This window comes from Cibotium barometz, chromosome 3 (assembly GCF_041138505.1).
Source record: "Cibotium barometz isolate CiBa-2024 chromosome 3, ASM4113850v1, whole genome shotgun sequence".
In the NCBI taxonomy this organism is placed as follows: Eukaryota; Viridiplantae; Streptophyta; class Polypodiopsida; order Cyatheales; family Cibotiaceae; genus Cibotium; species Cibotium barometz.
This window is the reverse complement of record NC_141048.1, coordinates 812459-956637: the sequence shown is the minus strand read 5'-3', so window position 1 is coordinate 956637 and position 144179 is coordinate 812459. Positions and strand designations below refer to the sequence as shown.

At 45.0% G+C, this 144179-nt stretch overlaps 1 protein-coding gene across 2 annotated transcripts; it reads right to left on the bottom strand.

Moving 5' to 3' along the window:
* Positions 1–37553: 37553 nt before the first annotated feature.
* On the bottom strand, positions 37554–126894 carry LOC147639579 (uncharacterized). Of its 2 annotated transcripts, none has more exons than XM_086825552.1 (6): positions 126613–126894; positions 126150–126451; positions 97656–97790; positions 74035–74091; positions 73743–73877; positions 37554–37779 (listed from the first exon to the last, which is right to left on the bottom strand). In XM_086825552.1, exons 2-6 carry the CDS (start codon positions 126429–126431, stop codon positions 37714–37716), a joined length of 675 nt encoding a protein of 224 aa, XP_086681678.1. In that variant the 5' UTR covers positions 126432–126451; positions 126613–126894; the 3' UTR covers positions 37554–37713. The 2 variants fall into 2 exon arrangements, with proteins under 2 accessions (XP_086681678.1, XP_086681667.1); XM_086825541.1 differs by having other exon boundaries at positions 126726–126893.
* Positions 126895–144179: the final 17285 nt, after the last annotated feature.

Here is a 144179-nt window from a genome sequence, read left to right as displayed (position 1 = left end):
AGTGAGAGAGTGAGAGAGGCAATTACACCAGTGTCTGTAATACACACTAAAGGCTTAATTATACAAGGTGAGTGGTGGAAGTTCAGCTGAGTAAAATGGCTCAAATTATACCACCCCAGAATCACGTCATGATGATGAGTGCGACCCTTGCCAAGTTGGCCCAGCTGCACAAGGTAATTAGGACCTCACCACTGTCCTGATTTATTTTATTAAGGTATCACACCAACAAGGTTGCCATATTCTTGAGAGAACTGACTATCAACAGTAGAGTGTGAGTACCCAGTGATCAACATACAGTAATAAACGCTTAATTACAGTCCACACAAGTATTGTTAAAGACAGGCATCATGTGTTTAATTAACTTAGCATTGATCAGTAAACCGAGGAGTGATGCTGCCTTCTTATTATGCAGGTGGAGGCGATCACAGGGGATGTGGAGGAGGAGGGCTTTTGTATGAGTAGGCGTATGGAGGGTGGTGGGGTTTGGCCATCAAAGGTGGTGCAGGTGAGTGACGGTTGTTGGGGGGAGGGTAATTGTTGATGTGGGTTTCGGGTGGTGGAGGTGGGGACTTGGTTTCAGAAGGAGGTGGAAAAAGCTTGTGTACACTAGGAGGGGGTGGTGGTAAATTGGGCTTGTGAAGAGGTGGTGGGGATTGTGGTTTGTGGAAGAATGGGGGAGGCGCCATTTTCCTAAAAAGTGGAGGGTGTGTAGGCTCACATGGATGCGTTGAAGGGGTAGGATGAGGTGTCGAACGCACTTTTTTGTGAGTTGCAGGTGGAGGAGGTGGCTTATGAGAAGGGCGTGGAGGAGAGTGAGATGTGTAAGGCTGACTGGGAGGGGGGTAAAGCTTGAAATGGTGGCTCAAACCTGGTGGAGGGGAATGATAGGAGTAGGAGTGGTGAGAAGCGGGTGATGGTGTAGTTTTGCTATTATGAACTGGAGGAGGGGGTGGCCTGGCCCAAGCATGGTGGTGAGGAGTTGGAAAGGACGTGTGAGAAGGGGAAGGGGGGTAGAGGTAGCAAGGGGGACGTCCATGGAGAGGAGAGGAGGAGGAGTGGAGGTGTGGTGGAGGTGGAGGGGGAGGAGAGGGAGAAGAGTGATAAGGAGGAGGTGGTGAAAAGTATTTGTGTGGATTGTAAGGAGGAGGAGAAGTCTTACGATATGGGGGGTGGGAAACATGCAAGGGAGGAGGGCTTGTTTTGTGAGGGTATAATGGTGGTGGTGGGTAAGAAGGATGTGGAGGAGGATGGGAGGAGTGGAGGTTGGATGGAGGGGAAAGGAGAGGGGGAGAGGGAGAGGGAGAGGGAGAGGGAGGGGGGCTGTACATTGGGGGGTGAGAGACATGATGTGTGGGAGGGGGCACATGACCATAAGGTGGGTGTGCAATATGAGGGGGAGGGAAGTGAGAAATGTATGGAGTTGATGGTGGAGGGGGAGGGGGAGGGAGAGGGGAGTGAGAAATGTACGGAGTTGATGGTGGAGGGGGAGGGGGAGGGGAGTGAGAAATGTATGGAGTTGATGGTGGAGGGGGTGATTCGGGAGAAAAATACAAGGGTGGAGAATGGCGATGGGGAGGTGATTTTGGAGCATAGGGAGGATGGGACAACTGAGGAGGAGGAGGAGGATCAAATGGTTTATGCAAAGGAGGGTATATGGCGTGATAAGGTGGGTGGGGAGTTGATGCATTCCAAGCAAAGGCAAGAGAGTTGAAGCTCATGAGAAAGCAAGCCAACATTACAAAGCAAAGCTCCTGAAAATTTTGTGCTGCCATGGCAACAAGCTCTTTGTGTGTGCCAAGTCTTCACGTACAAGAAGTTACTACCAAAATTACATGGTGTGCCTGGCCCTTTATAGTGTGGGAGCTGCTTCTAAGTGGCCCACCATGGTCCATGACCCTCAGTCTCCTGTTTCTAGCTCATCTTGTCACGCTCACCTTGTGGAACACAAAGCCTCTTTTGCACCGCTTTCCAGAAGAATCCCTCCTTTTCACACTCACCCAAAAAAAGGGGAAAAAAAAAAGCTTGTTTTCTCAAATCCCACCTTTGTTCATAGACATCATCATATGAGGCGTTCATAGGTATGTGTTTTTAAGGCCACCTCTTCTTGCATTTTGTGCCCACCCTGCGCCGCTTAAGATCCTCGAATCTCATGAAGACACGCCCCTACACACACGCGCGCCAACTACATTACAAGCAATTCAAGAGCCATGCTGCGCTTCAACCGAACACACTCATGAAAATTCCTGAGAATGTGTCACTTTGGTATACAATCAAACATCCCACTGTCCACACTCTAAAGTGGCCAAACTGATGGGAAGGTCCTTTTCATACTGTTTCAAGGGATAGAAGGCGGACTCTGTAAGTGCTTTATTTTTGTTTTTGTGAAGGGTCCTCCTATTGCTTAAGTAATGCTGTTACACCTACTATGATGTGCATCGCTCAAATACGTGTGTCACTCAATGCCTAGAATCAATACCTTTGAAGTTTGCATTGTAATCAATTGAGATAGTTGAAAGAAAGACTAAACCTACTTACATTTCTTAGAGTTTGCACGTACCTTACTTTTAATGAAAAAGTCTCCTATAAATGATGGTCGCCAAAGCTAAAGAGGTGCATCTGCAAAAAAAACGAGACCAACACAAATACAAAATATAACTCGAGAGTGGCAAATGAAGGTGACAAGGCTACTCCCAATGGGGAACTCTAGTTCTCAATGGAGGTTAATTAATTTCTTTCCCCAAGAATACATTTGTTGTTTTTTTTAGTAAAAGAAACATCTTGAGAGCATATTACAACCCTTTGTGGAGGTAAAATGTACAATAATTACGGTAGAATTCCTTCCATATGGCTAGTAACCGCTCTTAAAGGTTGACTATAGTTATGAGAGAGGAGCGGGGAGCCACACTTGGGGCTATAGTGTCAAGGAGTACCGTCGTCACCTTATGATAATTAAGGATCTTAGGGCCCAAGTGTAGAGGAAAGCTGTACAACGCTTTTGCATAAGCTTGAAATTACACTTTAGGCGTTTCCATCAACCCAAAAAGGTGTTAATGGTGTTTGTCGAGAGACGAAATGGATGGTCTTCACACGGGGTTAACCATGCTCAATAGCCTTGCTGCACAACACACTTGCCAAATATGCTAGGTTGTAATGATATTGATGAGCTCACAATGCTAGTCCATGGGGGTCATTGGGGTCCATGAAGCTACCAAAACATCACTAGTGAGGATGGCGATGGCATGATAATGACATCCTTAGTGCCAACAAATGCCATCCACCTTGTAGAAAATTGTCAATCGGGCCTCCATGACCTAGGCAATGGTGGTCCAAGTACGAAGTGGATCACCAATTTGTCCATCATGAAGAGGCAAAGTTTATGTAACTCGACCTCCTGCACCTTTAGGCTGCACCTTTAGGCAATCCCCAAGGCACTAGCGTTGGAACTTCTAGGGAGCAACGCATTTGAAGTTATTTGCAAGCCACGTGCCTCTAGAGATTTGATCCACCACCAACAACAAAGAGATAGTCAATGTGTACAATGAAGGAGAGGGGCCACAATTGTGGCTTGATCTCTCTAATATGTGAAGAGTTGAAGATGTCATATGTGGTGATTTTAACATGTGTGTTAAAAGATCTGATAAATGTGAGTGAGGAAAAACACCCATTATAAGAGACAAAGGAAGGCTTTCTTGGAAGGAGTTTCTCATGCATTTGGATTAACTGGAGACAAAGAATCACCATAATTCTCATAAGTAGAGTGATGTTCAAGATGCATCAACCATCATTAGAGGAAAAGAAAGGCTTTTTTGGAACGAGTTTCTTCTACACTTGGATCTAGTGGAGACAAAGGAATCACCACAATTCTCATACATGTTGTAATGGTTAAGATGCATCAATATTTGCAAGATTGCAAGATTGGACACAATTTATATTTTATGCTATGAGTGAGCTGTAAAGGCAAAGATCCACTACTTCCAAGATTGAATATAATTTATGTTTAATGCTATGAGTGAAATGCAAAGGCAATGATCCACTACTTAAGAAGAATATAGCCACAAGACATCATTTTTTGCTTGCCATTGCAATCATGAATAGACCCCTTAATGAGGAATTTATCGACATGTGGACTGAACTCTCTAGTCTCACTTATACAAAAAAAAAAAAAGACAAAGAAATGAAGGGGATGTGATCTCTTGTTGATGAGCTTGGAAAAAGCTAAGTGGAGAGAGAACGAGGACTTGGAAGAGAATGATTTTTTTTAAATGTCTTAAGGATAAACACTTGAGGGAAGACATTTGTTCCATCATGTAAGAAGGGATTGGAATTTTAGATTAGAAAATATCATGAACAAATTTCATATATCATGAACACATTTCACATTGTAGGGATTTATTTTCTATGCCAACAAGGTTTTCACAATGTACATAAGTGATGCTTGCATGTTGTGTGTGGATGAGGGTTGCTAGCCTATCATGACTTCATAAATAATGCATGTGGGATTGTTATCTTGAATATAACATATGCTTGCACAATGATATGTTTGTAAGGATATGGTCGCTAAGAGACACTTATGATTTGCCAAGGTCATCCTCTCTTGACTGCACAAGGCAAACCATTCAAAATAATGGGTATCTGAATTGATACAAGGATGTAGCTTTAATAATGGCTAAAACAAGTGTTGCTTACGATGTGTGTGAACGAGCTCTTAGAAGGGGTTTTTTGGGTAAATATAAAAGTGTGGACTCGAAATGAAGATAGCTAATCAAAGGCTTTCAAAGGCATGGAGTGAATTAGTAGAAAACACATGAAGGTGGTGTGCTTTCTAAAAGAGGGGCATGCATAGCCCACGGCTTACAATGATAGTAGAGACACAACAAAAAAAAGAGAGAGAAGGAAAAGGGGGATTCCTTACCGGGAACTAAAGGCTTACTGCTTGGTGGAGGGCTCTGGTTGTGAGGTCAAGGGAGTAGTGGAGGGAAGAAGGATCATGGATCTAAGGGGTATTCAGCTAGGGTGACCTGCCATTGCTAAGAGAGAAAGTTGAGGGGAGGGAGTTGCCATCAATCATAGGCTCAAATGTATTAAGATCAAGTTTGAACACAAAATAAAAGGCAATGTGTTGTAGAAGACAGGCCATGCTGGAGTAGTTAGTGTAGGAAGATGACCATGATGAGCATGTGGCAACAAGCTAGAATCAAGGCTCAGTGAATTAGCTTTACACATGTAATGTGAGATTAAGCATTGTACAAAGGCAATAGGCCACTTATGAGCCTTAGGTGCTTGAAATAATCTAGAATCAAGTCTTAGTGAATGAACTTCACACATGTAAATATGAGATTAAGTATTGTACAAGAAATAGGCCGCTTATGAGATTTAGGTGCCCGACTGGGTGCCCGACTGGCCATAATTTAAGTGTGTGAACACTTATAGCTTTGTATATAAGTTACTTTCTCTCATAATGCAATATACTCTCCAATTGTGAAACTAATTCTTGCTCTTTTGCTAATCCTTTCTCTAATCTTATTCTCTAATGCATGCTAGTGAGCTTGTATGAGTGTTGTGAGGTGAGAGGAGAGACGAGGATCCGTAGTCCAACATGACGGTGTGACAACGATTGAAAGAGATGGTGACATAAACTGCTATTCAAGTAGGTGTGGAGCTTAAAGACCTTGAGGGTTATGAGGTGAGAGGAGAGACGAGGATCCGTAGTCCAACATGACGGTGTGACAACGATTGAAAGAGATGGTGACATAAACTGCTATTCAAGGAGGTGTGGAGCTTAAAGACCTTGAGGGTTATGAGTTTAACCTTTGGAAAGATCCCCATGATGGTTGTAGCTTGCTAAGGTTCTCTCTTGTGAATGTGTTTCTAGGAGAGGCCGAAGCGGGCAATAACAATTTTGGTGCTGCTATTGGGGAGCGTTCCATCTTTTGCTCTCTAAATCTACACATACCCCATTGCCCATACTCTCTAGTAGTGGATTTCTACAAAAGAGTGTTGGTTGTATGGAGATTTGTGGTGATTTTGGTTGCTTTTTGCTCTCTTTTTCATTTTGAAAAGAATATGTTTTAGATTCTTCCTCTTTTTTTTTGGCTTACCTTGTGTTTAGATTGATTTAAATGGTTCATTTAGTATCCATATAGATTGATCTAGGCTTAGAATGCATCATTTGCATTACATTAAAGCATTAGGAAGCATTTTAGTGAAAGTTTTGCTCTCTTTTGTATTTTTTTTCATAGAAAAAAGAGGTAATTTTATTCATGAAAAATTCTCAAATAAAAAGTTTTTTAAATACCCCTTGAATGCACATGGTGGTACCTAGGGTTTCTTGGTAGTGCACCCAAACAATTAGTACTGCACCCCAAACAATTAATGCATTCTTGCATTTCTGTGCAAGGAAGGGCATTGATGATGGCGGTTACTTTTTCTATGCGAAGGATCAAGGATCCTTTTCCTGATATGATGTCCACTCGAAATCAATCGCAACATGGCTAATTTTGTTGTATAGAGATCAGTTGCTGAGAATGGGAGGTTGGCGACAACAAGAACTCGATACCCAGTGTGGATATTGGGGATGAAGAAGGCAGTTCAATATCTCTTGTGATGAAGTTGGCGATTGGTGATCCCTGGTGATTGTACCTGGCAATCAGCCCTATTCGCAGCAGCGTCTGTCTCTCTGGTGGTGATTGTGGATTTGCTGGGTGATGTTGAGATGACGTTCATGGCAGCATGTTGAACCAACAACGGTGGATTAACCCACGAGTGGATGGCTTGTGGTCGACTCTAAATCAGATGTGTTAATGTTGGAAGCTCGTCATCACCAATGACTGGTGGGCGATGCAATCATTATGGGATGATGTTATTTGCAAACATATTACACTGGTGAGTCCTATCGGCCACCACTGACTGTTGGCGCGGTGATGTAGTACGAGCCAGACTTGCACATCGTGGAGGATGGCAGTTAGGAATATCCAGTCGGATATCCGAATAGCATCATGCAGATGTGATCCAGATCTGGTGGTTATGTCATCCGGCTTGTGTCGTTGCGCCTGATTTGTGAGAGAAGGGATATTGGGTGAGGCCACGAAGGAGCGAAGTTTAGTCTGGATTCCAGAGTCAAGTGCCATTCGTTTGTCGGAGGTCGGCAGAGCAGGTCTGTCCGAGTCAGAGATCCAATCGAGATCTACTATTGGATCCCTGATCCCGTTTGGTGTCCGGTGCCCCAGAAGCAACACCAAGGTGTAAAGTCTAGTCCGGACTGTAATCAACGGTGTGATCCGTAGTTGGATGTGTAGTGGCCATGCATTTGTTGAGTCTCGGTGAGAAAATCATAGTGTTGATCATCCTGATCGTGACGAGGTCGCCAAAACTGGCATGTGCCCAACCGAGGTCGGAGGAGCCAACAAGTCGTTGGAGTCGCTGCTGCTCCTAATCTTGTGTGGGTGATCGGGCCTGGAACCTGATTTGAGCCACCTTTACAGTTGAAGGAGTCGGAGTTCTAAGTTCTAGGCAAGACCAGTTCGAGTCCGAGCAGCCGAGCCGAGCTGGTCATCCCACGTCGAGTCAGAGTCCGAGCCATGATGCAAGCATTATTTCCTAGGTTAAAAATAACTTTTTCTTCAAAGGCTTACTCACATAACGGACTGTTTCTATGGTGCACATACATTTATGATATTATGATGTTGAAGTCACGAGGAGATAATTAATAGTACAACTATTAATGCCTACTTATTTGGTTATGATTATGAGAGGTGGAAACCTTGTTGTGTGCTTGGCATTGATCTTGGCATATAGCACCAAGCTCTCCTTGTTGTGTCCATGCATGGTCTTGTGTCAGTGTGGTGCGTTGATGTAAGCACCTTGCCTCTCATTTTTGTGCTCGATGGGGGAAACAAAGAAGAAAAATAAATGCTCCTATTGTGGGGAGAGAGGGCATGACAAACCTAAGTGTCCTCTTCGTCCATGTTCATCATGTGCAAGGACGTTGGGCATAGAAGCAAATATTGTACACCTACATTGGTGGAGAAGTTTGATGATCTTGCACATGCCGTATCACACAGATCATTGCATAGGGCTAAAGTCAACTTCAAAGCTTATTATGCATCTTTTGATAGAGCACATTAATGGTTTCATATGCATGACCCAAGAGCGGAGAGCACACATTATCACTTATGCTGCTTGGAGGCATTGCAGTCAAAGATGGATGGGTTGTATGACATCTTGGGAAGGAGAAAGCTTATGAAGAAGCTAGTGCACATATGCCGGGATTTAGTGGACAATGAGGATGATAATAGTGATGATGAGAGTGATTTTGACCTTGTTAGCTAGAATATTGGGATGGATATGATGATAGTTGAGAGTGCATGAGAGAACTAGGAAGGCTCGAAGTGCCAGGAGGAGTTCTTGGATGTCTCTAGCTTTGCATCAGATGGATCCCAAGGTTTGGCAGATGGTCAGGATGATAGATATGCCAATGTGCATAGTTCCAACTCACATGTTTGTGTTGATATCATATTGCCTCATAATTTCGAGCATTGATAATGTGGTAGAGGATGGATGCCACGATGATATGGAGTATGTTGTCCATGATCTATGGTTCCAGATTAGCCATATGTTCCAAATAGAGAGTGTTCTACTGATGATCTTGTGGATATGCAGATCTTTGATCCAGTTTCTGGTGGTGATGTAGTCGATAATACTCTCTCACTAATTCTTGATGATGATTCAGAGGAGCTAGCTTTGGCTAGTATTGATATTGATGCAAATATGATGAGTATCTTTCACTCTATTTACGGCGTTCCAGTTCTTCATGTTGGTTCACATGATATTGATCTTCATGCCGATCATGTTGATGATGTAGTGATTATGCAGTTTTTTCTTTATCTTGATCATCATGCTGATGATGTTTCCCATGATGATGTTGATTGTCATGATATTCTTGATGATGATATTCATGATATTTTTATGCATGATGGGATCCATGTTGATGGATTTTCCCATGCGATGGAGGGTTTATTCCATTATTTTGTAAAGCATGATGGGGCTGATTTGCCTATCCATGCAAAAGTGGGTTTACAAATATTCATAGGAGATATATTCATCTTGTTGCCTATGATGGATAACAAGTCATGCAGTTATTCATGGAGATTTTTCTATGCTCTTTCACATGATGGTTATTCAAGCATATGTTTATGTATTATATGTTGCAGCAGGAGAGTATGGATTTTCCTATGCTATTAGCATGTAGATATCATACATTTATGGTCCTATGTGTTCATTTTCTTTGATGAGGATGATCTCATATTTCGAGCAGATATGTTTCTTGAGGGTACTCCTTGTGCTATGCAATGCATAGGGAGGAAGGAGTATTTTTATGATATCATCTTGATTGGTGACATACTTCAGGATATTTATGTGGATCGTGGTCATGATGATCATTCTTTTGATGATGTTATCTATTATGATGCGGTGTCCGAGTTAGAGTATTCTTATGCCCTAGATGATATTTTAGTGGAGGAGTATACTCTTGATCTAGTACTTTGGTGGATCATTTTGATGTGATGGTATTCTCTTTGGAGGATGATCCGACCATCCATGCTTTCTTGATGCAGTTGTTGTTGAGATCCTATTAATATGGCATGGTTTTATGGTGACGATCTTTCACCATGTGCTTTATCGACTTATTCTTTTGGTGGTATGCCTTTCTTGGCATTGTTATACGTCTAGTTGTTGGAGGTTCTTCATCGACATATCTCTATGGTGATAGGCTATTTTTAGCCTATAATGTAGATGTTGGAGCTTCATGCAGATTCTTATGTAGCCTTTTTACATGGTCCACTCCATTCTCTTGGAGTGTGGATCTCAATTATTCATGGTTCCATATATTCATATTGTATGATATAGCATGGTATTGCATTTACCTCATGGGATTTCATTTCCAGCATACATCTATCATCTATGTGGGTTTGATCTTCGGATTGGGAGCACTCACTCTTATTTTAGAGCAATTTCACACTTGTGATGTGGGTTGTGCCCTCTCGGGTCACAACCACCCTCACACCCTTCACTTGTATTGTATGTTGATGATCATGGATATGAATATTATTATTTGTTGTTGCAACATCTCTTGCATATCCTTGTGTGTGTATTTCTCTCTTACATTGAGGGATTCCTCCCTCAACATAAAGTGTTGACTTTTGCCTCTCCCACTTGCCTTTTTTTTTGGGAAAAACCTCTTACACCCCCTAATTTGAAATTCAAAACCACTACCTCCACATAAACCGAAGTGGTCCACATAAGCTTGTGGACCATATTCGGACTACAGTTGGAGAGACCAAACGAAAGAATTTTAATAGGGTAAAGGGAACTAAGTTATAGTATTCCAAAAATACTACAACTCTCTCATAGAACTTATTCCCAAATTCTTTATGTAACACATTCAAAAAAGGGCTTCAAAACTTGAAAAAGCAATTTTAACTTTCCTCCAAAAAATGCATGATTTGACCCTTTTCTACCATTTGGACACTACTCACGTGCACACTTTTTGGAAGAATATTTCTTAGGGGATGTTCACATGCTCTTCACATGCCCTAATGCCTAAGAGGAAACCCATGCAACGGACCCTTGTTTGAGCCTAGGAGGATAGACCATGCATACAAAGATTGTTTTGAGCTACAAAAAAAAAAGGAAAAACACAAAGGAGAATGGTGATCGTAATGGCTAACCTAGGGAGGTTAAACATGCCAACATTAAAACTAAATCCAATGGCTGAAACCTACCAATCCTTATGGCCCATGCCTTAAGAATAACCCCCAATCACATCTGGCATGCATTGGACAATTCTTATGCATGCTACCAAGTTTTAAACCCTTGGTGACACCGATTCCCATGGTGATGATTGGTCCTATGCCAAATACAACAAGTGGTTCTACTTTATTGGTGGGATACAACAAGTTAGTATCCCACCAACCATGCAACCCCTAGATGCCCAAACTCAAGCTATATTGAATAATCTCGGAAGGCAGGTTACACAAGGATTACATGCTACATTTACCAAAGAAGGAACTACACATGACCCAAAGGAATCGTCTAAAATGATGTCCATAGAAATTTCCAAGCTCATTGGAAAATATGATGGATATATTGATCTTTTTCAATTCATGCAATGTTTGAGCAGTGATGTAAATACAACAAGTGGTTCTACTTTATTGTAAATGCTCAGAGTTGGTATCCCACCAACCATGCAACCCCTAGATGCCCAAACTTAAGCTATATTGAATAATCTAGGAAGGCAGGTTACACAAGAATTACATGTTGTCTTTACCAAAAGAAGGACCTACACATGACCGAAACCAGTCGTCTAGAATGATGGCCATAGAAATTTCTAAGCTCATTGAAAAATATGAGGATATATTGATCTTTTTCAATTCATGCAATGTTTGAGCAGTGATGTGAAGCATTTGGAAATCCGGATTAACCCACCAAGCTGTGTGCATTGAATTTATGTTTAGTGTGGGCAAGGCCAGTAGATGGTTCGTCACGTTCATGCCTACAATTAAGGCAACTTTAAAAACTTTGAAGACTCCCATTATCTATGGATTCTCTTTGAGACAAGGCCCTAGGTGGATACAACAATAGAACTGTTAACCTATGGCGAACATTGAGACGTATTACTTTTTACGTCATGTAATTAATTTAAGTATTCTGAGTCATGGGCCGGGCTTGTCGGCACCACATGTAAAGGATAAAGGGATTGGGTGATCATCGATGAGAGGCACACCTCGAATGTTATCAGGATAAGGGTTAGGATCGGCCGGCCATGTGTGGACACCCATGTGTGAACGGCTAGGTCACATATAAGAGTCAAATGTAACCCTAAAACCTCTCATTCTCAATGTGTTGAATACAAGGAGTGCTCTTGCCTTATCTTCTCCATCCCATTCTCCTGCGTGTGTGTAAGAGAGAGAGAGAGAGAGAGAGAGATAGCGAGATCGAGCGCGGCACGGCGGTGGCGACGAGGCGGTAGAGTGGCGGCGGCGGCTCCTTCTTCACTATGGCGCGAGAATCCTTCACGACGGTGGTCTGAGCAGTGAGTGACACACCTTTGCTCCCTGTTTGAGCTTGCTAGTTTCTAGTTGTGTGCTTGCAGCCATTCGTGGGTCGCATACGGTGCCTGCTGCTGGTGGCAAGTCCCCAGCTCCGACACGTACGGCAAAAGCGCACATTTTTGGCACCACTGCCGGGGAATATGTCCTGCACCAAGCTCCAGATGTAGCTCGAGCTGCTGTTTGAAGTCAAATTTATGCTGTAGGAAAGGCAAAGAGAGGCTTGATTGTGTGTATGCTGTTGATTTCCATTCGGTTTTCATTTCTGTATTACCCGACCAGTTTTGAGGTTTCGCGCTATGTGCATGTGTGCTCTGTTCTCTGCGCTGTGTGCGCGAAAACGGACGAACTGTTGTTGCTTTGCACGCCGCGTGCGTGCGAGCACATGAACAGGAAGGGCAAAACAGTAGCAGCAAAACAAGGAGCTGCGGCCAACCCTAAAACAGTAAACAGGCCAAAACTTTTTTTTTTTTTTTAAGAAGAGAGAAAAAAGAAAAAATATTTTTTTTTAATTTATAAAAAAAATCCCAAAAAAAAAACGAAATTCGCGTGGAGCGAAAAGAATTTTTTAAAAGAAAAAACCCCCAATTAGCCTCGGCCTCGGTCTTTTGATATATATATATAGGACAGTGAGCCTCCATAGCTTCCTTTCAAGTGAAAGCCTAAGGGGAGTGGAGCTCTATATGCAGTCTACCCCCCAAGGAGTGGAGTCGCCATGTGGGATTAAGCCTTCACCTTTCCCCCACAAGCAAATAGAGTGTTCTAAGGACCACGAGAGCTCCGGATAGGCAAACACTATGCTGTAAAGCACGCTAAGACCCCTTGGACGATACGCTTGTCTTGAGCTATCACATGCCCTAGTCCAGGTTCGACCATAAGTAAGGGGGTAAAAAACGGGTTGAAAACAAGACGAAAACAAGTAAAAACGGGGTACGAAACACCTAAGAAACCACTTGTGTGGGCTTCAAGGGTAGTTACCAACGCCCGTAGGGTACCCACGTCACATGCATCTACGCTCTGGTGTGCTTCACACCATCCCTCCACGTTAGCATCTTGGCCTTCAGTTGGAACCTAAGGAAGTGCAACCCAAGATCCACGAATAGCAGCTAGTGACTCGTCCTTTGACTCTGAAGTCATGGAAGGGCACCCTACCAAGAACTCTAAGGAAGCAAGCCAAAACAGGCCAGTTTGGGTCCCACAACCCGGATCTAGCATGTTTAGTCGTCTAATAGAGACCTTTAGTAGAGCTACACGCTCTGACAAGTGAAGTAAACGAAGGAGGAGGGGAAGTAGATTCGCCATTCACATCTCATGTAGACCCTGCCCTCCCAAAGAGTATCCATGTGGATATTCTACCCGCTTCATTTAATGAAGGCCCTACTGAGCTACCACCTTCTGACACTCTTCCTAAAGTAGAGGTCCCTAGAAGTCAATCCATAAGAAGTGACATTGCGTCCACTTCAAGAGAACCTCTTGGCACGCCAAGTTTAGATGGGATATTTCTCAATGAAAATTGGGAGTAAGACCTACACACGGAGACTCTGACTAACCTATACACGGGTTACACATACCATGTAGGTTGGTTAGAAGTTGTACGATCTACATCTAGTGCCACCAATCTAGATGAACAACAACAAATGATATGTGAGGTTATCCATAGAATTATCCAATTCGAGAGGCAGAATAGGGGAGTGAATCTAGTTTCCACTGGCCCTATGTGATTTTTGGATACGGGCAAGGCTAAACAACCAACCCTGTCACAATTGGAGACTCCCTCGGCAAGTCCCGTAGATCCTTCGTATGTTGTTTCTCCTGGAGTCTCAATGCAGGTTGAGTCCACGAGCAATAACTTTAGCTTTCTAACTTTGGCTCAACTTTCTATTAGGGAATCCACAATGCCTACTCCGATGATGAGCATGATGGAAAGCGCACCCGTTACCACTGTAGTTAGTACAACACTGCTACCTAGTGGTATAGTACCTACGACAGTGCGTACCAGTGCATATCCACCATATGTACCTATCGCTACTCATGCTCGTGTAGCTCCTACGCCTCCTGTGAATAAAGAAGAAATAGTGGGGCAAGAATGATATGGGGCCCTCACATGAATTGATACTGTATCCCATTTTTCGAGGAGACAGAGAAAAATTCACTGGAATCCGACCCGCCTCTAAGATACCCAATTGAGCTACAGAATCCTTATGTGGCAGGGAGGTGCTGTATAATTCATTATTGGATACAGGAGCTCAACACAATTTGCTATCATATGGAGTGTGGTGTCAACTTGGAAAACCACCTTTATCCAAGAGTGCTATCCAAGTTAAGGGTATCAATAAGAAGAAAACCCCTGTCTCAGGAATTCTGCACAGTCCTGTTGCCTATAAACAAGGGGACCGTAATTCAAAGCTTTTTAGTTATGCCTGCTGGTACCATGGAGGAGACTGTAAACTTAGGGCACAAATGGATGTTAGCCACCAAGTGCAATATTGATTGGGCAACCAGGCGAGTTACAACGCAAGAACCAGCTCTCAATCTGACCGCTCAACTTTAGACAAAACGCTAGATAACGAAAAATCACAAAGTCAAGTGGCAACACCATCTTTGATTGTTTGCCACCCCTCTAACACTTTAACGCCAAGAGTGGAAACAGGCAGATGGTCTCAAAGGCTCCACTTACTTTACCAAAGAGTACATACAAATGGGTCCCAAAAGCTTCATTAACGGCTACCTCCACTGCTCAATCTCATTCAGACAAAAAGCCTCGTAGTAGTAGAAAAGCAGCTACCCGCCCGACAAAAGGCAACGTAACATCACGTTGGATTCCTAAAAAATTATTAGCAGCCCAACGGTATTACGAAGGGAATGACCAAATTTGGGTCCCTAAACATAAGCTGAATCCCTCTACATCGCCTGTAAAACCTTGCAAACCAAATATTGCCACCCCAACGACAATTCAAGACCGTGGTAAAGGGAAAGGTAACGGAGTGCTCTTCTTCTAGAGCTAGTTTGGATTCCCAAATGATATCGATCAATACCACCTAGCTCAGGAAGGGGGGAGCCACATGAAGCTTCTAGCTCCTCATGCCAGGCACACGTTGATATGGAAATTTCTATATGCTCTACACCTACCCTTGTCAATACCCACCAAGTAACCAATGAGTCTACGTCTCCCCTTGTAAAAGTATCGTTGGAAACCATTTTCTCCGTTCATTCATGGGAGCGTGCACTACCATCTCTGCAATTTGATGTAGTCACAAGGGTCATAAAAAGCTATCTGTCCACATCACCACCTATAACCCACTGGACAAATTGGTTCCAAAAGGCTACAACATCATTGCAACAAATATGACCTACCCAAGGAAGGGGGGAGAATGTACTCACGTTCGACATCCTATTGCTTCCTCCCTAACCTTCTCCTGACCATGTAATTCCCAAATTCGCGGAGATGTATATATATAGCTTCATACATAAAAAAGAAAAGAAAAGAAAAATAAAAAATAGTAAAAAAAGCAAGAGCACATTAATAGGAGAAATATCCGCATACAACCTATCTTCATAAACCTACTGATGTTATATCTGTGTTTGCAGATATAGCAAATGCAAGAGTATCACACACTTCATCCACTCCCACTTTTGGTGAGAGGTATCATCTGTACCTTTCTCAAATATTTCACATGTGCTATCATGTAATTAAAACCGAATTGGATCATATAGAGGTACTAGCTAGAGAGCAAAATGTTGAGGAATTAGAATGGCTAATTCGCCTGTTGACCATGACTGACCCCTACTCCGTAGAAGATGTATCCCCGATAGCCCAAGACTTTCCTTTTCCACAGGATGACTATCCTCGCACAGTTACATTCTTGACGGGTTTATGTAGATGGGAAAACGAAGAAGATATATCTGACAATGAACGGACGGATGAAACTCATGGCACTACCGAGGCTGACTTTATTTATTTGGATGACGCGGATAGAGGCTTAGCCTTAGGGCTAGAGCCAGGACTCTACAACATCCTCTTACCTTGATCCTCAGTATTAGTGTGGTGATGACTGGTAGGTAGGTTAGTGTTTTCAAGTTGTTCCTAGTCTTGTGTCCTTAAACGAGTGCTTATTTTTTCCCACTAATGTGCCTCTCGAGGTATAGTGCTTGTTAGTTAATTGTCCAAGTTAAAAAGTTTGAGGCGGGTTCGCTTTCAAGTCCTAAGACTGCCGCAATGTTCATACATAAATATCTACATCAAATTGCAGGCATTTCTCATTGAATCAAGGAGATCTCCAAAATACAGGTGTAATTCTTCCATACCCACTCTCTTTCGTTTTTACTGTTTAACTAATTGCATAAACTATAATGCATGACCACATGGAATTTATCAAAGCACTACTTAGTTTTTGAAGTTGCATAACGTGTTAGTGTATATCATTAATGAGTTTAACCATGGAATTTATCAAAGCACTACTTAGTTTTTGAAGTTGCATAACGTGTTAGTGTATATCATTAATGAGTTTAACCTTATTTGAGTTATTTATGGGAATGCATGAAGTCTTTAGTTAACCTTGGAATATGGTTGTCTTAAGTCTAGGGTCAAAACCATCTTAATGTTTGACACCTGGCCATGTGTGTGTTGACCTCTAAGACATAGCTTTTACCCCTTTGTCGAAAGGATGTAAGAACACATTATAGTTCAGGAGCAAAAATCTAAAGAGATAAATAAAATAATTTTTTTTAAAAGCCTACAAAAAATGGCAATGTAAGTCTATTATGTGCTTTAATGTCGGACTATTGGCACTTTTGGTAAGCGAGGAGTATTCTATTCCAGACCGATGCCCTGGTTGGTAGGAGGTAGCCTTGCCTAAGGTGAGCTAATAGATTCCTGGAGAATGCCTTGTGTTAAATATGGCACCAAGATCGATGCTAGTTTTGCCTTAGGGAGGTCGCCATTGTGTGTAAAAATTGTCACGTGCATAAAGAAATAAAGGCAAAAGGCTCCTATAACTGTGATGTTTCTTGTGTCCCTAGGCTCTTGGGATTAGCTTGTTCTTAGAATAGACACATTGTGGTCATCTGTTCTTTATTAAGCTTGGTAATTTTCCTTGACTTAGGCCAGTTAGACGTTGATTAACCTTCGACACCTTGCTAACTCTTGAATTACTTTCAATAATTTTCAACTCCTGTTGATTTGCTACGCTAGCTCATTCATGTGACCCCTTAAACTAAGTTCTCATGGCAAACTTCTATTGTGGTCTAACATGCTTGATTTTATTACACTCTATATCATTTGAATTCTAGCATACTTTCACTCTACTTCCATGTTTTGCAGACAGTCTACCACAACAAACCCTATCGAGTTTACCATACCATAGCTTCTGAGGACGGAATCTACATCAAGAAAGGGGGTATGTTAACCTATGGCGGACATTGAGACGTATTACTTTTTACGTCATGTAATTAATTTAAATATTCTGAGTCATGGGCCGGGCTTGTCGGCACCACATGTAAAGGATAAAGGGATTGGGTGATTGCCGATGAGAGGCGCACCTCGAATGTCATCAGGATAAGGGTTAGGATCGACCGGCCATGTGTGAACGGCTAGGTCACATATAAGAGTCAAATGTAACCCTAAAACCTCTCATTCTCAATGTGTTGAATACAGACGTGCTCTTTCCTTATCTTCTCCATCCCATTCTCCTCCTGCGTGTGTGTAAGAGAGAGAGAGAGAGAGAGAGAGAGAGAGAGAGAGAGAGAGAGAGAGAGAGAGAGATAGCGATCGAGCAGTGCGTGGCGGCATAGCGGTGGCGAGGCGGTAGAGCGACGGTGGCGGTTCTTTCTTCACTGCAGCGTGAGAATCCTTCACGACGATGGTCTGAGCGGTGAGTGACACACCTTTGCTCCCTGTTTGAGCTCGCTAGTTTTTGGTTGTGTGCTTGCCCATTCGTGGCTCGCATACGGTGCCTGGCAAGTCCCCAGGCCCGACACATGCGGCAAAAGCGCACAAGAACTCTACAGGATAGAGTGGAGACTTAAGGAAACCATATGGGATTAAATCTCACTCATGAAAACCCTAACCTCACAATGTGAGGACTTGGAGAAACTCAATGATATACAAATGAAGCACTGTTTCTTCATGGAATTAAATAAAAGCACTTTGCATAATTTGATCGTAGTATCACATCAAGATTCTTTTTCGCAAGGGTATTATGATGTTAATTCCACCATCTAGGTGTCCAAGGACATGAAAGGAAGAATAGCCTCACCATTAATGTCTGCGCCAAGAAAAAGCACACCCATGTCACAAATGGTGTGGCGGCCACAGCGACGGTAAGCAAACCACAAGAACTCTCTCTCTCCAAAACAAAGAAGGCCACAAGAATCTGTTTGTATTATTGTGAGAAATAAGGAGATGCAACAAGTCACATCATTAAATGCATCAACATCTAAAGAGCTCCCAGCCAAAGCTTCAACTTCAACAAACTACTCTAGCCACAATGGAATCAGTTGAACGATTAATGGCACAATTCAAACTATTTGCCAACCCACTTTGAGAGTCACTACCAGAGGTCCTTGAAGCTCCGCAGAGCAGCAGGTATAAGAAAGGTCCCTAACGCCATGAAAGGCAAGACGAACAATACATGTGGGAATGTATACATGCAACTTTTCTCTAGATAGTCACATCGCAAATATCTTATGTTTTTCATTGCAAATATCTTATGTTTTTCATCATTGCGAATATCTTGTTTTTCACACCCAAAACTTTCACTAAAAAAGGATCATAAATCTTGTTCTAAAAGCAATGAAAATCATATCCAACCTTTCTAACAACTTACTTGAGCCACAAGATAACCTCAAAAGGGATCATAAATCTTGTTCTAAAAGCAATCAAAATCATACCCAGCCTTTCTAATAGATTACTTGAACCACAAGATAACCTCAAAAGAAGACAACTCAAAAGTTTAGTTAACGTGAAAAACCAGTAAAAGTTCATGATGACTATAAGTATCTTGAGTTTTTCATGTCCAAAAAATGTGGTTCAAAGGTAGCATAAATCATATAAAGGTCTTCACAGCAATTAGGTACTTCAAAAAATCAACTTAGAGACATGAAATTCAAATGTTTTTTCAATGGGAAAAACCGGTTGTTCACAACCATGAATATCTCAAGTTTTTCACGCCTTAAAAAGTGCTTCAATTCTATCAATTGAGGTTATCACAATCATAAATTGGAAATTTTTTTTTGACGTGAATATCTGAAGATATTCACATTGGCATCTATGGGTAGCAGGGTTGAAATTTGCAGTCTTCTGTGCTAGTATTTTTCTCATTTCTAGTATGGTTTTTTAAAACACAAAAAAGGTTCCATAATAATACTTTTCACATGGATCAAATCTTCTTTTGCATAAGTAAATCATTCTAGCATAGTTGTCTCTCAAGATGATAATATTTTTCAAATGTGAATATCTAAAGATACTCACGGCCGTAAAACCAGTCTAGTTTTTTACTACAGGTAACCGTTCTAGCTCATTATGTAGGCTTGATCATTTCATTGCACTATTTTTTTTAAGAGGAGAGAAAAACAACTACTTGAGATTGACCTCTACCAGCCATGCTTCTTCACTCATATCTCCAAGTCACACACTAAAGAGAATTTCACAAGTTACTGCCATACTTGGATGCAAGGTCAAGTATTGTCATCAATAGCCAATCACAACAATAATGGGTAAGCTCATTGTCTTACTGTTCTTCCTTCAATTGACTGACTATTGTTACAGTAGCTCAATGAGTAAACACAATACACCCACTGGTGAAAATGCAAGATTGTATGCACCATAGCCTCATCATCGATAACCTTCCAGGTACATCTCTAGATGGGGAGGTCATGGTGGGAAAGCCTGGTCAACGGTCGACCCATTGACCAGGCTTTCCCACCATGGCCTCCCCATCCCCAAAGATGCCCTGGAAGGCTATCAATGTGACAAGGCTATGGTGCATACAAACTTACCTTTTTCACTAGTGGTGGGTGAGTAATGTGTGTAAGTTTGTATACACCATATCCTTGTCCTCGATAGCCTTCTAGGTACATCTCTTTATGGGGAGGCCATGGTGGGAAAGTCTGTCAATGGTATGGCCTATCGCCTAGATTTCTCTTTAAAGGTACAAACAAAATAGGTTGTCCTCCTCAAGTGACACCCATTCTAAGCTCACTAGCAACAAACCTCTTTAGAAATAATCTCTTCACCATAAACTTCCCCACTTCTCTCACAAAGGTGAAGAACTTTTTGAACTCTCGAGTCTTTTACCTCCACACACGACAAAAACATCCATGTCAAAAGGACAAGCATATACGACTATCTTTCCTTCTCTCACCTCACAATACTCAAATAAGCTCATAGCATGCATTAAAGAAGAAGATTAGAGAGGATTAGCATAAGAGTAAGACTTAATTGCATAATGGGAGAGTATATTTCATTATGAGAGAAAGTGACTTATGCGACGCGGTGCCAACGCTTGCTACTACGGGAGACGGTGGCCCAAGGAGGGGTGGAGCTTGGAGACCTTGAGGGTTACGAAGAACTAGACCATTAAAAATATCCCCATGATGGTTGTATCTTGCTAAGGTATTCTCTTATCGATATGTTTCTAGGAGAGGTCGAAGTGGATAATAACACCCAAAGCCATCAAACCATAGCAAAGACACAGTAAGAGATGCAAAAAAGAAAGAGAAGGTGAAGGGGGAGTCCTTGTTATGGGGGGATGAGGGCTTTTGCTGTTTGTAGAGGGATCTTTCTTACCTGCATGAGGTCAAAGGGATGTAACGAAGTAGTGGAGGGGAGAAGGATCCTGGATCTTAGGGGTGTTCGACTAGGGTAACCTGCCATTGTCAAGAGAGGAAGTTGAGGAGGGAAGGGAGTTGGCATCGATGATCACATGCTCAAAGGTGTTAAGATCAAGGGATATAGAAGCTGGAACACAAAACAAAAGGTAGAGCTCATAGAAGGAGGATGGCCAAGTTGGTGTAGTTAGCGTAGAGAGAGAATTAGTAGGAAAACTTGTGCTCAAGGGTAAAGGAGCTGTCACAACTCCTAAGCACTAAAACCAAAGATTTTGAAGGGAAATGGGCTGTAGAAAAGTCATCGATAGAAAGTTGAGAAAGTCGTAATATGGCCAATAAGGAGCAAGGTGCATGAGAGAGTGATTTAGTACAGAGTTACACATCATATCAGGAGCTTAGAAAGCTTGGAGGTGGACAACTATCATATTGTAGGATTGTTAGCAAGGACATAAGTTAGATGTTAACCACATTGGCTAAAACATTGCTCTAAACATGTGGCAACATCTTGAAACCACATTTTTGTACCACCCAATACGCTGTAAAATGATTATGGGGAATCTTCGAGCTTACGACTTGTGTAATGCTTGAAGATAGTTACACACCAAGCTTATAACTTGTATATGCCGATAATGTACATAGGAAATTAGCCTAGACTAACTTATTGGGTCCTCGAACATTATTTGGGAAAATGGGCATTGTACAAATGAGTCTTATATATATAAGACATTTTGACTAATGAGAAAACACATAATCCCATTCTCACAATCAAGTTTGAGTCTTCTTACTCTTGTAATGGAAGTTGCTTGTATGTTTTCTCTTTTCTTTTTTGCATGCATACTTAGGGATTGTGTGGGTGAGAGATGTATATTATCTTCTTCCTCTCTCTTTCCCTAGTCTACTCTCTCATGTTCTCACTCACTATGGCATTAAAGTAGAGGTTGAGCTTTCCATAGCTCTCTCTCTCTCTCCTTGCTCCCCAACCATTTGTAAAGCTCCTTTGTGATAAACAACGAAGGAGAAAAGGTTGTGGACCTAGCTCTCCACAAAAGAGAGCTACTCTACTTAGTGTGGCTTGAGATGCAAACTTGTAAGACCCTTACATTCTCCTCTCCTTCTCTTGACATTGCAAGGCTCAAGTGTTCTCAATTGTTGAACAGAGGAGACTCGCTAATTTGCAGGTGAAGGGAGCAATGATTACGTGTGCAACCATGAACGAAGGTCAAGTTGGAGAGAATAGCCAGGTGACAACTATGAAAGAATTAAGCTCTACAATGGGGAAAAGATACCATAGAGAAGCATGCACATGGTGTGGAGCTACGTACTATAGTAGGGTCTACCAAAAGGTGGCGGCATAAATAAAGAGAAGGAAGATAACCACCATGAGAACATGCAGAAGGTGAGTGGCAAGGATGTGCATGCGAAGACACTAAGTGTGGTTAACTAGCTATTATGTGCTACCGAGAAGCCTATGCACCATAGAGAAGGAAGAGAACCACCATGAGAACATGCAGAAGGTGAGTGGCATGGATGTGCATGCGAAGACACTAAGTGTGGTTAACTAGCTATTATGTGCTACTGAGAAGCCTATGCACCATAGAGAAGTGTGCACATGATGTGGAGCTATGTACTATAGTAGGGTCTACCAAAAGGTGGCGGCATAATTATAGAGAAGGAAGAGAATCACCATGAGAACATGAAGAATGTGAGTGGCATGGATGTGCATGCAAACACACTAAGTGTGGTTAACTAGCTATTATGTGCTGTCGAGAAGCCTATGGACACTGAATAGAGTTAGTATTGTGAGGATGACATTTGTTGATCAATGGTCTATGCAAGAAAGAGCACTATTATGTGTGGCCTTATAGAAAGTGTGCGGGATTTGATGTAGACATGTTTACAAGAGAATAGCCCAATGGGAGACTCTATGTGAGGGAAAAGAAGAGCCACCATGGTAATATTGTGAGAAAAACAGAGAGAGTTTGGACATGACATTATGTGTGTGCCATCAAGGACATGGTTATGTTGTTGCTATTCAAAAAGTTAGTTACACGAATGTTGCTATGCGGGCTTGACCATTTACCTTCTTTTGAGGGATGACGTATTGTTGTTATAATAAAGTTCAATCCAAGAAGAATTATTATGTGTGGTAAGCTAAGTTCTTTAGATGATTGATGCAATGGTAAATAATGAGGTGCTCAAATAACATGTTGTATATACAAATAAATATATTTGACAAAAGAGGTGGAGATGTATGAATGTTGTGGATATGGATGGTTCTTAGATGGTGTGTGTGTGTGAAGTGGGGCTTAGGAGTGTTATGATTTTTATTTTGTTTTCCTCTCTTTCAATTAAAGCGACAAAATTCACATAAGACAACCAGCTAGGTTTAACACCCCTTTTATAAATGGATGTGTAGCTCTTCACATATGTATATACCTTTTTCCCCGCACATCCATTTTTTTAAGGTTTCAAGGATGAAACTTGATTGCTATGCTGATGTTCAAGTGTTCTTTTGGTAATGAGGATGGTTATGTAGGTTGGTGATGGTATAGTATGGGTGTTTACAAGGCATGACACATGTTAGGTTGTAGGTTTGTCAAGGATGCTGGTGTTGGTATATATTATGGGTGTTTACAAGGCATGGCACATGTTAGGTTGTAGATTTGTCAATGATATTAGACAACGAGGAGCTTTACCCCTCGTTGCCTAACAGGGAGCTAAATGTGGGGTTTATTTACTATTACATGTTTGGAGCTTACGTGTGGATGAGGTTTGGTGATGCTGGTTCATTTTTTGTTAGTGAATGTACAAAGTTCAAAAAGCAGACACACAGGAAGATACACATGCATAATAGGACTAATTGAGCCAACCAACACTAGATTTGGGATTTTGAAAAGTAAGATATGTCAATTATACTTTTTGGCATGGAACTAAGCTCTTGACAAGGGGGAGTCATTAGTCTCATTTAACAGACTCTTTTTAAGTGGACAATATTAGGGAGTTTAGGAAATTCCCATTTCCAACTTTACAAAGATTTACAAATGGGGAGCATTTTTTAAATTGACCCTAATTTTGTTAGACCCCCTTACGTTTGGAGGTAAGAATCATTAAATCCCTAAAAACATCATTGCATTTTAAAAATTGACCCTAATTTTATTACGAACCATTCGGATCTCTATAAACATCATTGCAGCGCTTTGGAAGCTACTTAATCATTTTTACAATCTTTATGGTTTATGTGTTGATTTACATTTCCCTTAACACACCCAGTCAAGCCACTCAACATGTTGCCTTTAAAGAGTAGACTATGATACTTAATTAACATTCTTAATCAATTATTAACAAAGATGATATGACCTAGATTAAGAAAAGACAATTCTATTTACTCACACATTCCAATCCTCCTTGTTAAAGAAGAAATAAAATCTATCTTTAATCCTCTCCGCTCTCACGAAACCCCTAAATCTCTCATATTACAAGAGAGGGAAACCATAGCTTGAGCTATGCCCTAATAATACACATACAACCCATCCTCTCTCTTTCCCAAATCACAATTATACATAACCATTTCATTACATAAAAGAGACAAAATCCTAACCCTAATTAACCATTCAATTCTCTAAACATAGCACAATAAAACCATAATTACAATAGAAGCTTCTCTACTCTATTTGGGAGATTACAAAAGGTAGTTAATCTTTAATTCTCTTAAAAATCATAAAAGAGATGCTTAATTTAATTGAAAACTAAGAAAACATAGAGAAAAGAAGACTTCCTACAAGAAACATTTTCACAAAACAACCTATGTCTAGCGAGGAATAGATTAGAGAATAGCCTAATCACGCAATTGTATTTCTCTACTTTCTCTAATCATTAAACTTGATAACTAATTAGAATTAATGGAATTCCAAAACTTAACTTCATCAGAAAGAGCTCTCTAATTGTAGAAATGAGAGCAAATGAGAGAGAAAGAAGTGGAGAACTCCAAAAAAGGTCCTCTCGGGACACTATATGGAACTCCATATCACATTAGCAACGTAATTAAGTAATAAGAAAAGATTGATTAATGTTAATTGCTAAAAAATTTAAAAAAATAAAATTACTTACAAAGTGCTTGGCTTGACTTTGGGAGAGCAAGAATCAACCTTCTAGCTCCAGAAACTTCTCCAATATGACCCAAGAGAGGAGAGGGTACTAGGAAGCACCACACAACAAAAGGGAGAGAAAATCATGGTAAAAATGAACTCCAAAACCCCTCTAAAGTAGCCGCATTTTTTAGCATGAGATTAAGAAAAAGGAATATGATTATGGCATGGGTGGATACACAAGGAAAGGGAACGGTGAGGGGCATGGTGAGAAGCATCCAATCTCTTCTGAAACGAGGTAAGGTGGACACATGGTAGGGGAATAGGCAAGCAAGCCCCTTGAGCAGTTTAACCCCTTATAATTAAGGTCAAATTAATTAAGGTTACAATGTAGACATCCTTTTTATCTTTTTCAAAAATTAATAAAATATTTTATTTCTAATTTTCTTTTGATATTTTATTTTGATTTATTACTAATGCACCATGCCTAGCTCAAAATCGAGATTTATTAGTTAATAAGCTGTAGAATTTTTCTAGCTTTTCTACTAGTAAAAGTTCTCTCATCTAATATTTACCATACCATTTTCCAGTAAAAATTAAATAATATCAATTATTATCTATCTTGGTATTTTAGCAATGAGTTGTTTATCATTAGCTTCCTCCTAGGCCAAACTTTTAGCTCTTCCTCTCCCCACGTGGCTTCCATCTAGCTCCAACTCGAAGGCATGCGTTAGACAAAGCAAAGCTTGGCCAAACCTTGATCTTGATGGTGTGAAGGATCCATTGTGCTTGCTGGCTAAAGTAAATTCTATTTAGCCTAGATAATGATTTTGGATACTGTAAGCTAAAGTATGCCCAGGTTCAGACCCCCAACCCAAGTTCTCTACCATCCACTAGCCCCAACTATCCCCATCAAAATTGTACTCCCTCCCTTTCTGTCTATGTTCCTTTCCACCATATTATAGTCCCCTACAATAATGCAAGGACATTGACAGATTTAGCAACTTATCCATTTCCACATCCTCTCATCTTATGATTGTGAGCCCCATAGACATTAATTACCCACATGTTCTCTTTCTCTATCCGGACTTCTAACATTAGGATCCTACCATCAGAGCGGTTAGCTATGATGGTAGACTTTAATTCTTATTTACCATAGACATTACTCATCTGAATCCACTCAACACTTCCCCATAGAAAACTTCCCACTTCCTAAACCCGCTCTTCCTCAACCATTTTGGACCAAAGACATTATGTTCCTGAATAGCCATGAAGTGAGGATTCCATTCATTTACTAGGCTCCAGAAAATCATCACTACCCTCTTCCCTAAGTACTCCAAAAGAATTAAAAGAGAAAAGAGAGCTGTAAGATCGATTGTTGATTCTCGCATCTAGATGGAATTCTCCAAAGGCTAGCTTACTCAAACATGTAATACCCCCGGCCTCTCCCTTTACTTGCTTAATATTTTTAGTGTTTTTCCCCTCATCTTTGACCACCTTAGTCCAGCTATCCATTTCTCTTTAGCCTCATCGATAACCGTGTTTTCTCCTATCCCTTCCTCTTTTTTCTTTCTCCTCTCTCTCTTCCTTTTTCACGGACTCCTATCATTATTTTCTTTAGAAATCAAACGGTTCCTTACCATGTGACCAAATCTCCCGCATCTATAGCACACCCTCGAAAAACCCCCCAAAGATCAACTTAATCTGCAGCATCCCCAACTCCCTCATATTGATTTCTAGCACCTGTGGTGTTTCTTTTAGTGTATTCCAGACTTAATTAGAAGACCTCAACCGGGTATTATCGAATGCAACAAATAGCATCTCGATCCAATCAAAAACTTGCTAGGCTTCGCATAATAGTGGGCCTCCTCAGCCAAGCAGGCAAGCCCTGTTACTGAGTGTGACCAAAAAAGTCATATGTTCTTCTTCATATACAAAAACTTAAAACGAGCGTGTCTTTAATTAATTAAAGTTCTAATACCGCGTGGAGACACTCGCTCCCATTCCCATTCTTTTATTTCCATTTACACAACCCTGTAGCGAGCGAGCCCGGCCCTACAGCCGTGTTGTTGGAAGCCAACCCCCTCCTACCATGCTCCCCCCACAACTCTACTCGTGTCTTGCTTTGTAACTACATGAACAACCACTGGTTGGCTTCTGCATGCTGCTCGCTAGCAAGGCCTGTGGGTCGGCCTCCCTACCAGACCTTCAGGACTCCGTTGATGAACGCAGAGCGAAGCAGCGAGCAGCGCAGGCCGGCAGGACTATATTGAACGGGCCCATGAGGAGCACAAGCAGAGTATGGTAGGTCTGTGTTCAACGTGAACTCGAGCAGGGCAAAGCAGGACTCCTGAACGTGAAGAAATTACAAAACGGTGGAGGGGAAAATAAAGAGATGCTTCTTGCTAGCAAATTGGGGAGAGAGAGAAAGAGACAGAATCCTGAAGGTGCTTGATACCACAGAAATGTGGAAGCACTACTACCTAGATATATAAGATATTATTAGAAGATTTTGAGACCTTTGACTATGTCCCCCGCGCCCCCCCACCACCACCCCCCCAAAAAAAAAGCCCTGGGGTGGGAATGTTTCTTAGACGGGTCCTATTCACAACACTAGAAACTGCAGGTTTTTCTTGCATCACTCAGCTGTGCGTTAGGGTTTCTCTCTCCTTTGTAGGGCTAGCTCACTAAACCTAAAAGACAGAAAGAATAAAGATATATTAACGTCTCCTAAAGGCCGAAATGGCCCATGAGACCAAAACAAGGTACAGCTGATGATGATGATTTCTCATCATAACAAATCTGAAAGAAAGAATGAAAATAGTAACATCCTAAGAGAGCTAAGAGCTGAAAGCTGAACCGCTGAATTGTCGCGGTAAACTCCTCCGGTGGCGGGCAATAATGGCTCGAATCTGCCGATGGTGAGCAGGGAAAATTTATAGTTGGCTGGGTAAGTCTAGCAATAGGCATGCTGAATTTTCAAAGCTTTTTAAGGAGTTTCAGGAGTCGTGGACGCGATCCTGGTGGTCGTGGGCGTCTCGCTCTACAGATGGCAATGGCTCTGTTCAAGGTGACTCCTCTGGAGGGTGGTCTGCAAGGTAGGCATGTATATGGGAGAGTAGAGGTTGGTGGGGTTACAGTGCTGGATCAGAAAAAATCTGTGAGGCCTCTCTGTCTAGGCCGCTCTGGTCCCACTGCCCTCCTGTCCCTCAATAGGTTCTCTGTGGCCTCTAAGCTCAAGTATGAAAAGCCCTAAGCACTTTTGGTCCTCAAAGTCCATGATCCGACTCAAAGGCAGTGGTACCTCCCTCGGATCTCATAGTAGACAGTACGACGACATATATAGTGTTCCTCCGACTCCACCTCCTGATGGCAAAGTTGGCATATGCGGTCCTCTAGTGATATATCCTCATATCAACCTGTGTCTATCCTCTGCCGGTGTGAAGAGGTGCGAATCTGTCCAATAGCACTCCGAATACCATGTGAGAGGTGTGTCCATGTAAGCATGGTGTATAATAAACCCGTCCAAAAACAGGTGTAGAAAATGACTATGGTAGTGTGCCATTTTCGTGTCCAATGGCTGCGGGAGCCTGACCCATGTCCTCTCTGTATCTAGTCTCACAATGTCCATCCTGATCACCCGATTCAGCTCTGAACGGCTGAGATCTAAGAACGGGGAGTCCAAGCTGTAAGCAAAAGTCGGGAGTGCATCAATACTCATGCCATGCAAGGCCAGCCATGTGCGCATCTGGGCATACCAACACTGGGTGTCTCCCTCATCCGCAAGCTGTTTGGAGGAAGTGAGTTCTAGGCGAGGGTATTTCTGCTCAGGGAGCTCCCATATTCTATGGAGAAAAGTAACTGCAGGGAACAAAGCCTCAATAATCATTGGGGCAACCCCCATCTCTGCCCTGATGATCTCATGTGGTACAGATAACTTGCTCTGAATCATGCGTGCAATCATCATCACTAATGGCCTCTCCATATGCTGCCATGCATCGTAGTAGTCTCTCTCTGGTCCGTCATGTCCTGCCAATGGCTCCCTCGTCTTATGGAAAAGACTAGCCCCCCATATCTCCGCTCCATAGAGAAGTGTCGATGTAACCAGAGTGTCAAATAGTCATAGTTTCGTGCGTGGCTCCTGAAACTGTATGTCTGCGCACTGTCTCTCAAGTGCCCCCAAAGCTGCAAATCCTCGTGCTAGTCTAGCCTCTACTCCCTCCCTCATAGAAAACAGCCGCCCTCTGAAGGTCACCGCCAGGTACACAGGATCTGATATACTCAATTGGCTCTCCTCTAAACGTAAACTGCGTCCGTGTTCTAGTCCCCATGCTAGTGTGGTATTAAATGTCATAACCTTGGTTTTACCAAGGTTCACTGTGAGATCTTTGTCCACACAAAAAGACTGCAATGCATCCAAGTGTCTCTAAAGTCCCTCACGAGTGTCTGAGATAAGCACAACGTCATCTGCATATAGTAGGATGGGTATCAACACCCCAGCTAGGCTCGCCCCTGGGCCACCCAATCTATCCACATAGTCTGAGACCTCATCAATGTATAGCCCAAAGAGCGTGGGTGAAAGCGTGCAGCCCTGCTTCACCCCAATAGTACTGTTGTTCAGTGCATAAGACAAGCCCCCTGGGGCACATACTTTGCCTATCACTGACTCATACAAAGTGTATACTCCCCAGTGAATCTCCTCAGGGACACCAATATCCTTTAGTCTCCTCATAAGCCTGGCACGTGGTACCGTATCAAATGCTTTGCGGAAGTCCACAAAACAACTGTCACGTGCATCCCGCACTTGGATGCCACGTAGACATTTCTGTACAAAAGGTGCAGGACCTGGGATGGTGAACTGGTCCCATGTGAGCCCAGTCCGGGACGAGTCAGCCAGGGATCCATCTCAGTCGTCCGAGGTCAGGTGTGCATTGTCCTGCACATGAGTCCAAGGTCAAGTGTGCACTGTCCTGCACATGAAACAGTGCCAGTCCGCGCTGTGAGTCTCCCTCTAGAATGATGTCAGTGGTTCTGTGTATCTGGTTTGGTACCGGATGCCAGATCACTGAGTAGATTAGGTTTAGGACAAGGGGCCAGCCCATAGGGCTACCCCGGATCTGAGTGTGGGCACGGGAATGGTGTAGAACCACCCCCATGAGGGCCAGGAAGGCCCAGGCTGAACCCACCAGCCATGGAGGGGCTGTAGGACAGCCCTAGGGCACAGATCAGGCAATCTCCAGGAGATTACAGCCTTTATATGGCTGTAGGGCATGTATGGGGCAGCCCATACAGGCTGCCCAGCCCTGGGATTGTGGACAAAAGATGTGTCCAGCCCTTCAGAAGCAGGCGCCTGATGTCCAGCCAGCCAGGAAGAGATGCGCAGACATTATGGGATTTTTCCAGCATTTTTGGGGATTTAATTCAGCATTTATTGCTGAATTTACTCAGTCGTGGGAATATGATGCTGGCTGCCTGTTTATCAGCTGGCCGACTGCTCATGATGGGAAGTATAAATAGAGGAAGCCACAATCCCATAATTCATCTCAGTTTTCACCAAGTGCTCAAGCCAATCAAGGGCCAGTCAAGCCAAGGAGATTGCCAAGCAAAGGGGTGGACTTCTGAAGGTCAAGGGCAAGATTTTCCAGCCAAGAAAAGGTCAAGTTTTCTGTATTTGTTTTCAGATTTACATCATTCTAATAAAGCAAATACACCATCCGTGGTGGGGGCCCTACAGAGGGAAATTGGGACCCAATACTGTGTCCTCTCCATCTCCCTCTTCTCTCTCTATTTTTCTGCACATCTCCTTTAAGTTTGTGCGTTAATTCCGTCGCGAAAAGAGTGCTGATTTCTGAGTTTTGAAGTACCTTGAGCGACTCGAGAAGACGAGTTCAGGGGAGCGCGTCAGAACGCGCAACCAGTCCTTCAGTTTGCCAATAAAATTTCAACCTTGTGTCTGCAATTAGGCTTATCTGATTCGGACAAGAAAGGGCAGTTTTTGTATGGCTTGGATACGCAAATCCAATGGGAGGTGCGTATGTTTAGGCCAGCCACCTTTGAGGACGCACTCTCGCTTGCGCAGAGTACAGAAATGAAACACAATGGTGGCAAGCCCAAGACTTCCCAACCGGCTTCTCCCAAGGCTAACACCTCGGGGGGCAAAAGCCAAAACCAGACGAGGTCTTCCCCAGGACAGAGCCCGGGAGCCTCTGGCTCCAAGAACTCGAACAATGCGTCTAAGCTTACTCCAGACCAAAAAGCGGAGGCAAGCAAGACAGGTGGCAAGTTGAGTGCTAAGGAGCTTTCTCAGTACAAGGAGGAGGGTAGATGTTTCTTTTGTCACACAAAAGGACACACTTCTCGGGATTGTCCAAAGAAGCCTCCAAAGGCCGCCGCCGCCTCCACAGCTTCCGTGGTGAGCACAGCTCCCACACAGACCCCAGCGGCTACCCCTTAGGGTTCTTGAACCCCCGGTGCTTCAGATGGAGCAATTATTAGCCGGGAGCTCGAAGATAAGCAGAAGGGCGCCCATGACCAGGAGTATGAGCGCAATGAATTGCTCAAGTCCTTTGGCTACATAGGTGGCCAGAGAGTCGTTGTCTTGTTTGACAGCGGCAGCACGGAGGATGTGGTCACAGAACAGGCCGCTAGGCGTGCCCGTTTCGAGCCAACTCCGGTGGACAAACAGGTTGAGGGTTTTAGCACAGGTATGACAACGAGCGTCAAGTATGAAGCTCTAGGTGCTAAGTTAGTGATTCAGGGCATAGAGTTTGTGCGTGACTTTATGGTTGCCCCTCTTGTAGGAGCAGACATAATTTTGGGTATCCAGTGGTTTCACAAGTTTCTTCTTGATGTCAAGTGGGACAAGCACACGTTCCAAATCAATCGGAATGTGCCAAACACCCCGGTGACCATTAAGTGTGAGCCAGGTATTCCAAACTTTCCGCTCATAAGCCACTTGCAGGCTAAGCGAGCAGTCAGGAAAGGCGCACAGTGTGCGATGATTTACATCCAGACAGCCCAGACGGTGGCCAGTGCTTCCGAGAAGTACTCGGTTCTCCATGAAAAGTTCCAAAAGATTTTTCTTCGGGACAGTCTCCCTCCCCAGCTCCCCCCGTCCAGACCGGAGGATCACAGGATTGACCTCCTCCCAGGCTCGGAACCCCCGAGCAAGTTTCCGTATCGCCTTTCTAAGGCAATGGAATCGGAGTTGGACCGCCAACTCCAAGAATTGTTGCAAGCTGGCTCCATCCGCCCCAGCGTGTCGCCATTTGCAGCACCGATCTTGTTTGTCAAGAAGAAAGATGGGTCATCTCGGTTGTGTGTCGATTATCGTGCACTCAACAAGCTGACTATCAAGAGCAGATTCCCGATGCCTCGAATTGACTATATTCTCGAGAGGCTGAATGGAGCAAAGGTGTTCTCAAAACTGGATTTAAAGAGTGGGTACCACCAGGTGCGGATTGTTGAGGGGGACATCCCCAAGACAGCCTTCCGTACAGAACGGGTCCCCTATGAATTTGTGGTCATGCCATTTGGATTGACGAACGCCCCTGCTACATTTAACCGCATGATGATGCGTATTTTCCGGGAGTTGATTGAAGAGTGTGTGTTCATATTTCTGGACGATATACTCATATTTTCAGCTACAGTTGAGCAGCATGACATTGATGTGGAGAAAGTCCTTAAGTTGCTAGAAAGCAACGAGCTCTATGTCAATGAAAAGAAGTCAGAATTTTATCTGTTCCAGGTACATTACTTGGGATATATAATTAGTGCTGAAGGCATTCGACTGGATCCGGCTAAAGTGGCCGAGATTGTTAACTGGGAAGTACCACAGACAGCTTATGATATTAGATCATTTGTGGGTATATGCCAGGCATATTCCACCCACATTGACAAGTTTTCTGATCTCTCGGCAGACCTCACCGATCTGCTAAAGGGAGTGAAAACAAGAAGGCAAAAGATTCGAATGACTCCACGAGCGTTGGAGGCATTCCTCAAGGTGGCTTTATCAGAAGCGCCTTGTTTAGCCCTTGCCTCGCGGGACGAACCATTTCAAGTGATCACCGATGCGAGTAACATCGCAATTGGAGGTGTATTGCAACAAAATGGTCATCCGGTAGCTTACATGTCTCGTAAGTTACTGCCCGCCGAAAAGAACTACTCGGTCTATGATCGTGAACTCCTAGCAGTTATACAGGCCTTGAAACATTGGAAACATTTCCTGTATGGCCGTGACTTCGAGGTTCGCACTGACCATCAGGCATTGCGCTGGATTCAGACGATGCCAAGTGCACAGTGGAGTGATCGACAACACCGCTGGAGTCCGATATTCCAGCAGTTCGGTGGTATGATTGAGTACCTTCCAGGAAAGGCCAATCTAGTGGCCGATGCTTTGAGCAGGAAGGGACAAGTATCTGCGATTCAGACCACTAGACTTGACCTTGTTGGTACAGGACTAGAAGACATGAAGCACACGTACGCGGATTCCGAGGAATTCGGTACATAGTGGGAACAGGCATTGGATGCCACAGGACCATGCCATTTTCTGATACGCGATGGTTGGCTTTTCTACAAAGGCCGACTATGTGTCATGAAATCATTCCGGACAGCTCTTCTCCATGATGCCCATGACGCCATTACAGGTGGTCATAGGGGCATGAATTCGACTCTGGAGAAATTAGAACGGCAATACTATTGGCCAAAGATGAGGCGTGATGTGTTTACATATGTACAACGCTGTGACATTTGTCAAAAGGTGAAAGCTCCTCGTGGAAAGAAGATAGGGTTGTTACAGCCTTTGCCAATTCCTGAGGATCCTTTCCAGGACATTTCAATGGACTTTGTCACAAATCTGCCTTCCAGTCCGAGTAAGCGTAATACGCAGTGTTTAACTATTGTTGATAGGTTCAGCAAATTTGTTATGCTTATTCCTTGCAGGGCCAATATGACCGCCGAGGATGTTGCCCAGCTATTCATTCGGCATTGGTACCCGATTGGCGAGATTCCTAGGACCATAGTGTCAGACCGAGATGCCAAGTTTACCAGTCATTTTTGGAGGGCATTGTTTGATAATTTTGGTACTAAGTTGAATTTTTCCAGTACATTCCACCCACAAGCAGATGGCCAGACAGAGATATACAACCAGTTGGCCTTTGATGTGCTGAAGTGTTATGTCCACGATCAGCAAGGTAAGTGGGAATCGTTTTTGCCTTTAGTTCAAGCTGTTTTGAATGACTCTTTTTCTTCATCTATTGGCAGGACTCCATATGAGGCAACGTTTGGAAGGCCTTTCCAGTCGTCGTTAACCAGGACTTCGTCTTCAGTACCGGAGGCGAACAGAGTGACGGAGTCTTACCAGGAGATCCTAGAGTCCGTTAAAGACAGATTGGCTAAAGCGCAAGAGGCCTACACTTGACAGGGCAATAAAGACCGAAGGGACATGAAGTTTTCGGAAGGGGATTGGGTGTATCTTTGGATTATGAAGCAAAGATTGAAGCAGGTGGGCAAGCGATGCCCAAAGTTGTCTTTCAGGAGCTTCGGACCATTTCCCATCCAGAAAAAAATTAATGAGGTGTCTATGCAGTTAAAGCTACCTCCGAGTCGGACTATGCACGATGTATTTCATGTCAGTTGGTTAAAGCCATATGCAGGTCCACCCCCTTCAGAGGTCAAAGACGAAGCGGAACTAGACATTATTGATGAAACAGAAGTAATGGTTCCGGAACAGATCCTTCTGCACCGTTTCAAGCATGGCTCAGGCCGAAGACTACGACAGTTTCTCACGAAGTTTCAGGACCGAGGAACTCATGAAGCGGTATGGCTCGACAAAGAATTTTTCAAAGACTATCCGGCATTATTGACGGATTATTTGGAGGCTATGCAGCTTCCGTCAAGTTAAGCAAAAGGGGATGTCACGTGCATCCCGCACTTGGATGCCACGTAGACATTTCTGTACAGAAGGTGCAGGACCTGGGATGGTGAACTGGTCCCATGTGAGCCCAGTCCAGGACGAGTCAGCCAGGGATCCATCTCAGTCGTCCGAGGTCAGGTGTGCACTGTCCTGCACATGAAACAGCGCCAGTCCGCGCTGTGAGTCTCCCTCTAGAATGATGTCAGTGGTTCTGTGTATCTGGTTTGGTACCGGATGCCAGATCACTGAGTAGATTAGGTTTAGGACAAGGGGCCAGCCCATAGGGCTATCCCGGATCTGAGTGTGGGCACGGAATGGTGTAGAACCACCCCCATGAGAGCCAGGAAGGCCCAGGCTGAACCCACCAGCCATGAAGGGGCTGTAGGACAGCCCTAGGGCACAGATCAGGCAATCTCCAGGAGATTACAGCCTTTATATGGCTGTAGGGCATGTATGGGGCAGCCCATACAGGCTGCCCAGCCCTGGGATTGTGGACAAAAGATGTGTCCAGCCCTTCAGAAGCAGGCGCCTGATGTCCAGCCAGCCAGGAAGAGATGCGCAGACATTATGGGATTTTTCCAGCATTTTTGGGGATTTAATTCAGCATTTATTGCTGAATTTACTCGGTCGTGGGAATATGATGCTGGCTGCCTGTTTATCAGCTGGCCGACTGCTCATGATGGGAAGTATAAATAGAGGAAGCCACAATCCCATAATTCATCTCAGTTTTCACCAAGTGCTCAAGCCAATCAAGGGCCAGTCAAGCCAAGGAGATTGCCAAGCAAAGGGGTGGACTTCTGAAGGTCAAGGGAAAGATTTTCCAGCCAAGAAAAGGTCAAGTTTTCTGTATTTGTTTTCAGATTTACATCATTCTAATAAAGCAAATACACCATCCGTGTGGTGGGGGCCCTACAGAGGGTAATTGGGACCCAATACTGTGTCCTCTCCATCTCCCCCTTCTCTCTCTATTTTTCTGCACATCTCCTTTCAGTTTGTGCGTTAATTCCGTCGCGAAAAGAGTGCTGATTTTTGAGTTTTGAAGTACCAATCCTTCTCCGAAGCTTCCGCATATTACAACAACAATATATCCTCCGTCCTCGTGCTCGTCCCTCCTCAATAAGAGCTCTGAGGGTGAAAAAGAAAGAGATATATTAAGATATATTAAGCATCTACTAAATACCCAATGGGCCTATGAGACCAAAGTGATACAATAATGTCCACGGAATATCTCATCATGGAATGGAAAATAAAATAGATACAAAACATAAACATAGCTATCTCATTGGGGTGATACAAAACTATCCATGGAAACACCTCATGGAACATAGAAACATGAGAGCACCGTCAACCCCTAGTAGATGGTATACCATTCTCCAAAATATCAAGTATGGGGCTAATGAGTATGGCCGAGAGGTCTCCCTCAACTATGTCACGTGGAAAGGTAGCTCGATGGTGGTGGAGCATGTCCTGGATCTGGAGCTAACGAGGGGTCCGAGGGGCCGAGGCCGTTGAGCATGTTAGAGTGCGGAGGCCTAGTCCGAGGTAACTCCTCTCGGGTGAGGTGGGTCCGGCGCAATGAGAGAGAGAGAGAGGGGGGGGGTGGGGGAGGGGTGGGCCTACAACGTGCATGCACAGGTCCTGCTAACAGATATTGAGAGAAGAGACACCGACATTCCCCTTCAAGGAGGAGGGCGCGAGAGAAACATTGTTTGGATGTCCTATTCATAAATTGTCCTTAATGAGAAATTCAAGCCACTTCCCTCCACTCTCCATACTAGACTTTATCAAGGGATTTACATTTGCTTATAATGCACAGAGTTGTGGCACTAGATTCGAGCAAAGCCTTTCAGACAAAAATATTGCAGTTAGGAAAAGAGAACGATATATGATGCATTTTTAAGGTATTGCTTAAACAGCATACATGACTTGAAGAGCTTCCAATGCTTAACATGGGATCATGTAGCACAAGTCTAGGCATGTCAAATATATATGCATGTACATTTGCCAGCTTGGTTAGATGAAACCGTTTCTTTATGAAGCCTTAAAACTTGAGAAAGAGCAATAAAATAAGAAGACAATGGTCTGGTTCTTTTTCAGCAAGTTAAGGTTTACACACTTAAAAATACATCGCTTGATTTCACATTTGCTTCCCATAGTAAACTAGTATCACTTAGCTTCATGTGTTACTCTTAAAAGACGTACTGCATTTGACTTCATGCAAACCATAATCTCTACCACTTAAGAAATGGTAGTGCCTGTGAAGGAGACTCTAGATGTTTTACAAGCAAAACCAGTTTCAATTAGTTACATTTATAGGGAAGTTCATGATTCTACAATCGCAGCTGAACAATCTAGGAATTTCTCTCCTTTTTTTAATAATTGCTCATTTGTTGAGCTTTATCACATCCCTTAATGAATCACGTTCTATCCATTTCAAAATTGAGTGGTGACCACCAACCTCATGCTTTATTTTTTTCTAAAAGCTCCGTGACTCTAAATCAAAACATTAAACAAAAAAGACTCTTAAACACCTCCACGTGACCTAAGTATTGACTCTTGAGAAGCTTCATAAAAAGAAAACAGTAATTCCCATGAATAATTTTGACTGCAATTCAATCACTAGAATGAAACAAATTACAGAATTTTTTATTTAAATACAATTTACAGAGTTTCTTACCCCCATTTTACAGATTTGCTTACCAAATGCAGGAAGCAGGTTTGAGAAAGCGACAGACTATACTTTCAGAAGAATAAAAGAGGCCGTAGCCTTTGCTTAAACTATACATCATCTATATATCCATTCGTTGGCACGGCCTCCAGATTCATCCAGATCAATAAATATGCTGACAGCCTGTGATCAAAACATTTTAATTCGATGGCAAAAATGCACATACAAACCCTTCAGTATCTACCTCAGGTTAGTTGTAGTCCACACATTCCCCTAGTTTTCATACAGGTCCAAAATTTACTTGGTTATGGTAAAGTTTTGATTATATGATATAGTTTCTCTATTCGGAATTTGAATTATGGCCTTTGATTATTTTTGGCACCTAGCCTGAACCAGTTATGATTATATCCCTAAACCTTCCTTCAACGTCACCCACTGCTTATGAATCCTTCGACTGGCTCTCCCACTGTGTATCTAGTATAATAAAATGTCCATTGCTTTCATCTTGTAAATACCTCACTCGCTTCACCAAACTGTTAAAAACCATTCAGGTTCAAGCTACTCATAACAATACTGTTATGAAAGAATCGCCTCTTTAGCTTCTACCATTCTCATTCCACATACAATCACGCCCCAGTCCTCACTGCAACGCTGATACCAACAAGAAATATGATGTATAGGTCTTCCCTTTCGACTCTCCACATGATGTCATAGCCATCCATTACTTGATGCCAACTTCCACTAGCTCCAAATAGGAACTCTCTTCTGTGTAACCAGCCAAGTGTGTCGAGGTTCCACTCTAAGATGACCAGCCAATCTCACTGCTACATGCACTTCTCCTTTAACCAAACAAGGTACTTTGGCAGAATCGATTTCTGATAATCAATCGATAACTGTACTCAACCCTTCAGACAACAAGATAAAAGAGTGGAGAACTTGAAAAGATTTACTCACAGACAACACAGGTGTTAGGTCTAAATAACCAGCTCCTCCCCCATCCTCCAGTTCCTTGACCTTTTCCACCACCCCTCCTTTTGCTTTACTGATATCAGAGTGCAGCAATTACGAGGGAAGCCTCAACAACTTTTACCTCGCTCTGTTCCCTCTGAGCTACACAGGCTGGGAACAGAGCAAAGGGTTGATTTCTCTAACTCTAAGTTGCTAACACCTTCTGCAACATGTAAGCACTGGATAGCTGCCGGTGAATGTTCAGTTTTCAAGCTGTTTCACATGGCTTCTAAGTTCGGGGGCTATGATATGTACTCAACAGGGGATGCCAGGATGCTGAATGAAAAGATGCTCACATGGGAGCACATACAGAGACCCAAAGAGAAGAGGATCTCCCGATTATGCCACACAAAGGTTGAGAGAGAGGAGCATTACATCTGCGGCTGCCCAGTATACTATGAGATCCGCAAGAGGTTTCACTGTCTGTTTCGGGAGGGATTTGGTCCACTCTCCATGATCATTGACTTCTCGGACCAGTGTTGCTTTAGAGCTCTTCGTGCTCAGACACAGGAACACTTTCTTGAGAGAGCTTCGGCCCCAGCCACCCCAACCCCTCCCTCGCTAGCCAACCATCACTAGTTTCTTCCAGACCCAAGAGGACACCCATACAGTGGATCTTGTGGACCCAGCTCAGGCTGCTCCGGACCTACCTCGCCTGAGAGGAGTTACATTCCAGCGTGCTCGACGCCCCTGGCCCCCCGAACGAGGGCCAAGATCCCCTCATCAGCTCTAGATCCAAGACATGCTCCACCACCATGGAGCTACCTTTCCACGTGACGTAGCTGAGGAGACCTCTCGGCCATACTCATTAACCCCATGCTTGATATTCTGGAGAGAGGTATACCATCTATTGGGGGCTGATGCTTCTCTCATGTTCTATGTTCCTGATATTCCATGATAAGTTTCCATGGACAGTTTTGTATCACCCCAGTGAGATAGCTATGTTTTGTTTCTATTTTGATTTCCATTCCGTGATGAATATGCCATGGGACATTATTGTATCACTTTGATCTCATAGGCCCATTGGGTCTTCAGTAGATGCTTAAAATCTCTCTCACATTCATCTCATTCACTCTGCACAGTCAGTTTGGCACAATGGGCGTCTTCCATCCTCCCTAGCTCCCCCAGATCTTGCCACAAAATTGGTTTCAGAGCCAGTCTTGCCTTCGCTTGCCAGCATCCTGTCTGCATCTCTCGCAGTGCTGCCACCCATTGCTCCGCCAACTCGCTGCCGACAGTGGCGGTGCTCATGATAGCCCCGCTGGGTGAGCTGAGCAGAGCGGGCTGCTCAGCCAACTGGGCAGACCGGGGGGGCAAAGAGCGGCCACTGGGCAGATATGGCTTCACCCTGGCCTTCCCCGACAAACCCTCTTTTTTGATCGTCATGCCAAGTTTCGCCCTCTCGCCTGCCCTTCGCCTGACGACTCGCACCATCTTTTTCATAGGCGTCTCCTTGCCTCCTCCGTCTTTCGTGTCTCCTTGTCACCTCTGCCTCTGGTGCATCTTCTCATGGCCTTTGCCTCTGGTTTCTGCTCAGCACTGTTAGGTGATGCCCATTCCCACCATCGGCTACAGCCACCGTCACCCCTTTTTCAGTATGGCTCTCTTTCTCAATGCCAGGCCATTGTTATTGATACTCAGCTGATCTACAGAGCCTTTGCTACATAGTTCTTGACATGGACCAACCCGCTTCACCTAGTACCTACAATATGGCCAGATTTAACGGCACTCGCTTCCCGACATGGCAGAGAAGATGCAACTACTGCTTATGAGGGACGGGCTGTGGAACATCGTCAAGGGAGTGGACAGGAAGCCCGGACCCGAGAAGATGCTGCAAAGATTCGTTTCCGGGAGGATCGCAATGACCGGGAAGTTTCTCTCATTGGGCTGAGCCTTGCCAACAATCTTATACATCATCTTGATCTTTAAAAAATCTGCAGAGGAGGTATGGAAAGCTTATTTGGAAATAAAATTGTGAATTCAAAAGTATTCTTAAAGCAAAAATTCTTTGATGTAAAGATGAATGAAAGTGATGACATTTCGCTAAAGAAAAGGAGTCATTCAGAATGACTTAAACCAAAGGCAAAAACTATTCCCACTTACCTTGCTGATCATGGACATAATACTTGGCACATTGAACGCCAAATGATTGTAAATCTCAATCTTGTTGTCCATCTGTGGGTGGAATATACGGGAAAAATTCCACTTAATAACAAAATTATCAGACAATGCCCTCCAAAAATGACTCGTAAACTTGTTGGAAATAAGTGCACACTAGGTGTACTATTTCTCTAGTCTAGTTTCAGTTGAGTCTTTGTGTCTTGAGTCTAGTGCCATGTGGCACCTCTACATTTATCCCATAAGTGAGTCTACTCAATCTTGTACTTCTCACCTATAAATTGTAGGTGTCACATCAATAATCAATCAATCTTGTGTCTTGTCTACACTCATCTCAAGGTAACTCTTTGTCTTTCATTTTTGTTCTTGTTTCATTTCTAGTCTGCTCTAGCTTTCATATTTTCTACATGGTATCAGAGCCATGGTTTTAGGGTTTCCCTGTTTTTCCTATGAGCTTTCGCCATTCTCTCCAAGCTGTCCCACTCAGTTCAGCACAGCCCATGTGTTGCCCGCCATATCTTCAGGCCGCCGCCTAGCTGCATCTGTTGCCCTGCGTAGACCTGCACATGCTATCCAACGTTGAGCTACACTTGTTGTGTAGCGTTGACTTGCATTTGTTGTCCAACGTCGCCTCTTATAGCTGCACGTGCTGCCCTCGCCAGATTCACAGCATTGGGACATAACTCGACCTGCTGCTGCTGTAGCAACCCGCCGGCCTGAACTTGCTGTCCGCCCTGTTCAGGCTCATACAGCTCTACTGTTCTCTCTCTTGGAACTGCTACAGCCCACTGTACTGTTGCTGCTTTGGCTGCCTTCTTCATCAACTCAAGGGTGCGCATCATCTAGAAGCAGCTGCAGATCGACTTTCCTCCTGTTAACGAGCTATTTGCTGCATTCAGTTCTGCCATTGTTTCCTCTTGAAGAGTCTACAAGGTACTGTGCATTGTATCCTTCAGTTTGCTGGTCAGTCCTTTTTTTTATCCTCATATCTGCAAACTGCTAGTTCCTCATGCTTCGATGGGCTGTCACATGCTATGGCCTTGACAAGTGGTGAGAGAGCCGGCTTCTAAAAACAGTTTGGATCTCTTCTTTCATTCATTTCTGCAATCTTGTAAGGGAATAGACACTGCCCTTGCATTTTAGCAAGAGGTAAGACCTTCCCACATGGCCTCTTCTACTCATTCTCTCATGTCTATCGACAAATTCAATGGGTCCAACTTTCATACTTGGCAAATCAAAATCAAGTGCCATCTTATGAAAGAAAGTCTTTGGGACGTTGTTCACCATGCTGCTCCCGAAGATTCCGACATTGAGCAAGTTATCACTTATGCTCCCACTGCCAAGAATGACAAAGCCTATGCTATCATCTTGCTCCGTCTTGGAGATGATTACATTCATCACATCTCCGACATACAGTCTGCTTCTCGAGCATGGATCACTTTGGATACCCTTTTTGGACCCCGCTCTAAAAACTCTAAGATTGCACTTATGATCTCATTCTTTGATCTATATATGCAGGAGGGAGCTACTATAGCCTCTCATGTCAATTATTTTCGCAGTCTTATGGTTCAGCTTGCATCAGTGAAGTCCCCCATCTCCGAAGGTATTGCTATTGCTGTGCTTCTCAAAAGCTTACCTGACACCTATGCTACTCTTGTCACTACCTTCAAGTATCACAATAATCCTACTCTTGAAGGTATCATCAATGCTCTCCAAGAAGAGGAAAGAACAAAACAACAAAAGGTAACTGACACTGCATTTTTAGCAAAGAAAGGAGGTTCTAAGGTAAGAAAGCCTTGCACCCATTGTGGAAAAACTAATCACATGGAGAAGGACTGCTTCAAGGCTCATCCATGCACCATTTGTGGACGTGATAATCACCGGGAGAAGGACTGCTACTCTAAAACCTCTACATCAGCCCCTGCATCTACCTCAGCCCATGTTGCTGCAGCATCTACATCAACAGATCTTGCTGTTCATTCCTCACATGATGAGGAGTGGGCTTTCTGATTACTTCACCTTTCTTGTCTACCACTTTGACCACCGATGATGTAGGTCAAGGGGTTCTAGTGTCTTACTCATTATGTTTTTTGACCTCTCTCTTGTCCCTACCCAAGAGGCAGAGATTGCCCTTGAGGAGGGGATGTCTTCAAGGTCCATCTGTTTGTCTACAGTCAGTTCTACAGTCAGTCTTCTGTCTATCTAGTCTTGTCTATCTGTCTATTTGTCTATCAATTTGACTGTGTCTTGTCTATGATCCACTCTTGTCCCTACCCTTGTGGACCCATATGAGGATATCACTTGAGGAGGGGTGTCTCAGGATCTTTTGTCTCTCATATCTTGTCTCTCAGTCTATCAGTCTTTATGTCTGTCTTCCAGTCGTGTCCATCTTGTCTTCTAGCTTGTCTCTCAATCCTTGTCTAGTCTCTCTGTCTTGGTCTTATCTTTTGTCATGTCATAGTCTTGTCTTTTTGTCTTCCTCCTAGTGTCCACTTAAGGAGGGTGTTGGAAATAAGTGCACACTAGGTGTACTATTTCTCTAGTCTAGTTTCAGTTGAGTCTTTGTGTCTTGAGTCTAGTGCCATGTGGCACCTCTACATTTATCCCATAAGTGAGTCTACTCAATCTTGTACTTCTCACCTATAAATTGTAGGTGTCACATCAATAATCAATCAATCTTGTGTCTTGTCTACACTCATCAACTTAGCATCGCAATCTGATACAATGGTCCTATGAATGCCACCAATTGGGTACCAATGTCGGATAAAAAGTTTTCCAATATCTTCAGCAGTCACATCAGCCTTGCAAGGAATAAGCATAACCAACTTGCTAAAATGATCAATTGTCAAACAACATGTGTTACTCTTACCTGGATTGGGAGGCAAATTTGTCACAAAATCCATAGAGATATCCTGGAAAGGGCCATCAAGAATAGGCGATGGTTGTAACAAACCCACTTTCTTCCATACAACGCTTTCACCTTTTGGCAAATTGGACAATGTTGCACATATGTGAACGCGCTCAATTTGGGCCAGTAGAATTGTTCTCGATTTTCTCCAACGTTGAGTTCATGCCCCTATGTCCACCAATGATGGCGTCATGGGCATCATGGAGAACAGTTGCCCTATAGTGCTTCAAGACACAAAGTCGACTTTTGTAGAAAAGCCAACCAACCCGAATTAAGAATAAAATGGTCCCGTAGCATCCAATGTATGTTTTCACTAAGTACTTGTGCTACAACTCGTCTAGTTCTACACCAGTGAGCTCTATCCAAATGGATTGGATGTAGGAAACAGTTCCTATCCTCCTTAATGCATCAGCCACCACTAGTTAGCCTTGCCTGGAAGATACTCAGACATGCCACTGAATTGCTCGAAGATCCAGCTCCAATGGTGTTGTTGACTATTCCATTGCCCACTTGGCATCGCCTGCAGCCAATGCAAAGCCTCATGATCAGTGCGAACCTCAAAATTGCACCCACATAGAAAATGTTTCCAATGCTTTAAAGCTTGAATCACGGCTAGGAGCTCTCGATCATAGAACCGAGTAATTCCTCTCCGCAAAAATCAACCTACGAGAAATGCAAGCTATTGGATGATCATTCTGTTGTAACATACCTAGAATGGCGACATTACTCGCATCAATGATTACTTGGGATGGTTCATTCCACGAGGCAAGTGCTAAACAAGAAGCCTCTAATAATGCAACCTTGAGGGGTCCTCGAAAGCCTGCAATCCACACGGAGTCATGTGGATGCATTGCATACAGGTCTTGACACCCTTCAGGTCGGAGAATTTTGTTGATGTGGGTGGAATATGCCTAGTGAATCCCCACAAATGATTGTACATCATATGCTATTTTTGGAATCTCCCAATTCAGGATTCTCTAAAAACGCTAGCACATAGCCATAAGTGTTCTACAGTTGACATTAGAGCCTAGTTAACCCACAAATTTGTAGAGTAGAACCTTCAAGCTAGAGGACACCACCTCCCCATCTTGCTCTTTGTTGCCTGAGCCTCCCAGCTCCATTCGAGCCAAGATAAGCACATCAGTGATGCACAAATCATGAAGATGATGAGAAAGCTCAACTGCCTGCCCTTGGATGGCGGCACACACCGACTCCAAGTCCCGATCCGTCCCTGAGGCTCCACTCAAGGGGAAGGAGAGGATCATCTTGAGGGAAGGAGAGGATCATCGCGCGACTTTTTGGAGTGAATGGCCTAGAGTGATGAAACACCACACAAATCCCGATGGGAGCCAGTGTCTCCTCGAAAATATCAGTTCCTTCGACAGGGAGACATCGGAAGAAACTGTAATCCACTGGCTGCCCCAATATCCTAGGGGGGGCACTTGGCGAGCCTGGCGGGGGAGCCCTCACCGGTGAGGTGACAATAGTCATCTCTACTGGCTCCGAGAAGCAATGAATCAAGCGCCGGACTGAACTCGCCGGTAATCTACACTCCGGGTCTAGAGCGGCCAGAGGGCGAGGAGAATGCTCAGGAGAGGTGGGGAGGGGGGGGAGTGCGGAGATGGGGCAGGGGGAGCTATTGTGGGGAGACTCGGAGATGAGGGTTGGGAATGGACGCGGTGGGGGGTGGGAAGGGGGGAGCAAATGGAGGGGAACGGTGGATGGGGAACCTCCAAGGAGGGAGAGGAAAGCAAAAAGAAGGAATCCTCCTAAGAGAAAGGGTGCGAGGAAGGGCCTGCTGAAGGCTCGATCGAGCCAACACGCCTCACAAGAATCTAGGAACCTGGAGAGGAATCTCGATGGGGTAATGGCCTCCAAACGGCCGGGGGGGGGGGGGGGGGGGGGGGGGGGGGGCATCACCGTCGGGTGGTTGCTGCAATAAATGCTTGAAACGTTCTTTGACAAAACCGTATCCTCCAGTGCTCTGCCAGACTGGCACGCTCGACGGCGCCGCTCAGTTGCGGAGGTCGATTGGCCACTCCCGTACGGGCCAACGGTCTACCACTCTCAAGCATTATTGTTCGTCGTGGCTGGATCCTGGTGCTTTGCTACCTGAGGGCCAGCGACAAGCTCTAGCGAGATGTCCCATCTGCCTGCATATGAAGCATTGGCCTAGGAGGCCAGAGTACTCTACTCTCTGCAGAATGGGGGCTCCTTGGAGACGAGGAAGAGATATGATGTGTGGCTCAGTCTCCAGAGAGGCTACGCAGATGCGAAGGGATGGAATCTCCCAACCGCCCGAGAAAGAACCAAAGCGGCGATTGGGGGGGTGGGGGGGGGTCCATCACTCTCCCGATAGCACCACCTATTACCACGAGAAGAGGAAGGTATTCCTTCTGACGGCCTCGAAAGCAGACTATCACAAGAAAACCTGAAATGACGGCCACTGGAAAGGATGCTGGATCGAAGCTGTGTTGCCACCTCGCAAAGAAGGCTTGGGCCGTATGTAGTGCAACGGGGCTCATCCGCATGACTCTATTGAAAAAAAGAGAATCAAAGGTTGTAGGCCCAAAGCAAAAATTGTAGAAGGCTGGAAACACTTGATTATTGCTAAAAATGAGCACGAGTGAAGCCCGTAGGTACTTACAAGCATAAGAGATTGTTGCTACAGCCAATGACCTCCAGCAAATATGCAAGAATGAGATAAAAAGTGGGGGGAAGGGTGAGAATCCTTATGTATCCTTCTAGAAAGAAAGAAAGAAAGAAAGATTTTATTAACGTCTTCCAAAAGACCGAACTCGGCCTATGAGACAAATCGGAGTACCTGAATGGGGTATCCTCTATCATCCCAACAAAATGAAAAAGTACTGAACAAAAAAAAAAAGCTAAATCTGGGTCGGCAAGCCAACAGCTGTCCAGTAGCAAAAAAATGCAATAAAATGCCTAAAAAATGGTGAAAAATCCTAGATAATATCTGCTAAATATGCCAATGCAGGGTTTTATAAAATGACCAGTACAAGCATGAAAAAAAAGGTGATATAGACTCTCTGAAGATAATATATTCCAACACCTCCTCTTCAGCGCCAAAGGGGCAGTCCAATACTAGTACTCTAAAGTAACACCTCCAAAGTAACTCTTGGAAGTGGTTTCATGAAGAGATCAATCACATTGCCTTCGCAGAATAGCAGGCCAGCCGAAGAAGTTCCAACTCGATCCAGTCACGTACAAAATGATAACGCACTTCAATATGCTTTGATCGTATTCTGAGCTAGAGCAATAGCACTCTAAGAATCCGAGAAGATGGTAACTAGGGAAGTGTTAGCACAGCACAAATGCTCCAGAATCTAATGAATCCAAAGTGCCTCAGTGGAGGAGAGAAGGTAGGATTTATACTCAACCTCTGTAACTAGGGAAGTGTTAGCACAGCACAAATGCTCCAAAATCTAATGAATCCAAAGTGCCTCAGTGGAGGAAAGAAGGTAGGATTTATACTCAGCCTCGGTGGAAGAAGTAGAAACAGTCCTCTGCTTTTGAGACTTCCAAGAAACCAATCTTTTAGCAAGCATGAAGCAATATCTAGATGTAGACCTCCGAGTATCAATGCAGACTGGCCAATCAGAATTTGTGAAATCAACCAAATCAGCACCACTGGAATAGGTGATGCCATAATCTGAAATACCTCGAAGATAACTAAGAACTCACAAGGCTGCCTGCCAATGAGACCTTCGAGCGATTGATGAGAACTGGGCCCTGGCTGAGAACACTCATGGTATAGGAGATATCTGGACGGGTGTTGGCAAGCTAAAGCAACGAGCCAACAATCTGCCGGTACTCTATGGAATCCACCAAGGGTGTATCATCCTCCTTGGATAACTTGGCATTGGGATCCATGAGACAAGAGAGAGGTGTACAGTCTGACAACCCATAAAGTGAGAGTAGCTTCTTCACATACTTCTCCTGAGAAATGAAGATACAGTCATCTTTCTGCCAAACCTCCAGCCCAAGAAAATAATGAAGAAGGCTAAGACCAGTCATCTCAAATATCTCTGAAAGCTTGGATTGAACCTCTCTGACCAACTCAGTATCTGAGCCAGAAAGGATGAGGTCATCAACATACAAAACCATGCCACAAGTATCCCCATTAGAAAGAAGCACATAGAGATTGCTGTCAGCATATGCCCTCTCAGGGCCAAGAGATAACAATAAGGCATCAATCTTCTGATACCAAGCACGCAAGCAAAACCAGGAGGCTACTCAACATAAACTTCCTCCTCTAAATCTCCATTCGAAAAAGTGAATTTGACATCCTTCTGGAACACGGGCCATTTGAAGTGTGCAGCCAGAGCCAAAACAATCCTGATGGTGGTATACATGGCTATCATAGTAGTTAGGAAACACATTTCCTACAAGGAAAGAAATGTGGAAACATTTCCGAAACGTTTCCTTACAGGAAACACATTTTTTTCACACAAGTTTTATAACATTTTTTTTCCCCAAAATCTCACGTCAACGTCACGCGACTCTTTCGATAATTTGTTCTCTGGTTTTCGTGTGCCGCTTTCCCCTCATCGTCAACATCGAAAACAGCATTGCCCGCCTGTCCCAAACCTACACATTTCCTCCCTCGGGTCGCATGTCTACAGCCAGGTGTGTTTTTTTATCAAACCTACTTGCTAATTTTAGTCAATTTGGAGCAAGATGGAGATGCTGCAAAATGGGGGTGTTCTTCACAGAGACCCCATTAAGCCTCCAACATTTGCCTTAGACTTTGGCCAAGGGTCTTAAGCAGCTATGTAATCCATTACATGGCTGATTTTTGTAAATTGAAATGGTTTGAAAATTGAGGGTTTCTTTGCAAGTACTCTCCTTCAATAAAATGCCTCGCACAAGAGATGATATGTGGACCAATGTGATCAAATCAACCTCCTACAAGGGTGGAGGTGCTTCTGAATGGCAATGCAAGTATTGTGGTTTGTAGTCCGGTGGTAGCATAGACCGGGTGAAGGCCCATTTCATAGGTTTAGCAGGGAAGGGAGTTAGCTCTTGTCCACTTGTGCCGGATGCTATCAAGGCATCATTACAAGAGTGGAAGAGAGCCAAATTATTAGGCCAAATGAAGTTACTGACAGAAAAGGGGAGAAATGAAGATGAGGAGGAAGATGTGGATGTGTCAGCTACAGGTAGTACAAGTGTATCCAAGAAACAAAAGGTTTCAAAAGGTAGCCTTGCACCACAGGCACAAAGGACTCCCATCCCCATTGCCAAGGCCTTGCAAAAAGGAGCATCGAAGCCAGTCTACAAATGCAGGCAAAGAAGGAGGCCACCCGAGAGCTGACAAAGCTCTTCATACAATGTGCTTTGTCTTTCAATATTGTGCGCACCGCACGATGGAAAAAAGCCATGAGGGCAATAAGCCACATAGGATGTGAGTGGGAGGGGCCCTCTTATGCGGCCTTGCGCACATGGGAGCTCAGAAGGGAGAGAAGCTGTGGAGATGGGAGGTAGAGCCTCACAAGGAAACATGGAAAAAATATGGATGCACTCTTCTATGTGATGGATGGTCGGATGTTAGAAAGAGGAATGTTTATAACATCCTCGTCTCATCATGGAAGGGCACAATGTTCTTGCGTGCCATAGATGCATCCATGGCAGGCACAATGGTGACAGGTGAGTACATTTGGCGACACATTCGAGAGGCTGTCATGTAGATTGGGCCACAAAATATAGTGCAGGTGATCATTGATAATGGCTCAAACTGTGTCTCCATGGGAAGGATGCTTGAGGAGTAGTTTCCTGCCATTCTTTGGACTCCATGTGCTACTCATAGCTTAGACCTCCTCATCGAGAATGTGGCAAAGATAGATTGGGTGTCAGACATCTTTGAGACCTCTCGCATGATGGTAAAGTTTGTGACAAAGAGGCCAAAGGTGTTTGCTATGTATTGGGCACACAGTGACTTAGAGCTTCTCAAACCTTCTACCACTTATTAGTAGAGAGGTATGCTACATTATGCATGCACTCTTAGTCTCTTTGATTCTTCAATCTTGTATAATATCAGTTTTATGAAATTATACTGTATACATTTCATGGCTATTTTTTTAGGGTTCAGGACATTCGAGCCGTGTGGAACACACGATGGGATTGGTTTCATAGACCAATCCATGCAATTGCTCACATATTGCATCCTCTTTGGAGAAATGAGGAGAAATACAATAATGAGGAGCTTCAGGATGGATGGCAGCAATATATCCAGAGATACACAGGAGGGGATGTGGACCTGCTAAGGTAGCTGGAGGATGAGCTACTTATTTTCTGAAATGAGCTAGTTGGTTCAGTGACGGCCAAAATGCGGGAGACATAGCTACAGCCAGTGTCATGGTGGGAGAAATATGGCATCAGTACCCCTCACTTGGTGAGTCTTGACTCTTCGTTCTTGAATCTTGCATAAGAACCCACTTGTAGTATACTTATAAGTTATTACTAACAAGGGCTTCAACTTCTTTTGTTGCATGAATTACGACAAAAATCCCTCGCCATTCGAGTCCTATCACAAGATTGTAGCTCGGGTCCTTGCAAGAGGAATTGGAGCACTTGGGCCCTCTTCCATACAAAATAGAGAAATCGGTTGTCCACTATTCAATTAGAGGGGTTGGTATTTTGTCATTGCAACCTCCGCCTAATTGAGCAGGTAGGCAATCCCATCCAGCCTCGCCAAGTCAATGTTGATAAAATCGACATTGAGAAAGTGAAAGAAGTCCGAGAGATTCCTCAAGAGGAGCGTGACATTTATGCCATGCTATATGAGGAGATCACAGCACCTGCACATGTTAGTCGTGCACATTCATCTACAGCAGGTGCTAGTTCCAGTGCAGTAGGTGAGGCGAGTGCAATAGCTGAGTCTTCCTCCACATCCGATTCAAATTCTCACAGTGAGTCTGAGTCTGACGATGATGAGGACGAGGAGATTGAGGACTTGCAGAACTAGCTACGAGCTAGGCTGAGAGTCGAGAGCCTGAGCCATGTGGCTTATCATGATTTATTATGTATTGTTTATGGGCATTGGAATTTGGCTCATGACTATTGATTCATCATGATTCATGTATGATGTGACATGAACACTTCAAACTTATAAGTTTTAACCTTTGTACTGTCATGTATGGTTTGACATTGATGATGGATGATTATATGGTTTTTGTTATTTGTGATTCAGGACTAGAGACTATAGGCTTCAAATTGATGTTTCCATGTATTGTATGCATTTAGTGTTATTTTTATATATTTTATACAATATATATTTGAAATTTTGTACATGCGAAAACCTGTGGGTAGGAAACTTCAGGCTGATTTTACGAAACCCGTTTGAAACGTGTTTGAAACTTTTAGGAAACCCGTTTCAAACAACCCCCTACCTACTATGATGGCTATAGGAGCAGATGTCTCATCAAAGTCTTCACCTGTCTTCTGAGCATATCCTCGAGCAACAAGGTGGGCTTTGTACTTATCCAAAGTACCATTTGCATGAAACTTGACTTTGAAAATCCATTTCACACCAATCACACGACGACATAAAGGACGTAGCACCAAAGACCAAGTATTATTCCTCTCAGTAGAGGCCATCTCTGCTTCCATGGCTTGCCGCCACTACGGCTGTGAGAGAGCCTCCTCTGGACTCTCAGGCTCATCGATCTCCTGGAGAGAACTCATGAGAGCATAATTCATTGTGTGATGAGATGTGGAAGCCTGAGATGAACGACGAGCTCTAGGGGTGGTAGTAGAGATTTGGTTATGAAGCTGTGCATCAATGAGACTAGAATCTCTAAAGAGTTATTGAACCCACCGAGGTAGGCCAGCCTTCCTCACGAAGCGTGAAGAAGAAGAAGATCCAATTGCAGTAGAGGACTCATCCAATGCTGTTGGGAGAGGTGATGAAGTAAGCACTGGTGAGGGTAATCCCGGAGTCAAAGTAGGACTAGTAGAGGGAATGGGAGCTCTAGAAGCCAGTGCAACAGGAACTCATGGCTGTAAAGAACCCGCTAGCACCGGAGTTGCACTAGGAGGAGGAGGAGGAGCATGTGAAAGAGGTATAAGATCACCAACATCCGCTAGGAATGGATTATCCCGAAAATTTGTAGATACATCAAGTGGAGAGGATTCAATGCCAAATAAGTTCTCATCAAACCGAGCATCACAACAGATGATGATGTCATCAACCTCCGGATCCCAGAAGCGGTACCATTTGGATCTCAAACTATAGCCTATGAAGATCATCCTCTTTGACTTTCGTGCGAGTGTGGTCCTCTCTTGATCAGGGACATGCACATATGCACCACAACCGAAAACATGTAGATGAGAAACAGAAGGCTAGTGTCTTGTAAAAGCCTCCTCCAGGGTCACCCCCTCAACCGCTTTTGTGAGACAACAGTTAATGAGATAAACTGAGGTAGCCACAGCTTCATCCCAAAAAGCAGGAGGGAGACCTGCATGATGCAACAAAGAACAAACCATCTCTTTTACAGTTCAGTTCTTCCATTCCACAACTCCATTCTATTGAGGAGTGTAAGGAACTGTGGTCTGTCGGTGAATGCCCTTCGACACAAAGGTCACATTCAACCTGACTGCCGCAAGAAGAGGAGAGAAGGTGGTTATGCAAAGAAGCCCACCAATCAAACCTCTGTCTACCAACCAATCCCAGAGTTCCTCTTCCACTAAGGAGACTGATTGTCTTCATCGGCATTGAGGAGCTTCGCCTGGACTCACATGTTCCTGCCACCTCACGTCTTGCGGATGGATGCACTGCTCACATGACTTATGAAAGGTCCATTCTGCATGATATTTGGCCTAGCTCTTCAAAGGAGTCCATTGGCAATGCTTCCAACCTTGAGGCATCTTGTGTGGGTAGCATGCAACTTAACTCTTCTCTTGGCCAGCCTTCTACCATAATAGATGTGCTTTATGTTCCCAAGATCTCTAGCAATCTACTCTCAATGTTTCAAATTGCAGAGAAAAGTTGCGGCTTGTACTTTGATAGCTCAGGTCACTGACACTAGCACCTTGCAGATTGTTGCCATAGGTGTAGACAAAGGCAGTCTTTAGAGGTTGAAGGACTTTGGTGGCTCTTTGAATGAGTCATAGTCTCATTTTCTACATACTCTCGAGCAATCATGCCTTGGTAGCTCGAGAGTATATAGCGTTGTGGCATGCTCGCTACGGGCACTTGAACAATGAATCTCTTCAGCAAACTGTCTTCTCAAGCAGATGGTTGAGGGTCTTCAACAGCTGAAACCCTCTCAATCCACTTGTGTGGCTTGTTTACATGGCAAGCAACACAAAGAGCCTTTCCCTGACAAGGCTACTCATCGCACTTCTCACATCCTAGAGCTTATCCATATGGACTTGTGCGGTTCCATGCGGACTACTACCTAGGGTGGTGCCAAGTACTTCATGCTTATTATTGATGATTTCTCATGTAAAGTTTGGGTGTATCTCTTGGCAGAAAAATCTCAGGCTTTCTCCTGCTTTCAAGAGCGGGTGGCTCTGGTCGAGAATGCGACCAAACAAAAGATTTGACAAGTCCGTTCAGACAAAATGGAGGAGAATTCATCTCTAAAGCCTTCCACAACTTTTGTTCACAAAAAGGGATGGCCGTCAGTTCTCCACACCTAGCACTCCACAGCAGAATGGTATGGTCAAATGCAAAAACATAATTGTTCAAAGATGGCCCATACCATGCTTTCTTCTTCCGATAAACTTCCCTCTTTTTTGGGGAGAAGCTGTGACCACTACTGTCTACATCATCAACCATTCTCCGGCAAAGGTGGTTGCTAGTATGACAACGGAGGAGGCTTTTACATGACAAAAACCTTCAGTTTCACATCTCAAGGTTTTTGGCTGTGATGCCTATGCTCATATCCATGATTCTGTCGGGTCCAAATTTGATCCCAAATCCAAGAAGTGTGAATTCCTTGGTTATAGCTCTCAACCCAAAGCTTACAAATTATGGGATCCGGAAACGAAGTCCTTAGTGATTTCCCACGATGTTCACTTTGTTGAACCCTCGTCCAATAATTGCCGGTCTCACCCCGAGCTTACCATAGAGGTTCCTCCTCCTCCTACTACTTCTTCCCTGGCACCCCCACCCCCCTCAGCTTCTCCACCCCAAGTTTCTTTGCCCTTAGCTTCTCCTACTCCTCCTGCGTCTGTGCAACGAAGGATTGCCCCCAAGCTTCCCCAATGGTTGGAAGCCACTGTTCGTAACTCTCGTCTCTTAGATGTTGATCTTCATTAGCTTGTTGACTCCTCAGTAGCAGCTTTGATACTGGCACAGAGATTATAGCAACTTTTTCATTCCTCTAACCTCGCCTTGATGAGTACAATGGTGCAATCATATGAGCCTACTATAGCTAAAGAGGCTCTTTCTCTTCCTGAGTGGTGGGCAGCCATGGAGACTGAGATTGATTCCTTTGCATAGGCAAGTCATTGGGGTCAAGTGGGTCTTTAAAACCAAGTTTCATGCCAATGGTTCTCTGGACAAACACAAAGCTAGATTGTTGCAAAGGGGTATTCTTAGATTGAGAGTATTGACTATGAGGAAACTTTTGTCCCTACAGCCAGATACACCACTATCCGGATAGTTCTTGCTCTCTCCGCTCATTCTCACTGGCCAGTTTATCAGATGGGTGTCAAGTCTGCCTTTCTCAATGGCGACTTGCATGAGGAGGTCTATGTTGAACAACCTCCAAGTTTTCACGTTCTTGGACACGAGGGTAAGGTGTAAAGATTGCACATATGGACATCATCTTTGTTACAAGATGTGTACACTATTCTTGGAAGAATGCAAGAATTTTTTGAGAGGAGAAAGTGTAGCTATCCCTAGACTATGTGTAATGTCAATTGAATTTTACCACATTATAAAACACTTTGCTGAAAACTTGAAATAGTTGCGCAAACTTGTTGCATTGAACTCCATGTGGTTTCTATCTTTGATGTCACTTTGCTAATGACTCGTAATAATTACGCAAACTTGTTACATTGAACTCCATGTGGTTTCTAACCACAAGAGAGAAATATCTTTGATGTCCTAGAACATGCAAAGAAATCCCTTTGATGTCGAAGAACATTCATTATGAAGATTTTGAGGATTCGAGAACTTCTAGGGTATATAAAGGCACGAGGTTATTTGATGCCTTAGTAATGGTTGTGTTCCATTGACATCTTTCATAGTTGCAAGTGGCAATTATGGTTTAGTGTTTCTGAATGAAACCCTAGCGTTGCATGTTTCCTTGGTCGTAGCACTTAAGGAAAATACATGACATGTGTTGTGTTTTCCTTGTCGTAGTATTGAGGAAAATTTCAGGCGTAGATGATCATATGGTCTGCACACATACACTTGTTTATAGCTTTTTTGATTGTTTTGCGAGCAAAACTCTTCTTAAAAAGAGGAGTAAGGAAGACCAAGATAGCAAATTTATTCCAATTAAATAGATATGAAAACATTTGAGTTTGCTAGGCTCTTTATTGAACATCTCTACCAACTATATGGCCTACTAGTGTATGATAGAGATAGGAAGTTTGATAGTCCTTTTAAAGGGAAATCTTCAAAAAGTTGGAAATTGCTCTAAGTATGAGTATGGCCGACCATCCATAGCTTGCTGGTCAAGCGGAAGAGTCAACCAGTGCTAGAGGATAAGCTTCGAGCATATGTTAGCAAACAGACAACCCAATTGAAAGGAGTTCTTGCCATTTTTGGAATTTGCTTAGAATAATTTGAAACATTCAATGACTGGATTTACTCCATTTATTTTGATATATGGATTCTAGTCTAGATCTCCAATGGTTGTAGAGTTATAGATAGTAGCGTAGCCTACAAACTTGACTTACCAGAGAGCTCTCTAGTGCATCCAATTTTTCACAACAATGTGAAAAACAAGTGATCCATCAAGACAACATAGTTCATTCTAAGTTTTGGTTGAGTTCTTGAAGCCACAGTCACTTTCACATGAACCCAAGGTCACCGCGAAACGTTTCACTATTGAAACGAAACGATACTGAAACGATTTATTTTGGAACAAAATGTTTCAACACCAAGTAGGTGGACAATGAAACGTTGAAACGAAATGATCATATACATAAAATGCGAAGATATTGGCCAATAGTTATATAGCATATTTATCATCAGTACCCAAAGAAGACATACAAAGGAGAAGAGAAAAGAACAAATAGGATGAAAGAAGGACGGAAGATGGAAAGTGGAAGCACAGGAGAGAGAGTGAGAGAGAGTGAGAGAGAGTGAGAGAGAGGAAACATAGGTGTATCCCTACTCTCAATATCACCAAACAAGAATACAAGTCCCAAGCAAGAGGGGAAGAAGACCTCGTATGTAGAAGGACCGACTATATATGTGCCCATGTAGAGGCAACTGACCAGCTTACCACTAGGGATAAATGCCCATGACTCCATAAAATGGGAAAAAAGATGGATAAATTGTGTGAGGGGTGACGAGCCCCTCTAGCTAACATGGTCAGCCCTAAAGGCTAAAATAGGACACCACAAAAAAATCCAGCAGCAAGGGGATGATGTCTAACACCCCCTCTCAACACCGGATGCTGAGTGAACTCCAAGAAGCCAGAGACGTCGTCCTCAATCATAGATAAAAGACTGTAGAAATAGGTACCAAGAAAGCTCCACAAGCGACTCCTCAATAACTCAACTACAAAAGCAACAGAACAAGCTACCAAGTGCACTGCTCCTATAGAAGAAAACAACCATGTAGGCTGCGACGTGCTGCACCAAATAATGGTGCCAAACCCAAGTGTAAGAACACTCTCCGAAGTCAAATGTCGTGTTTCCAGCCTGGAGAAGGTATGAAAAACCTCAAAACCAACCAAGATCACATCCTGTAGATAATCAATCTTGGAAGAAGCAAGTTGCTCCTCACCGGAACTCTTTGAGTCTATATGCTCAAACTCTATAACAAGAGTTGCCAAATGTTGAAAAGAAGCAACCTCTAGAAGGGTCAACATCGCAAGATGTAAAGACTCTAAAGAAAAGATAGGGTCCATGTCACCATTTGGTTCCTCATCCATCTTGACCAGTGTTTTATACACTAGGTGGAACCAAGGTGTGAACGGGGATTTTTCCACAGAAACAACGAAGTCACAGGATGGAAGACGCCTGTGTAGAGCCAAGTCTTGTCGCAGAACTTGTGTGAAGGCTTATCTGGCATGTCTCTATCTGAAGGCGGAGTACATGACATAAGTTTACATAAGGATACTTGTTCACACTTATAAAAATTTATAAGTGGTTGGACATATGGGGATTTGGACAAGGAGAATATACATGGACCTGAATTTTTAAGCTGTGTGTGTGAACACTTCAAGTGGGCGCCTAGCTTTGCATGGATCTTGCAAGCTTTTATATATAAATATACATGGCGGCTGTTTTTTTAAAACTCCCAAAAGAGGAGTTTTATGGTATTTTTTAAGAGGTTTCCACTTTTAGCGATGGGAAAAGCAATCATATGCTTGAAATAGAGGGGGGTAGACTCTATGAAGAACAAGAAGTGATGCGCATACACACAGGGAAGGGGGCAGCAGTGCTTTTCTCTGGATCCACTCGCCGTATAGGTCCCTTCAAGCAGTAGTCGGCATTTTCTATCTCTCTTATGCACTTAGACCTTCAGCTGGCGGAAGCTGTTGGATTCTCTTTCTACAGCGCTGGCCGTACAGGGCCTGTTTACTCTCTCTTCACCCAGTCTTGAGCAGGCCGGTAGTTCTCTCTTTCTACGCTGACCGTAAAGGTGGACTGTGGACAGGAGGCCGGCAGCTCTCTCTTCCCCTTGCACTGGCCGTACAGGTGGACAGCAGTGCTTTTCCTTTTTCCCCCTTGTGCCAGGTGGACAGCAGTGCTTTTCCTTTTTCCCCCTTGTGCTGCCTGTACAGTGGATAGTTGCAGGCAGCTCCTTCTCTTGTGCTGGTTGTACTGTGGACAGCAGGCCAGCTAGCTCACCTCTCTCCTGCGCTGGTACAGGCCGTACAGCAAGTACAGTAGCATGGTACAGCATGGACAGCCACCTTCTCCCTCTTTTGGGCGACTGGCGGGCGGCAATTTGACACTCTCTCTCTCTCGTTTGCCTGTGGCCCGCCTCTCCCATTTCGCCTGTGCCCAGTTCGCTTTCGCCTCCCCTTTCCCATTTCGCCTGTGCCCAGTTCGCCTCTGCCCCGCCTCTCCCATTTCGCCTGTGCCCAGTTCGCTTTCGCCTCCCCTCTCCCATTTCGCCTGTGCCCAGTTCGCCTGTGGCCCGCCTCTCCCATTTCGCGTGTGCCCAGTTCGCTTTCGCCTCCCCTCTCCCATTTCGCCTGTGCCCCCGCCTCTCCCATTTCGCCTGTGCCCAGTTCGCCTCTGCCCCGCCTCTCCCATTTCGCCTGTGCCCAGTTCGCTTTCGCCTCCCCTCTCCCATTTCGCCTGTGCCCAGTTCGCCTGTGGCCCGCCTCTCCCATTTCGCGTGTGCCCAGTTCGCTTTCGCCTCCCCTCTCCCATTTCGCCTGTGCCCCCGCCTCTCCCATTTCGCCTGTGCCCAGTTCGCCTGTGGCCCGCCTCTCCCATTTCGCCCGTGCCCAGTCCCCTTTCCTGTCCCCTCCCCCCCGCCGCCGCCCCCCGTGCTCAGGCCCCCAAGGCAGCAACATAACTTTCTCTCTCTCTCTCTCTCTCTCTCCTCCCTGCCTGTGGGAAGGACTGCAGAGAGTGATCTGGAGGAATGGCCCCGAGTCTCCAAGAGAAACTCGAGGCCCTCGAGATGGCAATGAAGGCACTAATCAAGGAGAACAAGAAGACATCCGATTCCAACCTCAATGAGGTGGAAAACAAACTACACCGGCACATCATAGCTCTCGAAGCACGGGTCACGAACCTCGAACAAGAGAACACGGCACTCAAGGAGGAGGTGAGTGCATTGAAAGTGGAAATGGTAGCCATCAAAAATGCTGAGAAGGAAGAAGGGGAGATCAATGACAACACTCTCACGGCCATCAAAGAAGAGATCTCCAAGGAGATCACAAAGGACATGGAGGGAAAGCTTGAAGCCAAGCAGTCAGGATGGGTCAAGGTGGTGAAGAAGAACATCCGTAAAGAAGTGAGGGAGGAGACTCAAAGAGAAGAACACCAAATCATTCACACCACCATTGAGGAGGAGAAGATGAGGCATGCCCGCCGCCTCAACATTCGAGTCACAGGTATAGCCGAGACACCCGACTCCACCCCCGAGAAAGATGGACAGCTTCTATGCATGAAGCTCGGCTACAAGGAAGAGCACCCTCTCCCCTTCACCAAAGCATGGAGAGCCGGGAAAGACTCAACACGCAAACGAGCCCTCATCCTACAGTTTGCAGGAGAGACGGAGAGGGTCACCTTCATGAGGAAGAGGGTCATACTACGGGGTTTAGAGGGAGCTCCTATTTTCTTGGATGATGATCTCACGAGGATGCAGCTTGAGCATAGGAGAACTTGCATGCCACGAGTCTTACACGCGAGGAGAGAAGGCAAGAAGGCCTTCTATCGAGATGGTCGGGTCATCATTGATGGCCGGCCCATGGATTAGCGGTTTGGGGCCTATGGGACACAGACCAGGCCACTGACAGAGATACACATGGCAGTATGGAACTGTAATGGTTCACTATGGGTGCAGCCTGGACGACTGGAGCATGTTATGGTGGGGAGAGACATCATACTTCTGACAGAGACACATCAGAGCCCAGAGAGAGGGCTACCTCGAGTAGAGGGATTCCAGCGGGAGTCAGCATACAGGAGGACCACACGCCAGGGTACCTCGAGAGGGTCGGGGGGAGTAGCAGTCCTATTCAGACGGGAGCTACAGGGGAGACTGAGAGTGGTAGCACAGGATCCAGAGGCCAGATACATGTGGATCAGCTTACAGCTCTCACAAGACAGGGTTATATACATAGCTTTATGTTACTTTTCTCCATCAGGATCCTCCTATGTCATTACAGAGGACATGCCACAGGAGGAGGAGACAGGAGCCTCGCCATACACTTGTCTGTCAGAGGAGATTATGCATTATTCTACACTAGGGGAAGTATTTCTAACGGGCGACTTCAATGCCCACACACAGAGCAGACAGTGTGAGGTGTATGACTATGATGACATGGAGATCCTCCACCCTGTGGATCCAGAGGACATAGGGGCTAGTCGGGCATCAGAGGATACTGGACCAGACAGAGGACATTATGGGGACCACTTACTAGAGTTGGGAGCCAGGCATCGTCTCGTTATTTATAACGGGATGCTACAGTGGCCGGGATCAGGAGGACTGACATGCTTCCCACATGGGGGTCATACACGGACCGGAGGCACAGTGGTAGACTACATTATGGGGTCTTTGGAGGCATCACAGCTTGTCACCTCATTCTCCATTCCACCTCGTCCTATTGGGGCAGATCATACATACTTGGCATTTTCACTAGCCGGATCACCAGTATCACCAGCCCCCCACATACCGACGCCACACACTACCATCTACTTCACACATGACATGGCAGACATATACACTGGCAGAGTAGAGGATGGGCTCCTACTCATGGATCCCCTGGCACCTATGGATACCATTACAGCCCAGCTGGCATCACTCCTACACACGGCTGCATTACAGAGCTTCCCACATCGTGTACACTCAGGAGAGCCTGCGAGACCTGGGACTATGCCCCAGAACAGATGGTATGATGACGAGTGCAGAGCCCTATACTCACGGCTCCACATACAGAGAGCCTTGGGAGCCATCACAGAGCAGGAGTCGAGGAGAGAGATGAGGAGACTTACTCGCCGCAAAAGGCGGGCCTTCGCAGAGATACAGGAGCTAGAGATCTTTCATTTCTTCATGAGTAGAGATAGCCCTGTCTCATGGCGGCACTTCAGAGAGCCCCGGATCCCGACACCTATTGCAGACCCACAGACATGGCACACATATGCAGAGGGCCTATACCATGCCCCACAGCAGCCACCTATACCTCAGCCACAGGAGCCTCGACCTACCACAGCTAGCTTCTTTACCCACTCGATGGTACAGGAAGCTATCCGCCGCCTACAGCATGGACGGGCCGCTGACCATATGGGCCTGCAGGGTGAGCATCTCATATATGCAGTAGATTCTTTAGCTCCTTTTCTTGCACACCTGTTTAACAGGGCACTAGCAGAGGGTTTGCCTGCAGAGTGGACGATGCACACCATTGTGCCGATTCACAAAACAGGGGATATGCTCGATCCAAGCAACTACAAGACGGTTATGGTTGGCCACGTGCTGTTGGCCACGTGCTGGCCAAACTCTATGGTGCAGTGCTGGAGCAAGAGCTTAGCTTATATGCTGAGCGAGCAGGTTTACGCTCATCAGGGCAGGCAGGCTTCAGGAGAGCTTTCTCTACCACTGACCATGTATTCACTTTGAGATGTATGCTTGATCAGGCTAGAGTGAGGAAGAGAAAGCTCTATTGCTGCTTTGTGGATTTCCGCAAGGCATTTGACACAGTACCACGAGAGAGGCTCTTTCAGCGCTTGCAGTCTCTTGGTATACCAACAGATATGACATGGGGCATCTATGCATTATATGAGCAGGTTTTTGGGCGAGTCAGATGCCCAGGAGGTATGTCCGAGATTATTGCTAGCACCATTGGTGTGAAGCAAGGATGCCCACTTTCCCCCACGCTATTTGGGTTATACATTGATGAGGTGGCTGACTTCATTACACGGGGAGGCGGAGATGGAGTTGATTTAGCAGGTACCTCAGTACATATTATGCTCTATGCTGATGATATTGTATCAGTGTCTGAGTCTCCAGGTGGTCTACAGCAGCATCTACATGCACTCGATGATTTCTGTACACAGAGAGGTCTTACTGTGAACCTTGGGAAAACCAAGGTTATGGTCTTTCATACATCGAGACAGGGTAGGAGTCAGCTGACATTCACTCTCGCAGGATGCTAGGTGGAGGTGGTGACATCATACGTGTACCTAGGGGTTACCTTCTCTGCAGCAGCCACACGCTTCACCATGGGTTCAGCAGCCAGAGCTAGATTGACACGGGGATATGCAGCATTGGCTATGCTAGAGAGACAGTGCCACCAGGCACATTTTCAGGAGCCCCGGACGAAGGGGTGGCTATTTGACACATTAGTCACACCGGCATTGATGTATGGAGCAGCGGTATGGGCGCCAGGCCTTGCTACCCATTGGTGGACACAGATAGAGAGACCACAGGCCCTCATGATGGCACGCATGATACGCAGCAAACCATCAGTGCCTCATGACATTATCCGAGAACAGTTTGCTGCGCCTCTTATGATGGTAGAGGCCATATTTCAGACTATATGCCTGCTAGACAGATTCAGAGAGATGCCACAGGACAGATTGTCATACAGAGCTTTTGAGGCATCTAGACAGCTGGCTGAGGCAGGAGACACAGGATCATGGTATGCACAAGTCACACATTGGTTCTCACAGCATGGCCTAGACATGGATCATCTACCACCATTCCAGTATGACAGGGATGCACCACATATCCGTCTCTCTCATAGTGAGAGGAACAGAGTATTGAGACAGGATCTATGGCAGCTCTATACACGAGAGACATGGATATCGCCTACACAGCCTCTTCCACCGAAGATGCTATACTACAGAGATCACTTCATGAGTATCACTGATGATGGATTTATAGAGAGGCCTAGATACATGGAGGGTTTTCCACACGGCTCCCGAGTGGCTATTGGTCAGCTCAGAGTTTCATCACACCGATTGGAGATTGAGACTGGCAGAGCAGCACGGATCCCCCGAGAGGAGAGGGTATGCAGATTGTGCAGAGAGGAGGTGGAGAGTGAGGAGCATTATGTATGCAGATGCAGAGCATATAAAGCCATCAGAGAGAGATATCCCATTTTATTCAGAGAGCCACATTCCCTACGCCAGATCTTTGAGGCAGCAGACCAGCGCATACTGGGGAGATACATTCTAGACATACAGCGCCACAGAGAGACATTATTACAGGCTCAGACAGCTCCAGAGGGGGGGCGACAGACACAGATTACTACGTTTTTTCAGAGATCCATCCCCCTCCCAGCTCCTACACGGCAGGGAATTACTCTCCAGAGAGCAGAGACACTTAGAGCCCGCAGGAGACAGAGGACACCTGGCTTTCGGACACCACGCCTATACCAGAGAGAGATGACAGAGATCAGAGCTCAGTTTCACAGAGAGGGTGCGGAGCGACTGGCTCGCTTCAGAGCACACCCAGGCATGTTCTTCAGGGAGCTGTGGACACCCCCTTCATTGATGTATACCATTTTATACCCCCAGTATGGTACAGGATGGAGCTAGCTAGGTTGCATATCATGATTGTATACTCCATGCATATAGCTTTGCATTCTCCTAGTAGTAGAGCTCCATCCCCTGCACACCCAGATTCAGCTTTTTTTGTTCAGTACTTTTTCATTTTGTTGGGATGACAGAGGATACCCCATACAGGTACTCCGATTTGTCTCATAGGCCGAGTTCGGTCTTTTGGAAGACGTTAATAAAATCTTTCTTTCTTTCTTTCTTTCTCTCTGTTAAGCTCTTAGTCAAGCCTCTCTCTCTCTCTCTTTTGAAGACGTTAATATAACATTTCATTTCATTTCATCTCTCTCTCTCTCTCTCTCTCTCTCTCTCTCTCTCTCTCTCTCTCTCTCTCTCTCTCTCTCTCTCTCTCTCTCTCTCTCTCTCTCTCTCTCTCTCTCTCTCTCTCTCTCTCTGTTCGCTTCCGCCGCCCTCCCTCCCGCCTGCTGTTCGCCCTGCTCGCCACCCCCTCACTGTTCGCTTCTGCCGCCCTCCCTCCAGCCTGCTGACCTGTCGCCTCCCTCTCTCTCTTCGAACCTGTCGCCTCCCTCCCAACTTTATCTCTCTTCGAACCTGCTGCCCTCCCTCCCGCCGGCTACCCTGTTCGCCGCTTTCTCTCTCGTAGCCGTCCTCTTTGTTCGCCGCACAGTACTGCTGGCACCCACCCTTTCTCAAATATGCTGGCCCGCCTCTGTCTCCGCTAGGGTCTGCGCCTCTCTTTCCCCACCCACTCACCCACCCAGCCACGCACCGACCCACCCAACTACCCACCCACCCACCCTTGCTCAGGCCCCCAAGGTAGCAACATAACTCTCTCTCTCTCTCTTCTTCCATGGGTTCCCTCTTGCGCAACCCGACGAAGGCGACCTTTATGGTCACAAACAAGAGGATAACAAATGCGGAAAAGGAGATGAATACTCAATCTTGAAGGAAAATCCCAAAAGAAGCAGCCACACACATACTTGTTATGGTATGGAATGGAAGGCGGAGATGGAGGGATGGTGGAAGGAGAAAGCCAACATTCTCCAAATGGTATTCAATGAAGGTAAGCGGTGGAAAGAGGAGAAGCAGGAAGTGGAGTGCACAGAGTATGGGAGATATTTGGTAGATATGGGGACTGCACATGGGTTGGCCATACTTAATGGCTTGCAGAGGTTTCCGTCAGCAGCTGGATTTACTTGCTTTCCACATAGACATGGTGCTAGCACAGTGGATTATGTCATGGCTATGCCGAGCTTTGTTTCATGCATTGAGGACTTCACAGTTGGATCTCGGTCCATTGGGGTAGTAGTGGATCATGCATCATTGACATTGACCATCTCTTTTCACTTTACCACAGCTCAGAGGACACGAGGGGCAGATCACACTCGATATACTTTTACTTCAGAGACTGATGCTGTCTACAGAGAGGGATTTATAGACGTCTGTACACAGAGGAGCCAGGGAGACCTTTGGAGGAGCTGACCCATATACTGACAGAGACTTTACAAATTGCAACGAGAGAGGCATATCCACATACTCAGCCTGGCCAGAGACAGCGTTCTCGGTGTATGCCCCAGAACAGCTGGTATGATGAGGAGTGCAGAGAGACAAGAGCCCGACGTGTTCCACGCGTCGCATGGCATCGTCTTCGCGTTGTCGGATCTCCAATGCACGCATCTGCAACTCAAGCAAGGAGCTTGGTTGCGGCTGTGACCCCACGAGAGTGGTCCCTGTGAGTGACGAGGATCTGGTATCTGGGATACGGAAGGAGAGGGAGGAAGAGATGGAAAACGCGACGTTGGAGAGCGGGTACGCTCCTCTAGAGCCAAGATCTGCGCCTTCTGCTCATCCAACTTGGCGGTCTGTTCTGCAATTGCTCGCATCATCGGCTGGAACATGTCTGTGACACTCAAGCCTGGTGCCCTAGCTGGGCTGCCTGGTGCACTCTGGTCCCATGGTTCTTGGTCTCTCTCGTCGTCGAAGCTCGCCATAGCAAGAAAATGCAATTCCTTTCCAGAACCGCAATCTGCCCATCCACTATCTGTGTGGGAGACTTCCGGAGGCTTCCGGAGGCTAAAAACCAACCGTCCTTCGAGGAACAGGAGTCACTCCGAAAGGGGTAGTCTACCGGCGTCTAAAAACCAACCACACAAGCGAGAAAAAATTCTGGTTTCTTTGCTGAATCTTTGTACTTAAGGTAGGCTCTGATACACTATAATATGCGGAAGCTTCGGAAAAAGATCGGTAACTTCAAAACTCAGAATTCAGCACTCTTTTCACGACGGAAATTAACGCACAAACTTGAAAGGAGAAGTGCAAAAAATAGAGAGAGAGAGAGAGAGAGGGAGAGATGGAGAAGACACAGTATTGGGTCCCAATTACCCTCTGTAGGGCCCCACCACGGATGGTGTATTTGCTTTATTAGAATGATGAGAAAACTGAAAGAAAATACAGCAACCTTGGACCTTTTCTTGGCTGGAAAATCCTGCCCTTGACCTTCAGTTCTCCACCCCTTTGCTTAGCAATTCCCTTGGCTTGTCTAGCCCTTGATTTGCTTGAGCTCTTGGTGAATAATGAGATGGTATGATTGGGATTATGGCCTCCACTATTTATACTTCCCATCAGGAGCAGTCGGCTGGTTCACTTTTCCCTCCACGACTTGTTTTAATGATATTAAATGCTGAAAGAGCCATGCTTTCACACTGGACTGTCCTGGCTGCCTCTGTGGACTGCTGTCCAGTCCAGCGCAGGCTGTTGGGCAGCGCCTGCAGTCCAGGCTGGTTCACTTTTCCCTCCACGACTTGTTTTAATGATATTAAATGCTGAAAGAGCCACGCTTTCACACTGGACTGTCCTGGCTACCTCTGTGGGCTGCTGTCCAGTCCAGCACAGGCTGTTGGGCAGCGCCTGGGCACTGGCCGCCTGCAGTCCAGGCTGCCCTAAGGGCTAGCCAACTGGCTGGGCTGGCCCAAGAGCCAGTCGGCTGCTTGGCCAAGCCCTCTTGGGCTGGCCGACAGCCTGCCCAGCCCTTCCTTGGGCTGGTGGACAAGTCCTGGGGCTGCTTGGCCCCATTTTTGGGTGGCCCATAGCCTTCCCTGTGTCCAAATCTGCTGCATACCTACATCTACACAGCTGTCTGATATCTGGTGGCAGACCAAACATACAGAACAACTGACATCATTCCAGAGAAGACTCACAGCGCGGACTGGCACTGTTTCATGTGTAGGACAGTGCACACCTGACCTTGGACTCATGTGCAGGACAATGCACACCTGACCTCGGACGACTGAGATGGATGCATGGCTGACTCGTCCTGGACTTGGCTCACATGGGACCAGTTCACCATCCTAGGTCCTGCACCTTCTGTACAGAAATGTCTACGTGGCATCCAAGTGCTCGATGCACGTGACACATAGCTATCTCACTGGGGTGATACAAAACTGTCTATGGAAACTCATCATGGAATACCAGGAACATAGAACATGAGAGGAGCATCAGCCCCGAGTAAATGGTATACCACTCTCCAAAATATCAAGCATGGGTTTAATGAGTATGGCCAAGAGATCTCCCTCAGCTACGTCACGTGGAAAGGTACCTCGATGGCGGTGGAGCATGTCTTGGATCTGGAGCTGATGAGGGGATCGTGGCCTGCGTCCGGGGGGCCAGGGACGTCTGGCACGCTAGAATGCGGAGGCCCAGTCTGAGGTACCTCCTCTCGAGGGAGGTGGATTCGAAACAGCCCGAGGTGGGTCCACAAGGTCCACTGTACGGGTCTCCTCCACGTCTTGGGTCCGGAAGAAACTAGTGATGGTTGGTTGGCGAGGGAGGGGTCAAGGTGGTTGGAGCCAGAGCTCTCTCAAGAAAGTGTCTCTATGTCTGCGAAGCTCAAGCAAGAAGAGCCCTAGGCAACGCTGGTCCCAGAAGTCAATGATCCTGGAGAGTGGACCAAATCCCTCACGAAACAGACAATGAAACCTCCCGTGGATCTATTAATATACTTGGCAACGGCATATGTAATGCTCCTCTGTCTCAACCTCTGTGTGGCATAATCGACAGATCCTCTCCTCAAATGATGGCTTTGATCCTCTTGAGGTGACGTGAGTGTGGGTGGCGGCCACTAAGTCAGGGGCATCGGGCTTTGCATAGCTTGGTGGCTCTGTCTAATGTCACTCCTCTCGGCCAAGCTCCTCCACCAGCCTAGAGGTCACGGGTCACGGGTAGTGGGTGGATCAGCTCTCGCAGCTCTAGTCTGGTAGATGTAAGTAAGAGCTCGCTCTCTGTGCTAGTCCTCGGGCAGGTGCAGTTGATCTGGACCGCTGTAGGGATTCCCTGTGTCTACAGAGCTCCAGCCACAAGCATCTCTGGTGTAGAAAATCCATGGTCCTAGAGAGTGGTCCATATCCCTCTCGGAAGAGGCAATGGAACCTCCCCCTGATCTCATAGTAAACTGGGCATCTGCATATATAATAAGCCTCTGTAGAGAGAGAAATGAAATGAAATGATATATTAACGTCTTCAAAAGGCCAAAATGACCTATGAGACCAAAAAGGTTACAACAATTGGTGGATCTGATACAATGTCTGTGTAAGAAAAGCTAAAAACAACTAAACAACTAACTGAAATTGAAACAACTATGAGGAAAAGTACGGTACTAGGAGCTCCTAATGGATAACATCTGGGAGGAAAACTCCAGCAACAAAGGTAAGCATCATACACATCACTATCCAAAGATGTCTCTCATCGGTCGATGGCGGATATCTTCAATGTCCTCCATGGTGAGTACTCTGACTGGACGTCTCCCATGCCGTGCTAGTATGGTCCTGATCCTCTGTTGTAGTCTCCGCCGATGTCGAGATGGGCCTCTCATCTTGGGGCGCCTGGACCGCCCCAGCTCTATAGCCCGATCAATCAGTGTACCTTTGGTGCGGCTATACTCTGGGGCTATCTGCAATGCCTGCTGGCCTGACTGCTCAATCTGTGGTCGAAAGAAGCCTGTAATCTGCCTCTGTAGGTGTCTCTCCCTCTCAAGAGACCCTCTCTATGTCTACGAAGCTCCAGCAAGTATAATCCAAGGCATCTCTGATCCTGGTATCTCATGACTCTAGAAAGTGGTCCGAAACCCTCTCTAAACAGGCAATGAAAACGGCCTCGTATCTCATAATATACTGGACAGTGACATATGTAATGTAACTCTGTCTCTGGCTCCATCTGGCACGGCTGACAAATCCTGGCCTCAGCTGGTACTCCTCTGAATCTGCCAGTCTCAATCTCTAGCTGGTGTGAGGATGTGCGCACCTGACCAATAGCACACCGTACCCCATGAGAAAGATGAGTATCCATGTAGCTGGGTCTAATCACAAACCCATCCTGCGTGAGCTGGAGAAGGAGATCTCTATAGAAAGCCATCTTCGTACCAAGCTCGTGTGTCGGCTGTATCCATGTCCTCCTAGTGTCCAGCTGAATCAAGTCCTACCTGGTAATCTCTGCCCGTGTGAGAGAGAGGGAGGGTGCATCCAGGGAGTACTGAAATGGAGGTAGCCTGTCCATACTAAAGCCATGCAGCTGGAACCAAGCTGTCATCTGTGCATACCAACATGATCCGTCTCCCTGTGATGCCAACTGTCGTGAAGACTCTAGGGCTAAGCGAGCATATCTGTCTCTAGGGAGAGCCCAAGTGCTATGTATAAAGGAGACTGATCGAGTAAGTGCCTCTACTACCAATGGGGGGGAAGCCATCTCTGCACGGATAATATCATGTGGTACGGAGGCCTTGGCCCTAATCATCTGGGAAATCATAGAAACCAAGGGCCTCTCCATACGTCTCCATCCATCAGTGCTACCAGCTCGGCTGTGGTGATCCACTGAGGGTCCCCATATCTCCACTCCATACAGCATGGCTGAAGTGACCAAAGTGTCAAAGAGCCAGAGCTTTGTTCGAGGTTCCTGAAACTCAACCTGCGAACACATCCTCTCTAGTCTCCCCAATGCTCCATAAGCTCTGGTCAATCTGGTCTCCGCTGCTCTCCTCAAGGAAAATAGTGGGCCACTAAAAACCACACCAAGGTAAGTATATGCATCTGTATACTCCACTGTCTCCTGACCATATGTAAAGGTGGGTACTGACCTCCTAACCCACTGTGCTGTGGTGTTAAACACCATCACCTTGGTTTTACCAAGGTTAGCAGACAATCCACTGTCCTGTGCAAGCGTGTGTAATGCATCCAAATGACGCTGCATCCCCTCTGGAGAATCTGACATCAGCACAATATCATCAGCATACAATAACAGCGGAATCCATGTCCCTGCTAGCTATGCTCCTCTGTCACCCTCCTGCTCTACATAGTCCGAAACCTCATCCACATACATCCCAAATAAGGTGGGAGAAAGGGGGCAGCCCTGTTTCACCCCAATAGTGGAGTGAACCATCTCAGATATACCCTAAGTAGTACGTACCTGCCCCACAACCGTCCTGTATAAAGCCATGATTCCCCAAATCAGCTCTGTGGGCACTCCCATCTCCTGTAGTCTGCGCATCAGTCTGGCTCTCGGTACTGTCAAAAGCTTTGCGGAAATCCACAAAGCAACAATAAATCCTCTTGCCATATAATCTGCCCTCAATAATAGCTCTGAGTGTCAAGATATGATCAAGAGTGGAGAAACCTCTCCTGAACCCTGTCTGCCCTGATGCACGTATGCCCTCTCTCTCTGCCCATCTACTCAACTCCTACTCAAGAATAGATGCATATAATCTAGCCAATGTGTGACCAATCATGATGGTATGATAATTCCCAGGAAGCATGGGATCCCCTGACTTGAAGATAGGCACAATCGTGGACATATTCCAAGTCTCAGGAAAACCCTCACACATGGCTCGGTTAAACATCATAGCAATAAGCTCTGCAAGCATATCTCTAGCATGAATAAAGTGATCATATGCTCTCCCAGTCCTCATCCTGTCAATAGCTTTCCTTCCCATCTCAGCAATAAAGAAAGCACATGTCTCTGGGCATGGCTCCGATGGGTCTGGCAGGGGCGGCTGTCTTGGTGCTGTGTACAGGGATGCTGCATACTCACCCCAAATCTCTGTGGAGGTAATGGCTGGTGATGGTGAATGCTCATGGAATAGTCTCCATGCCTCCCCCGAGTCCTGACTCATAAATAACTGATACAAATCCCTCTCTAACTAAGCAAGATAAGGCCTCTTCTTCCGTCGCACTAGGTGCCGGAAGGTAATCCGTGACTGTCTGTGAGTGGTAACACCCATGAGCACCTCTCTCTGTAATCTGATCCTCATCTCTCTACACTCCTCATCATACCAATTGTTCTGGGGCATGTTCCCAGATCGTCTCCGTGTAGGCTGACTATGGGGATATGCCTCTGATGCTGCAGCATGAAGCGTCTCTATCAATATCTGAGTGAGCTCATCTAATGGCCGTCCCGGCTCCTCGGCACATAAGCGTCTGTATATCTCATCCGTGTACACGGTGTCAGTCTCCCTCGTAAAGGTATAACGAGTGTGTGTGGAGACCTGTCCCAATGGAGCGGTGCTGAATTGAAATGTGAGAGTGAAGGACAAGATAGCATGATCCACTGCTATTCCAACCGGCCCAGTGCCTACCATAAAATCCTGAAAAGAGGGAATGAGACTGGGCTGAGCCATAACATAGTCCACTGTACTAGCACCATGCCGATGTGGAAAGCTAGTGAAACCGCCCGATGTCGGGAATCTCTTTAGGCCATTCAGGATGGCCAATCCATGTGCAGTCCCCATGTCTATCAAATACCGCCCATACACTATATGTTCCTCATCCTGTGAGAGTCTAGATAGGCCCATATCCCTGACATCAAGCTCCCTCAACATCTCCTCTGAGGTATCATAAAATACTGTCTGGTTATGGGCGGTCCTGGCATTGAAGTCCCCCAGGAGAATGATGTCACCATCCCTTGAGAACTCCCAAAATAGAAAAGGGAGACTGCCCGCTAGGTGATGCATACACTGATGTACTAGGAGCAAAATAGCATAGAGCAATGTAGAGATATATGCCCGTCTCTGCCCTCAATCTAACCCACATGTACCTAGCCTGCTCATCTCTACAGACTATATGTATCAGTGGTTGTAGCTCCTCTCTAAACAATACTGCCACTCCTCCTGAGCCCCGTCCTCTATGCTCTGAACGAGTCTCCTGTCTCCCATCGGTATCCACTAACATGTGGCATGGACTGTCTAGAAGCGTGATGCATCTCACAATAGAAGATGATGTCCCTCCCAATGAAACTATCCTCAAAAGCCCCTACATCAAGGCGTAGAGATCCATTACAATTCCAAGTAGCAACTTTGAGTGTAGTCCCATAGGTCTCGCGCCGTCATGAAGAGCGCCTCTCCATAATCACCACTCTACCATCTCTATAGAAGGCCACTTTCCCTTTCTCTCGGGCTGCCCTTATCTCGGGCATAACTTCTTTCATGTGGGCAAGTTGCGAGAGTGTGAGGTCATCTCCAAGAAATATTCCCGTCTTCTTGAGTGGACGTCTCTTCAAGAAGTCCTTCGCTTCCATGGAGGGAAAACGAATGATAAGTGCTCTCTCCTTAGAAGATTCGCCACTACCTTCTCTCTTCTTTCCCACTCTCCATGCCTTTGTGTGCGTGGCTTCAATGCCCATCATAGAGAAGAGCTCTTTGATTTCCCCTTCCGCATCATCACGGTCTTTTAGACCGGACACTCGTACATGTAAGGCCCGGGTCTTCCTCCTTTGCTCCTCTTCAAGGGTCATGTTGATGATGGTGGGAGTGGGGATGGGTGGCGATTCTTTACCTTTCCCTTTCTTGGCGACCTCGATCCATTTCTCCGCCTCGTCCATCTTCTTTTGTGTCTTTGTGATCACCTCCGCCCATGAAGATGTCTTCTCTTTATGTTGCTCCTCCTTTCGAATGATCCGCATTTGTTCCTTGATGGTATTCAGCTCTTCAATAAAGGAAGACTGAAATTTTCCATCCTCAAGCTTGCTTTTTGAAGTGGCTTCCAACTCCTTTTTGAGGGCTGCTCATCTAAATGACATCTCTGCTTATGTCATATAGGTATAATATCTAGATATTTATTCCATTTGTTCACACACTTACTCAATTACACACATAAGTGAGTGTTCACAGACACACATACAAGAACAATAGCCCTTTTAGGGGCTGTTCACACATGGACACAAGTGGGTACACAAGCAAGGGTACATGTACATGGTGGGTACACACACAGAAACAGATACGCAGATACCGGACTCCGAATCCCAACAATAGTTAGCATGTTACATTGCTCTAGATGTAATACCCCTGTTTTGGGGATGCATAGTTGCCCAAAGGATAATGTAGAGCATTGCATTGCTGGTGTCTCATATTAAGAAAAGAAAGAAAGAAAGAAAGATATATTAAGCGTCTACTAAAGACCTAATATTCCTATGAGACCAAAGTGATACAATAATGTCCATGGCATATCTCATCATGGAATGGAAAATAAAACAGAAAGAAAACATAAAACATAGCTATCTCACTGGGGTGATACAAAACTGTCCATGGAAACTCATCATGGAATACTAAGAACATAGAAACATGAGAGCAACATTAGCTCCAAGTAGATGGTATACCACTCTCCAAAATATCAAGCATGGGGCTAATGAGCATGGCCAAGAGGTCTCCCTCAGCTATGTCACGTGGAAAGGTCCTGGTCGCTTGGCTCATGGAGCCAGGGGCTCAGATTTTGCATGACATTTTCTTCATGCCATCTATGCAAACAGCGTCATGGTACATATTGCTTCACTGGAGTTGGTCCGGAAGTCACCATTCTGACCACATTACTCCACCGTGGACAGTCATTGGGAGACTTTGGGTAGCCTGGCTGCATGGCAGGTCTGGAGACCTTGCTAAAGGCCATTGAGAGAACTTAGTCCTTCTATATCCACAAATTACTAGTTATATGGTCAGATTCTCTTGATACTCTCGTATCCAGCTGGGGTAGGTTCCATTGTACATCCAGGACTCCACAGTTTCAGATGAGACGTTTCGTGTGAATTTGGGGGGACGGTCCCTTCTAGTTTCACACTAGGTAATGATAGAAATAACAGAATCCTGACGGGCTCCATCAGCAGTGATCTTTCCTATGCTGATGCCCAAGCTCCTCCCACAGTTGGCATAATAGACTACCATATAGCATGTCTCACAGTCAAAATTCAATCACTGATGTATGAAACATGATAGGCATTCATACCAAGGATGAGTCACTTTACAAATGCAGAATCAGAAGGGGACACTTAAAATTAGGTATGATTTGGGGCTCTTAGTTTCTTGAATATGATGAATTTCATAAGCACTGTACACAGCTCAACTGTCCAATCCTTGGTCTCCAGGTTTCTCCTCTATGCTTAATCTGTCTTTGTAAACTCGATTATTTATAATTAAATGGTGTCTGTAGGATGCCCGTGTTTAGTTATTTTAACTTTTCTCACCTGGATTTCCTTTCCTCCTATAATTTTATGCTTTTGGCCTTAGAAACAACTTTGTGAATTCAGAGCAACAAGAAAGCTCCTTGCCAATATAACAGTAAGTCTGCCACATAACCTGCTTAACTCAAGCACGGCTTTATGACCCTTCCTTCAAGTGCGCGTAAACAATAGAGAAAATGACAACACAAATTCAATCGAAAACAAATGATGTAGCGTAGCCTTTTATCCCACATGGCAAGCACAGAAAGCTAGAAACAGGAATATAAGAACCTACCTTCCCGATGCGGGGCCTTTCCTTTGTCTTAGCAAGACTGTTTCGAATGTAAGATACAGCACCCCAACACCTCAGGTTGTTGGCTACATCATCCAAGTGTAGCAAGTACTCTTCTTCTGTGAGTGGAAATGAGCGCTGTAGAATTTGAGATATCAATCAAATGTCAAATTATCATGTAGCAAGTGAAATGGACAACTTTTAAGGCTTGAGACTCATAAATCCGATGTTTTTACTTTCTTGCTACATAGAGCTACACAGTCTCAATATTGAAGGCATGTGGTTGAAGGCACACCTGTTCCCGATATTTCCACATGACATTCATTGCTAGTAGTTGTCTTCCCATAAACTCCTGCATATCAAGAAAATCATATTTTTGTTAACCACCAAAAACGTTGGACAGCCCTGGACACATACTAACACCAGATTCAGATTATCTTGACTGACAATTTTACAATATCCTTCAGTTTGTTCTAGCTTCCTTCCTAATCTTAAGTCATCACACTTCAACTAGGTATTTCGGCCACTATGGAGGGATCTAATCGGATGCCTTCTAAGCTAACAATGTAGCCAAGGTAGTAAACCTCAACCAAATAGAACCCTGATTTCTTTTCGTATAAAGCTCATTGCTTTCCAGCAACTTCATCAATTTTTTGACGTCCGTGCGACTCTACCATAGCTGAGAATACAAGTATATCATCCAAAAAGATGATGACACACTTGCCTACCAAGTCCCTAAAGATACACATCATCAAATTTTCCTGAGCGCTCATCAACCCAAAGGGCATGACCATAAACTCATAGTGGGCCTGTTCAATACGAAAGGTTGTTTTGCGGATGTCCTCCTCTACTATCCATATCTGATGGTACCCACTCTTTGGATCAAATTTCAAGTAAATCTTTGCTCCCTTCAGCCTCTCTAAGATATAATCAATCCGAGGAATCGGGAACTTGCTCTTCACTCTCAGCCTATTGAGAGTGCGGTAATCCCATAGTCATAAGAATCCATGATCCTTTTTCTTGACAAAAAGGATCGATGCTTTGAAAGGAGACAAACTAGTATGTATGAAACCACATGGCAGTAGCAATTCATGGAGTTGAGAGCACGGTTATCCAACAAAGTCAGGAGAATCCATCCTTTTTCTTGACAAAAAGGATCAGCATCAGGCTATGAAACGTTTCCATAGCATCAGGCTATGAAACGTTTCCATAGCCGGTACGCAAAATTGCTCAGTGGTTCCAAGCCAGAGAGGAGATCAAACCTGTGATCCTCCAATCTAGATGGGGGAAGGAGGGAATCTTGGGAGGGCGATTGTCTAGAAGAAAGATCTTCTCGAATCGGTCATGTAGGGCCTTGTACTTCTAAGAAGCATTGGCAATGGGCTTGAACTTAGCTTCTTATTCGCCTGCATAGCAGAAAGTGTTGGAATGCACAGCCGAAAATGAGACAAGTGTTGTGAGAAACAAAACGCAGAAGTGTAGAGAGAGAGAAGCTGTATAAACTTTGCTATATACACGAAGATCTGATACCAAAACAGGTGTGGGGGGCAAGGGTGGTTTATACCACCCTCCAGTGCTGGTCGGCCAGGTCAAAAACAGCCGACAGCCTGCCTGGATTGTCCACGACTAGAAAAAATGCAGTCGGCCAGCACATCATCAATCGGCCAGACAAAACAGCAGTTAGCCAACACCCACAGCAGTCGGCCAGTAGAAGAGTGAGTTGGCCAGCAACAGACAGCCCCCATGACCAAAAACAGTGAGAAAAAAACACGAAAAAATGGGAAAAACTCATGGGCGCCCTCTCAGCTCTTGGATGTGGAACCAAACCCAGTGAGTTGGAGTGCTGCCGGAGCATAGCCTGAGCTAGAGGCTTCATGAAGAGGTCCGTCGCATTGTCCTCCGTCGAACAATAAACAAGCAAGATGTCACCAGCCAAAATCTTCCCACGAACAAAGTAACCCTGGATGACCGTGGATTCTACCAGCGGAAACCCAATCTCGCCAAGTAACCTCTGAAACCTCACCTCCTCGCAAGCAAAACCACAAGTAGCCCGGTACTCTACCTCTGTAGAAAACAAGGCAATAGCTGGCTGCCTCTTGCTGCTCCATGAAATAGCTCTTGAGCCAAGGGTAAATCCGTAGCCTGATGTTGATCTCCTCGTGTCTGGATCTCCTCCCCAATCTAAGTCACTCCAACTTTGAAGTCTGACTCGATCCGTCGTTCCCCCTCTAGTGTCATAGAAGAGTCCAAGATTCTTCGTACCTTGCAGATACCGCCAGATCCGCAATCGTGCATCCCAATGAGTCTTGAAAGGCGTCTGCATAAATGACCTCAACAGCCCCAGCGAGAAGCTCAAGTCCAATCTGGTGTTCAGCAACCAAATCAATGAAACAACACGCTTCCGATACAAGGAGGCATCAACATGCTCACAAGGATCATCAACAGTAACTTTGGTATGCCAAGTCCTGGGAGCCTATTGAAGACCATTCAAGGCCTTCCGAAACCTCAAAGCCTGGAGGCTGCTCAACATACACCTCCTCCTGCAAGTCATCATCTACCACTCGCATGGCTTTTCTACAAGTCCCCCGGGAAAGAGCTTCCTCAACTGCAATAGGCTCTTTGTCCCAAATGATTGGAGACATCAAAGCATAGTTCACCTATAAAGGCTCCTCTGACGGACGAACGCAAGAACTGGAATGTCCCTGCCTGCTACCAACATCCGACAAGCCATCCACCATTTGGTCCTGAACAGCCTGTTGTCGCAGCATATCCACATTCAAGTGGTCATGACGAAATTGCCACAAATCACCTAGCTGAGAACCTGTAAGAGAGAGTGCTGAGAGTTTGTAAATCCCATTCTCCACTCCGCCTTCCCATACAACTTGGCATGTTGCTTTATCCCGGAGAGCAACAAAATGCTCATCAAACTCTACCTGTACACCAGTCTTGCAAACCTCATGCACTGACAACAGATGAAAACCAAGGGATGGGACAAAAAGAACCTAGGAGGAATGCTTCCCCCCTCTGCCATTGGGAACAATCTCTAATTTGCCCTCACTGTGAATAGGGATAGTGGACTTGTCACCAATGAGGATGTGACCTGCGTGCCTTCCAAGATCCTATAATAACTCTCGGGAAGGCGTCATGTGCCTAGAAGCACCACTGTCTAGAATCCACTCTCGAGTGTCCCTAGTGGTGAGTCCAACCAACTCCCTCCTCAAAGAAGATGAAACGCTGGTGTCCATAATCTCCAAGTGCACAAAAGCTGGAGTCTTCACAGTTACTGCTAAAGAATCTGCACCTCACAGAGTGAGCATCTTATTTATGCAGCTGACACACTGGGACCCTTTGTTGCTCACCTCTTTAATAGGGCACTAGTGGAGGGCCTACCAGCTGAGTGGACTATGCACACCATCGTGCCTCTCCACAAAGCGGGAGACATGCTAGACCCCAACAACTACAGGACTATCATGATTGGTCATACATTGGCCAAACTTTATGGCACTGTGCTCGAGGCAGAGTTGAGCTCATATGCAGAGAAGGAGAGACTGCGAGCACCAGGGCAGGCTGGATTCCGACGAGCTTTCTCCACTATTGACCATATATTCACTCTGAGATGTCTAATTAACCAGGCTAGGGCACGGGAGAAGAGATTATACTGCTGCTTTGTGGATTTCCCCAAAGCATTTGAAACGGTGCCACGAGAGACTCTTCCAGCGCCTACAGTCATTGGGGATCCCATTAGAGATGGTTTGGGGCATCTATGCTTTATATGAGCAGGTCCTCGGGCACATACGATGCCCCGGAGGGCCATCTGATGTTATTGCTAGCACCATAGGTGTGAAGCAACAATGCCCACTCTCTCCTACACTATTTGGGCTATACATCGATGAGGTGGCTGACTTCATTGGTCACGGTGGTTGGGAGGACGGGGTAGACATCTCAGGTGCCACAGTCCACATTATACTATATGCAAATGATATTATGCTGGTCTCTGAGTCGCGGATGGGACTATAGCACCATCTCCATGCACTCGACGACTTCTGCACACAGAGGGAGCTTACGGTGAACCTTGGGAAAACCAAGGCCATGATTTTCCACACCTGAGGGCCGGTTCGACGACAAGCCATCTTCACACTAGCAGGAGGACAGGTAGAGGTGGTAGACTCATATGTGTACCTAGGGATTACATTTACGACTCCGCCAGGAAGATTTACTATGGCACGAGGGATAGATTCACACGAGGGTATGCAGCTCTGGCCATGCTAGAGAGACAGTGTCACCAAGCACACTTCCAGGAGCCCCGCACGAAGGGGTGGTTATTTGACACACTAGTCACCCCTGCTTTGATGTATGCTGTAGCAATATGGGCACCTGGGCTCGCCACCTCCACATGGTCTCAAATAGAGAGGCCTCAGATTCTCAAGCGTCCAAGCAGCTCGCAGAGGGTGGAGATAGGAGATCATGGTATTCACAGATAATACAGTGGCTCACTCAGCATGGTCTCAACATAGATCACCTGCCACCTTTCCAGTATGATATACATGCACCACACATCCAGCCCTCTCACAGTGAGAGGAACAGAGTCCTTCGGCAGGATTTATGGCAGCAATACACTCAAGAGACTTGGATTACACCCAGTCAGCCTCTACCGCCGAAGATGCTATACTACACAGATCAGTTTGTGTGTATCTCAGCGGATGGATGTTGGGGTAAAGGCATTATGCCCACCCTTATAGTGTGTAATAGTCCATAAGTTTTATAGTACATAGTACACTTAGTACTTTTAATGTACTAAGTGCACTATGTGTACTAGAGCAAATATACATGTGTGATAGGGGAGTCACACACTCATATAATGTGAGTTGACTCATCCCCACGTCTCTCTCTCTCTCTCTCTCCCTTCTTCTTCTATGTGTGTGTCTCCCACATGAAACCCTAACTCTCTCCCTTCAACTGGTATCAGAGCTGGCAGGTTGAGGATTGGTGTGTTGCTTCTGCTGAAGCTTCAATGCACGATTGGAGCTGTTGATCCTGAGGAACTGCCGTCTGCCGTTTGCTGCCCTTCAACCCCTGCGTGTGCTGTACGGACCTGCGTGTGGGGTCGCCTGGGTGTGCTGCGTGTGCAGAACTGGTCGCTGGTCGTCTGTGTGCAGAACTGGTCGCCTATGTGCAGAACTGGTCGCCTGTGTGCAGAACTGGCCACGAGTTGCAGCAAGCCGTTGGGCGTCAGACGCCTGGCCACAAGAGGGAGTGGTTGTAGCGCTGGCCACTAGGCGGAGGCGGCGGCAACAAACAGGGCCTGGCCACAAGGCGTAACAAAAGGGCACGTTTACATGTCCTCGTGGAGGTCCCATCACTTGTAGCGCTGGCCACTAGGCGGAGGCGGCGGCAACAAACAAGGCCTGGCCACCGCAAGGCATAGCAACGCACACCACAACGGGCCAGGCTAGGCGAGCACAACCCGCCACCATCTGTGTGCAGCCCGCCAGCTTTGGTGAGAGCAGGTGCCTCCGACAGTGCCTCTATCGCAGAAGGCTGCTGCTCCGCCCGCCGCCGCGTCTGGTTCCGTCCGCTCTGGGAGCTGCCCACATGTCTGTGTGGCCCAACTATACCTCCGCGATGTCAGCTGTACTGCGCAACTGATCCCAAGCCCCGTACCTGCTCAACCGACCGCTCCTCGTGCTCGCCCACCTGCACAAACACGAATACAACATCAGCACACGAGCCATCTAATACAAAGCCCCCCTTTTTCCTGCAACAGAAATCAAAAATTGTCTGAGGTATTTGCTTCAATTTTGGGATTTGTTTGTCCATTATCATCAATTGAGCAGGTACAGGCCCTAATGGCTCAGATTTGAGCACAATTGGCAACAATTGAGTGACATTGGTCACATTCCAGGTCAATTTGCAGGAAATTGGGTGTCAACATTTGGGGCTTTTGATGTAATTGTGCCATTGGGCATTTATACATGATGTATGATGTGAGCAATCTCACATTCGGGCCAAAATTGCAAGAAATTGGAGTGTAAATCAAAGGGCTTTTGTGCCAATTGGGTTAATTTGCATGCAGGCACTGGCATTTGATGCTTTGAGCAATGTGTTGATGCCTGTCAAGCACTCAATGTGCCAGTAAATCAAGGGGCTTTTATGTATTGGATGTATATGTGGCCAGGGGAAGCATTGTGAAGACTCTGGATGCCTTCATGTGCATTAATGTACCATTCATGATCAGAAATTGATCTTGAATCAAGGGGCTTTTCAAGATTTTGTGCTTGTTGAGCTTGGCAAAGCAGCAGGGAAGACTTTTATGCCTTGAACCCTCAGAAATCCACTTGCAGTCAAGGGGCTTTTGCTCAATTTCTGTCCGGGACTGTTGTATGCAGTGGTAGGGACTGTCAAGGTCTGATTTTCACACATTTGGACAGCCAGGAGAGCATTTATTGCTACTGTACTTGCTGGTACAGATTCGGTACAACTTTGTACAAGTTTTGGCATGGTTGTACATTGATTTGAGTGAGGAAAAGGCTCATTTTCAGCTGCTGTACTTGCCGGTACAGGTTTGGTACATCATTGGTGAGCACTTAGAACTATTGTACAGTGTTTTGGAAGGGGAACAGAGCACATCTAAGGTGCTGTCATAAATCTGCAGCAACCAGATTTTGGTGATTTTATCACATTCAGTGGGAGAAGAGTTGAATTCTTGCTTCCGCAGTGGGAGATAAACTTTGGGAGAACAACTCTGAGCACTAGTGTGCTTTTGGTGCAGTGTTTGCACATCTTGCAGGGAGTCAGGCATTGACTGTGTCAAAGGTTGCATATTGCTATGGCAACCACAGGTGAGAGCTCTTCATTGCTTCACATCAAGAAGCTTGAAGGCTCACATAATTATGACATTTGGCAAACCCAGTGCTATAATGTGTTGCTCCAGAAGAAGCAGCACAAGCCCATCAAAGAAAGGGGTGTAATGCCCGCTTCTCTTACTGCTGAAGAATGGGAAGATATGGATGAGCTGGCAAGATCCACCATCATGTTGTCTGTGTCAGACTCTTTACTTTTCAGCATACGTGGAGAAGACAGCTTGGGGAATGTGGCAAAGATTGCACGACTTGTATGCCCAGCAAAGTGCCTCAAGCAAAGTGTATTGGCTGAAGAAACTCATAGGTCTTCAAATGAAGGAAGGGGCGTCTATGACAGCCCATCTAAATGAGTTTAATGGTGTTGTCAGCCAGGTCCTCAATCAAAAGTTGGCAATGGACGATGAGTTCAAAGCCACCTTTCTCTTTATGCACTTTGCCAGAGAGTTGGGACACATTCAGGACAGCCACTAGCAATTCGAATGCTATGCTGTCATATGCAGATGTGGAGGGTGCTCTCCTTCAAGAGGAGATGAACAGGAAGAACAACTCTGTTAGAAAGTCAAATGCAATGAATGCATGTGGGAGATCCCAGCAAAGGGGTAAAAGCCAAGAACGGGAAAGGAGCAAGTCCCGCTCCAAAAAGGACTTGGAATGCCATTATTGTGGCAAGAAGGGACATTTCAAAAAGCAATGCTACAAATGGAAGAATGATCAAAAGGAAAAGGGCAAAGGAAAAGACAAAGACAAAGATGAAGCCAAAGATGCAAAGCCAAAGGGCAAAAGTGGAGTCAAGATTGAAGAAGTCAATGTGTCACATGCAGGTGACAGTGAGGATGAAGTCCTATTCATGTCTTCACTTGATGCCCATTCACTCCTTGCAGGAGATGGTCATGGTATGCACTCATGGATTATTGATTCACGTGCCTCCTTTCATGTCACAGGTTGCAGAGACTTGTTTAGGTGACAACCATGCATGCCAGATTCTTGGCAGAGGTGATGTGAGGCTTGTGTTTTCAAATGGCTCACAGCTTATGCTCCATGATGTCAGGCATGTGCCTGAGATCAAGAAGAACCTGGAAGAATAGTAAGGGCTCACTGGTTGTTGCCAGAGGCTCTAAGGTGGACACTCTTTACTTCATGCATGCTAATGTTTGTCACCATGCTAATGTACATGCAACCAAGCTGCCGGAAATCTCTGTGGCATAGCCGGTTGGGACACATGAGTGTCAAAGGAATGGAGCAATTGTCTCGTTTTGGTTACTTGCCTTCCCTAAAGTTCTCAAGTTTTCAGTTTTGTAAGCATTGTATATATGGCAGGCAACTCCAGTGCCCCCACAAGAAAGCTCTTGGACAGAAAGATGCTCAGTTAGAGCTTGTGCATACAGATGTATGTGAAATGCCTCAGCTTTCTTTGGCAGGGGCAAAATATTTTGTCCTTTATTGATGATGCCACACGCAAGGTGTGGGTTTATCCTCCTCGTTTGAAGAGTGATACATTCTCAATGTTTGAGAAGTTTGTTGCTCATGTTGAGAATCAAACTGGCAAAACACTGAAGGCTTTGCGTTCCGACAATGGTGGAGAGTATATGTCCAAACAGTTTCAGGACTTTTGTGATGCTGAAGGCATCAAGAGGGAGCTCTCTACTCCTTATGATCCTCCACAAAACGGGACAGCAGAGAGGATGAACAGGACCATTCAGGAGAAGGTCCGTTCTATGTTGTCACATGCTGCATTACCTCATGGTTTTTGGGCTGAAGCTGTTATGACAGCCATTCATCTTATAAACAGGTCACCTAACACGAGGCTTGGTGGGAAAGTGCCAGAGGAAGTATGGACAGGGAAGCCTCCGTCCTACAAGCACTTGAGAGTGTTTGGTTGCGTTGCGTACGTGCACATACGCAGGGAAATACGCACCAAACTTGATCCTAAGTCTCACAAATGCATATTCCTAGGATATGGTGACAGAGGTGAAATGGGGTATAGACTTTGGGATCCACTGAATAGAAAGATTATACGCAGCAATGATGTCATTTTTTATGAAACATGCATGTATAAGGAGCCTGCAAGGCAACAGGAGCCTGGCAAAGTCATCTTTGATGATGATGGACATCATGGACAACAACCAAGGGCTATAAATCAGCCATTACAGCAACAAAACCAGCCCTTAAATGGTGCTGAAAATGGTCCAAATGGACAGCCAGAGATGGCAGAAGATATCCCTATGGATATCCCACAGTTAGAGGAGATACCGGGCATGATCTTTCAACCTTATGGCATGGAACAGGAGCCACCAATAGGTGATATGCAGGCTGGACAGCAACCTGCAAATGATGATCATTGGGTACGGAGGTCCACAAGACACTCCAGACCCCCTGACAGGTTTGTTCTAGGACTTGATGCTCACTGACTGTGGGGAGCCCTCATGTTATAAGGAGGCTTTACAAAGGGCAGACAAGGCTCTTTGGGAGCGTGCTATGAAGTCAGAGATGGATTCTCTGCACAAAAATGGAACATGGAAGTCGGTGCATTTGCCTACACGCAAGAAGGTTTTGCCATGCAAGTGGGTTTACAGGCTCAAAGTTGCACCTGATGCAAAGCCAAGATACAAAGCCAGGTTAGTGGCTAAGGGCTTCAAGCAGGAATATGGTGTGGACTTTGATGAGATCTTCTCTCCAGTGGTCAAAATGACCACACTTAGAGCTGTATACGCTTTGGTTGCTCATGATGATCTGGATTTGATTCAGATGGATGTGAAGACTACTTTTCTTCACGGTGATCTCCATGAGGAGATATATATGCAACAGCCAGAGGGTTATGCAGTGAATGGAAAGGAGAAGCTTGTATGCAAGCTGAAAAAGAGTCTTTATGGGCTCAAACAGGCACCAAGGGAATGGTATCATAAATTTGATACATTCATGAAATCCCAGGATTTCAGGAGGAGTGACATAGATCACTGCTTATACACCAAGAAAGCTTTGGATGGCAGTCTATTGATCCTCATCTTGTATGTTAATGATAAGTTGATTGCCGGGAAATCTCGTAAAGAGATGGATGCCTTGAAGAAGAGGCTGCATCAAACCTTTGATATGAAGGATTTGGGTGATGCAAATCACATTTTGGGTATGCGGATACTTCGGGACAGAAATCAGCATGTGTTGTATTTGTCTCACAAGGAATACATTGGCAAAGTTTTGCAGAGGTTCAATATGGAAGGGGGGAAGAAGACTAGTACTCCTTTGCCTCCATATGTGAAACTCAGTGCTATGGACAGCCCACAGTCGGATAGTGACAGGGCTGATATGGCCAAGATTCCGTATGCTTCAGCTTGTGGCAGTCTCATGTATGCCACGGTTGCTACCAGGCCGGACATTGCATTTGCAGTGGGAGTGGGAGTGGTTACTAGATACATGGCCAACCCTGGCAAGAAGCATTGGGCAGCAGTGAAAGGTGTCATGAGACACTTGAAGGGCGCACAAGATATGTGCATTTGCTTTGGCAAACAGGATGCATTAGTGCATGGTTACACGGATTCAGATTATGCCGGTCATCCAGATAACCGGAAGTCTACTACCGGTTATGTGTTTACATTCACAGGAGGTGCTGTGTCATGGATATCCAGGATGCAGAAGTGCATTGCCTTATCTACTACAGAGGCTGAGTATATTGCAACCACAGAGGCTTGCGAGGCATTATGGCTATCTCGGTTAGTGGTTGATTTGGGTTATACAGGGGATATTCCATTGTTGCATTGTGACAGTCAGAGTGCCATCCAGTTGGCAAAGAACCCTGTCTTTCATGCAAAGACGAAGCATGTGGATGTGAAGTATCACTTCATCAGAGAGGTGATAGACAACAAGCTGATTCAGCTTGTCAAGATTCATACGGATGACAACCCAGCTGATCTGTTGACAAAGAGTTTGCCTCCAGAGCGGTTTGCTCATTGCAGACACTTGATGGGCATTGGATGAGGCCAGTTTCAGCCTTGATATGGCCTTGTATATTATCATGTACATGCTAATTTTTCTTTTCCTTCATTTAAGGGCACTTTGCCTTCAAGTGGGAGGTTGTTGGGGTAAAGGCATTATGCCCACCCTTATAGTATGTACTAGCCCATAAGTTTTATAGTACATAGTACACTTAGTACTTTTAATGTACTAAGTGCACTATGTGTACTAGAGCAAATATACATGTGTGATAGGGGAGTCACACACTCATATACTGTGAGTTGACTTATCCCCACATGTCTCTCTCTCTCTCTCTCTCCCTTCTTCTTCTCTGTGTGTGTCTCCCACATGAAACCCTAACTCTCTCCCTTCAATGGATTCATACAAAGACCTGGATACATGGATGTGTACATGCCTCACAGTGCCCGAGTGGTGATTGGCCAGCTCAGAGTGTCAACACACCAGCTTGAGATTGAGGCAGGTAGGGCAGCACAGATCCCCAGAGCAGAGAAGATATGCAGACTATGCCAGGAGGAGGTTGAGAGTGAGGAACATTATGTATGCAGATGCAGAGCATATAGTGTCATTAGAGAGAGATACACCACCATCTTCAGTGGAAATCCCTCACTCCGCCAGATCATGGAGTCTGTAGACCAGCGCAGATTTGGCCAGTTCTTGTTAGAGAGACAGCGCCACAGAGAGACGCTGATATGGACTCATACCACAGGGAGAGGTGGGCGACAGCTCCAGCTCACTAATTTCTTCCAGAGATCTATCCCACTGCCTACCCTGACACAAGAGGGGGTTACACTTCAGTGCGCTGCGGACCTCCGAGCCAGACGGAGACCGAGAGCACCAAGGTACCAAACTCCCAGACTACATCAGAGGGAGATCACAGAGATACAGGCTCAACATCAGCAGCTAGCTCACTTACACTCACACCCGGAGATCATGCTCCGAGGTATTTTTGCCTCGCCATCGCCTATGTATCACATATTACACCCCCATTATGGTATTGGTTGGAGCTAGACAGATCTGCATTGCATTCTTGTATACCCTACGCATATAAGTTGCATACTGAGCCTCTAGCAGTAGTGCTCCATCCATCACACCCCCCCACTAGCTCAATACTTTCATACTCTATTTCATGTTCATTTTGTCCCTCTTTTTCTGGACATCTAGAAGACATTGACAGTTGTACATTGATTTGTCTCATAGGTCGAGTTCGGCCTCTAGTAGACGTTAATACAGCTCTCAGTTCGGCCTCTAGTAGACGTTAATACAGCGGGGGGCAGTTCGCATTTTCGCCCTTCTGCCCCCCGCTGCCCAGTTCGCCTCTCTGCCCTTCTGCAGTTCGCATTTTCGCCCTTCTGCCCCCCGCTGCCCAGCTTCTGCAGTTCGCATTTTCGCCCTTCTGCCCCCCGCTGCCCAGTTCGCCTCTCTGCCCTTCTGCAGTTCGCATTTTCGCCCTTCTGCCCCCCGCTGCCCAGCTTCTGCAGTTCGCATTTTCTGCCCTTCTGCAGTTCGCATTTTCGCCCTTCTGCCCCCCGCTGCCCAGCTTCTGCAGTTCGCATTTTCGCCCGTCTGGCTCCCCTTTCCCCACCCACCCTTGTTCGCCCGTCTGGCTCCCCTTTCCCCACCCACCCTTGTTCGCCCGTCTGGCTCCCGTTTCCCCACCCACCCTTGCCCAGGCCCCCAAGGCAGAAACATAACTCTCTCTCTCTCTCTCCTCCCTGCCTGTGGGAAGGACTGCAGAGTGATTTGGAGGAATGGCCCCGAGTCTCCAAGAGAAACTCGAGGCCCTCGAGATGGCAATGAAGGCATTAATCAAGGAGAACAAGAAGACATCCGATTCCAACCTCAATGAGGTGGAAAACAAACTACACAAGCACATCATAGCTCTCGAAGCACGGGTCACGAACCTCGAACAAGAGAACATGGCACTCAAGGAGGAGGTGAGTGCATTGAAAGTGGAAATGGTAGCCATCAAGAATGCTGAGAAGGAAGAAGGGGAGATCAATGACAACACTCTCACGGCCATCAAAGAAGAGATCTCCAAGGAGATCACAAAGGACATGGAGGGAAAGCTCGAAGCCAAGCAGTCAGGATGGGTCGAGGTGGTGAAGAAGAACATCCGTAAAGAAGTGAGGGAGGAGACTCAAAGGGAAGAAAACCAAATCATTCACACCACCATTGAGGAGGAGAAGATGAGGCATGCCCGCCGCCTCAACATTCGAGTCACAGGTATAGCCGAGACACCCGACTCCACTCCCGAGAAAGATGGACAGCTTCTATGCATGAAGCTCGGCTACAAGGAAGAGCACCCTCTCCCCTTCACCAAAGCATGGAGAGCCGGGAAAGACTCAACACGCAAGCGAGCCCTCATCCTACAGTTTGCAGGAGAGACGGAGAGGGTCACCTTCATGAGGAAGAGGGTCATACTACGGGGTTTAGAGGGAGCTCCTATTTTCTTGGATGATGATCTCACGAGGATGCAGCTTGAGCATAGGAGAACTTGCATGCCACGAGTCTTACACGCGAGGAGAGAAGGCAAGAAGGCCTTCTATCGAGATGGTCGGGTCATCATTGATGGCCGGCCCATGGATTAGCGGTTTGGGGCCTATGGGACACAGACCAGGCCACTGACAGAGATACACATAGCAGTATGGAACTGTAATGGTTCACTATGGGTGCAGCCTGGACGACTGGAGCATGTTATGGTGGGGAGAGACATCATACTTCTGACAGAGACACATCAGAGCCTAGAGAGAGGGCTACCTCGAGTAGAGGGATTCCAGTGGGAGTCAGCATACAGGAGGACCACACGCCAGGGTACCTCGAGAGGGTCGGGGGGAGTAGCAGTCCTATTCAGACGAGAGCTACAGGGGAGACTGAGAGTGGTAGCACAGGATCCAGAGGCCAGATACATGTGGATCAGCTTACAGCTCTCACAGGACAGGGTTATATACATAGCTCTATGTTACTTTTCTCCATTAGGATCATCCTATGTCATTACAGAGGACATGCCACAGGAGGAGGAGATAGGAGCCTCGCCATACACTTGTCTGTCAGAGGAGATTATGCATTATTCTACACTAGGGGAAGTATTTCTTACGGGCGACTTCAATGCCCACACACAGAGCAGACAGTGTGAGGTGTATGACTATGATGACATGGAGATCCTCCACCCTGTGGATCCAGAGGAGATAGGGGCTAGTCGGGCATCAGAGGACACTGGACCAGACAGAGGACATTATGGGGACCACTTACTAGAGTTGGGAGCCAGGCATCGTCTCGTTATTTATAACGGGATGCTACAGTGGCCGGGATCAGGAGGGCTGACATGCTTCCCACATGGGGGTCATACACGGACCGGAGGCACGGTGGTAGACTACATTATGGGGTCTTTGGAGGCATCACAGCTTGTCACCTCATTCTCCATTCCACCTCGTCCTATTGGGGCAGATCATACATACTTGGCATTTTCACTAGCCGGATCACCAGTATCACCAGCCCCCCACATACCGACGCCACACACTACCATCTACTTCACACATGACATGGCAGACATATACACTGGCAGAGTAGAGGATGGGCTCCTACTCATGGATCCCCTGGCATCTATGGATACCATTACAGCCCAGCTCGCATCACTCCTACACACGGCTGCATTACAGAGCTTCCCACATCGTGTACACTCAGGAGAGCCTGCGAGACCTGGGACTATGCCCCAGAACAGATGGTATGATCACGAGTGCAGAGCCCTATACTCACGACTCCGCATACAGAGAGCCTTGGGAGCCATCACAGAGCAGGAGTCGAGGAGAGAGATGAGGAGACTTACTCGCCGCAAAAGGCGGGCCTTCGCAGAGATACAGGAGCTAGAGATCTTTCATTTCTTCATGAGTAGAGATAGCCCTGTCTCATGGCGGCACTTCAGAGAGCCCCGGACCCCGACACCTATTGCAGACCCACAGACATGGCACACATATGCAAAGGGTCTATACCATGCCCCACAGCAGCCACCTATACCTCAGCCACAGGAGCCTCGACCTACCACAGCTAGCTTCTTTACCCACTCGATGGTACAAGAAGCTATCCGCCGCCTACAGCATGGACGGGCTGCCGACCATATGGGCCTGCAGGGTGAGCATCTCATATATGCAGTAGATTCTTTAGCTCCTTTTCTTGCACACCTGTTTAACAGGGCACTAGCAGAGGGTTTGCCTGCGGAGTGGACGATGCACACCATCGTGCCGATTCACAAAACAGGGGATATGCTCGATCCGAGCAACTACAGGACGGTTATGGTTGGCCATGTGCTGGCCAAACTCTATGGCGCAGTGCTGGAGCAGGAGCTTAGCTTATATGCTGAGCGAGCAGGTTTACGCTCATCAGGGCAGGCAGGCTTCAGGAGAGCCTTCTCTACCACTGACCATGTATTCACTTTGAGATGTATGATTGATCAGGCCAGAGTGAGGAAGAGAAAGCTCTATTGCTGCTTTGTGGATTTCCGCAAGGCATTTGACACAGTACCACGAGAGAGGCTCTTTCAGCGCCTGCAGTCTCTTGGCATACCAGCAGATATGACATGGGGCATCTATGCATTATATGAGCAGGTTTTTGGGCGAGTCAGATGTCCAGGAGGTATGTCCGAGACTATTGCTAGCACCATTGGTGTGAAGCAAGGATGCCCACTTTCCCCCACGCTATTTGGGTTATACATTGATGAGGTGGCTGACTTCATTACACGGGGAGGCGGAGATGGAGTTGATTTAGCAGGTACCTCAGTACATATTATGCTCTATGCTGATGATATTGTATTAGTGTCTGAGTCCCCCGGTGGTCTACAGCAGCATCTACATGCACTCCATGATTTCTGCACACAGAGGGGTCTTACTGTGAACCTTGGGAAAACCAAGGTTATGGTCTTTCATACATCGAGACAGGGCAGGAGTCAGCTGACATTCACTCTCGCAGGATGCCAGGTGGAGGTGGTGACATCATACGTGTACCTAGGGGTTACCTTCTCTGCAGCAGCCACACGCTTTACCATGGGTTCAGCAGCCAGAGCTAGATTGACACGGGGATATGCAGCATTGGCTATGCTAGAGAGACAGTGCCACCAGGCGCATTTTCAGGAGCCCCGGACGAAGGGGTGGCTATTTGACACATTAGTCACACCGGCATTGATGTATGGAGCAGCAGTATGGGCGCCAGGCCTTGCTACACATTGGTGGACACAGATAGAGAGACCACAGGCCCTCATGATGGCACGCATGATACGCAGCAAACCGTCAGTACCTCATGACATTATCCGAGCAGAGTTTGCTGCGCCTCCTATGATGGTAGAGGCCATATTTCAGACTATATGCCTGCTAGACAGATTCAGAGAGATGCCACAGGACAGATTATCATACAGAGCTTTTGAGGCATCTAGACAGTTGGCTGAGGCAGGAGACAGAGGATCATGGTATGCACAGGTCACACATTGGTTCTCACAGCATGGCCTAGACATGGATCATCTACCACCATTCCAGTATGACAGGGATGCACCACATATCCGTCTCTCTCATAGTGAGAGGAACAGAGTATTGAGACAGGATCTATGGCAGCTCTATACACGAGAGACATGGATATCGCCTACACAGCCTCTTCCACCGAAGATGCTATACTACAGAGATCACTTCATGAGTATCACTGATGATGGATTTATAGAGAGGCCTAGATACATGGAGGGCTTTTTACCACACGGCTCCCGAGTGGCTATTGGTCAGCTCAGAGTTTCATCACACCGATTGGAGATTGAGACTGGCAGAGCAGCACGGATCCCCCGAGAGGAGAGGGTATGCAGATTGTGCAGAGAGGAGGTGGAGAGTGAGGAGCATTATATATGCAGATGCAGAGCATATACAGCCATCAGAGAGAGATATCCCATTTTATTCAGAGAGCCACATTCCCTACGCCAGATCTTTGAGGCAGCAGACCAGCGCATACTGGGGAGATACATTCTAGACATACAGCGCCACAGAGAGACATTATTACAGGCTCAGACAGCCCGAGAGGGGGGGCGACAGACACAGATTACTACATTTTTTCAGAGATCCATACCCCTCCCAGCCCCTACACGGCAGGGAATTACTCTCCAGAGAGCAGAGACACTTAGAGCCCGCAGGAGACAGAGGACACCTGGCTTTCGGACACCACGCCTATACCAGAGAGAGATGACAGAGATCAGAGCTCAGTTTCATAGAGAGGGTGAGGAGCGACTGGCTCGCTTCAGAGCACACCCAGGCATGTTCTTCAGAGAGCTGTGGACACCCCCTTCACTGATGTATACCATTTTATACCCCCAGTATGGTACAGGATGGAGCTAGCTAGGTTGCATATCATGATTGTATACTCCATGCATATAGCTTTGCATTCTCCTAGTAATAGAGCTCCATCCCCTACACACCCAGATTCAGCTTTTTTATTCAGTACTTTTTCATTTTGTTGGGATGACAGAGGATACCCCATACATGTACTCCGATTTGTCTCATAGGCCGAGTTCGGTCTTTTGGAAGACGTTAATAAAATCTTTCTTTCTTTCTTTCTTTCTCTCTCTCTCTCCCCCCCCCTTCACCAAAGCATGGAGAGCCGAGAAAGACTCAACACGCAAGCAAGCCCTCATCCTACAGTTTTCAGGAGAGACGGAGAGGGTCACCTTCATGAGGAAGAGGGTCATACTACGAGGCTTAGAGGGAGCTCCTATTTTCTTGGATGATGATCTCACAAGGATGCAGCTAGAGCATAGGAGAGCTTGCATGCCATGAGTCTTACACGCGAGGAGAGAAGGCAAGAAGGCCTTCTATCGAGATGGTCGGGTCATCATTGATGGCCGGCCCATTGATTGGCAGTTTGGGGCCTATGGGACACAGACCAGGCCACTGACAGAGATACACATGGCAAGATGGAACTGTAATGGTTCACTATGGAGCATGTTATGGTGAGAGAGACATCATACTTCTAACAGAGACACATCAGAGCCCAGAGAGAGGGCTACCTCGAGTAGAGGGATTCCAGTGGGAGTCAGCATACAGAAGGACCACACGCCAGGGTGCCTCGAGAGGGTCAGGGGGGGTAGCAATTCTATTCAGACGGGAGCTACTGGGGAGACTGAGAGTGGTAGCACAGGTTCCAGAGGCCAGATACATGTGGATCAGCTTCTTACAGCTCTCACAAGACAGGGTTATATACATAGCCCTATGTTACTTTCCTCCATCAGGATCCTCCTATGTCATTAAAGAGGACATGCCATAGGAGGAGGAGACAGGAGCCTCGCCATACACTTGTCTGTCAGAGGAGATTATGCATTATTCTACACTGGGGGAAGTATTTCTTACGGGTGACTTCAATGCCCACACAAAGAGCAGACAGTGTGAGGTGTATGACTATGATGACATGGAGATCCTCCACCCTGTGGATCCAGAGGAGATAGGGGCTAGTCCGGCATCAAAGGACACTGGACCAGACAGAGGACATTATGGGGACCACTTACTAGAGTTGGGAGCCAGGCATCGTCTCGTTATTTATAACGGGATGCTACAGTGGCCGGGATCAGAAGGGCTGACATGCTTCCCACATGGGGGTCATACACGGACCGGAGGCACGGTGGTAGACTACATTATGGGGTCTTTGGAGGCATCAAGCTTGTCACCTCATTCTCCATCCCACCTCGTCCTATTGGGGCAATTCATACATACTTGGCATTTTCACTAGCCGGATCAACAGTATCACCAGCCCACCACATACCGACGCCACACACTACCATCTACTTCACACATGACATGGCAGACATATACACTGGTAGAGTAGAGGATGGGCTCCTACTCATGGATCCCTGGCACCTATGGATACCATTACAGCCAAGCTAACATCACTCCTACACACCGCTGCATTACAGAGCATCCCACATTGTGTCCACTCGAGAGAGCCTGCGAGATCTGGGACTATGCCCCAGAACAGATGGTATGATGACGAGTGCAGAGCCCTATACTCACGGCTCCGCATACAGAGAGCCTTGGGAGCCATCACAGAGCAAGAATCGAGGAGAGAGATGAGGAGACTTACTCGCCGCAAAAGGCGGGCCTTCGCAGAGATACAGAAGCTAGAGATTTTCCATTTCTTCATGAGTAGAGATAGCCCTATCTCATGGCGGCACGTCAGAGAGCCCCGGACACCGACACCTATTGCAAACCCACACACATGGCACACATATGCAGAGGGCCTATACCACGCCCCACAGCAGCAACCTATACCTCCGCCACAGGAGCCTCGACCTACCACAGCTAGCTTCTTTACCCACTCGATGGTGAAGGAAGCTATCCGCCGCCTACAGCATGGACGGGCCACCGACCATATGGGCCTACAGGGTGAGCATCTCATATATGCAGTACATTCTTTGGCTCCTTTTCTTGCACACCTGTTCAACAGGGCACCAGCAAAGGGTTTGCCTGCGGAGTGGACGATGCACAACATTGCGCCGATCCACAAAACAGGGGATATGCTCGATCCGAGCAACTACAGGATGGTTATAGTTGGCCACGTGTTGGCCAAACTCTATGGTGCAGTGTTGGAGTAGAAGCTTAGCTTATATGCTGAGCGAGCACGTTTACGCTCATCAGGGCAGGCAGGCTTCACGAGAGCTTTCTCTACCACTGACCATGTATTCACTTTGAGATGTATGATTGATCAGGCCAGAATGAGGAAGAGAAAGCTCTATTGCTACTTTGTGGATTTCCGCAAGGCATTTGACACAGTACCACGAGAGAGGCTCTTTCAGCGCCAGCAGATATGACATGGGGCATCTATGCATTATATGAGCAGGTTTTTGGGCGGGTCAAATGCCCAGGAGGTATGTCCGAGACTATTGCTAGCACCATTGGTGTGGAGCAAGGATGCCCACTTTCCCCCACGCTATTTGGGTTATACATTGATGAGGTGGCTGACTTCATTACACGGGGAGGCAGAGATGGAGTTGATTTAGCAGGTACCTCAGTACATATTATGCTTTATACTGATGATATTGTATTAGTGTCTGAGTCTCCAGGAGGTCTACAGCAGCATCTACATGCACTCAATGATTTCTGCACACAGAGGGGTCTTACTGTGAACCTTGGGAAAACCAAGGTTATGGTCTTTCATACATCGAGACAGGGCAGGAGTCAGCTGACATTCACTCTCGTAGGACGCCAGGCGGAGGTGGTGACATCATACGTGTACCTAGGGATTACCTTCTCTGCAACAGCCACGCGCTTCACCATGGGTTCAGCAGCCAGAGCTAGATTGACACGAGGATATGCAGCATTGGCTATGCTAGAGAGAGAGTGCCACCAGGCGCATTTGCAGGAGCCCCGGACGAAGGGGTGGCTATTTGACACATTAGTCACACCGGCACTGATGTATGGAGCAGCGGTATGGGCGCGAGGCCTTGCTACCCATTGGTGGACACAGATAGAGAGACCACATGCCCTCATGATGGCACGCATAATATGTAGCAAACCGTCAGTACCTCATCACATTATCCGAGCAGAGTTTGCTGCGCCTCCTATGATGGTAGAGGCCATATTCCAAACTATATGCCTGCAAGACAAATTCAGAGAGATGCCACAGGACAGATTGTCATACAGAGCTTTTGAGGCATCTAGACAGCTGGCTGAGGCAGGAGACACAGGATCATGGTATGCACAAGTCACACATTGGTTCTCACAGCATGGCCTAGACATGGATCATCTACCACCATTCTAGTATGTCAGGGATGCACCACATATCCGTCTCTCTCATAGTGAGAGGAACAGAGTATTGAGAATGGACCTATGGCACCTCTATACACGACAGACATGGATATCGCCTACACAGCCTCTTCCACCGAAGATGCTATACTACAGAGATCACTTCATGAGTATCACTGATGATGGATTTATAGAGAGGCCTAGATACATGGAGGGCTTTTTACCACACGGCTCCTGAGTGGCTATTGATCACCTTAGAGTTTCATCACATCAATTGGAGAACGAGACTGGCAGAGCAGCATGGATCCCCCGAGAGGAGAAGGTATGCAGATTGTGGAGAGAGGAGGTGGAGAGAGAAGGTATGCAGATTGTGGAGAGAGGAGGTGGAGAGTGAGGAGCATTATGTATGCAGATGCAGAGCATATACAGCCATCAAAGAGAGAGATCCCATTTTATTCAGAGAGCCACATTCCCTACACCAGATCTTTGAGGCAGCAGACCAGCGCATACTGGGGAGATTCATTCTAGACATACAGCGTCACAGAGAGACATCATTACAGGCTCAGACAACTCTAGTGGGGGGACAACAGACACAGATTACTACATTTTTTCAGAGATCCATCCCACTCCCAGCCCCTACACAGCAAGGAATTACTCTCCGGAGAGCAGAGACACTCAGAGCCCGCAGGAGACAGAGGACACCTGGCTTTCGGACACCATGCCTATACCAGAGAGAGAGATAACAAAGATCACAGCTCAGTTTCACAGAGAGGGTGCGGAGAGACTGGCTCGCTTCAAAGCAGACCCAGGCATGTTCTTCAGGGAGCTGTGGACACCCCCTTCATTGATGTATACCATTTTATACCCCCAGTATGGTACAGGATGGAGCTAGCTAGGTTGCATATCATGATTGTATACTCCATGCATATAGCTTTGCATTCTCCTAGTAGTAGAGCTCCATCCCCTCCCCCACTCATTGTACTTATTGCACACTCAGATTCAGCTTTTTAGTTCAGTACTTATTCATTTTGTTGGGATGACAAAGGATACCCCACACAGGTACACTGATTTGTCTCATAGGCCGAGTTCGGTCTTTTGGCAGACGTTAATAAAATCTTTCTTTCTTTCTTTCTCTCTCACTCTCTCAAGGCCATTCGTAGACTACGCAATGGGCGAGCCCAAGATCATGAGGGACTCACTGCCGAGTACATCTCGCATGCTAATGATACCCTAGAGCCCCTACTAGCCTACATGTTCAATACAGCCCTTTGTGAAGGATTTCCACTCTCTTGGTCCACCAACACCATCACCCCCATCCTCAAAGCCGGAGATCCATTTGACCCTAATAACTACAGGATGATCATGATTGGCCACTGTCACCAGCCTGGAGATTTCCCAGTATGAAAGGGGTCTGGTGGACTCCAGGATGTCTAAATATTTGGAAAGACAAAGCTTTGGGAATGGGGGATTATCCTAAAATACAAAGGACCACACTCCTAAAATTGAGGAGTTGCTATTTTTGGCCCGACTCCGATGGAAATTCTAGTCGCATCATTACATCTGGAAATGAGCAGATACCAAGAGTTGGCAAAGTGCCTACGACAGAATGTCTACCAGTTGGGATATGGCGTTTGTTGGACTCCAATACGTCTAAATATTCGGAAAGTACAAGCTTTGAGAATCGGGGATTATCCTAGAATACAAAGGATCACACTCCTAAAATATACAAGGGTTACTATTTTTGGACAAGCCGGAATGGAAATTCCATTCGCGTCATTACGTCCATAAGCTACGCAAATGGAGGGACTTACAAGAGCACCTTTGATAGAATATCTATGAATTGAGATATTTTTAGAGATGAAGTTTATGGGGGAACCATCTCTTAAATTGGGACATGTGGCAAGACAATGGATCAAGGTGAGACAAGTAGCCACACTTGTCACCTTAGCTCTCCACTTGTCATTATAGCCTTCACTTTCCATTTTTTACTCATTTATAAATTAGAGTCCCAAATTTATAAATTAGAGCCCTCTCTCTTCATTTAGGGAGGCTATCTTGTTTTGCAAACTAGCCTCTACTATGATAGTTGCTCGCATTTTGTCTACAACACTTTACGGAGAGTTCCTACACTTCTTCACTCCCCTCAACAGAAGGTCTCCCTATTTCTATAGCCTTTGATGGCTGTACCGGTTGAAAGGAAGGTTGTATCTGATGTTTCAGATTCTGTATCTTCTGTACCAGCCCATGCACTTGTTGTACCGGCTGAATGGAGGGTCGCACGTTCTGTTTCAAATTCTATATCTGCTGTACCAGCCCATGTACTTGCTGTACTGGCTGAATGGAGGGCTGTATCAGTTGAAAGATGCTCACTACAAGCTTGAGTGCTGAGGCATAGACATTAGTCATAGTATAATGGCTCTGTAGTTGCTTAGTTCTATGCCTTGTGGATAGTAATTACCCACTTGAGAGACCGGATTGAAGGAAAACCCTGGCAAACAGCCTTATTAGAAAGCTGAGCTAATATAGGGTTAATTATCACAATACATAATCAGAGAATTTTGTCTGTCCTCTTAATACCTAGCTTTCCCATTATGGAATTTTCCAATGGTGCCTCTCACATTTCCAATGGTTAACAAACAAGCATAGAAGGTCCAGGAAGGAAAATGTTATTAATGTCAAAACAGAAGACCACAAGGATCTATGTGACAATGGTAGTCTGTGCATTCTTTCCCCACAAGCTATGTCTTACTATCTTCCAACAAGGAAATCATACGAACATCATTGCACATCAGTTTTCAATTGTCAAGTCACACTATTCGTTTCTCAGTCATGCCGTACTCTTTTTGAAGGCCCTATATTTTCAGCATTAGCAAGTGGAATTTCGACAACCATGCTTAAGGGTGTTACCAACCAGAATCGGCCGATCCTCACTATAGAAATCCCAGGAAGATGCATAATATATTTTCAACAAGACTAGAGTTTAGCAAACAGACAGAAAGATAACCTGAACTCAACAAGAAGACTTCGGGCAAAGTTGTCATAAATGTATGTAGGCTTACATAGAATACTGCAGATAGAAGATAACCCATACTCAACAAGAAGACTTGGGGCAAAGTTGCCAATAAAGGTATGTAGGCATACATAGGATGGTATGTCGATTGTGCTAAGTGTTGAGAGAAAGAAAATGATATATGTAAAGGATATATTTGCTCAAATGATTATATGGGATAAGTTTTGAATGAAAATAAATGATAAACAACATGGAAATTTGTAAGAAGTACTTGAACAAAATATGCATGAGATGTAGAACAAGCAATGTTAAAATTATCAATTTATACCTTCTTGATAAGCTGCACATCATAGGATCTACCATACTTGTTCCTTATAAGCATAGCAAGATCCTTTCCAGAAAATTTTGCATCATCATCACCGATTATGTTTTCTAACTTTTTTCGAAATAAATCTCCATTCACCTGCATGGCAAAGAAAGAACGCAAGTAAAACTTTCAGTTCTCAAATAGGATAGAAAAGTAAGTAGATAATATAAGCTACTCTAAAAATACATGCTTGTATGAAGCTTTGTTATAGGTTTCAGTGCCCATATGGTGTTAGTTATAACCTTTCCTATCAAAAAATTTAAGGAAGGAGTGGATTTTGGTTACTCAAAGATAATACAATGTAAGAATCAAATGATTGCAACATGGATTCAACAAAAGATTGCAGTAAACATCGGTGTAACAACAAACAACTGAGATAGAACTGAGTGCTCAGATTAATGTTAATGATAATGGGAGAATACTCCCATCCCCATGACATACAAGAATAGTGCTAAAGAATGTCCTATGGGTACTCTAATGAACATTAAACTAAGATTGATGCATTCTTACAAGAAGGAGATCTTATTATAGATGTTCTTATGATCTACCAGTTTACCTAGGAATCTGCCTAGAATACTAGAGGTTAGTAAACCTCGCCTAACTCACTAGAGATAATTTCGATAATCCCAACAATGAGAGTCTAGTCCTTAATAAGAGCAACTTTGTTAAAGACTTAAGTCGATCCAATGGTTGCTTTTTGACTGAATTGCTCCGCAATGTAGGTAGATAGATGCAGTCCCTGAATTTCTACATGTTCACACTGTAATGTAGGAGCTGATATATCTCCAGATCGAGAATGATCTCAATCTCAGTGGTCAAACTGTAGAAAACATTATTAATGAACATTTGATCTTTCTACATCATCCAATTTTATGGTTGAGTTGTGAGATATTATCTCTTCAATACTGTGACATCCACAGAGCAATTCCAGTAATATAGGAACTCATAATTCCACCAATTGTGATGCATCCTACATTGCACATAACGTAACATGAACCTTGAGAAGCTTTCAAAGCCATTCCATGTCATTATTCCATGTATTGAGAGATGGTGTGATCTTGCATGTTTTAGCACCTTCTCTCAAGATGAACAACATCTCTAAATCTAATCTGCAAAAACAAACATTCTCCTTGGTTGCTACAATGGTGTAACATCATGAACTTTCCCCCTGATGATATGTTCTCTCACTTCAATGTGTTTCGTCCTTTGTTGTTGAACTGGATACTTGGCTAATGCTTCAGCTGAGATGCTATCAGAATAGATAGAGGTAGAATGAGAGTAATCAGAGAAACCTAATTCCTCCAACCATCTTTTCAACCATTCAACTTCACAAGCTGCTATATTTAGGGCATTGTATTCAGCCTCTATAGAAGACAAGTTGAAGAAAACGTTTCCACTAATGTTTTTCCCATCCACCAAATCTGATGCATAATCACAATCACTAAGACCATGAATTCATAGTCACCAGAAACGAGAAACGGGAATGGAAATGTTTGAGGAATGGAAACCAGGGAGCACGTTTTTAGGGGTGGAAACGGCCGTTTCCTGTGACAAAATCACTTAGGAAACGATAAATGGCCATGGAAACGGATGAGGTCCTGAAACAGAGAAACGAGTTTCTAGGGACTGAAACTGTCGGAATGTGCAACGGAACTGAGGGCAAAAACTGAAAGCAAAAATCGCAGAAGTGCTGGAGAAGAGATGTGCTCTGAAACTCTAATATATACACACACTAAATCCGATACAATATGTGGGGGGGGGCAAGGTGCCGCTATATATATGGACAGGGGCAGCCAGTCGGCCCTGTATAAAAAGGCCGATAGCCCCTACAGGGGCCCCACGACCAGCATGACCTGGTCGGCTGGCCCACGACGCTTGGCCTAGTTGGCCAGCCTCTAGGTGGGCCCCCATGGCCAGCTGCCTCCTACAGGCCAGCTAGAAGAAAAAAAAACAGTGCCCCAACTACACGCATACAAAACTAGGAAAAAATGGACATAATCAAGGACTCCTCCCATGGGCGGGCACACCCACATCACAGGCCCTCACTCCCTACGGTATAGTATGGTACAGATAAGAGATGAATGCTAACACCCCCTCTCAGCTCCTGGATGTGGAACCAATCCCAGTGAACAGGAGTGCTGACGGAGCATCTGCTTAGAAAGAGGCTTCATGAAGAGGTCCGCCGCATTGTCCTCCGTTGAACAAAAGGCTAGCAAGATGTCACCATCCACAATCTTCTCTCGAACAAAGTGATATTATATCGCTATATGCTTGGTCCGGGCACGGAAGACCGGGTTCTGAGCAATAGCTATACAGCTTTGGTTGTCGCCTTGGATGATTGTGGATTCCTTCTACGGAAACCCGATCTCGCCAAGTAACCTCCTCGGCCACACCACCTCGCAAGCAACACCACAAGCAGCCTGAAACTGAGAGCAGAAAACGCAAAAGTGCTGGAGAAGAGGCGTGCTCTAGCCTCTAAAACTCTTATATATACCCACTAAATCCGATACAATATGTTGGGGGGGGGGGGGGGGGGGGCAAGGTACCCCTTTATATATGGACAGGGGCAGCCAGTCGCCCCTGCATAAACAGGCCAACAGCCCCACGACCAGCATCACTTGGTCGGCTAGTGTCGGCCTACTACAGCTCGCCGACCAACACTCTGGGGGAATATATAAGGGCTGACCCCCATTTCATCTCATTCTTTTGCATTTTGTTGAGGTCATTAGCAGTTGCTTCTGCTTCTTACCATTGTACAACACCTACGGGCTTCCCTCGCGCTCAGTTTTCAGCAATAAACATCACTTTCCAGCATTTACACGTCTTGTACCTGGGCCTATATCGCTTTCACTTTCTTTCATGGTATCAGAGAAAAACGCTGACCTGTGAACAAAAGAAAGCGGCATTTTCTGTTTTTGGAGCAGAGGCTTCGACAGTTTGCTGCGTTTTCTGCAGATTTCAGTGTAGAAGGTGGTGCGTTTTCTTCCGGGAGTAAAGGCTTCCTCAAGATTGCTGCGTTTTCGCATGGGACTATTGTATTTCTGAATTTTCAACAAAGATTGCTGATTTTTATCCTGATTGGATTGTTGAAACCCTCTTCTAGGTGCTGAGGACAGAGATCTACAGCTTGGAGAGATCTTCCTTCTTCCTCTCCTTTCAATTTCCCACCCTCCCTCCCTTTCTTCTTGATGTGCACAACCTGAGAGGAGGATTTGCTGATTTTTAAGAGAAGGTTTCTTGTCAAAGGACATGGCTTCACAAGGTTTCTCTACTACTACTACTACTCCTATTGATTCTCCAGCACCATCACAGCCTGGATCCCCTGCTCCCGCTCCGCATGTGGTTCCTATTCCGAATCTTTCCTCTCTAAGTTTCTCTCATCCAGGTCTTGCTCCCACCCCTACCCATATACCATCTACAATCCTCCCCAAGTCAGTGACTCCATGAAGCTTACAGCAACCAACTATCATACTTGGTCTTTCTACACTCAGTTGTTGCTAGAAGGAGCCGGTGTGTGGATGGCTATCTCCACACCTCACTTGGTGGACCCTACTTTGAGAAGGATATTGGATGCTCAGGCTCGTCTTATCATCATCCATTGCATGACTCCATCTATACATGCACAATTTGTCTCTACCTAGAATAATGCTCATCGGATGTGGACAGAGATCCAAAGGAGGTATGGGAGAGTTTTGACAGTGAAGATTGCCAAATTGGAGTCAAATCTGGAGAAGCTTACAATCAATGAGTCAAATAACTTAGTTGAGAAGATTGGAGAGTTCACCCATATCAAGCCGCAGCTTGAGGAGTACGGGAGCACCATCAACAATCCCATCCATAAACTACTCGATAAATTGTTTGCTTCCTTTGATTCTTTCAGGGATAATATTTATTTCTCTGACCCTCTCCCCCCTTTTGAGGAAGTCGTGAGTTATCTCCACTACAAGTGCATTCTTTGCGGAAAAGGCAAGTCGGAATCTATTTTTGTTGCCTCTGACAAGGGCAAAGGCAAAGGCGGAAAAGGGAACTCCAACAACAACAACAACAACAAAAACAAAGGCAAAGGCAAGGGTAAACAGGATTCTAAGGAATCCAAGGACAAAAGCAATGATTGTGATTATTGTGGCAGGTCAGGTCATACTGAGGCTCGCTGCTTTGCTCCTTATGATGATTCTCGAGTAGCCAAAGCCAAGTATAAAGCCCAGGATGCTTCTAAAGCACTGACAAGGACAACACCAAAGATAAAGGCAAAGTTTCAGAGGAGGGATCTACCAAAGTTGCATACACGTCAGTCATCACAGATTCATCCACTTCTTCACAGGATTCACTCCTCGTGATCACAGATATGACTTCTGTGAGGACTTCCTAGTCTATTAAGACATGATTAAAATTCAATACAAGAACTAAAGATAATTAGAGAGCGGAAAGCTGAGTTGTTTGTATTGAGACAAAGGCCTTTCTTATATAGAGGCCGAAAGGTTACAAGTGAAGAGACACATCCCTGGGAAGGGGTGTGGCTCTTGAATCAATGGTTATGTCCTTTGCACTTAGGGGTGTGTCTTTTAATGAATAGACATGTCCTTTGATAGTGACCCATGTGTAAGGGTGTGACCCTTCACAGGTGTCCTTTCAGTTAATAAGGAATTAAGAAGTAATTAAGGAGAGATTAAGAGAGTTAGTCACAATCGTGACATTTTCCCTCCCACTTAAAATAAGACTCCAGGTAAGAAGATATGGTTGTCTTTGAAAGAATTCCCGAAGAAGTTCTGGATATTCCTGTAAGTCTTCATCACTTTGCCAAGTAGAGTCGGAATCATCAAGATCTCTCCATTTAACCAAAAATTCTGTAGTGAGCTTATGTTGTGTTTCTTTCTGTCTAACATCAAGAATTGTCTCTTGAATTAAGAGTATGTGTTCATCTTTGATTTCTGGAACATAATCCAAAATATCTAAAACTGGAAAATCACCATCCACAAACTTCTTGAGCCAAGAAATATGGAAAGTTGGATGAATTCTACCCCAAGAAGGTGGTAACTCCAACTTATAACTGAGAGATGAGTTCTTCTTAATAATACGAAAGAGTCCATAATATCTTGGGCGAAGCTTTGGGAAGACTGATTTCACTGTCTTGTATCGATGAGGGGCAATATATAATAATACCAAGTCTCCTTCTTGAAATTCAATGTGACGACGACGCTTATTAGCTGTGCGCTGATATTGCTCTTGGAAGCTGACCATCTTATCCTTAATCTATAATAAAATATCTTGCATTTCCTGAATGAGTTGGTCTACTAAAGCCACTTTATGTTGAAGAACAAAGTTGGCAGGAACAAGGGGAGTATGGCCATAAGCTGCTTGAAAAGGTGTCATTCCAATAGCTGAATGATAAGAAGGGGAGTATGGCCATAAGCTGCTTGAAAAGGTGTCATTCCAATAGCTGAATGATAAGAATTATTATAAGCAAATTCCACCAAAGGTAAATATTCTTCCCATGAAGCTAATCGAGACTGAACATAATGACGCAGCATTTCTTCCAGAATCTGATTCACTCCTTCCGTTTGTCCATCTGTCTATGGATGATAAGCAGAGCTAAAGAGTAAATTTGTACCACGAGACTTGAATATCAAAGTCCAAAAATATCCTGTAAACTTTGGATCTCGATCAGAAACTATAGATTTTGGTAATCCATGAAGTTTGAAGATATACTGTATGAACAGAACTGCAATATCTGAAGCCTGGGGACTGCTTTCTTGCACGGAATGAAATGTGCCATTTTAGAAAATCTGTCAACCACCACAAGAATCTGTGTATTGCCTTTAGAAGAACGTGACAATGAAGTGATAAAATCCAAACTAATACTTTCCCAGCGTTCATTGGAAACTGGAAGTGGTTAAAGAAAACCAGTTGGAACTTGTCTGCTAGCTTTTATACGTTGGCACGAGAGACATGCTGTAACAAACTTAATAACATCTTGCTTCATTTGAGGCCAATAGTATGTAGCTGTCAAAAGACGATATGTCTTGTTGATGCCTGGGTGTGAAGCATAAGTGACCTCGTGATGTTCTTTCACCAATACTCCTCGAACATGAGTGTCATGAGGTACACAAATACGGTCCTGATAATATAATAAACCATCCACTATTGTATATGCTCCATAAATCTTCAAGTCGAAAGGAGTTGCACTCTGAGAACTGAGAATTCGAAATGTATTTCCAAAATCACGATCTTTTGAATAACGGTCCTTAAAACTTTGAGGTATATCCATTTCAACTGTAGAAATAGCCAAGACCGAAGCTGGCGGCATACGACTGAGGGCATCCGCAACCACATTGGTAAGACCAGGAACATACTCAATTGTCACATGAAAATTGGCTAAGAATTCGACCCAACGCGCTTGCCTAGCATTCATAACTGGCTGCGTGAAGATATATTTCAAAGAATGATGATCTGTTTTCACCACTGAATCCGCACCAAGGAGATAATGTTTCCATGCACGATAGGCATGAACAATAGCTAAAAATTCCTTGTCATATACTGGGTATCTTACTTGAATTGCAGAGCGCTTATGACTATCAAACGCAATAGCACGTCCTTGTTGCATCAAGACAGCACCAGTGGCAATATCAGAACAATCCGTGTAAACATCAAAGGGGAGAGTAGGGTCAGGAATAGCCATGACAGGAGTTGTTGTCAAAGCTGTCTTTAAATTTTCAAAAGCTTGTGTTGCGGCTTCAGTCCATTTGAATGCGGAAGCGGACTTTAGAAGTTATGTGTAACTTGGTAGAACACAATGCTAATCAATACACTTAAATACACTAAGATTTGATGGACACTTGCTCAAATACAAGAAGTAAATTGCTGAATTGACAAGAGACACACAATGAGCCGGAACGGCCGACCCCTCCCTCAAATAAAGTATATTGATCTTGGGAGAATCAAGTACATAGTGTCATGGGCATTTCTGACCAGATTTCCATACCAATGCATATGAATACAGTATTGCAAACAAGTGGTTGTCGATGTAGACTTGCAACCCACACTACCCTCTCAAGTGCCCATGTTCCCTACCATCTGCTCTCTATTGTTCCACCAACACATGGTAGCAACAATCTGCAAGAGAGCACGTAGGACAAGAGAACACTACACAGGGTATGTGATCTTGTAATCCGGTTTCTCCCTCGTGCTACTTGCTCCCATATTTAAGCATAAAAGCTTACCAATAGCAAGTAGAGTCGATGACAGCGGAAGTCTTCGCGATGGAAGTCCTTGGAGTGTTGAGATCTTTGATTTGTCACCTTTCTTCACGACAAAAGTCTTCAAGAGGATGAAGGGAACCTTGGGAAAGCTTCCCCTATTGTTCAACTTGAGAAAGGAGAGCTGAAATTAGGGTTTTCAGCAAAAAGACCAGAAATTACAGCAATAAAGAGAGCTGTTTTGCTGAATTTCAGTCATTGGGAGTGTAGGAGAGTGATTAGCATTTGGAAACACACTTGGAAGCTTGGAAAACACCTAGCAAGTTGGGTATGGCTATGGAGAGCTTGGAAATGGAGAGAAATGGTAGAAAAACAGGGTTTTCAACCTCCAAAAATCTTCATGAAGAGAAAACACGACCTGTGTAGTGTTCTCTTGTCCTACGTGCTCTCTTGCAGATTGTTGCTACCATGTGTTGGTGGAACAATAGAGAGCAGATGGTAGGGAACATGGGCACTTGAGAGGGTAGTGTGGGTTGCAAGTCTACATCGACAACCACTTGTTTGCAATACTGTATTCATATGCATTGGTATGGAAATCTGGTCAGAAATGCCCATGACACTATGTACTTGATTCTCCCAAGATCAATATACTTTATTTGAGGGAGGGGTCGGCCGTTCCGGCTCATTGTGTGTCTCTTGTCAATTCAGCAATTTACTTCTTGTATTTGAGCAAGTGTCCATCAAATCTTAGTGTATTTAAGTGTATTGATTAGCATTGTGTTACATTATGTGAGAGGAGCATCTATTTCGAAAAATCGATGAACCTTTGTGTGATAGAAGTTGGCAAGTCCCAAAAAAGAACGAACATCATGGATGTTTGTGGGAGTTGGCCAATTGACAATAACCTCAATTTTCTTTGGATCCACGAAAATACAGTTTGCTGAAACAACATGTCCAAGGTACTCCAAGGATGTCTTGAAGAATTCACTTTTGCCTAGATTAATATAGAGAGCATTGTCATGAAGCACCCGGAAAACGATCTAAAGATGTGCCTTGTGTTCTTCCATATTACGACTGAACACCAGGATGTCGTCAAGATAGAAAATGACGAACTTGTCCAGAAAAGGACGAAAAAGATCATTCATAAGACTCATAAATGTTGTAGGGGCATTGGTTAACCCGAATGGCATGACCAGGTACTCGTAATGACCATATTTTGTGTGACAAGCTGTCTTATATTCATCACCTTCGCGAATGCGAATCTGATGATATCCAAACTTAAGATCAATTTTGGAGAAGACCTTTGCATGGAGCAATTGATCAAACAATTCATCAATGCGCGGAAGAGGATACTTATTCTTGATAGTCAACTTATTAAGGGCATGAGAGTCAATGCAAACGCGCATAGACTTATCCTTCTTTTTCACCAAAAGTACTGGAGCTCCAAAAGGGCTTTTGCTTGGTCGAATATGTCCTTTCTCCAAAAGTTCAGTAAGTTGTCGCTGTATCTCCTGAGATGCCGTAAAAGAAACTCGATATGGAGCACGAGTAGGTGGAGCACTGCCCGGAAGGATATCAATAGCATGGTCGACTGGTCGCCGAGGTGGGAGAACCGCAGGAAGCTCCTAAGGAGAAAGATCCAAGTATGGAGCAAAGAAAGATTGCCTAAGGTACATCACCTTTGTATCTATGTCCTCGGGAGGATCGTTGGCTGAATAGACCATTAAAAGTGCTGAGGAACAACCACTCTTGCAGACCCACCGTTTCACTTGAAGAGCTGAAAGGGTTGGTGGATAAGGTTGGTCCCTAATTCCTTCGAGTGCCACAAGCATATCATTTTGAGCAAATTGTATGGAATGGTTCTGGAAACTGATCAGGGGATCATATTGATACAACCATTCTTGACCAAGAATCATATCATAATGTGCCAAATTCATGACTTGGAAATCCAATTTGTCACGATAGTGCTGAATTCGAAAGGAGAGCTGTTTGACAACGGTGTTACACAAGGATGTGGAACCATCGGCAAGCTCTACCTCATAAACAACAGCACTTGGAGACGTCCGAATCTTCGATCTCTGAGTCAAGGTGGTTCACAAAGTTATGAGAACACCCACTGTCAATGAGCACCTGAATAAGGTGACTGGAAATAGAACCTTCAAGAACCAAAACCTGAGTAGACCGCTGGGGCAACGGTGAAGAGGCAACTTGTGCTGTGGCAGTAGCGGTAATCACTGAAGCATATACAATAGCATGGTGATTAACTGCACGCTTTCCTTTGTCAGCAACTAGGGGTTTCTCCTCGGAAGTGGAGGATTCAGCATTAGAATTTTGTCGATGGGTTGGTCTTTTGGGGCACTCAAACCAACGATGAGGTCCATTACAAATTGTGCACAATCATGTCTTTTGTTGATACCGTCCAAAAGAAACAATGGAAGGACGAGGATTGCGAGATTGGTCACGTCCTTGGTCCCGTCCACAATCCGAACTGCGTGGCTAGAAGGATTGAGAACATCGGGACCGAAAAGAGGACGATCCTTCTCATCGAAGAGGGTGTTGAGAATTATTCCATCACGGATTAGGCCGGGAGGTAGAAGTGCCAGAAGATTCTCTGCGACTATCTCCGTTCATACGAGATCCACTGGCTTTCTGAAAGGCATTAGCTCGACCGGAAGAGGTCGAATTTCGAGAATTAATGTCTACAACGTGCTCGGCGTATCGTATGGCATCGGCAAGATCGACAGGGTTATATTTCTGAACATCGGCAAGCAATGTGGGGTTAAGACCTTCAACGAAGGCATGAAGTTCGTCTGCCGGGGACAAAGAGTCAATCTCCAATATCAAGTTGGTGAACTGGGAGATCTAAGAGGCCAAGGAACCAGTTTGGTCCAAATGGCATAAGCGAGTACGGACTTGGAAATCCGCATTGGCAGGTATGAACTGCTTACGCAGGAGCCGCTCGAATTTTTTCCACGTTGTAATCGATTTTCCGACGTGCTATCGTCGTTTGCCACCACATTAAAGCAGTGTCTTTGAGAAGGGATACTGCAAAAATCATCTTTTTGAAATAAGAAAAGGATCATGGTTCTGAAGTATAACCGCAGTTTGTAGAGCCATTGGTCTAAGATGCGCTTATTGTGCTGACCACCATAAGAGTCAGGGGGTTTAATTTCCAATTTCTTCGCTTATTGTGCTGACCACCATAAGAGTCAGGGGGATTAATTTCCAATTTCTTTGTTTTACTGGCTTGTAAAAGACGATAAAGAACTTTAACGTCGTCGGCTTCTACCTCGGAAGGAATGACGTCTACGTCTGCTAGTACTGTTGCTGAAACATCTGCTGCTACTGGTACGGAACTCGTGTAGGAGTGGCGATCCGTGTGGAGCTGCTGGATCTGCGAAGCCAAGGATGCCATAGACTCCTGGAGTTGATGTTGGAACTGCTGCTGAAGTTGCTGCAAAGCTGGCTACCATTCTGGAGGGGCTGGTATGTCAACAGGTTCTGCCATGAGAGAAGATGTTGATGTAGAGGCTTGAGGGTGATGAGGCTCTGGGGGTTTTTGCTGTTGATGATGCCGCTGGGCTCTAGTAAGAACCATCAGCTAGAGGGTGCAGCATCTGGAAATCCCGAGAGGAGAGGCTACGTACTGGTGAAGCGGCTATAGACCATCCAATATAGTAAGGGAGATCGTCTGGGACTGGGCTCGCACGAGAGTCTACTACTAGAGAAGAAGGTACAAGGGTAGGGGCAGCTACTGGTGTCAAGGGTGTATACTCTGGTGTAGAGGGGCGCACCGTGAATGAAGATGGATAAACGTCCTCAGAATTATGTGGAGAATATTGCCGTTGAGAGTTGCAGAGGCCATGATAACAGAATAATGAAGGACCATGAACCGGGCTGAGCGAACACATGCTGGCTTGTAAAAGACAATAAAGAACTTTAACGTCGTCGCCTTCTACCTCGGAAGGAATGACGTCTGCGTCTGCTAGTGTTGATGAAACATCTGCTGCTGGTACGGAACTCGTGTAGGAGTGACGATCCGTGTGGAGCTGCTGGATCTGCGAAGCCAAGGATGCCATAGACTACTGGAGTTGCTGTTGGAACTGCTGCTGAAGTTGCTGCAAAGCTAGTTGCCATTCTGGAGGGGCTGGTATGTCAACAAGTTCTGCCATGAGAGAAGATGTTGATGTAGAGGCTTGAGGGTGATGAGGCTCTGGGGGTTTTTGCTGTTGATGACGCCGCTGGACTCTAGTAAGAGCCATCAGCTGGAGGGTGCGGTATCTGGAAATCCCGAGAGGAGAGGCTACGTACTGGTGAAGTGGCTATAGACCATCCAATATAGTAAGGGCGATCGTCTGGGACTGGGCTCGCACGAGAGTCTACTACTAGAGAAGAAGGTACAAGGGTAGGGGCAGCTACTGGTGTCAAGGGTGTGCTGGCCTTTTTTTGTTTTTGATGTTATAAGGTTAACAGGTGTCGGCTTTCTGCAGTCTACCAGAGGAGATCCAGGTGGAGAGGCTGAGTCACTTCAGAGGGGGGTTGATTATGAGGGATGATATTCAGGAGGCACTTACAAAGGAGTGGTTCACACCTCTCGAGCCAGTGGCCCCACGGTGGATGGGAGCCTTTACGCAGTTGGAGATCCTGATTGCTGTCAGAGCTAGCACTGAGGATGGCAGATGCCTCTACTATGAGATTCAGGATGAGGGCAGACTACAGAGAGTGGAGGTGGAGTCGCCTTTGGTTGCAGAGTGCACCTTCCAGAGGATTCGGGTAGTGGCTGCCGCTTCTCGGAAGTGGCATATTGACCCCGACCCTGCTGATGTGCTCCCGGATTGGCGCATATGGGCATATGCAGCGCGCCCCTTGGCCCGGCTACAGTGGGACCCCGGGGAGTACGAGTGGCATGATCCTTATGCATCCCTTGAGGCCACAGAGATCACCTTTTTCCAGTATACTGTTCGGCTCGGACGGCATATTTTGACGGCGAGGAGGACGGTTTCTCCAGCGGCAGCGGGGCATTGGCGTCTACAGGGACTCTCACAGGAGTTCCTGGAGGATTTCTGGGCTCGGCTCTGGGCTAGTCGGCAGGCCCGCAGGATCTCGGCTTTTCAGTGGCTGGTCGCCCCCACAGGGGCTCAGCAGTTGGCACTTGGCTTGTTTACAGCGGTCTTCCGGCGGCCTGCGTCCGATGCGGCCACCCTATGGAGACACAGAGACATTGCCTTTGGGACTGCCCTCAGGCACAGCAGATTTGGCTGCGGATACTGCGTATTCTGGCCCCCCTCTCTCCAGAGGGTATGTTTACGTGGGGTGCCGCTGCTTGGTCGACTTCGTCAGGGCCTGCTATGGGCTATGAGATGGAGCAGGGCAGTCAGGCCATCAGATTTATTAGGGGCCAGCCTCGCCTGGTTCCGGCACCGGATTTCTCGTCCGCCAGCTAGACACAAGAGAGGGATTTACGATGGGAGCTCCTCAGCAGCTCCTCACCATCTGGTTCACCTGGAGGGCCCGGTGCTTTACGGCCTTTGAGGGGAGATTAGAGCCACCAACAGAGACTGTTCGGGGGATTTGGCAGGAGTTGATCCACACCCTGCGAGGACAGTACGACCGCATCCGGGGAGACTCGGATGAGGCGATCTTACGGCGCCAGGCCTTTCACACCACTTGGCGCTGTGGCTCGTTCTACACCCTACACACGGGATGCCCCCGTTGGCACTACAGGCCACTTGTTTGGCTCTTCCCCCCCCCTATTGTATGATCTAGCCGCTCAGTTTTTTATACTGATGCTTGTATTTTGCAGCACCTAGGGAGAGTCTCCCGGGCTGCCATGATGTATTCACTGCTCTTCTCTCTCTTAGGAGCAGGAGAGATCTTTTGTAGCCCTTCGGGCGTTTTTATATAACTAATGAAAGGATCTTTTCTCGGAAAAAAAAAAAAGGTTAACAGGTGTCCCTTAAAAGAAAAGGACCAGCTACTAGGATGGGCGGCCACGGTATTATGGCCGGGTGCTGGCCTTTTTTTTTTTTTTGATGTTATAAGGTTAACAGGTGTCCCTTAAAAGAAAAGGAGCAGCTACTAGGATGGGCGGCCACGGTATTATGGCCGGGTGCTGGTCTGAAGCGCATGAGGGTGGCGATTCAAAGGGGCACGCCCTTAGGTGAAAGGGGTGAGACACATAACAAGGGCACGAGGCTTGTCAAGTGGTGCGACTCTTCAAAAAAGAAAAGGCAATCTTCATGCAAGCGAGGGCATCTGCTGCTGCTGCAAGGTCGTGAGGGGAGATGGTTGGCTGCATGGTACAATTGCCATAAGGGCTTCCTACTTGCTTGAAAAGAAGAAGGTAGCCTTTTTCTTTTTTTTGTAGAAAAAAAATTGGGGAAAAATGACTAATCAGGTAAAATTGGCAAAAAATAATTGTGGGCATTCTCTCTTGTTCTTCCATACAACTCTTGCTATCCCTAATTCTAAGTTCTAAGGTTAATTTGCTGATTTAGGGTTTTTGATTTTTAGGATTAGGGTTAGGGTTTTTTGGATGTGGGCATCCTACAGGTTGGAGCTTGTTTGCTCTCATACCACTGTGAGGACTTCCTAGTCTAATAAGACATGATTAAAATTGAATACAAGAACTAAAGATAATTAGAGAGCGGAAAGCTGAGTTGTTTGCATTGAGACAGAGGCCTTTCTTAAATAGAGACCGAAAGGTTACAAGTGAAGAGACACATCCCTGGAAAAGGGTGTGGCTCATGAATCAATGGTTATGTCCTTTGGACTTAGGGGTGTGTCTTTTAATGAATAGACATGTCCTTTGATAGTGACCCATGTGTAAGGGTGTGACCCTTCACATGTGTTTCTTTGGGTTCCTCTGCCACCTTTCATGATGTTCTACATGTACCACGGATTTCCAAAAATCTGTTTTTAGTATACAAAGCTTCTCAAAAGGTACTTGGTGTGTACTTTGATGATGATGTCATCGAAGTATGTCAAAGAGGATGATCTTCACGGGCTACAGTCTGAGATCCAAACAGTACCACTTTTGGGATCCGGAGGTTGATGACATCATTTCCCGTGATGCTCGGTTTGATGAGAGCTTGTTTGGCATGGATTCCTCTCCACCATGCATCTTCCAACTTTCTGGATGATCCATTACAAGCAAATACTAGTGATCTTATACCTCTTCCACGTCCAGCTCCTCCTCCTCCGCCCGAGTCCTCCCCCTCTTGCAACCCTGGTGCCAACTGCTACTTTACAACCTCTCGTTCTTGTTGCACCAGCTTCTGCATCTCCCAGTCCCTCTACGAGTCCTGCTTTGACTCCGGGATTACCCTCACTAGTGCTTACTTCATCACCACTTCCAGCAGCATCGGATGAGTCCTCTACTGCAGCTAGATCTTCTTCTTTACGCTTTGAGAGGAAGGCTAGCCTACCTCGGTGGGTTCACAACTCTTTAGAGATTCTGGTCTCACTGATGTGCAACTCCATAACCAGATCTCTACTACCACCCCTGGACATCGCCGCTCATCTCGTGCTTCCACATCTCATCACACAATGAATTATGCTCTCAGGAGTTCTCTCCAGGAGATCCATGAGCCTAAGAGTCCAGAGGAGGCTCTTTCACAGCCGCAATGGCGGCAGGGAAGCAGAGATGGCCTCTATTGAGAGGAATAACACTTGGTCTTTCGTGCCACGCCCTTTAAATCATCGTGTTATTGGTGTGAAATGGATTTTCAAAGTCAAGTTTCATGCAGATGGTACTTTGGACAAGTACAAAGCCCGCCTTGTTGCTCAAGGATATGCTCACAAGGCAAGTGAAGACTTTGATGAGACATTTGCTCCTACAACCAAGTATACCACCATCAGGATTGTTTTGGCTCTCGCTGCACACTTCAGATGGCCCATATTCTAGATGGATGTCAAATCTGCTTTTATAAATGGAGATTTAGAGGAGGAAGTTTATGTTGAGCAGCCTCCTGGTTTTGTGATTCAAGGACAGGACACCCATGTGTATCTTCTCAAGAAGGTGGATTTTCTTGGAGTGCTGGCCGACCAGCAGTCGGCCAGCTGACTAGTCATAAATGCCTGAATCTGGAGCGCCTGCAGCCACCTTGCCCCTCTGGTACAGCCGACAGAGTATCCACGTCCTTCTCCAAGTCCACCCTAGCCACATTCTGCACCTTGTGCTCCAAATCGTAGCTCTAATTATCTTTTTCTTGGTTGCCCCTTCTAGATTAGCTCTGGGAATGTTCATGGCAATGCTTGCACATGACATCCCCCTCTGCTAAACTTGATGACGGGCTTCTAACTTGTTCCTTGGATGACTGTCATCATCCCACTCTATTCCCGGAGTCCCTCTTTAATCCATCCAACTTTGGCAACCCTTTTCACTGAAAACCCGGCCCGGTCTCCAAAACCACTCTGACTCTGAATAATATCTATGCATCTGTTCCAATCAGTCCCCAATCCATTCCTACCTCGACTCTGAACACTGTCTTGGTCTTCATTCCTGAGAAATGAGTCTGGCACTCTCACATCACCCCTTGGAGGATAATCCTCGCTTGGGACCGTTGCCCGAGAACCTATCTGGCTCACAGGACTGCCATCCCCTCTAGCTTTGTGGAACACCACCAACAAACCTCCTGGGAGCTCTTCCCGTTCCTGTGTTCCTTGCCTTGGGCTTCGTATCCGTGTACTTTCCTATACCTTGGACCTGTACACCATCATATGGGACTAAATCAGTGTTTAGCTTTGCTGAGCCTGATGCTCTGATACCAATGTAACACGCGGAAGCTCTAGAGTCTTCTTTCAGCCCTAAACACCAGTGAGAACATGCTGAGGCAAGAACGCAGACAGAAGGGAGAGTAGAGAGAGAGAGATATGGCAGGAAAATTAGTATATTTTTGATGGTACAAAAAGGTACCTACAATCTACAGCCCTTGGCTGCCTTCTTGAAAAGGTGCACATCACCAAAACAGTCGTAGTCTAGGGACCCTAAGGACCCACCCCTTATGGGAGTGAATGAGTTCATCAATGACCATACACGCCTATTTATAGGCTCTTGGATTTTTCTTGGCATGCTGGCCGACCAGCATAAATGCCTGAATCTGGAGCGCCTGCAGCCGCCTTGCCCTTCTGGTACAGCCGACATCATCTGTATGCAACCGACAGCACCAAGTCATGCAAGTATCCACGTCCTTCTCCAAGTCCACCCTAGCCACATTCTGCACCTTGTGCTCCAAATCCTAGCTCTAATGATCTTTTTCTTGGTTGCCCCTTCTGGATTAGCTATGGGAATGTTCATGGCAATGCTTGCACATGACAAGTCTACATCACCTTTTTTCATGCTTGTATTGGCCATTTATGAGGCCCTGCATTGGCATATCTTAGCAAAGATTATTCAGCATTTTTCTACCATTTTTTGGTATTTTTAGGCATTTTTTGTGGCATTTTATGCTACTACCATGCTGTCAGCCTACTACAGCTGGCCGACCAGCATCCTGGGGGAATATATAAGGGTTGGCTCCCTTTCCCCCAGTTCATCTCATTTTTCAGCATTCAGTTGAGGTCATTAGCAGCTGCTACTGCTTCTCACCATTGTACAGCACCTACGGGCTTCCCTCGTGCTCAGATTTCCGCAATAAACATTAGTTTCCAGCATTTACAAGTCTTGTACTTGGGCCTACATCTGTGTTTTATATTTGCTTCACTTTCTTTGATGGTATCAGAGAAAAACGATGACCTGTGAGCAGAAGAAAGCTGCGTTTTCTGTTTTGGAGCAGAGGCTTCGACAGTTTGCTGTGTTTTCTGCAGATTTCAGCGTAGAAGGTGATGCATTTTCTTCCAGGTGCAAAGGCTTCCTAAAGAGTGCTGCATTTTCTTCATCTGACACTTGGGACTGTTGTATTTCTGAATTTTCAGCAAAGATTGCTGATTTTTCTGATGCTGAAGCCCTCTTCTAGGTGCTGAGGACAAGGAACTACATCTTGGAGAGATCTTCTTCCTCTCCTTTCAGTTTCCCACCCTCCCTCCCTTTCTTCTTGCTGTGCACAGGCTAAGAGGAGGACTTATTGATTTTTTTCAGCCCCTTCCTCAGAGAAGGTTTCTTGTCAGAGGACATGGCTTCACGAGATTTCTCTACTACTGCTCCTTCTCCTGTTGATTCTACAGCACCATCACAGCTTGGATCCCCTACTCCCGCCGCTCCACAGGTGGTTCCTATTCCCACTCTTTCCTCTCTGAGTTCTCTCATCCAAGTCTTGCTCCCACCCCTACCCACATACCATCCTACAATCCTCCCCAAGTTAGTGACTCCATGAAGCTTACCGCAACCAACTATCATACTTGGTCTTTCTACACTCAGTTGTTGCTAGAAGGAGCCGGTGTGTGGATGGCTATCTCCACACCTCACTTGGTGGACCCTGCTTTGAGAAGCATATTGGATGCTCGGGCTCGTCTTATCATCATCCATTGCATGACTCCATCCATACAGGCACAGTTTGTCTCCTCCCGGAGTAATGCTCATCAGATGTGGACAAAGATCCAGAGGAGGTATGGGAGAGTTTTGACAATGAAGATTGCCAAATTGGAGATCTGGAGAAGCTTACCATCACTGAGTCAGATAACCTGATTGAGAAGATTGGAGAGTTTTCCCGTATCAAGCTGCAACTTGAGGTGTACGGGAGCACTATCAACAATCCCATCCATAAACTTCTTGGTAAGTTGCCTGCTTCCTTTGATTCTTTCAAGGATAATATTTATTTCCGTGATCCTCTCCCCCCTTTTGAGGAAGTCGTGAGTTATCTCCACGACAAGAGCATGCTTCGCGGAAAAGGTAAGTTGGAGTCTGCTTTTGTTGCCTCTGACAAGGGCAAAGGCAAAGGCGGAAAAGGAAACTCCAACAACAACAACAAAAACAAAGGCAAAGGCAAGGGTAAACAGGATTCTAAGGAATCCAAGGACAAAAGCAATGAATGTGATATTGTGGCAGGATAGGTCATACTAAGGCTCGCTGCTTTGCTCGTTGTGATGATTCTTGAGCAGCAAAAGCCAAGTATAAAGCCCAGGATGCTTCTAAAGCATCTGACAAGGACAACACCAAAGATAAAGGCAAAGTTTCAGAGGAGGGATCTGCCAAAGTTGCATACATGGCACTCACAGATTCATCCACTTCTTCAAAGGATTCATTCTTCATGATCACAGATATGACTTCTCCTGAAGAGGTTAGTGTCACACCTGAAGCCGTGGAATGGGTTGGTGATAGTGGTGCTTCTGTGTCCACATGACCAATCAGGCCCATATCTTGGAGGGCTACCAGACTATCTCTTCTTTAGTTTGTATCGGTGACAACTCTTCGCTTCCTGTCACCGGTGTTGGTAATGTTTCTTTGGGTTCCTTTGCCACCTTGCATGATGTTCTGCATGTACCACGAATTTCCAAAAATCTGTTTTCAGTATACAAAGCTTCTCAGAAGGGACTTGGTGTGTACTTTGATGATGAGGTCATCGAAGTAATCGACAAGAAGACTCTCTCGGTTGTTGCCCAATGGAGTCCATGATGGGGGTCTCTACAAGATTACCAATTTTTCTTCCCAAATCCCTCACACTGATTCCCATATTCATCAGCTTTTCTTGGCTTTGGTTTCTGAGGCAGATACTTCTTTGTGGCATTCTCACTTCGGTCATGTACCCATTGCTACCTTACAGAAGTTCCATGCTAAGCAAGTTGTCAACGAACTACCTCAGCTCAGGTCTCTCTCACACATCTGCTCATCCTGCATGATGGGCAAGCATCATCGAGATGCATTTCCAAAGGAGGCCACTCATCAAGCAACCTAAAGACTAGAGCTTATACATGCAGATCTTGTAGGACCTATGGAGGTTGAGTCTCTTGGCGGGGCTCAATATTTTCTTCTTCTTGTCGATGATTTCACTCGCAAAGTTTGGGAATGTTTTCTAGCTCGCAAGTCAGATGCTTTTGCCAGTTTCAAGACTTGGATCGCAATGGTGGAAAATCAGTCTGGGGGTAGAGTTTCATTTGTCCGGACTGATAATGGTGGCAAGTTTGTACCATTTGATGACTTCCTTGCTTCGAAGGGCATTCACTGACAGACTACAGTTCCTTACACTCTTCGAATGGAGTTGCGGAATGAAAAGAGATGGCTCGTGCTTTGTTGCGTCATGCAAGCCTCCCTGCTACTTTCTAGGGTGAAGCTGTGGCTACCTCAGTTTATCTCATTAACCGCTCTCTCACAAAACCGGTTGAGGGGATGACTCCGGAGGAGGCCTTTATAGGACACAAGCCTTCTGTATCTCATCTTCGTGTTTTCGACTGTGTTGCTTATGTGCATGTCCCAAATAAGAAAAGGACCACACTTGCCCCGAAGTCAAAGAGGATGATCTTCACAAGCTACAGTCTAAGATCCAAAGGGTACCGCTTTTGGGATCTGGAGGTTGATGACATCATCATTTCTCGTGATGCTCAATTTGATGAGAGCTTGTTTGGCATTGATTCCTCTCCACCTGATGCATCTTCCGACTTTCTAGATGATCCATTCCCGGCAAATGCTAGTGATCCTTTACCTCTTCCACGTCCAGCTCCTCCTCCTCCCCCTGCTACAACCCCGGTGCCAACTTCTCCTTTACAGTCACCCGTTCCCGTTGCATCACCCTTCCAGCAGCATCGCATGAGTCCTCTACTGTAGCTGGATCTTCTTCTTCACGCTTTGAGAGGAAGGCTGGCCTACCTCGATGGGTTTAGCAACTCTTTAGAGATTCTGGTCTCACTAATGCACAGCTCCATAAACAGATCTCTACCACCACCCCTGACCCTCGCCATTCATCTCGGGCTTCCACATCTCATCACACAGTGAATTATGCTCTCATGAGTTCTCTCCAGGAGATTGATGAGCCTGAGAGTCCACAGGAGGCTCTTTCACAGCCGCACTGGCAGCAAGCCATGGAAGCAGAGATGGCCTCTACTGAGAGGAATAACACACCACAGCCTTTACATCGTCGTGTTATTGGTGTGAAATGGATTTTCAAAGTCAAGTTTCATGCCGATGGTACTTTGGACAAGTACAAAGCCCGCCTTGTTGCACGGGGATATGCTCAGAAGGCAGGTGAAGACTTTGATGAGACATTTGCTCCTCCAGCCAAGTATACTACCATCAGCATTGTTTTGGCTCTGGCTGCACACTTCAGATGGCCCGTATTCCAAATGGTTGTCAAATCCACTTTTTTAAATGGAGATTTAGAGGAGGAAGTTTATGTTGAGCAGCCTCCTCGTTTTGTGATGAAGGGACAGGACACCCATGTTTATCTTCTACGGAGGGCTCTTTATGGTCTCAAACAGGCACCCCGTGCCTGGTATCAGAAGATTGATGCCTTCTTGTTATCTCTTGGCTTTGAGAGGAGATATGCTGACAGCAATCTCTATGTGCTTCTTTGTGATGGAGATATTTGTGTCATTGTTTTGTATGTTGATGACCTCATTCTTTCTGGCTCAAACACAAGTTCAGTCCAAGCTTTCAAAGACATTTGAGATGACTGATCTTGGCCTTCTACATTATTTTCTTGGGCTGGAGGTTTGGCAGAAAGATGATTGTATCTTCATTTCTCAGCAGAAGTATGTGAGGAAGCTGCTCACACTTTATGGGTTGTCAAATTGTACACCTCTCTCTCGTCCCATGGATCCCAATGCCAAGTTATCCAAGGAGGATGATACACCCTTGGTGGATTCCACAGAGTCCGGCAGATTGTTGGCTCATTGCTTTACCTTGTCAACACACCCGCCCAAACATCTCCTATGCTATGAGTGTCTTCAGCCACTTCTCATCAGCCGCTCGAAGGTCTCATTGGCAAGCAGCTTTGAGAGTTCTTCGTTATCTTCGAGGTACTTCAGATTACAGCATCACCTACTCTTGTGGTGATGATTTGGTTGGCTTCATAGATTCTGATTGGGTAGGCTGTATTGATACTCGAAGGTCTACATCTAGATATTGCTTCATGCTTGGTTCTGGATTGGTTTCTTGGAAGTCTCAAAAGCATAGGACTCTTCCTGCTTCTTCCACCGAAACTAAGTATAAATCCTACCTTCTCTCCTCTACTGAGACACTTTGGATTCATCAGATTCTAGAGCATTTGTGCTGTGCCAACACTTCCCCGGTTACTATTTTCTCGGATTCTCAGAGTGCTATTGCTCTAGCACAGAATCCTATGATACGAGGACGATCCAAGCAAATTGAAGTGCATTATCATTTTGTACGCGACTGGATCGAGTTGGGTCTTCTTCGACTGGCCTACTGTTCTACCAAGGACAATGTGGCTGATCTCTTCACCAAACCACTTCCGAGAGCTACTATGTTGGTGTTACTTCAACGTGCTAGTATTGGACCACCCCTCTGGTGCTGAAGAGGAGGTGTTGGATTATATCATCTCTAGAGGGTCTACATCACCTTTTTTCATGCTTGTATTGGCCATTTATGAGGCCCTGCATTGGCATATCTTAGCAGAGATTATTCAACATTTTTGTACCATGTTTTGGTATTTTTAGGCATTTTTTGTAGCATTTTATGCTACTTCCATGCTGTCGGCCTGCTACAGCTGGCCAACCAGCATCCTGGGGGAATATATAAGGGCTGGCTCCCTTTCCCCCAGTTCATCTCATTTTTCAGCATTCAGTTGAGGTTATTAGCAGCTACTACTGCTTCTCACCATTGTACAGCACCTACGGGCTTCCCTCGTGCTCAGATTTCATCAATAAACATCAGTTTCCAGCATTTACACGTCTTGTACCTGGGCCTACATCTGTGTTTTATATTTGCTTCACTTTCTTTCATCGAAAGCCCTCTAATCGACTCTGGGCTACCGTCTGCAAGAAACAGCTAATCTACCCTAAGCCTTCATCCACTGTATGCGCAGTAGAGCCTAAAAGAAAATCCAAATCTGCCCATATCTACTCTATCCTGTCGCAAATCTCTGGTTCCTGAATGAGGCTACCCAAGATCCACAAGCTCATCTATCTGTCATGCCTCCGGTCCTCTAAGGATAGAATAACCGAGGCGTGGTCAGAAAATGAAGTCCCTACCAAAATACTAATCATACCCCCGCAGTTGCAGACCCACTCATCCACGTAAAATCTATCAAGTCTAGAGAGGTTGGAGCCAGTGCTCCTATCCGATCTCGAGAAGTGAAGGCTCCCAGGGCTATGCCCAAACTTTGGAAGATGCCATGGGTCCTGTTCCCTGACTGCAAGAACCATCTCCTCCCAGGCTGAGTACTCTACTCTCCTGAAACTGTGGCCGTGCCTTCTCCAAGTCTGTCCTCTGCTGCCTCTATCATGTTGAAGTCACCACCCGAGCACCAAAAGTCAACCTGAGGGAGGGCCTGCCGTACTAAGCTCCAAAAGAGGGCTCTACCTGCAACAGCATTCGAAGCGTAAGCGTTGAGGAAGCCAACGCTATCCTCACCAATAGTAATGGTAACTCACTGTGCACACCCGGGGGACAATGACTCCTGAGCCAGATACTACCGGCAGCAGCAGCTCACTGACAGACATACACACCCCTCCCTACATCCCAAAGGGGACCGAAAGTTGGGGACCAGAAAGTGTGACTCCTGGCTGGAAGAATCTTCCCGCATTTGCGGGTGCGCCCCTCTGAGAGGTGATACTCCTGGAGGAATAAAATGTATATGGGTCCCCCAACCATGGCTCTATGGAGCTCACCTCGTAGGACACCTCGTCTATGAAAGCAGTAAGGCCCCCATAAACCTTGAATGTTCCATGTAACTATCCGGTATCAGTCTCTATGGGATGCGGCACTGGCAGAACTGGCCCTCAAAGAGACTTGGGCGAGGGTTTAGACAGGGAATAATCAACACTCGGTATCCCACTCTGTCCCCGAGGCTGCACTGAAGGGGAAAGAGAAGATCATCGCGCCATTATCTGGCGTAGAGGGCCTAGAGTGGTGAAAAACCCCACACCCGAACAGGGACTACTGTCTCCTCGAAAATGTCGGTCCCTTCCGTCGGTAAACATCGGAAGAAACTATAATCCACTGGTTGTCCCAAGATCTTGGGAGCCCCACCTGGGGACTCTGGCAGAAGAGCCCTAACAAGGGAAGCGGCAATGGTCATCTCTACTAGTTTAGAGAACCAGTGTTTCAAGCGTCCTGTCAACTATCTCCGCTCCGGGTCAGGGGCTGCTGAGGGGCAACGAGAGAGCTCTGCAGAGGCAGAAGGGGGAGGGAGGGAGGGCAACGAGAGAGCTCTGCAGAGCGGGGCAGGGGGGACCACGGCAAGTAGAGTGGGTGACGAAGTAGGGGGGGGGGGGGGGATGTGAGGGAGGGCGGGAGGGGTGGAGAGGCGAGGGAGGGGTGCTGTTGGGAGAGATCCATCGAAGAGGGGGGCTGTGGAGATGGGCTCACCGGGGGCTCAGAGAGGTCGGTCGGCCTCTCAAAACACTACGGGTCAGGAGGGGAGTCTCGACGAGGAATCGATCACCATACTAGTGGGGCAAGAGGGGCCCTTTTCGGGACTGGCGAGGGCATGTCTCCAACACGAAAATCCTGAGATAAATGCTCATAACGGTTCTCTGACGGAACCTAATCCTCCTGAGACCTGCCAGCCTAGCGCACGCGACGGCGACGCTCAGCTCGGGTGGTTGTCTGGCAGCGCGGGGTAGGCCAGCCGTCCGCCACTCTCCAATAGCTGGGTCATCCAGAGTCGGGACCTGGAGCTCTGCTACCTAAGGGCCAACCTCTCTCCCTACCCCCTGATGAGGATCAACACAAGAACCAGGGGGAGGAAACACTGGGGGCGACCTCCTTGCTTGCGCAGAGGACAAGCTCTGGCTAGATGCCCATCTACCTACAAATGAAGCATTGGCTTGGGAGGCCTGAATACTCCATGCGCTGCTGCATGGGGTCGCCCCAGAGGCTAGGAAGAGATATACAATGCTGTACAGACTCCGGAGAGGCCACACAAATGTGGAGAGATGGAATCTCAACTGCCCGTGCGAGGGCAGAGGCAGCGGGGGGGGGGCGGGGACTCCATCAATCTCCCAATGGCACCACCAATCATCGGAAGAAGAGGAAGGTACTTCTTCCTAAGGCCTGGAAAACAAACTGCCACTGGGAAGCCCGAAATGCCAGCCAATGGCTCAGACGCTAGATCAAAGCCGTGCTGCCACAGTACAAAGAAGGCCTGCGCCGTGCGCAATGCAAGAAGGGGACTCAACTGCATGACTTGGTCCGACGCCGCTACTGCCGAATCGAATTCCACCTAGTAGTATCCGTGCCCCACAGTGTGAATATCAGTGATCACCAATGAGGCTAGCCTGAAAGAGATCCCTGAGCTATCCGCGCGCAGGGTGGCTACCGACGATTTTGCAAACCAGGGTGGAGGCCTCAAGAGAGCAACTGTCATGGCGAGAACCTGAAAATCCGCTTCAGAGAAAGAAATGCAACGGCAGCTTCGGTCGAGGATGACGAAGCGGCTGCCGTGGAGTCGTCCCGAGGGAATAAACCAAAAGGAAGCCGAAACTTGCCAAAAAACAGAAGAGCCCTGAAGCACTGAAAAACCTGCGGGAATTGGGGGGGGGGAGCAAAGAGAGAGGAGGGGGTGCAGGCAGGACTAGTGAGGGGGGGAACTGGCGAGGAAGGGGCGAAAGAGAGGGAGAGGGGGAGGCGCTGGCGGGACTGGCGAGGCGGGGCGAAAGAGAGAGGAGGGGTGCACGCAGGACTAGTGAGGGGGGGAACTGGCGAGGAAGGGGTGAAAGAGAGGGAGAGGGGGAGGCGCTGGCGGGACTGGCGAGGGGGGCGAAAGAAAGAGGGGGGGGGGTGGGGGGGGGAGCATTGAGGGGCGGGACAGGCGAGAGGGGGGTGAAGGACTGGGCGGACAGATAGGTTCAAAACAGCAGGGGAAGAGGGACGGACCGATGCGGAGGGGCGGCTACAAAACATCACTGCGGGTGAGGATGGCGAACAACAGCGAAGGAGGGGGAGGCAAAGCGTGCGAAGGGGAGGGCGCAAGTAGACACAGGCGAACAACAGCGAAGGAGGGGGAGGCAAAGCGTGCGAAGGGGAGGGCGCAAGTAGACACAGTCGACAGGGGGGAGCTTGGGATGCACGCACGACGTTGGTGTTGTTCCAATATTCTTGTCGATCTTCTCATTGTGTTATGCTCCAGTCTAATCTGTCTTTTCATGTGTGCACTACACTATGAGCATTGAGGACTCTGGACATACTGTGCAGAGGACCCCTTTAGTGTGCCACGAAACCAACCCCGCTTCAGTTACACTAAAATTTGACACGCCGGGTGGGACTCTTGAAATATATACTTAGATGAATCCAAGAACATGCCCAAATTCACCTTACTGCAGCCATTGTTAGAGCATGGAGAAGCATGAGACCATTTTTGCGACAAAGGCTTCCTAGGTCTTTGGATGAGGCTAACCGACAACCTATTATGTGGAACGAGTTCATCAAGGATGAGGCCGGTCGGCCACTTGGTGCATCTCGTTACATGCAGTGGTCAGGATGGGAGAGATGTGCATACACAATTTTTGCTTGAAAGACCTTTAAGAGTCTTTCGGAGGATCGGAGAGTTGCATCCATTTAGCATCTTAGGGGCTCTCGCATACGTATTGATCAAATTGATGCAACTATTCCCCATGCGTGGCTCTCTAGGACCTTTCATGGAGACGATCATCGGAGTTGGCTGGGAGTCTTTTGGAGGATAGGCATACCTCTGCAGGTCATTGCTCTCTCGGGCCAGGAGGCTACAGATTGCATCATCTACTCTATCATGCCTGGAGGGAGATTGAGGAGATGTAGCATGGAGGGGATCATCCCAGATACTAGGCTTCGTCCAGTAAGGATTGTTGGTCGTTCGAGGACGCATTGGTTCATTGACCCTACTCCTCCGATAGTGACTCATGGCTCTTGGTGTTTGTGGCTATATGGTGGTAGTCCTATCAAATATCTTCAAAGGGATCCAAGAGAGTGGGAGTGGATGGATGCTTTCAATCCATTAAAAAGCCTTCCTTTTTTCAGCTTCACGGTCCAGAATGCAAAGATTCTCCTCACTCGGCAGATGCATAGGATCCCTACTCTCAAGCCTCATTGGGAGCGTTGTGATATCTCTCTAGTGATACAGCATAGATATTAGCATAGACTTTGACATTCATACAGAGGGAGCCATATCTCTCATTTCTTTTGGCTATTTTTACATGATGGTGGTCTCCCCACCAATCAGTGGAGATCGGTTTTCGGTGTAGCACCTACCAGCCCTAGATGTTTGGCAAATTCTGAGACTATACAACATTGTTTATGGGGATGCAGCATTGCACAGCAGATTTGGGTTTCTATAGTCTAACTTATGGGCAAGTTAAGTGGCCGCGCCATGCATGAGACTTGGGGGGCAGTTGCTTCACTCTCCCAGTCCAGTCCGCAGCTTTTTTACGGGGGCAGTGGTACAGACTCTACTATTTTCATTCGTAGAGGTATTGCCCAGCATGGTTTATTGCATGATATCCCTCACTTTGATTATACACCCTTCAGACAGAGGATTGATAGCAGTTGGGAGATTGTTGCCAATATTACAACATGGTAGATCTTGAGAGCTAGATGCACGGAGGCTATTGAGGGTGTCCAGATTTTTGGGTCTCAGTCATTGACACTAGTTGAGAGGTTGTTTCCAGTATTACAACATGGCAGATCTGGAGAGCTAGACGCACGGAGGCTATTGAGGGTGTCCAGATTTTTGGGTCTCAGTGCATTAGTACTATATGGGGTGACATCATCCATACTCTCATGGCTACTTGGGCTCATATTCAGGGGTCCTCTCGTTCTGTGCAGGCAAAACGCGTTATATTTATGAGGGAGTGGGACCATGGCATTTTCTTTTTCTCTAGTCCCACAGGTCTCTCATGGCATCATGATGCTCCTCAGTGGTTGAATTCACCTTACATATTGGGGTGATTTTATTCTTTTCCGGCTTACAGCCGTGATTTTTGTATGTCTTTTTCATACTTAATAGAAGTCTCTTTCTGGAAAAAAAAAAAAAAAAGAGAGATAGCACTGACTCCCGAATCCTACCAAGAGCCTTTGAAACCCGATTGCTTACCCCTATCTGTTAACAGACTCAAACTCCTACATGAGTTTGACCCTGACCTCTGAAATTGGGCTGATTACACACATATTTCAATAAATGATGATCTATCAACGCCACAAACAATAGCATGACAAAGGGTAGAGTAGCGTGAGTTACCACTAGACGGTGTCCCAACAAGAAACTGTAGGAGCAGCGAGAATAGCGATTGGTCAGTCTGGATACCACACACTTTAGTCATCAAGGAAAGGAAGTAGACATAATGAGGTCAAGGTCAAGGATCTGTCTTGTACATTTCTTGATTTAAGTAGGTAGCCAAAGAAGGGGCCTTTTAATGTGTTTTGGGACCCAATCAGGTGTCTAGTGTGCGCTTCCCTCTCTATTCTCTGCAATAAAAAGTTTAGCACACCTAAAACCAGCAACTTTCTGCTTGTGTATGTAACAAGAAGACCCTTAGTTAGGGAAAGCAAATCAGCAATGAAGACGAGGAAACCTGTCACTACAGCAAATCAGCCACAAAACCCTGATTTGGAGAGGGTTTAGATGGTCATGGAAGATTCACCACACTTTGATCCCAAATGGGGAGCAGCCCACCAGCATAAATCCCTTTAGCCCACTCTTGAGCTAAACACAACCAGCAGAGTCCTGTGAGCCCTCCAAGACACTGAAAAACAGCAGAAGCAGCTGCCCCTTCACAGTAAAGAGACCCAGACCAAAAGTGACACACAGGAACCAGATGGAGAGTGACAAACAGGACCGGACAAACCAGAAGGACGGATATCAAAGTGGTTCCTGGTTTGATAAAGAACAACTAGCACAGTGAGGTGAAGAGTCCCTTGAACTTCATTCTCAAATCAATTAAACAAATACTCTTAATGGCAGGGACCATCCTGCCCATTGGAATGTGTGTTTTAATTCCAATGTTTAAACAAACTTTCTCAATATTTTCATTATCACTGAGTAAAGTAACCATTTCCACCAGACACGCTGACATAGAAGTAGCAATTGGCACCATGCAAAAGAGAGTTTAGAGCTGAACATTTCACTACATAGGACTTCGGCTTCGATAGAATATTTATATTAGAATGCTACTGTCAATTATCATTTCTTTACATGCATGGCTTTTTTTACTCAATTCATGGATGATTTCACCATACTTCATAGAAGTTGTTATCTGATGAAGAGTCATCTTCCCCGCCGTCATCATCTGAAGGCTGATCTTCTCTAGAAAGTGCTTTGAAAGACATCAATCTCTCTTTCTGAATACGAATAGGTGTATGCCAGCCATATTGCCGGCGCAATAGATGTCTGGGAAAAGAGGATACCAGCCATGTGGTCTGAAGCTTCTCCCTCTTGTTACAGCTCCGCTCATTCTGCTTACCGAAAGTTGAGTGAGCACCAAAGCCATGGACCCCAGTTGCAAGTGATGTGGATGCCATATGCAGTGGCGGTTTTCGGCCTGGGGAAAATAGATTGCATTGATGAGAGGACCAAAACTTGTGAGCATTGTTCTTTTGGTAGAGTGTGGAGTGTGCTAAAAAGGTGTATTCACAGCAAAGATAGAATTCATTACAAAACTGGATATGTGAATCCATGAAGAGTTGCAGGAACACAGCTTACACTCCAGAAACAGATGTGGCTAAGCTTTAGTGTGCTCTTTGTAATGCAGTGAGAAGAAATTTGACCGCACAAACAACAGCAAAATTGTGTATAGGTTGGAAGAGTCCTCTTGCTGGTTGCGAAGAATCTGCGTGCTCAACCCTGCTCAGAAAAATGACGGACGGCGTGTGTTTCTGTTGCTGCTGTGCGTTCTCCCCATCACCATCGTCGTCGTCGTATCCAAAGCTCAACCCTTCATTCAGCGTCTCCCGTTTACGTTCATTCTTTCGTATCCTACCTCGCTTTATAACCACTACATTTAAACTTCAAACTCCCCATACCATTAATCTCCACATTAAATATTTTTTATGTGCTTTTTATTGGCCGGCCTTTTTTTCCAAGAATTTATATATTGGCCTTCCTTTGCTAAAGTAATAGTTTAGACTATTAGCTTAGGGATTTTTAAAAAAATCAGTCCGACATTTAAAGGACTGAATTCCCGTTAGCTTTTCTTCTTCTTCCCTTCTGTTTTGGCTATTTGGTCCCTCTGGACGGAGATAATAAGGAATACTTATATTCAACTATGTGCAGCCATGTAAATGATTGACTAGGAACTAGCATTTGCATTTCACAACAAGGTAATCAAACACTTTCAATCATTTGCAATCAAGTAAATGATTGACCAGGTATCATACCAAGGTCAATAAGATTGAAATTGTAAAACAATCAAACGCACAAAGGTATGGATGGCATAAGAATTAACCCCAATGCAACTCGAGTTTTTTTTTTTAAATTTAGCAAAAGTGAGAGTAAGGCAAGTGGGTAATCTATCATGAAGGAAGAACTCGAATTGAATTTTTTTGTAGGTCCAAACCAAACCAAATACAAAAACCACACCCAAACGATTGTTAGTCATCGTAGATTCACTAGTTGATTAGTAGAATGTTTTTTCTTTTTCTATACCAAAATGGTCTTTATGATATGTATTGTGTCTCATAGGCCATTTTGGCATCGTTAGTTGATTGGTAGGATGTTTTTTCTTTTTCTATGCCACAAATTTAGCTTAAGACCAAAATGGTATTTATGATATGTATTGTGTCTCATAGGAAATTTTGGCCTTTTACAAACATTGATATGATTTTCTTTGTTTGTTTTCTTTTTTGGTGCCTCATACATACTCAACCACCTATCATCGCACATATGCCCCTACCTAGAGTATAGACATGGAAGTGGATAAGCAAAGTAAGTAGAGAGATCTTCGCTTCTAATGTGGACAAAAAAACATCTCATTGCTAGAGGCATGGACAACATTTTTGAGGTTGCATAAACATGTTTCTCAATCGTACAGACCCCTTAAGCCTTTCCCCACAACTGATGATACAAAGAATGCAAGGAATCTCAAAAAGTGTTATGGATACCAAAGCAAAGAGAAAATGCATAAAAGGAAAGAAATAAACATGTTTCTTAATCATACACAGATCTCATAGAGCCCCTTGAGCCTTCCCCCACAACCAATGATATCAACAATGTAAGGAAGCTCAAATAAGTGTTATGGTTGCCAAAGCAATGGAAGAAAGAGAAAACACATACAAGGAAAGAATAAGGATCATTCAAAGGAAAAGGTGACAATAAAATAAAATGCATACAAGGAAAGAACTAGGATTATTCGAAGGAAAAGGCGACAATAAGTAGTTATCTATGCTAAGGAAAACGTGGCAAGTAGTTATCCATGCTAAGCAACGTGGTCATGAACTAGCACATTGTTTTGGAAAGGAATAAACACTAACATAGGAAGGCTTACAAAGTATAAGATCCAATTTTGCATGTTTTTATAGGGAGATTTCTTTATACATGCATACATACGATTTAGCTAGTGTTTTCTCCACTTGCAATTGTTACATAATGTCCACCCTTTAGTTGTATGGGGGTGCCTAGACACTAGTGTGCCATCCTAGTGAATTGGTATCGTGGGTGACCCCACATTAAATATTGATTACCTAGTGTTATTGGCATAACTGCACACGGTCGAAGCGTAACAAGCTAGATGATGTGTATAAAGATACTCTCATCGTAGTGAAACAAGTGGTAAGTGTATGTTGTGTTTGTGCTTATCAATGTTTCATATTGGGATTAATTATAGAGAGGGCAATTAATTGAAACAACTAATGTGTTTACGTTTGTGAGATAGGTGATGAGCAGTGCGCATGTTGTACATGGAGGATCTTGTCTATATCATCTCGGAACATTATGATTCCGAATTATTTTCTTGGCCACGTGCCAAATATTTGTACATATTATCTATGCACGCTTGTGCGTGGCATTGCTATATTCCTAGCACATAAGTTAGAAGAGTTTTGATTATTTACACTTAGTATGTAAATAACCTCTAGTGCTTGAGCTATTTTTGTAAAAGTGAAAAAGCAAGCCCAATTTGGTATGCACAACTATTAATAGATCCTTAGGCTATTTATTGAATAAAATTCTAAAAAATACTCATGTCGTGGAAGTGGAGCTACACGCACGAGGGGGGAGATTGTACTCAATCTTGTGTTCTTTGATCTTCACGCTCTTGAGTTATGCTATGGTGTCTATGGATTGTTTTCATTATTGTCAATTTATGGAATATTTAAATCTCCATGTACCAAAGGTCCTGTGACACGGGTATCAGAGCACGAAAAATTCAAGTGTTGAATTTGGGTCATGGAGACTTGAAGAAAAATCAAGAAATTGATTTTTTTCTCAAAGGTTATTGGCTTGGAGCAAATTTTAAGGCTTTTCTTACAAATTCAAAATACTTGCACGGGGAATTGGAAAATCTGCAAATCTGCAAAAAGCTTGCACTAAGGGAACAAGGGTTTTGTACAAAGAGAGTATTTATTCAAAAATCCAAAGGGCAAAGGAAGCTAAAGCAAAGAGACCAGATCAAATGGTTTATGGAAAATTTTTGGGCAGTTGGATCAAGATATGGATTAAGGGTTAGGTTTAAAGCCACCTTCATGCAAAAAACCACTTTTCTTGAAATGAAACCACCCTTCATCTCCCAAAACCACCTTCCTCAATTTTAATCCTCTCCATAATTCATCCTTACGGATGAAAGCAGCTCATTGAGGAGATCAAGGATCCATTCTCAAAATTTTAATCCTCAATTTTTTGGGCAGTTGGATCAAGATATGGATTAAGGGTTAGGTTTAAAGCCACCTTCATGCAAAAAAACCACTTTTCTTGAAGTGAAACCACCCTTCATCTCCCAAAACCACCTTCCTCAATTTTAATCCGCTCCATAATCCATCCTTACGGATGAAAGCAGCTCATTGAGGAGATCAAGGACCCATTCTCAGAATTGCTAAGCTCAGAGCAAGTACAAAATCTATATTGAAGGGTCCAAGTTTCTTTCTTTTCCTTCTTCGATGAATTTTTCTTTCTTTTCCTTCTTCGATGAATAAGTGCTCAAACATAGCTTTGCAGGGAGAAATTCTTTTTGGATTTTTTTTAAAAAATAGAAGAAAAGCTTAATCATAATTGGGCCATTAAGCTATTGCTAATTTCCATCTCTCTCTCTTCTCCATGGATGAGGGCGGTTGAATTTTTTTATTTTTTTGCCCTTCTTCACCATTCTCGTTACACACTTTCGCAGGTCTTCTTCAAGCGCAGTCTACAGCTATTGTGCGTCGTTTCCTTGTGAAGCTTATTACAAAGCTTACTTCAAAGCTTAGTAAAGCTTATACTTAAAAGCTTTAAAACTTAAAGCTAAAAAGCTTAACATTAAAAAGCTTGATAAGCTTATATAAGCTTAATTTCAAAAGCTTTCAAGGGTTCCGAAGACGAAAAGAGGGCACAACTCAAGGGAAAATTTTAGAATTTTCAAAATTGCAAAAAGTTATAGAAAGCTCTTCATATTCTTTTGGAAGCCTCTTGCAAACAAAAAAAAAATGGACGTTATTTTCCAACAAAATTTCTGAAAATTTTTCGAAGCGGTTTTGAATGGGCTTCTTTCCAAATTGTCGACATCAAGGCATGATTGGGTTATTATTCTTATTGTTTGAATGGACATCATTGACTTCAAGTGCTTCAACAAGCCGTCTTTCAAAATACATGGGAGTCAGATAAGCTTCTTATTTTTCTATTTTATTTTTGCACTCCTATATTTCTTTGCTTGCTTCTTCTACAATGGCAACCTATCCTCTGCCACCAACTATCCAAGATCAATTAAATGCCCTTCAAGCTCAAATCGTCAGTGAGAGAAGAATTTATCGCAAAAGAAAAGAAGAAGCTCTTCTTCTAGATTCGATTCTTCAGATCCTGAGGGAGATTGCATATGCAAGACAATACACGCTACTCTTCAAGCACAAGAAATGAAGAAGGGAAGCAAGATCAGTGGAAAGGCTTTTACTTTTCAGGATTATGATGGCAAAGAGGATGTTCACATCATACTTGCTTGGCTCAATCAATTGGATGATTATTTTTTGGGAGAGAAATTCTCTAAGAAGGAAAAAATCAAATGTGCTACCAATCATTTGGTGGACAATGCAGCATTATGGTGAAATGTCATTAGAACCAGCAAGGGCAAACCAAAATCTTGAAAGGGATTTCAGAAACTCATCAAGAAAGACTTCCTACCTTCACAATACAAAGCTAAGGCTAGACAACAATGGTCTATATTTAGACAACTTGATAGAGAGAATATATCAACTTATGTCAATAGGTTTTTGTAAACTTTGTTACAAATACAAGTAATCGAAAAGGTTTGCACTAAGGATCAAAGAAGAAAGTTCATAGCAGGTTTGAAACCTAAAATTTGATCATAGGTAAATATGTTTCGACCGCATTCCCTTAGCTTGGCTTTTTCATTAGCCTTGAATTGCGAAAAGAAAAATGGTTTTCCCAAGAAACCAATGACACCCCAAACCTCGACATAAACATTTTTGAAGCCTAAAACCTCTCCAAAATCATCTGATACATCTCCTAATGACCATAACATAGGTATTGACACCATAACATAGGTATTGACACCAAGATAGATGATTCACAAAAAGCTAATAAACAAGATTGAAAGAAGTGTTATAGGTGTAACGAGATTGGACATATCGCATAAAATTATCCATGAAAGTCAAAGTTTATTTCACTTGGACTTAGCATGATCGATGATGTGAAGAAGACGACTACTCTGACTCTTGAGATAACATATTTATTTCATTTGATTATTCTTACAATAAACTTTATTTAACACTTTTTGTACATTTCAAGGAGAGTTTTTATGCATCAAAAGTAGAACTTCTTGAAGGACTTGGCCCTTCCATCTTGAGCTATACTTTATGAATTTTTCCTTTGTATTAGTCTTGCGGTATGGGACACGAGATTAATCTTGTGTGAAGCATTTTGATGCATACTTATCTCTAGATTTGTGTACGATAACTTCTGGTGGTATAGAACACTAGAATTTATCACACATAGAAGTCCTTGATATAATGTCTTTTCTTATAATTAGAGAAGATACTTAAATTTATATATTATATGACAATTGATCTCCTTTGCTCGCAATAAGCAAACACACAACTAAGGTCCATTGCTCATCCAAGTAGGAGGGATATTACATAATGTCCAACCTTTAGTTATACCACCTGGACGCCCGAACACTAGTGTGCCATCCTAGTGAATTGGTGTCGTGGGTGACCCCACGTTAAATACTGATTACCTAGTGTTATTGGCATAACTTGAGACCATGCTTGACGGGTGTATGTTGTTGAGATATAACAAGTAGTGCCATGCTTGACAACCATATTGTGGTCAAAGTGAAACAAGTGGACTATGCTAGACTATTGTACACGATTGAAGTGTAACAAGTGGTTTATGCAATTGATGTGCCATGCTAATTGAAAGTGTAACAAGTTGCAATACATGCCATGCTAGATGATGTGTATAATTATACTCTCATAATAGTGAAATAAGTGATAAGTGTATGTTGTGTTTGTGCCTATCAACATTTCATATTGGGATTAATTGTAGAGAAGGGAAATTAATTAAAACAACTAATGCGTTTACGTTTGTGAGATAGGTGAGTGATGGGCAGTCGTACATGGAGGATCTTGGAACATTCTTATTCTGTATTATTTTTTTAGCCACGTGCTAAATATTTGTACATATTATTTATGCTCGCTTGTGCGTGGCGTTGCTATATTCCTTGCATATAAGTTAGAAGAGTTTTGATTATTTACAATTAGTATGTGAACAAGCTCTAGTGTTGAGCTATTTTTGTAAAAGTGGAAAAGTAAGCCCAATTTTGTATGCACAACTATTAATAGCTCCTTGGGCTATTTATTGAATAAAATTCTAAAAAATACTCATGTCGTGGAAGTGGAGCTACACACGAGGGGGGAGATTGCACCCAATCTTGTGTTCTTTCATCTTTATTCTATTGAGTTATGCTATGGTATCTATCAATTATTTTCATTATTGTCAATTTATGGAATATTTAAATCTCCATGTACCAAAGGTCTTGTGATAACAACAACCCTCTCATGTGCACTAGGATTAGTGGAGTGAGTAAGGAGGATATTGTCACCCATTAAGTGAGGAGATTAGTGGAGTGAGGAGGAGATTGTCACCCATTAAATATGGAGCTCCACGATTAAGAGTGAGAGAGTGAATGAGGAGAAGATTTTCACCCATTGAATACGGTGTTGTTATAATCTCCATGGTTAACATTAGCAACTTTTTGCCATGAGACCACACGGTAGCACATCACTTTTGTAGTTCTCCTCACTACCGCTAAGAGATAATGGAGATCTCGGTCTAAATACATAAAACTTTAAGGCGAAAAAGCTTTGTATATAGAAGTTTTAGACCACGAGCACCCTAGGCACATTGTCTTTGGGTGGCCACATGTAAAAAGGTGGTTATGCATATAAGATACTTTTTGTCAATGAGAAAGACACAATCCCATTTTTATCCAAACTAGAGTGTGATCTCTTGCTCTCTTGTGTTGTGAATCTCTTATGTGTGCTAATTAAGTGTGGTTATGTACATGTGTGAGATAGAGATTCATTGCATGCTTATGCAGTAGGTTGCTTCTCTATCTCTTCCCTATCACAAGAGCATGTGAGGCTAGCATGTTGTGCGATTGGAAGCGCTCACATAGACCTCCATCTAGGCATTGTTCCATACAGTGTTAAAAAAAGCGAGTGATGTTGTGTGAATGTTAGGAGCAAGGGGGAGTGCTGTGTGACTCTCAAATGATGTATGAGTTGTACTAGTCATAAACTAAGGTTAAAAGGCTTAAAGGAATCCCAAATTTGTGGATGTATGTGGAATGTGTAGCCCAAATGGAGGCTAAAAGAGGGCACCTAGAAGAAGGCGAGAAAAGGCCTAAGTGGGTGCTAGCTTCAAGGGGAGGTGGTCCTCAAATCATCTCGACAGGATTAGGGGATGGCTTAATCAAGCTCAGGAGAGTCACACAACTGATGGCTCATGGAGATGTACTCAAGCCTATATAAAGGCCCTCTATTTAATGGAATATCATATGAACTTTTTGCTCAATCTCTTATTATCATTATGCTCTAGTTTTGTCATTAATCCTAATCATCTTCTTGCATTCTTATTTCTACACACCCTCATCCTCTCTAAGTATGAAACTCAATTTGGTATCAGAGCCAACCACCATCCCTTAATCAACCTATCATTAGCATCACTAGTTACTAACCTTGATTTTTCCTTCTTTTCTCAAGCTCCAAAATCATCAAGAATCAAGTGTTTTGAGCTTACCTACTACAAAGATACCTTGTTTGGAGCATCTATATCAACTATAGAGTCTTCAAGGCATCAAAGGAGGAAAGAAATGGTCAAAAGAATCATTCAAAAATCTCCCAAAAGGTAGTGGAAAGGGGTAAAAATATCATATATTTTCCTTTGAATCTTGCTGAGTTTAGAGTCATGGGTTCATCATATACCATGTGGAGGATATACATGTTGATTTGTTGATCACAAAACAAGTATTTGAGCTTTAATATTCTAATCATTCTTTGGTTTGTTAATAAAAAAATACCTTTGTCAACAATGTGATTAGTGTTAACCATAATCAATTTTTTGAGACATGAAGGGTTCAACTCTACCATTGGGGTGTTGCTAAATCCTCATTTGTTACTCTTTTTTTGTTTGCTCTTTGTAATCCTCTCCCTAGCTTAGGTGTTTCACATTGTGTATGGTCAAAGGTCTACCATTGTAACAAAAGTTAGCCTATATAAGGCTTGAGTTTGTAAAATGAAAACATGTTTTAGGCACCACATAAGTGTGGGCAGTCGAGCAAAGCCCAATTATATATAAGTGACTTAAGGGACTCTGTAAAAACACTTTTGATAATACAATCTACATTTTAGCTCAAGCTTGGGAGCTCCTTCATTCTTTCTTGTCTTAATCTCTTCTTAATTCTTGCATGATTTCATGTTTATGTTTGTCTCATTAGCTATGGAGTCTTGTTGAGATGCTTGCTTGCATGTGTGAGTGCTTGTGTGTGTGTGTGTGTGTGTGTAGACAAAAACACAGGCTTATGGATTGGAAATTGCAGCCATCTACTACATGCATTCATCCTATTCCCCTTCCTACCTTAACCTCCATCAAAGCCTACAGGCTTCTTCAGCCTGCCCCATGGATTCATCAACATGCTAATTCTCTGTGGCATATAAGGAAGCCCCTATCATGGTGGCGGAAGAATCTCCGGATGTTGTGGAAGTGTAAAATGCCATTGAAACAAAGACTTTTTCTTTGGAGATGTTTGACAAGCACATTGTTAGTGGGGGTCATACTTGCTAAACATCACATTGCACCTTCCACATGTCTAAGATGTCAGGCTCCCTCAGAGACTGTTCTTCATCTGCTTTGGAACTGCCCTTGTTCCAGGATCCTCCTCAAGAGAATTTCAGATTTTCTTCGGCTCCGTTTTTCGAGTCACAGATTTGGGAAACATTTCTGGCTTTTTGGCAGATATATGCGATCCTTGTCCCAATACTCACTATTTCTCTCTTGGGTGAGATGTTGGGCTCTTTGGACAATTTGGAGTGAGCATAATTTGGCATACTTGGGTCGACAGAATCACCAGTCATATGAATCCTTCAGAGCCTCATTGCGGCAATCCTTATATGATGCCTGCCATGAGGGTGATATGGATGCTTCTTGTTTAGAGCTTTTCTTTTTATGTTTCTGACATTTGGGATACTCTCCGCTTCGGAGACTTCCCATCTTGTAAATTTATGAGCATCTAAATATAATGCACTGGATATTACCAAAAAAATAAAAAGTGTGTGTGTGCGCGTGCGCTTGAGGTAAGCTTGCTAGATTACTGCTTGTGATTAACTCAGTGTGGAGTGTGATTAAGAGAGAGAGAGAGAGAGAGCTTGCTAGTTTCTCCCTCATAAGTGATTAGATTATGGAGGTCCAAACAGTGGATTGATAGAGATTGATGTTTTGACACCCCTATTCTCTGTGCTTTCATGCTCTAGACAAGTTTTACTCCTTGGTGAAGACAATGCTTGTTATGAAGCTATAACTTTCCTAAACAAGAGGTGCCACTATCGGGGAATAGAACTAGTGCTAGAGTGGAATAAAAGCATTCCGTTGATCCATTGTTTATTTTAGTTTATCCATAAGTCACAAAACGTGTGGTGGTAGATTGATTGAGAATGAGATTTGGAGTGATTAATGTGGTGAAAGTGTGATTAGAGTAGGACTTTTTTGTGATTTTTGCTAACTCTAACCATCTTCTTTTTTATTGTTTTCTTGATTTTGATCATAATGAGTGATGGAAGAAAAAAGGACAACCCTTAAAGTGCTTAGGTTGAAGTCCCACGACCCCCCTAGGTACTAACTTCATCATCAATTGCTTCAATTCCATCCAATTTAACCTTAATTAGGCGAATTAGAAACTTTCAAATTTTACAAAAATCTTGATTTTTTGGTGTTTAATGCTTAAGCGATGGCATTGTGCTATCAAGTAGAGCCTCAGTCTATTTCAGAAGTGGTCTAGGGATAAATCAGGCCTAAAAGGAAGGGTAGAATAAGGACTGTGCAAGAAAAAACATGCGAAAACTACTCTCTAGAAAGTCCAATTGTCGACTTATGAAGTCCAATTGCCCTAGGGTCCAAAATTAAGTAAGCATGGACTGCAGAGTCCAATTTGGTCTCTAGAGCTATAAATGGTAAAAGAATCTACTAAATTTGGAGTTATTTGCCATTTACTGATCGAATCTGACAAAGGATATTGAGGGGTCTTGCACATTGGATGCACAAAAATCTAGGAAATATATCAAACTGACAGTCAATGCATGTACGAACACGCAAAAAAATGCAATCTCCAGATAGTCCAATTGTCTATTGCTCATGGGATTCCATTCGCTTTTGAAACAGAGCAATCGTTTGTATGATCGATCGGGTGTATGAGCAACTATAGAACTTTGATCAATTGCTAATTCTACAATCATGGGCACACTTTAGTCATTAGTTCGACCAATTGGGTGTACGACCAATTGGGTGTACGAGCAACTGCAAAAGTCCAATCTCACTAGACTACTAGTTTTATAATCATGGGCACAGTTCAGTCGTTTAGTACTATTGATCGTGTATGACTGGTCATTTTGGCTAGAATTGTTTCTAGGGGAATCATTTTTAACAGGAATCATTTTCAAGAAGGATCGTTCTCGAGAAGAATTGTTTTCTATTAAAATCGTTCTAAGGAGAATAGCTCAAGTAGGATCATCGATCCTACTGGGATAAAACTCTAGAGGCATCAAAAAATAAAAAAACAAGACAATGCAAGGAATTTGACTAAAATCGCAAACTTTGACCTGCTAAATATTAAAGAAAAAATCCATTTAAAATATTAAACCTTCTAAAAATACCAAAAAACATTGAAAAATCAAGAAATATTACGAGAAATACGTGAAAGTTACAAAAAGTCATAAAAATAGAAAATAGATAGAAAACCCAAAAATATCAAAAAACTAATATAACCCATAAAAAGAACCTCAGCAGAGCAATAAGTGCTTTTGGTGTTGGACTAAGTGCTTATATATTTACGTTCTGACTAAATCCAACTGCATTCTTGAACCCAACTTTTAAGCACAAAATGTTATCACACACACCAACACTAGGGAGTGGGACAAGAATAAGGGTTGAACTAAACACCCTAGTAGTTCTAGATTCTAGTTTGGAAAGCAAACCAAGAATCCCTCACAATGGAGGATACCATATCAGGATTATGGGGCATTAGCCTAATCTAGCATCCAAACACGAAAATGGCCAAATGAGAGCACAAAGTATTTATAAGAGAGTCATTGAAAGGAGCCGAAAGCTCCTAAGCGATAAGACCAATGGGTGAGAGAAGGGCCATGCATGAACATGTTAGAGGTTAGGCTAGTAACACAGGAATGAGTGAAGCATGTGTTTTACAACACTATGGCTTCCTTACAAGGAACCAAGTTCCAATCATCATTAATGCTAACAAGATACTCTTAGAGAGGTGGCCAATGCCAAGCTAGACCAATGGTTGAGAGAAGGGCCATGTGTGAACATGTTAGAGGTTAGGCTAGTAACACAGGAATGAGTGAAGCATGTGTTTTACAACACTATGGCTTCCTTCATCGTTAATGCTAACAAGATACTCTTAGAGAGGTGGCCAATGCCAAGCTAGACCTCTCAAACAACCTACAAGGGTATATTGATGGCTAGAGTTCTATCTAGACATCGACGGGATGATGTATATCCCAACAAGGAACATTGAGAGGGTTAGAGCTTTAGCCACACAGAAAGGCCCAAAATATTGCAAGAAGCTACTAGAGCTCAAATAGAGCCGGTTAGGACTTAGCTCCCTAATGTAATTGGCTGATACTTTGTAAGGAGGCTTGAGTCGATAATGAGGGAATAACACTGTATGAGGATGCCTCAAGAAACCTCTACACAATCACTAATATTCATGCAGGGATCTAATTTTCAATTCCTTCATATTGAGTCGCCTATACGTCCCGATAAAGAGGCATGAAAGTCAGAGGGGAAAGCTCAGTGAGATACATGTCGAGACACCCGTAAGACCCAGTGATGAGAAGGCATGAGGTCCAGATAAAAGGTTCACTGAGGTTGCTTGTAAGGAAAAGGAACAAACAAAAACCAAAATGGCAATATTAAAAGCATAAGAAAATGAGTGTTGATATTATGGGGTGTTGTAATTTTAGGACCCGAGGGAGGACTCACCTTGTGAACTTCTAGAGATGAAGCTGACTTCCAAGACACATGGTGCAGAAGGAGGTGGCTACATCGACATAGAATGTAGCACAGTTGAGTGCTGATAGACAAGATTATTCAACAGCATATACTTGTGGAGTCTTCAGTAGATTGGTGGAAATCATCTTCCCACCATCTCCTTGGTCTACCCCAACAACTTTTGTGGTTCTACATATTTTTTTATATAACTTGAAGTGACTTGCATTCTACCTTCGGGCAGCCACTTAGATTTTCATGATGTACTTGGCATTCATAGGAGATAGTACACTCCTAACTAAACAAAGGGGAAGAGAGGTGTTAATGGGTGTGTACACCCCCTACAGTTTTTGGCATTAGCTTGGGTGTGAACACCTCCTAGCGTTAGTAGAATTAGCTTAGGCTAATGAGTTCATGGATTTAGTTATTACAAGATGTTATATCAAGAAGTAGTTACAAGAGGGCTAGTGGGGAGTTAGGATCTTGTGGAGGTTATGGGAGCCCAATAGTCACATGGGTAGACCAAATAGTTATATGGGTAGCCCAAGAGTCATATGGGTACCCCAAGAGTCACATGGTTGGATGGCTATATAGAGCTCCTCTTGTATGCAAATTGGACATGAGATATGACATGATATGACGTGACATGGCTATTGTATGGACATGATTCTTGTACACACAATATGTGATACATGGATATGGAATACACTATGATGTTATGTTGTTATGCTTGTATGTTTACCTTGTGTCTTTTATCTTGTCCTTGATCCATGCCTCCTACTCTATGCTCATGTGTACATGTGTACTCCATGGCTATGTATGTAGGAGCATGTTTTTTCCATGTTAGCAAGGTGATGCTAATAGATGGTTGTGGATGCTACTGGAGCATTCATTTTTCTGGTTTATGCATCTTATGGTTCTTGAGAGAAACCAAAATGGAGAAGCACCCTTGTTAAGGCTCACCCTAACCCTCCTTGAAACACATCCAAAAAGATCTTACCTGGTGAACCGCAACTTTCGTTGAGGATCTTTCCAATGGCCGAGCTCGTAACCCTCGAGGTCTCCAAGCCCTACAACTCCTTGAGAAGCAATTCCACCACGTCTCTGCGAGCGTTGTCACACCGCCGTATTGCACTACGGGTCCTCATCCCTCCTCTCGCCTCACTTCACTCACACACACTCACTAGCACGCATTAGGGAGAGAGATTAGCAAGAGGATTAGCAAGAGCAAGACTCAATTGCACAATTGGAGAGTATATTGTATTATGAGAGAAATTCACTTATATATACATGGCCATAAGTGTTCACACTCACTTAAACTATGGCCGACCGGGCACTTTAGGCTCATAAGAGGCCTAATGCTATTACAATGACTACTCTCATAATATATCCATGAAGTACATCACTTGGGAGTTCATCTTGACTTGCTACCACACGCTCTTGAAGCGGGAATTTCCATAAATACTCCATCACACCATTACGGGCACCCGTCTAAGTTATAGCTTTGGACACTATTGCTTGATATCGTGAATGTATGACCCTTTGGTGTATCTATCGTGACTCCTTGATGTAAGATAATGGCGGTAGCTCTTGTTAATTCTAGAATTGGATTAACATTTTTCCCTTCCTGATGATGATCGCGTCCTCGTCGTAATCGTGCTGTGAAGACCTTTGTGTGGGGAGAATAAACAAGCTTTGGCGATGTTGCATGACGTTCAATGGTTTTTGTTTATCCACAGAAGAAATAAGAAAAGCTAGTTAATGAATGAAGAGGTTAGTGGTGTATTGGGAATTTCTAACGGGGTGGGGGTTTTTGCGAATGATTGCATTTTTATATTTGTGTGAGCCATTTTTTTTTGCTCAATTTGTTTTTGGCAATCATTGGCAAGGTTACATGTGATTTTTGTTAGTGGGGACACTAAGAGAGATGTTAATAATGGGAGAGAAGAGAGAGTTGTCAAATGTTGTTGAGTAGGACTTGATCCTGCCTTCTTCTACCCCTGTGCTTTTTATGTTTTTGTTAGTGGGGACACTAAGAGAGATGTTAATAATGGGAGAGAAGAGAGAGTTGTCAAATGTTGTTGAGTAGGACTTGATCCTGCCTTCTTCTACCCCTGTGCTTTTTATGTTTTTATGTATATTTAAGTGCTCTTATAAAGCAGATTTACATGAAGTACAAGAATTGAGTCATAGACTCTTATTGTTTGAGTCATATAGACTCTTATTGAACTGCTCTGTGTTGAAATAGCCACTTGTTAGTGAGGATTGAAAGAATTACGTCGACTTGCGAGGCTAATATAGAGATTTTTCCTAGGGACGAAAAATCATTGAGTTGTGAAGATTGTGGCGTCTTTTGGAGAGGTTTATAATTTGAAGGAAAATTCCAGGCGATGGGTAGTACCATTGACTAGGCTTTCGCCCACCATGGCCCCCCCATCCAAAGGTGTACTTGGAAGTTGTCGATGGTGAGGCTTTGGTGCAAATGTTCTTCAGTGCATGAATATGGATATGTACTCATGGAGCAGTTGCTACATGAATTTAGCCAAAAGAATAGTAAGCAATAAGCTTAACAAATATATAGTGGCTATTGTGTGATATGGCTTAATTCATGATGAGGCTTAAATCGTGAAAGTGCAGGTTCTTAAGCCGTGAGATGGATTTTTATTTATTTATTTTTATTATTTACGTGAATTGCTAAGACGTGAAACACTGAGGCGTGAAAGACCAGACATGAATGTCATGACGTGAAATAGCAGACGTGAAAGTTATGACGTGAAGATCAAAGACGTAAAATTACAGACGTGAAAGTCATGACCGTGAAATTGTAGACGTGAAAGTCATGACGTGAAATAGCAGAGGTGAAGATCCAAGACATGAAGTTGCAGACGTGAAAGTCATGCAAGAAGTTACAGACATGAAAGTCATGACGTGAAGTTGTAGAGACTGACATGGGCCGTAACTTTACATATGTGTTTGCACTTGCTTAGGATGGATCATTTATCATTTCCAGAGGGGTGACAAGAGCATTGTTATTTTATTCTTGATGTGCTCTTAAGTCTCCGTATTTGATCTTGAATTTGTTGTTGCTGAAATGATGTCAAGGTAGTAGGAAAGATGCATGAGAGTGATTGAGGGATTTGCTTGCTGTTTCTTGGGCCTCCATTCTTGTCGAACTATAGGGAAATTTATTGGGGTTGAATTCGGTGGTGAGGTTTTCTTCACATTGTTCGATTTTGGCAACCATATGATGGAATTACCATCATAGTATCCTTGTTGTTGAAGTACATGCATAGGCACCCATCTTTGATGAACACTGTAATTTGGTTGCCGATGTGCTTGGTGTTGAGGCTTCCTTCTTTGTGCGAGCTTACGAGACTTTGTGATGTGCTTGGGGACCCAAGCTTTGGTAGTACCCTTGTGCTTTTGCAACAATGTTTTTGGTGCCCACACTTGTTGCATTGGTGGAGTTCTTTGAGGAACTTGCATAGGCTTTTGTGGATGGTGTTGTGGAGTACTCTTGTTCTTCCTTGGCTTTTGAGTGCTTCGTTGGAGGAAGAGGTTTTGACTGTCGAGGCACCCAAATGTGATTGGCACCTTCATGGTAGCCTTAAGCTACAAGTAGCTGCTTCTCCACCCACATTTTGATACTATTAAGGTATTGTGATTGTGGTAGTCTCAGTGGAGTTTTCTTTTGGGTTGATGTGGAAGGGTTGGGGCCCTCCTTGACTTTGGTTGGTGCTAGGTTGCAGGTTTGAGACTCATTGGCATTGTTGATGAGATGAGGTTAGAGTCTCTTGTGGAGTGGTTTTCGATGACGAGGCCTTTGAGCATGTGGTTGTCTCTTTTGGTGAGGTTTGTGTTGCATGACGAGTGAAGATCAATGCAAGGATGCAACAAAAAAGACACTTAGGGCTCTTGTAAAGAGTTCCAAGTTGTAGATGAATGTGGGAGTGGGCTTGACAATAATCCCACATGGGAACTTTTGGGAGTTTTAGAGTTTTTGTATAAAAAGTGGCTCATTTGAGAGCTTATGTACACATTGGGCAAACTCATGTTTGAGCTCTCTTGAGACTAGCTCTCCCTCTTTTCCCATAGAGGTGCAAGCTCTTCTCTCTCCCCATCTACATTGTTGTAAGTTCTATTCTTTTGTTAATTCAATGCAATGAGTTGATATTTGTCTCTCTTCTCATGTCAATTCTCTAGTGTGCATGTTTCTTATTGATAGCTTCAAGGGTTGTGTGCATGCTAGGGAAATGAGTATTTGAGAATGAAGAATGCTTTGATCTTGTGCATGCAATAGCTAAGCTTTCTTCTTGTTTGGATGCATGGATGAGTGGAATGTGGAGTTGAGTGAGCAATAGCTAAGCTTTCTTCTTGTTTGGATGCATGGATGAGTGGAATGTGGAGTTGAGTGAGCAATAGCAAGATTGAGCTTGTGTGTATGTTAAGTCTATGTCAATAGTAGTAGTATTCCTAGCATTCTCTCCATCAAATGGATAAGCTTTTGTGCACCGGTACGGGTTGAATCCCTAGCTCCGAAAGGGATGCAAATCCCATTGGATTGAGCTAAGTGTGGATCATACTACTCTTGCTACAAGTGAGAGAGTTTTCCGTCTCTCCAGTTTGTCGATGAAAATGCATAGGCTCCGGGGTCTTTCCTTTGAGTTCCCTGGTAGAGATAGATGGTTGGGCTCTGGGAAATTCTTTAGGAATAGCTGCTGATTCGAGGTTTTGGCATCGAACTTTGTAGGTGAGGATGGGGTTGAAGGAGTAGGGGCTTTATCAGAGCTGGTTGTTGATTATGCAGATGGTAGGTCATTGTGTAGAGGGGCTTTTGTGGAAGAGGCTTGTATCCTTTTGCATTCAGCATCATACATATCCATTAAAGTTGGATCTTCTTCCTCACAATATGGTACTGTCAACTTTTTGTCTCGCTGACCATCATGACTCTATCGCATAGTGGTGCTTGGGCAGCAACATTCCATTTATGCCCCAAGATCAAATCTGCTTCCAACACATACTCAACCACAAAAAACTTGCAAGTGAGAGGGTTAGTTTCAATATACATTGTATGTTCAAAGTACCCTAGACATGGCATATTTGTTGAGAGATGTAATCGCGGTGTTGTGTGTATGTGGGAAAGCACCCTAGAGGTGCAAGATATTGTGGCAAGATAAGAATGCCACAGGTAATATTTAATGGTGTGTAAGTGTTGACCAAAAGAGTGGAAAAGGAGTTGCCACATGGATTATGACATGTAAAGTGGGATAAGGCTAGAAAGCCTATATCATTGTATGGTTCATTGTGAATGCAATAGAATAGAGCTATTGTTGAGTGTGCAATCTCTCTCT

What these genes read in the sequence shown, in the direction of transcription:
- LOC147639579 (XM_086825552.1), bottom strand. Translation starts at nt 126,431, where the DNA reads ATGGCATCCACATCACTTGCAACTGGGGTCCATGGCTTTGGTGCTCAC. An exon ending in TGTGGAAATATCGGGAACAG is followed by an intron (nt 73,878 to 74,034) that starts GTGTGCCTTCAA and finishes CAAATTCTACAG; the next exon opens with CGCTCATTTCCACTCACAGA. An exon ending in AAAGGCCCCGCATCGGGAAG is followed by an intron (nt 37,780 to 73,742) that starts GTAGGTTCTTAT and finishes TTTTGATCACAG; the next exon opens with GCTGTCAGCATATTTATTGA.